General features: G+C 44.2%; 5 protein-coding genes across 14 annotated transcripts in view; 1 reads left to right on the forward strand and 4 right to left on the reverse strand.

Moving 5' to 3' along the window:
* Positions 1-7,580: 7,580 nt before the first annotated feature.
* Positions 7,581-20,757, reverse strand: LOC132764183 (cathepsin S). Its single transcript, XM_060758065.2, has 8 exons — positions 20,599-20,757; positions 18,185-18,314; positions 17,854-17,976; positions 15,223-15,375; positions 14,804-15,028; positions 13,014-13,179; positions 10,986-11,091; positions 7,581-8,052 (listed from the first exon to the last, which is right to left on the reverse strand). Exons 2-8 carry the CDS (start codon positions 18,311-18,313, stop codon positions 7,953-7,955), a joined length of 1,002 nt encoding a protein of 333 aa, XP_060614048.2. The 5' UTR covers position 18,314; positions 20,599-20,757; the 3' UTR covers positions 7,581-7,952.
* A 7,581-nt stretch (positions 20,758-28,338) lies between these two features.
* On the reverse strand, positions 28,339-42,459 carry LOC132764182 (cathepsin K). Its single transcript, XM_067472346.1, has 8 exons — positions 42,279-42,459; positions 40,534-40,672; positions 39,872-39,994; positions 37,862-38,017; positions 34,308-34,526; positions 33,990-34,155; positions 31,551-31,656; positions 28,339-28,618 (listed from the first exon to the last, which is right to left on the reverse strand). Exons 2-8 carry the CDS (start codon positions 40,660-40,662, stop codon positions 28,519-28,521), a joined length of 999 nt encoding a protein of 332 aa, XP_067328447.1. The 5' UTR covers positions 40,663-40,672; positions 42,279-42,459; the 3' UTR covers positions 28,339-28,518.
* A 6,227-nt stretch (positions 42,460-48,686) lies between these two features.
* Positions 48,687-88,834, reverse strand: ARNT (aryl hydrocarbon receptor nuclear translocator). 4 transcript variants are annotated; one of them, XM_060758063.2, is made up of 22 exons: positions 88,716-88,834; positions 85,302-85,407; positions 84,969-85,013; positions 82,444-82,488; positions 78,311-78,355; positions 73,106-73,319; positions 70,639-70,852; positions 70,421-70,520; positions 68,565-68,630; positions 68,374-68,459; positions 68,188-68,264; positions 67,914-68,048; positions 65,705-65,779; positions 64,307-64,458; positions 62,053-62,148; positions 60,325-60,400; positions 57,751-57,874; positions 56,327-56,426; positions 56,030-56,207; positions 54,004-54,166; positions 53,784-53,914; positions 48,687-51,381 (listed from the first exon to the last, which is right to left on the reverse strand). In XM_060758063.2, the coding sequence occupies exons 1-22, from the start codon at positions 88,738-88,740 to the stop codon at positions 51,292-51,294; spliced, it is 2,343 nt and encodes a 780-aa protein (XP_060614046.2). In that variant the 5' UTR covers positions 88,741-88,834; the 3' UTR covers positions 48,687-51,291. The 4 variants fall into 4 exon arrangements, with proteins under 4 accessions (XP_060614046.2, XP_067328448.1, XP_067328450.1 ...); XM_067472347.1 differs by having other exon boundaries at positions 53,784-53,917; XM_067472349.1 differs by lacking the exon at positions 78,311-78,355.
* Positions 88,835-94,386: 5,552 nt separating this feature from the next.
* Positions 94,387-136,158, forward strand: SETDB1 (SET domain bifurcated histone lysine methyltransferase 1). 2 transcript variants are annotated; one of them, XM_067472358.1, is made up of 22 exons: positions 94,387-94,923; positions 99,486-99,711; positions 101,023-101,186; positions 101,617-101,654; positions 102,008-102,107; positions 103,791-103,919; positions 105,650-105,851; positions 105,934-106,007; positions 107,739-107,944; positions 109,870-109,999; positions 110,510-110,651; positions 112,324-112,488; positions 113,372-113,974; positions 115,235-115,351; positions 117,577-117,746; positions 118,265-118,860; positions 120,580-120,611; positions 126,957-127,089; positions 127,272-127,434; positions 128,883-129,085; positions 131,142-131,230; positions 134,438-136,158. In XM_067472358.1, exons 2-22 carry the CDS (start codon positions 99,497-99,499, stop codon positions 134,553-134,555), a joined length of 3,789 nt encoding a protein of 1,262 aa, XP_067328459.1. In that variant the 5' UTR covers positions 94,387-94,923; positions 99,486-99,496; the 3' UTR covers positions 134,556-136,158. The 2 variants fall into 2 exon arrangements, with proteins under 2 accessions (XP_067328459.1, XP_067328460.1); XM_067472359.1 differs by having other exon boundaries at positions 107,739-107,929.
* Positions 136,159-137,283: 1,125 nt separating this feature from the next.
* Positions 137,284-144,179, reverse strand: part of CERS2 (ceramide synthase 2) — a 36,926-nt gene continuing 30,030 nt past the window's right edge. For all 6 annotated transcript variants that reach the window (XM_067472355.1, XM_067472351.1, XM_067472350.1 and 3 more), the window contains exons 10-11: positions 143,192-143,345; positions 137,284-141,213 (exon numbers count right to left, since the gene is read on the reverse strand). In XM_067472355.1, the coding sequence (XP_067328456.1) occupies positions 141,061-141,213; positions 143,192-143,345 (307 nt within the window). In that variant the 3' untranslated portion in view covers positions 137,284-141,060. The remainder of the gene's footprint in view (positions 141,214-143,191; positions 143,346-144,179) is intronic.

A 144,179-nucleotide genomic window follows, 5' to 3' on the forward strand; every position in this document is an offset into this window, starting at 1 on the left:
ACGAATGAAGTACAAATATTAATTCATATATATTATATTATATATAATAATAATAACATGATTGTGTAATATATATATAGTATAATATATATTATTGTATAATAGTAATACTAATAGACTATATATTTTATTAATATAATTATATTATTATTGTATGATATATAATATTATAGAATAATAATAGAATAGAATATATATTATATCAACATAATATATTATTGTATGACATATATCATATAATATAATAGTAATAGAATAGAATATATATTATATTACAACAACAATTTTTATTGATTAACCAGCTAGCCTTATGAAAAAACGACAGTGCAAACACATATGAATATGAGTAGATCAATAGGTACCATTAGCTGGCTAATCAATATATTATATTATATTAATAATGTTCTTATTGTATAATATATATTATATTACAGTAATAGAATAGAGTATATAATTATTATTGTATGATACATAATGTTATAGAATAATAATAGAATAGAATATATATTCTATTATATAATAATATAATAGAATATATATTATATCAACATAATATATTATTATTGTATATATATATTATATAATAGTAATAGAATAGAATAGTATATATATTATTATATTAATATAATAATATTCTATAATATATATATTATAAAGTAATAATAGAACAGAATACATATTATATATTAACATTATGTATCATACAATAATAATATTATTATATTATTAATATAATATATACTCTATTCTATTACTGTAATATAATATAATATATATTATACAATAATGATATTGTATTAATATAATATGTATTCCATTCTATTATTATTATATAATATATATATTATACAATACAATATAGAATAGAATATATATTATATTAATATTTTCTTGTAATACATATTATATAATAGTAAAAGGATAGAATATATATTATATTAATATAATAATAGTATTGTATATTATGTAATATATAATAATAGAATAAAATATATATTACATTATATTAATATATATACTATAATATATATTAATATATTAATATAATATTATTCTTGTATAATATATAATATTATATAATAGAACAGAATATATATTAACATAAAAATAGAATATATATTATATTAATATATTATTATTTAATATACAGTATATATTATATTAATATAATATTATTGTATAATATATAATATTATATAACAATAGAATAGAATATATATTATATTAATATAATAATATTATTGTATAATATGTAATATATAATAATAGAATAAATTATATATTATAATAATATATATACTATAATATATATTAATACATTATATTAATATAGTATTATTCTTGTATAATATATAATATTATATAATAGAACAGAATATATATTAACATAATTTTATTATTATATAATATATATTATCTAACAGTAAAAATAGAATATATATTATATTAATATATTATTATATAATACACAGTATATATTATCTAACAGTGAAAATAGAATATGTATTATATTAATATATTATTATATAATATACATTATCTAACAGTAAAAATAGAATATATATTATGTTAATATATTATTATATAATATACACTATATATTATCTAACAGTAAAAATATAATATATATATTATATTAATATATTATTATACAATATACAATATATATTATCGAACACTAAAAATAGAATATATATTATATTTATTATTATACAATATACAGTATATATTATCTAACAGTAAAAATACAATATATATATTATATTAATATATTATATAATATACAATATATATTATCTAACAGAAAAAAATAGAATATATATTATATTAATATAATATTATAGTTTAAGATATCATATATATATATATATATATATATATATATATATAATATTGTATGATAAATAAGCAACTGGATCCAGCAAATTTGAAGTATATGTTGTTTCCAACAGGCCTGTAATAGAAAAAAAGAAACTTTTATCAACATAGCTATTGCTTTTAATGTATTTTATGTGCCGAATCCAAAAACACAACGAAAATAAACCCTTATTGCAAACTCTAACCCCATTTTGCTTAATTATTTGGTGAATTATTGCAAAATAAAGACCTGAAAAGGCAAGTTTTGAGGCAGACCAACTCTTGACAATGTCCTTTGACAATGGAGCCAATCTGACGCGGTTTTGGGGAGATTTTGAGCCAAATTATTATTTTTAAAAACCACTAATTATGTAAAAAGGAAGTAGATCGTGCTAATTTTGCCTCCGATGGAGAGAAACAAGGGAAAATGCCGCCGAACTGCTCACAAAACCTAAAGAAGAGGCTGAAGGGGAAGAGGCCCAAGATGGCCGACGGGAGAGAACAGGCCTTGAAGGCCGAAAAAAAGACTATTTTCAAACAAAACACAAAGTAATTAATAAAAATAACTGGAAGGAAGGTCAAGGATCAAAACCTCATTAAGCACAGGGTTAATTAAAAGGCATTTTTTAACCAAAGAAAGGTTTTATTGCCTTTTATTTCAAGAAAGGCCAAATGACTTCAGTCTCTCATTGAGTCGCCTCAAAAGGATGCTTTATTCTTTCCCGCCTTTTCCCCTCCTGTTTAAAATGGCTGCTTTTGTGCCAATTGCTGCTATTTCCTTCCTTTATTATTATTATTATTATTATTATTATTATCATTATTATTAGTATTATTATTATTATGAATACTATTTTGTTGTTATTCCAAACTGGAAACGTAACTGGGAACAACTTTGTGATGGAGACAAAATGGCCGACATTTGAATCTGAAGGAAACCAAAGTGAATTTGAAACCGAGTCTTATAAGGACGATATTGGGAAAATGTACACGTTTCTCTTGAAAATGGACCGTTATTATTATCATTATTAATACTATTTTGTTGTTTATTCCAAACTGGAAACGTAACTGGAAACAATTTGTGACGGATACAAAATGGCCGACAACATTTGAATCTGAAGTCAAAGAAAACCAAAGGAAACCAAAGGAAACCAAAAGGAATTTGAAACCGACTCTTGTATGGACAACAGTGAGAAAATGTTCACGTTTCTCTTGCAAATGGAACGTTATTATCATTATCATTATTAATAATATTTCGTTGTTATTCCAAATTGGAAACATAACTGGAAGATGGATGCAAAATGGCCGACATTTGAATCTGAAGGAAACCAAAGTGAATTTGAAACTGACTCTTATAAGGACGACGCTGGGAAAATATCCACGTTTCTCTTGAAAATGGAACGTTATTATCATTATCATTATTAATACTATTTCGTTGTTATTCCAAACTGGAAACACAACTGGAAGATGGAAACAAAATGGCCGCCATTTGAATCTGAAGGAAAACCAAAGTGAATTTGAAACCTACTCTTATAAGGACGATATTGGGAAAATGTACACGTTTCTCTTGAAATTGGAACGTTATTATAAACTTCGTGACAGATACAAAATGGACACCAAAACCAAGGTCACAACAACCTCTGTTATAGAACTCCAATATGCCGATGATAACGTAGTCTGTGCACATTCAGAAGACCTACAAGCTACTCTAAACACCTTTGAAGAAGAATGCGAAGGCAAGCTCTTTAACTAGCAGACTGAAAGCCAAAACCAAGGTCAGAACATCTGTTATAGAATTCCAGTATGCTGATGACAACATCGTCTTTGCTTATTCAGAAGAAGATCTACAAGCCACCCTAAACCTACAAGCCACTCTAAACACCTTTGCAGAAGCATATGAAGGCAAGCTCTTTAACCTCAGCAGGCTGAAAGCCAAAACCAAGGTCACAACAACATCTGTTATAGAATTCCGATATGCTGATGACAACGTCGTCTGTGCGTATTCAGAAGAAGATCTACAAGCCACCCTAAACACCTTTGCAGAAGCATACGAGAAGCTCGGCCTCTCACTAAACATTAACAGATGGCAAGCTCTTTAAACTCAGCAGACTGAAAGCCAAAACTAAAGTCACAACAAAGTCTGTTATAGAACTCTAATATACTGATGATAATGTAGTCTGTGCGCATTCAGAAGACATACAAGGCACTCTAACACCTTTGCAGAAGCATATGATGGTAAGCTATTTAACCTCAGCAGACTGAAAGACAAAACTAAGGCCACAACAACATCTGTTATAGAACTCCAATATGCCGATGATAACATAGTCTGTGCACATTCAGAAGACCTACAAGCTACTCTAAACACCTTTGAAGAAGAATACGAAGGCAAGCTCTGTAACCTCAGCAGACCGAAAGCCAAAACCAAGGTCACAACAGCATCTGTTATAGAACTCCAATATGCTGATGACAACATCATCTGTGCGTATTCAGAAGAAGATCTACAAGCCACCCTAAACACCTTTGCAGGAGCATACGAGATGCTCGACCTCTCATTAAACATTGACAGATGGCAAGCTCTTTAACCTCAGCAGACTGAAAGCCAAAACCAAGGTCACAACAACATATGTTATAGAACTCCAATATGCTGACGATAATGTAGTATGTGCACATTTAGAAGACCTACAAGCCACTCTAAACAGCTTTGCAGAATAGTAAACTTTTTAACCTCAACAGACTGAAAGCCAAAATTAAGGTCACAACAAAGTCTGATATAGAACTCCAATATGCTGATGATAACGTAGTCTCTGCACATTCAGAATAAGATCTACAAGCCACTCTAAAATCCATTGCAGAAGAATACGAGAAGCTTGGTTTCCCATTGAACATCGAGGAAACCAAAGTGCTCTTCCGGCAGGCACAAGCCAATCCCGCTGCAAATTCGTGGTGGTCACAGTGGTCTCAGGAAGTGAGTGAAGGTACAGCAAATCCCATCATCCATGGTCCATCCTCCCCAAACACCACACCAGCATGTAAAGTGAGTCATGTGGGGTCTGTGTGGCAAGTTTGGTCCATGCCTGTCATTCGTGGGGCTTGCAGTGTTCTCAGGAAGTGAGTGAAGGTATTGCAAATCCCATCATCCGTGGCCAGTGTGGTCCTGATCTATCATAGGTTGGGTTCACAGTGCTGTCTGGATATAGGTGAACTACAGCTCCTACAAATCAAGGTCAATTCTCCCCAAAACTCTTGTTCAATTCGTGATCAATTCCTGTTTGCTGTATGCCATAGGAAAGGGTAGGGAAGGGTTAAGGGAAAGGCAGTGGGCAGAGTCATGTAAATTCCACACCAATGGAGAGAGAGAAAGGAACCCTGGGATGTCCAATCAAGATCAATTCACCCCCAAACCTTTTGTTCAGTTCCTGATCCATTCCTGTTTGCTGTATGCCATAGGAAAGAGTTAAGGGAAAAGCAGTGGGCGGGGTCATGTAAATTCCACACCAATGGGGAGAGAGAAAGGAACCCTGGGATGTCCAATCGAGGTCAATTCAGTTCCTGATCAATTCCTGTCTGCTGTATGCCATAGGAAAGAGTAGGAAAGGGTTAAGGGAAAAGCAGTGGGCAGGATCATGTAAATTCCACACCAATGGAGAGAGAAAGGAGCCATGGGATGTCCAATTGAAGTCAATTCCCCCCAAATACCTTGTTCAGTCCCTGATCAATTCCTGTTCACTGTATGCCATAGGAAAGGGTAAGGAAGGGTTACGGGAAAGGCAGGGGGTGGGATCATGTAAATTCCACACCAATGGAGAGAGAGAAGGGAACCCTGGGATGTCCAATCAAGGTCAATTCACCCCCAAACCTTTTGTTCAGTTCCTGATCTATTACTGTTTGCTGTATGCCATAGGAAAGGGTTAAGGGAAAAGCAGTGGGCGGGGTCATGTAAATTCCACACCAATTGAGAGAGAAAAAGGAACCCTGGGATGTCCAATCGAGGTCAATTCAGTTCCTGATCAATTCCTGTCCGCTGTATGCCATAGGAAAGGGTAAGGAAGGGTTACGGGAAAGGCAGTGGGCGGGATCATGTAAATTCCACACCAATGGATAGAGAGAAAGGAACCCTGGGATGTCCAATCGAGGTCAATTCAGTTCCTGATCAATTCCTGTCCACTGTATGCCATAGGAAAGAGTAGGAAAGGGTTAAGGGAAAGGCAATGGGCAGAGTCATGTAAATTCCACACCAATGGAGAGAGAGAAAGGAACCCTGGGATGTCCAATCAAGGTCAATTCAGTTCCTGATCAATTCCTGTCCGCTGTATGCCATAGGTAAGGGTAGGGAAGGGTTAAGGGAAAGGCAGTGGGCAGAGTCATGTAAATTCCACACCAATGGAGAGAGAAAAAGGAACCCTGGGGTGTCCAATCAAGGTCAATTTCCCCTAAACCACTTGTTCAGTTCCTGATCAATGTCTGTTTGCTTTATGCCATAGTAAATGGTAGGGAAGGTTTAAGGGAAAGGCAGTGGGCGGGATCATGTAAATTCCACACCAATGGAGAGAGAGAAGGGAACCCTGGGATGTCCAATCAAGGTCAATTCACCCCCAAACCTTTTGTTCAGTTCCTGATCTATTACTGTTTGCTGTATGCCATAGGAAAGGGTTAAGGGAAAAGCAGTGGGCGGGGTCATGTAAATTCCACACCAATTGAGAGAGAGAAAGGAACCCTGGGATGTCCAATCAAGGTCCATTCCCCCCAAACATCTTGTTCGGTTCCTGATTAATTTGCTGTGTGCCATAGGAAAGGGTAGGGAAGGGTTAAGGGAAAGGCAGTGCACGGGGTCATGTAAATTCCACACCAATGTAGAGAGAGAAAGGAACACTGGGATATCCATTCTCTTCAGCACTCGTAGCTCTTTGTGGAGGTGAGAGGCTGGGAGAACAAGGCAAAGAGTGCATCTATAGTGGAGAATGTATCTGGTTGTAAATTCCACACCAATGGAGAGAGAGAAAGGAACCCTGGGATGTTCAATCAAGGTCCATTCCCCTCAAACCTCTTGTTCGGTTCCTGATCAATTTGCTGTGTGCCCTAGGAAAGGGTAGGAAAAGGTAAGGGAAAAGCAATGGGTGGAGTCATGTAAATTCCACACCAATGGAGAGAGAGAAAGGAACCTTGGGATGTCCAATTGAGGTCAATTCAGTTCCTGATCAATTCCTATCCGCTGTATGCCATAGGAAAGGGTAGGAAAAGGTTAAGGGAAAAGCAATGGGCAGGGTCATGTAAATTCCACACCAATGGAGAGAGAGAAAGGAACAATGGGATGTCCAATCGAGGTCAATTCAGTTCCTGATCAATTCCTGTCCACTGTATGCCATAGGAAAGAGTAGGAAAGGGTTAAGGGAAAGGCAATGGGCAGAGTCATGTAAATTCCGCACCAATGGAGAGAGAGAAAGGAACCTTGGGATGTCCAATCGAGGTCAATTCAGTTCCTGATCAATTCCTGTCCACTGTATGCCATAGGAAAGGGTAAGGAAGGGTTGCGGGAAAGGCAGTGGATGGGATCATGTAAATTCCACACCAATGGAGAGAGAGAGAGAAAGGAACCCTGGGATGTCCAATCAAGTGGACACCTCCACCACATATACACATACACAATTTTCACTTTTATGATGTGTATAGATAGATAATAATACTAGCTGAAAAATATAGGTTACACAAATAACGAAAGAGACAAACCCTTATATTTGGGAATAGGTTTAATATTCCATTTTAATATGTAATTATGCAAATCTGAAACCAACACAGCTGGAAATTATTGAGGCCCACGTCAACTGAACCCGATTGGACTGGAACTCAGGGATGGTGCATAAAACCGGATTTGTTCAAAGCCTCGGAGCACAGACATTACATTATGAACGGTTTAAGCCTCGTGGCTCTCGTGGGACGGCGAGGAAATACCACGCTAAACCAAGATAAAGCATCATTTGGGTAGCGTTTTCTTAGATCTAGCCCACAGGAAGGGCGGATGTCCTCGGAGACCAATCATTCCTCCTTGTCGAAAAAGCCCCAGATTAGGGGCCTAATCGGCCACTTCCAACTGGATTTCCACTCTACATCAGCGGGTAGGAGCACTGGGTAGCGATGCCGCAGCGATTGTCGTGGTTCCTTGCAATCTTAATGTAGCCCTGCTCGCCAAAAGAGACGCCCCAGCTGTTGAAAGAGCAAAAACAACGAGGCATTAGGTAGGAGAACAAGGCAAAGGGTGCATCTACAGAGGAAAATGTATCTGGTTGTAAATTCCACACCAATGGAGAGAGAAAGGAACCCTGGGATGTCCAATCAAGGTCAATTCTCCCCAAACATCTTGTTCAGTTCCTGATCAATGGATGTATGCCATAGGAAAAGGTTAGGGGAAAAGCAGTGGGCTGAGTCATGTAAATTCCACACCAATGGGGAGAGAGAAAGGAACCCTGGGATGTCCAATCAAGGTCCATTCCCCCCAAACATCTTGTTCAGTTACTGATCAATTCCTGTCCGCTGTTTGCCATAGGAAAGAGTAGGAAACATTTAAGGGAAAAGCAGTGGGTGGAGTCATGTAAATTCCACACCAATGGGGAGAGAGAAAGGAACCCTGGGGTGTCCAATCAAGATCAATTCCCCCCCAAACGTCTTGTTCAGTTACTGATCAATTCCTGTCCGCTGTTTGCCATAGGAAAGAGTAGGAAACATTTGAGGGAAAAGCAGTGGGTGGAGTCATGTAAATTCCACACCAATGGGGAGAGAGAAAGGAACCCTGGGGTGTCCAATCAAGATCCATTCCCCCCAAACGTCTTGTTCAGTTACTGATCAATTCCTGTCCGCTGTTTGCCATAGGAAAGAGTAGGAAACATTTGAGGGAAAAGCAGTGGGTGGAGTCATGTAAATTCCACAACAATGGGGAGAGAGAAAGGAACCCTGGGGTGTCCAATCAAGATCCATTCCCCCCAAACACCTTGTTCAGTTCCTGATCAATTCCTGTCTGCTGTATGCCATAGGAAAGAGTAGGAAAGGGTTAAGGGAAAAGCAATGGGCTGAGTTACACCAATGGGGAGAGAGAAAGGAACCCTGGGGTGTCCAATCAAGGTCAATTCTCCCCAAACATCTTGTTCAGTTCCTGATCAATGGATGTATGCCATAGGAAAGGGTTAGGGGGAAAGCAGTGGGCTGAGTCATGTAAATTCCACACCAATGGGGAGAGAGAAAGGAACCCTGGGGTGTCCTATCAAGGTCAATTCCCCCCAAACACCTTGTTCAGTTCCTGATCAATGGATGTATGCCATAGGAAAGGGTTAGGGGAAAAGCAGTGGGCTGAGTCATGTAAATACCAGACCAGTGCGGAGAGGGAAAGGAACCCTGGGGTGTCCAATCAAGGTCCATTCCCCCCAAACATCTTGTTCAGTTCCTGATCAATGGATGTATGCCATAGGAAAGGGTTAGGGGGAAAGCAGTGGGCTGAGTCATGTAAATTCCACACCAATGGGGAGAGAGAAAAGAACCCTGGGGTGTCCAATCAAGGTCAATTCCCCCCAAACACCTTGTTCAGTTCCTGATCAGTGGATGTATGCCATAGGAAAGGGTTAGGGGAAAAGCAGTGGGCTGAGTCATGTAAATACCAGACCAGTGCGGAGAGGGAAAGGAACCCTGGGGTGTCCAATCAAGGTCCATTCCCCCCAAATCTTTTGTTCAGTTCCTGATCAATTCCTGTCTGCTGTATGCCATAGGAAAGAGTTAAGGGAAAAGCAGTGGGCTGAGTCATGTAAATTCCACACCAGTGGGGAGAGGGAAAGGAACCCTGGGGTGTCCAATCAAGATCCATTCCTCCCAAATATTTTGTTCAGTTCCTGTTCAATTCCTGTCCGCTGTATGCCATAGGAAAGGGTAGGAAAGGGTTAAGGGAAAAGCAGTGGGTGGAGTCATGTAAATTCCACACCATTGGGGAGAGAGAAAGGGACCCTGGGGTGTCCAATCAAGGTCAATTCCCCCCAAATCTTTTGTTCAGCTCCTGATCAATTCCTGTCTGCTGTATGCCATAGGAAAGAGTAGGAAAGGATTAAGGGAAAAGCAGTGGGCTGAGTAATGTAAATTCCACACCAATGGGGAGAGAGAAAGGAACCCTGGGGTGTCCAATCAAGGTCAATTCCCCCCAAACCTCTTGAGAGAGAAAGTTCCCCAGGTTGTGTCATACGATATTGCTTCTACCACCCACTTTTTTGCTTGATAGTCAAGCAGTGCTTCTTGTAAATCAGACCATGGACCAGAGTGACTCCCAGTGGATTCGTTCCCAGGTTATCCTCAGAGCTCGAGATGCTTGTCTGTTCTTAAGGTGAAAAGAACACGTCTACATTTTAGATGGATTAGGAATCAGCTGGTATTCCCTATAATGGCCAGTAAGAGTACCTAGAGCTTTGAAGAGCTTCTGCTCAACTCTTTCAAAGCTCCCTGCTTGAGCGGTGATGGTGTGATCGTCAGCGTTAATGAAACTATCTGTCCCTTCTGGCAGTGGCTGGCCATTTGTGTCAATGTAAACATTAGGAATCAGCTGGTTTTCCCTGTAATGGGCAGTAAGAGTGTCTAAAGCTTCAAAGAGCTTCTGCTCAATTATTTCAAAGCTCCCTGCTTGGGCAGTGATGGCACAATCGTCAGCATAGATGAAACTCTCTGTCCCTTCTGGCAGTGGCTGGCCATTTGTGTCAATGTAAACATTAGGAGCCAGCTGGTTTTCCCTGTAATAGGCAGTAAGAGTACCTAGAGCTTCAGAGAGCTTCTGTTCAACCTGCTTGAGCGTTGATGGCATGATCGTCAGCATGGATGAAACTATCTGTCTCTTCTGGCAGTGGCTGGCCATTTGTGTCAATGTTAAACATTAGGAATCAGCTGGTTTTCCCTGTAATAGGCAGCAAGACTACCTATTATGGTGCTGGGAATGAAATTAATGCCACGAGAAATAAAGAGCATTTCACCGAATGATTTTGCAAGTGACGTCAACAAGGAGAAAATGGGAAGAAGAAATATAAAAATGAGATACTCTGAAAGTAGCCGATAAAATGGTTCGACTGGGATTGTCCCTTCCAAACTGGACCGTGGTGTCGGAAAGGTGTTCGTACCTGTTCTTCACAAGCCAATAATCGATGCCGTCTTCTGTCCCGTAGCCAACAACAAGGACTCCGTGATTGATATGTGCAGAAGAGCAGCTTGGATCATCATATACACCTAGGTGTCAAAAATGGATTTAGAACGACAGTCAGCTCTTCGTATTTGCTGAGGTTAGCAGCACGGGAGGCATGTATGCATTTTTTTGATCTGCGTGGACAGTTTTCTATACATTTCTAGGTCTTCCACTCCGGCATGGAGTTGTGAAGGGAATCCAGGGGAAACGGAATGATTTCATGGGTGTCTATCAAACAACAAGTGGGATCGAACTGCTATTGATAGGGCCCTTCCAGACAGGCCCTATATCCCAGAACCCGATCCCAAGTTTTTGGCTTTGAACTGGATTATAGGAGTCCACACTGCCAGATAATCTTCTATATAAATAAAAATGTAATGTTTGTTTGTGGGATTAACATAACTCAAAAACCACTGGACGAATTGACACCAAATTTGGACACTACACCCTTAACAGACCTATGAGTGACCATCACCCATAAACCCCCCCCAAAAGGCAGCAGAAAGGACTTAAAACCCCCCAAAAGCTAAATAACAATACAGATACAGATGCCCGGCTTACGAACTGTGGAGCCCTTGCTCTGCAAAGGGCAGGGACGCACCTCTCGCAAGCGATGCCTGAGCCCAACTGTTTTCCAGCCCATGTCTAGAGGGAAGGAATGGGGGGAAAGGGGGAAGGAGGGAGGGAGGGAAGGGAAGGAAGGAAGGAAAAAAGCAGAGCAAGGAAGGAAAGAAAGAGGTAGAGAAGGAAGGAAGGAAGGAAGGAAGGAAGGAAGGAAGGAAGGAAGGAAAGGGGTAGAGAAGAAAGAAGGAGAGAAAGGAGAAAGGAAAGTATAAGGGAAAGAAAAAAGGGGGAAGGAAGGGAAGAGGAAGGGAAGGAAGGAGAAAATGAGGGAGGGAAAGAAAAAGGGCGTATGCAGGAAAGAGATAGAGAAGGAAGGAAGGAGGGAAGAAAAGAAAAAAGGAGAAGGAAAGAGAGAGGGAAGGAAGGAGAGAAAGAAAGAAGGAGAAGAAGAGAGGAAGGAAGGAAGGAAGGAAGGAAGGAAGGAAGGAAGGAAGGGAAGGAAGGAAGAATGGAACCAAAGAGCAAAGAAAGGAAGGAAGGAAGGAGGTAGAGAAGGAAGAAAGGAGAGAAAGAGAAGGGAAAGTAGAAGGGAAAGAAAAGGGGGGAAGGAAGAGAAGAGGGAGGGAAGGAAGGAAGGAAGGAAGGAAGGAAGGAAGGAAGGAAGGAGAAAATGAGGGAGGGAAAGAAGAGGGGGTATGCAGGAAAAAGATAGGGAAGGTAGGTAGGTAGCTAGGTCAGAAGGAAGGAAGGAAGGAAGGAAGGAGAGAAGGAAGGATGGAACCAAAGAGCAAAAGAAGGAAGGAAGGAAGGCGAGAAGGAAGGATGGAACCAAAGAGCAAAGGAAGGAAGGAAGGAAGGAAGGAAGGAAGGAAGGAAGGAAGGAACCAAAGAGCAAAAGAAGGAAGGAGAGAAGGAAGGATGGAACCAAAGAGCAAAGGAAGGAAGGAAGGAAGGAAGGAAGGAAGGAAGGAAGGAAGGAAGGAAGGAAGGAGAGAAGGAAGGATGGAAGGAAGGAAGGAAGGAGGGAGGGAGGGAGGGAGGGAGGGAGGGAGAGAAGGAAGGAAGGAACCAAAGAGCAAAAGAAGGAAGGAAGGAGAGAAGGAAGGAAGGAGAGAAAGGGGAAGGGAGAGAAGAAGAAGACAGGAAAGAAAAGTGGGGAAGGAAAGAAAGAGGGAAGGAAAGAAGGATAGAAAGAAAGAAAAGAAGAGAAAGAGAGAGGGAAGGTTGTCCACAGCAACGTGTGGCGGGTACAGCTAGTCTGGAATAAACAGAAAACCTGGGACCAGAACTTGGGATATAGGACAGTGTGGAAGGGCCCATAGAGTACAGGCACATGGTACCTGAATGGTCTGTCGTCTTTTGGAAGTATCCACGTTATTTCAGGAAGTCCCACAGAACTCACCTTTCCTAAAAAGGAAGAAGGAAGGCCGGCTTGCATCTATAGCAACGGATACAGGGCCAACGTTGGCCACGGCATCCTTCAGGGCCGCTTCGCTTCCAGGTGGAAGGTTCACATACTTAGAACAAGTAGCAGCCCTTCCCTGCAGGTTGTAGCGACACGTTCCGCTCTGAAAGAAACCGGAAAAAGATGAAACACCTCTTGTGCCTGCGTTGTGAGCAGCCAAAACACCTCCAAGGCACCAGATCCTAGTTGATATTGAAGGCTCAATTTTCAAATTTCAGCAAGATGACCCTGCTGTGTTAATGGAGTGCACCTGTTGTAGATCAGCCTGGGATGGCTGAGCCTGGGACTTTTGGGTACTGTTACATTTTTGTTCAGGCTTGAGCTATGCAAGTGCAGAGATACCAAAACACCCGGAGGGCCAATGTTGGCCCATGCCCGCATTAAGGACAATGTGCTCTTTTGTGTGTGTGTGAATATTGTTAGGACTCCAACTCTCAGCATTCCACATCATTGGTGATTCTGGCCCCAGGGCTGCTGGGAGTTGAGGTCCAAAAACAGCAAGAAGGGCTTCCTTTTTTGGTCACTTGTGGAGCCAAGATGATATTTGTTGGAGCATTCAAGGAATCAGTGAGTGTGTATGTGTCAACTGCAAAATAAGAGGCATGAAGTTGATTGATCAGACAATGACCAGGGAGCAGGCTGAGCCTGGGACTTTTGGATACTGTTACATTTTTGTTCAGGCTTGAGCTATGCAAGTGCAGAGAGAGAGAGTTTTGAAGAGAGAATCAGAGAGAGAGAAACTACTTGCTCTTTATTAATCAACTACCATATTTTCTTTCTCTGGCAAGGCAGTGTGTGTGCTGATCAAACATGAACTACATGTGGTTTATTTTACATTACTCCAAATACGCTATTCTGAATTACGAAGAGTAAACTACTTGCTTTTTATTGATCAGCTACGTGGCATATTTTCTTTCTCTGGCAAGGTAGTGTGTGGGCTGATCAAACAATAACTACACGTGGTTTATTTTATATTACTCCAATTATGTTATTCCAAATTACGAAGAGTAAACTACTTGCTCTTTATTGATGAACTACATGGCATATTTTCTTTCTCTGGCAAGGCAGTGTGTGTGCCGATCAAACATGAACTACACGTGGTTTATTTTACATTACTCCAAATATGTTATTCCGAATTACGAAGAGTAAACTACTTGCTCTTTATTGATGAACTACGTGGCATATTTTCTTTCTCTGGCAAGGCAGTGTGTGGGCTGATCAAACATGAACTACACGTGGTTTATTTTACATCACGCCAAATATGGTACTCTGAATTACGAAGAGTAAACTACTTGCTTTTTATGGGTCAACTACGTGGCATATTTTCTTTCTCTGGCAAGGCAGTGTGTGGGCTGATCAAACATGAACTACATGTGGTTTATTTTATATTACTCCAAATATGTTATTTTACATTACTCCAAATATGTTATTCTGAATTACAAAGAGTAAACTACTTGCTCTTTATGGGTCAACTACGTGGCATATTTTCTTTCTCTGGCAAGGCAGTGTGTGTGCTGATCAAAAATGAACTACACGTGGTTTATTTTACATTACTCCAAATATGCTATTCTGAAATACAAAGAGGAAACTACTTGCTCTTTATTGATCAACTACGTGGCATATTTTCTTTCTCTGGCAAGGCAGTGTGTGGGCTGATCAAACATGAACTACACGTGGTTTATTTTACATTACGTCACATCATTCTCACATTCTTAAAAGGTACAAACCTGACCCGTGTATGGATAGAAAGCTTCTGAATCAATCCCGTTGTTATCGATGATATATTGGAAAGCGGCGGGCATGTAGCCACCGTTACACCCGTGGTTCCCATATGCGGAGGAGCAGTCCACCAAGTTCTGCGGACTGAGGGAGACCAGGTTCCCTGTTCTGAGCTTCAGCTGGCACTCCAAGGCCCCCACGGCGCTGAAGGCCCAACAAGACCCACAAGAGCCCTGAAAAACAGATGGAGAAGACATGCCATGGAGTCCTCCTGGGAGTTATAGTTTCCCAAGGTCCATACTCCTATCTTGATGCATTTACACTATGGAATGAATGCTCTTGGGCCCCACTTTAAATACCATCGCTCCACACTATGCAGTCCTGGGAGTTATAGTATTCCAGGATCCACACCCACAGCCTTGCTTACCTGGTTCTTTACGTCTGTGACGCATCCTTTCTCCCTCCAGTCCACAGTATCTGGGGCACTGACGCCTTGCCTTGCCCAGTACAAAGTAGAATTCCTGGTCTGGGAGACATGGACTTTCAATCCCGTCATCAAAGCAGTCACCTCCTCGCTGGTCTAAGTGAAGAAAGGAAAACATGATTGGCATATGAATATGTGCCACTTACATATAGCGAGAGATATAGTTCACCTACAATCAAAGAGTATTCTGAACTCCACCAATGAGGTAACTGAGAGAACTGTGGGCTCAAACAATGATGGATCTGGATCAAACTTGGCATGATATGTCCAAATGCAAACACTGGTGGAGTTTGGTGAAGGTAGACCTTGACATTTGGGAGTTGTAGTTGCTGGGATGTATAGTTCACCTACAATCAAAGAGCATTCTGAACCCCACCAATCATGGAACTTGGCACACAAAACTCCCACGACCAACAGAAAATACTGGGAGGATTTGGCGGGCATTGACCTTGAGTTTGGAAGTTGTAGTTCATCTACATCCAGAGAGAGCTGTGGACTCAAACAATGATGGATCTGGATCAAACTTGGCATGATATGTCCAAATGCGAACACCGGTGGAGTTTGGTGAAGGTAGACCTTGACATTTGGGAGTTCTAGTTGCTGGGATTTATAGTTCACCTACAGTCAAAGAGCATTCTGTACTCCACCAACAATGGAATTGAACCAAACTTGGCAAACAGAATACCCATAACCAACAGAAAATACTGGAAGGATTTGGTGGGCATTGACCTTGAGTTTGGAAGTTGTAGTTCACCTATATCCAGAGAGAGCTGTGGATCCAAACAATGACTGATCTGGACCAAACTTGACATGATATGCCCATATGCGAACACTGGTAGAGTTTGGGGAAGATAGACCTTGACATTTGGGAGTTGTAGTTGCTGGGATTTATAGTTCAACTACAATCAAAGAGCATTCTGAACTCAACCAACCACGGAATTGAACCAAACTTGGCACATAGAACTCCCATGACCAACAAAAAATATTGGAAGGGTTTGTGGGCATTGACCTTGAGTCTGGAAGTTGTAGTTCAGCTATATCCAGAGAGAGCTGTGGACCCAAACAATGACTGATCTGGACCAAACTTGGCATGATATGCCCAAATGCGAACATTGGCGGAGTTTGGGGGAAATAGATTTTGACATATGGGAGTTGTAGTTGCTGGGATTTATAGTTCACCTACAGTCAAAGAGTATTCTGAACTCCACCAATGAGGGAATTGACCCAAACTTGGCACACAGAACTCCCAACTGAGAATACTGGAAGGGTTTAGTGTGCATTGACCTTGAGTTTGCGAGTTGTAGTTCACCTACAACTCACTCCCAGGTTGAGAAACACTGCGTTAGATGGTAAATTATTGGAGTAGATGGTTGCTATGCCCAGTGTCAAAGTCCAACACTCAAATCACAAACTGCAATAGCTCTCATTCTGGGAGTGTTATTACACTAGAGCAGTGATTCTCAACCTTCCTAATGCCGCGACCCCTTAGTAAAGGTCCTCACGTTGTGGTGACCCCCAACCATAACATTATTTTTGTTGCTATTTCTTTAATTTTGCTACTGATATGAATCGTAATATAAATATCTGATATGCAGGATGTATTTTCATTCACTGGACCAAATTTGGCACAAATACCCGATACGCCCAAATTTGAATACTGGTAGGGTTGGAGGGGATTGATTTTGTCATTTGTGAATTTTGGAGTTGCTGGGATTTATAGTTCACCTAAAATCAAAGAGCCTTTTGAACTCCACCAATGACGGAATTGAATCAAACTTAGCACACAGAATTCCCATGGCCAAGAGAAATACTGGGAGAGTCTGGTGGACACTGACCTTGAGTTTTTGGAGTTGTAGTTCACCTACATCCAGAGAACACTGTGGACTCAAACAATGATGGATCTAGACCAAACTTGGTACAGATAATCAATATGCCCAAATGTGAACACTGTTAGAGTTTGGAGAAAATAGACTTTGCCATTTGGGAGTTGTAGTTGTTGGGATTCATAGTTCACCCACAATGAAATAGCATTCTGAACCCCACCAATGATAGAATTGGACCAAACTTCCCACACATAACACCCATGACAAAGAGAAAATACTATGTTTTCTGATGGTCTTTGGTGACCCCTCTGACACCCCCTCGCGACCCCTCCAGGGGTCCCGACCCCCAGGTTGAGAAACACTGCACTAGAGTGAGCTAGCTGGAGGAAATACTAGGCAGAAATGTAGCTCATAAATAAGCAATCTATTCCTATTTATTTATGAGTTAGCCTACATTTCTGTCTAGTCTTTTGTCCAATGAGCTCAAGGTGGTGACCAAAAATTCCTGAAAGCTCTGGCTGGGAGTTTGAATCCAAAAAGGTAACCCCATAATAGTTTTTTCCATGCTATGTTTGCATTGAGTTAGCAAGGAAAAAGTAATTTAATTTTCCACACTTATATCCCACCCTTCTCAACCCCGAAACAGTAAGTCGGGACAAGTTGTCTTATTTGTTTGTCTTCAATTGCCCAGTTGATCTTAACACGGCAACACAGTCGTTGTCACTGGTGATAAATCCCTATATCCACTAACCATGTCGCCCAAATGATTCATGCCAAGCTCGTAAGAATGCAGGCCCAGGGACTGTTCGAAGTTGTGCAACATGACGAACCGCAGATTCTTTTCCCAAATCACGCGGCGGGCTGCTTCCTCTTCCTGCAAAGCAAAGCCAAAACTCAGCTCAATGTTTATGGAAGGAATTACTGCAATTATGTTCGATTTCACCCTGCGAAATTAAAACATTTGGGGCTGGACTGGATGGCCCTTGGAGTTCTTCCCAACGCTAGGATTTATTTAGATCTGGCAACCCCAAATAAACCACCATTACTCCAACCCAACAGGCTACTGTACGGGGCGCTCCTACCTTATGTTGGTATCCTTTGTTGTATTTTTTCTTCCACAGCTCCCAATGTCTATCCAGCATCGAATCTTTCTCCCAGTGCGCAGTCACAGCCGCTGCATAAACCAGGAAAATCCAAGCCCACCGTTTCATCCTGTTGAAAGAGAAATGAAAAAAACATTCAGTATTTGGGCAGGGATAACTTCACGACTGCTGGTTTGCTCCTCTTTCTGGTAAACCCATCCATGGAGCAAGGAGATAATTGGAGAACAAGCCCTATGAGGAGCGGCTGAAAGAGCTAGGCATGTTTAGCCTTCAGAAGAGAAGGCTGTGAGGAGACATGATGAGGGCCATGTGTCACTATGCGAGGGGAAGTCATAGAGAGGAGGGAGCAAGCTTGTTTTCTGCTGCCCTGGAGACTAAGAAACAACGGCTTCAAATTATAGGAAAGGAGATTCTGCTTGAACATTAGGAAGAACTTCCTGACTGTTAGAGGTGTTCAGCAGTGGAATTCTCTGCCCTGGAGTGTGGTGGAGGCTCTTTTTTTGGAGGCTTTTAGAACAGCGGTTCTCAACCGGTGGGTCGCGACTCCTGTGGGGCTTGAATGGTCGTTTCACAGGGTTGCCGCTTCGACTCCTTCTCCTGTCTTTCCTCCTCGTTCTCAACCGGTGGGTTGCAACTCCTATGGGGGTCGAATGGTTGATTCACGGGTTTGGCTTCAAACTACAAGAAAGGAGATTCCATCTGAACATGAGGAAGAACTTCCTGACTGTGAGAGCCGTTCAGTAGTGGAACTCTCTGCCCCAGAGTTTGGTGGAGGCTCCTTCTTTGGAAGCTTTTAAACAGAGGCTGGATGGCCATCTGTCAGGGGTGATTTGAATGCAATATTCCTGCTTCTTGGCAGAATGGGGTTGGACTGGATGGCCCATGAGGTCTCATTCAGAGGGATTACTTGGGACAGTCGTGAAGGAAAATCATGGGAAATGGAATGATTTCATGGGTGTCTATTAACAGAGGCGGCCCTAGGTAATTTTCAACGGTAAGCAAAGAGTATTTTGGCACCACCACCCCCACAACCAATCACTGATATATATTTTCTGTTCGTCGTGGGAGTTCTGTGTGCCATATTTGGTTCAATTCCATCATTGGTGGAGTTCAGAATGCTCTTTGATTGTAGGTGAACTATACATCCCAGTAACTACAACTCGCATATGTCAAGGTCTATTTTCCCCCAAGAGCGCTTCAAGAGTGCCCCTGGGCAAAATCAACTATACTGTGAATGCTTACTTTGCGTAATGGGTTGAGCCGCCCCTGTCTATTAAACAATTGTTTACCTTTCCTGTGGCACAAAGTAATGGGTTTTCAAGTCTGGGAAATTCAAGTCTGGGAAATGATGGTTCTCTCTGTGAGAAAACTCACTTGGAAAGCACAGGGCCTCAAGGGCATTTAGGGGAGTCAGAAGTAGCAACACCTGATAAGGAATCGAGTGAAGAGCTGAGTGATAAGGAGGGTTCCCATGAGAACCCACCTGTAGCTACGGAGATCAACAAATGTGTTTACAGATGAGAAGATAGATTGCGTATTGAGTCAGAAGTAGCAACACCAGACAAGGAATCGAGTGAAGAGCTGAGTAATAAGGAGGGTTCCCATGAGAACCCACCTGTAGGTACGGAGATCAACAAAAGTCTTTGTTTACAGATGAGAAGATAGATTGCGTATTGAGTCAGAAGTAGCAACACCAGACAAGGAATCGAGTGAAGAGCTGAGTAATAAGGAGGGTTCCCATGAGAACCCACCTGTAGGTACGGAGATCAACAAAAGTATTTGTTTACAGCTGAGAAGATAGATTGCGTATTGAATTAGAAGTAGCAACACCAGACAAGGAATTGAGTGAAGAGCTGAGTAATAAGCTGGGTTCCCATGAGAACCCACCTGTAGCTATGGAGATCAAGAAAAGTCTTTGTTTACAGATGAGAAGATAGATTGCGTATTGAGTCAGAAGTAGCAACACCAGACAAGGAATTGAGTGAAGAGCCGAGTAATATTTATTTATTTACTTTATTTATATTCCGCTTTTCTCAGCCCTCAGGCGACTCAAAGCGGTAATAAGGAGGGTAACCATGAGACCCCACCTGTAGCTACGGAGATCAAGAAAAGTCTTTGTTTATGAAAATAGATGGCACATTCCTTCAACTGTAAGATACTATTGATTGTAAGATGCACCCCAGTTTCAGTACCATCAACAACAATACATAAGATACACTTTTGAAACTAAGACGTACACATTAAGCATGGTGTAAGAACTATGCAAATATCTCCAAGAGACAACACAAGTTTCGATCGATATGGACTATTGTGTGCTTTCCCGAACGGAACACAAAAGTCACTTCCTCGTTGCTTTGTGTTAAAGAGAGAGATCACGGATGATCTGTTCGTACCTGAATATTTTTCAGTCGGCACAACGGCTGCTGTCCGATTTCGGATGTCTCTCTCTCTCTCCGGGGAACTTTCTTCCTGTTTCTCGACTCTTCAAACAACGTGTGGCACAAGCCTGCTCCTGCTGCACCCTCTTAAATAGCGCAAAGAAATGGAGTTTCAATTTCACACACTTATCACATGAGCCTCCCCCAGAACAAGGAAATGGGCTGTGATTTTCGCTTTCACTGTTAACCGTGGCCTGTTAGAGGGTTCAACTCAGATGGATTGGTCACGTCTTTAGCCTTGGGTATTATCAAATGTCATCGTCAGGAGCAGAATATTGCACGATGAATAATGTTACTGAGTTCTTGACTTAATTTTCATCCTTGAATGTTTGTGATGATTATGTGTTGTTAGCTGTGTTGTAACCCACCTCGAGCCACGAGGAGAATAAGACATAAAATTATTATTACAGTAGAGTCTCACTTACACAACATAAACGTTGGTTAAGCGAAAATGTTGGATAATAAGGAGGGATTAAGGAAAAGCCTATTAAATTCCGTTATGATTTTACAAATTACGCACCAAAACATTATGTTTCACAACAAATCGACAGAAAAAGCAGTTCAATACACGGTAACGTTGTGTAGTAATTACTGCATTTATGAATTCAGCTCCAAAACAGACAAGAAAAAAGGAAATGCAAGGATACAGAATGTGAAAAAGACCTTGGAGTCGTTCAATGTATTGTCGAAGGCTTTCATGGCCAGAATCACTGGGTTGTTGTCGTTTTTTCGGGCTATATGTCCATGATCTAGAGGCATTCATGTTCTAGAGGAATGCCTCTAGAACATGGCCATATAGCCCCAAAAAACTACAACAATCCAGATCTTGGAGTCCTCGTGGACAACAAGTTAAACATGAGCCAACAATGTGATGCAGCGGCAAAAAAAGCCAACGGGATTTGGGCCTCTATAGTGTCTAGATCCCCGAGAAGTCATGCAACCCATGCTTTATTCTGCTTGGTTAGACTACACCTGGAATACTATGTCCAATTCTGGGCATCACAAGAAAGATATCGACAAGCTGGAATGTGCGCAAGTTGAACATGAGCCAACAATGTGATGCAGCGGCAAAAAAGGCCAACGGGATTATGGCCTCTATAGTGTCTAGAATCCAGAGAAGTCATGCAACCCATGCTCTATTCTGCCTTGGCTAGACCACACCTGGAATACTGTGTCCAGTTCTGGGCACCACAAGAGAGATATTGACAAGCTTGAATGTGTACAAGTTGAACATGAGTCAACAATGTGATGCAACAGCCAAAGAGGCCAACGGGATTTTGGCCTCTATAGTGTCTAGATCCCGGGAAGTCATGCAACCCCGCTATTCTGCCTTGGTTAGACCTCACCTGGAATACTGTGTCCAATTCTGGGCACCACAAGAGAGAGATTGACAAGCTGGAATGTGTGCAAGTTGAACATGAGCCAACAATGTGATGCAGCGGCAAAAAAGGCCAATGGGATTATGGCCTCTATAGTGTCTAGAATCCAGAGAAGTCATGCAACCCATGCTCTATTCTGCCTTGGTTAGACCTCATCTGGAATACTATGTCCAATTCTGGGCATCACAAGAAAGATATCGACAAGCTGGAATGTGTGCAAGTTGAACATGAGCCAACAATGCGATGCAGCGGCAAAAAAAGCCAATGGGATTATGGCCTCTATAGTATCTAGATCCCGGGAAGTCATGCAACCCCGCTATTCTGCCTTGGTTAGACCTCACCTGGAATACTGTGTCCAATTCTGGGCACCACAAGAGAGAGATTGACAAGCTGGAATGTGTGCTAGTTGAACATGAGCCAACAATGTGATGCAGCGGCAAAAAAAGCCAACGGGATTTTGGCCTCTATAGTGTCTAGAATCCAGAGAAGTCATGCAACCCATGCTCTATTCTGCCTTGGTTAGACCACACCTGGAATACTGTGTCCAGTTCTGGCCCTTGGGGTCTCTTCCAGCTGTGTGTCATGAAATATACCCCAATTTCAGATTTACTGGACAAGGAACGACGTGACTGGATTGCAAAAGTAACCCAGGGATTTTGCCCAATAAACTTCCAGGCAGCCAAACGAAGGATTTTAAATTACTCAGCTCAAGCATCTCCTTACGCATATACATGTGTCCATTAATCCAGGCTGATGGAGTCACTTAAATAGGCTCAGCTGTTGTTTCGGAAAGAAGAACTGAAATTAGGAACCTTTCTCCATTGTTGCAACAGCAAACTCAAGGGTTCGAAGGCCCTGAACTGAATAACTGTCGGCAGGATTTACGAGGGTTGAATGAAAAGTAATGCCTCCACCTTCGTAACTCCTCAACAAATGGCAGTACTGGTTTGTGGCAGTTATTGGCTTGTTCAGTAGACTCTCCTCTACAGTTCCATTTTGGTAGGAAGCCTTAGCATTGAACGGTTGTTATTAAAGTGCGAAGCATGGAACCCTGCGCAGACGGTCTGTCAATGCGGCTTAAGCAATGTATGCGGCAGGTACTGGCTTGTTCAGTAGACTCTCCTCTACAGTTCCATTTTGGCGGGAAGCCTTCGCATTGAACAGTTGTGTTGTTAAAGTGTGAAGTATGGAACCCTGCGCAGACTGTCAGTCAATGTGACAAGCAACGTGCAGTCTTGACAGCAGAAGGTGTCACCCCAAAGGAGATTCATCAGAGAATGCACGCTGTTTATGGGGATTGTGTTGATGTGAGTAATGTGCGTCGTTGGACGAGTAAGTTTAAAGAAGTTGAGGTGGGAACATCTGACTTGCGCGACAAACAAAGAGTTGGACGTCCTGTGACAGCAACCACCGCAAAAGCAAAAGGTTGACAGATTGATTCAGGACGATCGTTGTATCACTCAGAGAGAAATTTGAAGCATAATCAGCATTTCACAAGAATGTGTGGGTCACATTATTGCTTTGCTTGGTTATCGGAAGATCTGTGCACAATGGGTACCCAGAATGAGAGAACTGTGAGACACTGGTTGTGGAAACAGTGTCAACTTCTTCTGTGACAGCTTCAAAAAACTTGTTCATCATTGGTAGAAATGTATCCAATTGTCTGGTGATTATGTATGGGTCACATTATTGCTTTGTTTGGCTATCGGAAGATCTGTGCATAATGGGTTCCCAGGTTGAGAGAACTCTGAGGCACTGGTTGCGGAAACAGTGTCGACTTCTTCTGTGACAGCTTCAGAAAACTTGTTCATTGTTGGCAGAAATGTATCCAATTGTCTGGTGATTATGTGTGAGTCATATTATTGCTTTGCTTGGCTATCAGAAGATCTGTGCACGATGGGTACCCAGGATGCTGACGCCTGAAATGAAAGTGCAAAGATTTGAAACTTCAGAGACTGGATCTCACCACCGTACGGCATCCTCCATACAGTCCAGATTTATCACTGTCTGACTTCCATCTGCTCCCGATAATGAAAGAAGATCTGTGGGGACATCGTTATGCTTCTGATAAAGACGTTGAGAGAACTGTGGGACACTGGTTGCAGGAACAGAGTGTTGACTTCTTCTGTGACGGCTTCAGACAGCTTGTTCATTGTTGGCAGAAATGCATCCAATTGTCTGGTGTTATGTGTGAGTCACATTATTGCTTTGCTTGGCTATTGGAAGGTCTGTGCACAATGGGTACCCAGGATGCTGATGTTGGTTGCAGAAATGGAGTGTCAACTTCTTCCATGATGGCTTCAGAAAACTTGTTCATCGTTGGCAGAAATGTATCCAATTGTCTGGTAATTATGTGTGAATCACATTATTGCTTTGCTTGGCTATTGGAAGGTCTGTGCATGACGGGTACCCTGGATGCTGATGTTGGTTGCAGAAATGGAGTGTCAACTTCTTCCGTGATGGCTTCAGAAAACTGTTTATTGTTGGCAGAAATGTATCCAATTGTCTGGTGATTATTTGTGAGTCACATTATTGCTTTGCTTGGCTATTGGAAGGTCTGTGCATGATGGGTACCCAGGATGCTGATGTTGGTTGCAGAAATGGAGTGTCAACTTCTTCCATGATGGCTTCAGAAAACTTGTTCATCGTTGGCAGAAATGTATCCAATTGTCTGGTAATTATGTGTGAATCACATTATTGCTTTGCTTGGCTATTGGAAGGTCTGTGCATGACGGGTACCCTGGATGCTGATGTTGGTTGCAGAAATGGAGTGTCAACTTCTTCCGTGATGGCTTCAGAAAACTGTTTATTGTTGGCAGAAATGTATCCAATTGTCTGGTGATTATGTGTGGGTCACATTATTGCTTTCCTTGGCTATCGGAAGATCTGTGCACGATGGGTACCCAGGATGCTGACACCTGAAATGAAAGCGCACAGATTTGAAACTTCAGAGACTGGATCTTACCACCATACGGCATCCTCCATACAGTCCAGATTTAGCACCGTCTGACTTCCATCTGTTCCCGATAATGAAAGAAGATTTACAGGGACATCGTTATGCTTCTAATGAAGACGTTGAGAGAACTGTGAGATGCTGGTGTGTCGACTTCTTCCGTGACGGTTTCAGAAAACTTGTTCATTGTTAGCAGAAATGTATCCAATTGTCTGGTGATTATGTGTGGGTCACATTATTGCTTTGCTTGGTTATCGGGAGATCTGTGTACGATGGCTACCCAGGATGCTGACGCTGGTTGCGGAAACAGAGTGTCAACTTCTTCCATGATGGCTTCAGAAAACTTGTTCATCGTTGGCAGAAATGTATCCAATTGTCTGGTGATTATGTGTGGGTCACATTATTGCTTTGCTTGGTTATTGGGAGATCTGTGCACGATGGATACCCAGGATGCTGACGCTGGTTGCGGAAACAGAGTGTCAACTTCTTCCATGATGGCTTCAGAAAACTTGTTCATAATTGGCAGAAATGTATCCAATTATCGGGAACAACATCCTCTATACAGTCCAGATGGGTACCCAGGATGCTGATGTTGGTTGCAGAAATGGAGTGTCGACTTCTTCCGTGATGGCTTCAGAAAACTTGTTCATCGTTGGCAGAAATGTATCCGATTGTCTGGTAGTTATGTGGAAAAGTGATTAGTGGTAGTTAAGGAGCACATTATAAGGATTATTTCTGCGTTTGATTTATTAAAAATATTCCCATCCAAAGCTAAGTAATGAAGGTGGAGGCATTACTTTTCCTTCAAACCTCGTACATTTGTATCATTGATATAGTTTCAACCCTACTTTTTCCGGCACAGGTGCTGGAAAAACCACATTTACCTCCAAAACCAAATGAAACAAAACTGTCTCGTTTTAAGGAACCGTTCAAAGCTAAAACTTTCATTTCTGCCTGCTAACAGTTTCCTCCCTTCTCTCATTCTTCTTCTTTTTCTTTTTTTTTTTTTTTGTTTGCTTCCTCTCTGGATTTTCCTTTTGCGAGCAAAGAACGAGTGTTGTGTAGTTGGCTTCAGGTTTATGGAGAGCCTACTAAACCGACCCTTGTTTTAAGACAAGCCCTGCTCACGTCTCCCAAAGCCATGGTGGTTGTGGCTTCCTTGATGGAAAGTCACTCGATTCCTTATCTGCTGTTGCTACTTCTGACTCCCCTAAATGCCCTTGAGGCCCTGCACTTTCCGAGCGAGTTTGTGGTTTGTTAGGCCTCTGCCAAATGTGAACTGCAGTTTAATACCTATCTTAAATGAGGATAGTTTCTTGTATTTGCTTGGAAGCTGGAGGCTAGGGGGAAAAAAAAGAAGGCTGGGAACCAGTTCTCATAGTTATTAAGTGTTGTAGATCAACCAGAGAGTTTAACTTATGGTTTAGAGAGGATTATGAGCTTTCCTGTGGTACAAAGTAATGGTTCTCTCTATGAGAAAACTCGCTCGGAAAGTGCAGGGCCTCAAGGGCATTTAGGGGAGTCAGAAGTAGCAACAACAGACATGAAATCGAGTGAAGAGCTGAGTGATAAGGAGGGCTCCCATTAGAAACACACCTGTCGCTACAGAGGTCAACAACAGCCTTCGTTTATAAATCAGGGGCCAAAAATAATTTTGGGAAGGAAATTCACGGGAAACGGAATGATTTCATGGGTGGGTTATTGTCAGCTTTTCGGGCTGTATGGCTATATCCCAGAAGCATTCTCTCCTGACGTTTCGCCTGCATCTATGGCAGGCATCCTCAGAGGTTGTGAGGTCTGTTGGAAACTCAGAAAATGGGGTTTATATATCTGTGGAATGTCCTGGGTGGGAGAAAGAACTCTTGTCTGTTGGAGGTAGGTGTGAATGTTTCAATTGGCCACCTTGATTAGTATTTAATGACCTAGCAGTTTCAAGGTGTGGCTTCTTACTGCCAGGGGGAATTCTTTGTTGAGAGGTGATTAGCTGTCCTTGATTGTTTATTGTCTGGAGTTTCCCTGTTTTTGACTGTTGTTCTTTATTTGCGGTTATGATTTTAGAGTTCATGAATACTGGTAGCAAGATTTTGTTCATTCTCATGGTTTCTGTTTCATTTCATGGGTGTCTATTAGACAACAAGTTGTTTACCTTAAGGCAGCATTTCTCAACCTGGGGGTCGAGACCCTGGGGGGGGGGTCTTGAGGGAGGTGTCAGAGGGGTCACCAAAGACCACCAGAAAACACAGTATGTTCGGTTGGTCATGGGGGTTGTGTGTGGGAAGTTTGGCCCAATTCTATCATTGGTGGGGTTCAGAATGCTCTTTGATTGTAGGTGAACTACAAATCCCAGCAACGACAACTCCCAAATGTCAAGGTCTATTTTCCCCAAACTCCACCAGTGTTCACACTTGGGCATATTGAGTATTCATGCCAAGTTTAGTCCAGATCCATCATTGTTTGAGTTCACAGTCACCTCTGAATGTAGGTGAACTACAACTCCAAAACTGAAGGTGAATGCCCACCAAACCCTTCCAGTATTTTCTGTTGGTGTTGGGAGTTCTGTGTGCCAAGTTTGGTTCAATTCCATCATTGGTGGAGATCAGAATGCTCTTTAATTGTAGGTGAACTATAAATCCCAGCAACTACAACTCTCAAATGTCAAGGTCTATTTTCCCCAAACTCCACCAGTGTTCACACTTGGGCATATTGAGTATTTGTGCCAAGTTTGGTCCAGATCCAGCATTGTTTGAGTCTATGGATATAGGTGAACTACAACTCCCAAACTCCAGATCAATGCCCACCAAACCCTTCAAGTATTTTCTGTTGGTCATGGAAGTTCTGTGTGCCATGTTTGGTTCAATTCCATCATTAGTGGAGATCAGAATGCTCTTTAATTGCAGGTGAACTATAAATCCCAGCAACTACAACTCCCAAATGTCAAGGTCTATTTTCCCCAAACTCCACCAGTGTTCGCATTTCGGCATGTTGAGTATTCGTGCCAAGTTTAGTCCAGATCCATCATTGTTTGGGTCCACAGTGGCCATATTATTGGTGCCAAGTTTGGTCCAGATCCATCATTGTTTGAGTCTCTGGATATAGGTGAACTACAACTCCCAAACTCCAGATCAATGCCCACCAAATCATTTCCGTTGGTGTTGGGAGAACTGTGTGCCAAGTTTGGTTCAATTCCATCATTGGTGGAATTCAGAATGCTCTTTGATTGTAGGTGAACTATAAATCCCAGCAACTACAACTCCGAAATGACAAAAACAATCCCCTCCCCAACCCCACCAGTATTCAAATTTGGGCGTATGGGGTATTTGTGCCAGATTTGGTCCAGTGAATGAAAAACAAGGAAACTCTGAGCAAAGTTCGCAATTTCTTTAAAAGAGAAAAGATACAGAACGTGGTGCCAAAAAAAGAAAAGACAGATAAGATACAATTGGGCCTTGACACCTGTCTTTCAAATCCCCGATTCCTGCTTCGGGAGATCCGCCGAAGGAGTCCGGCCTTCTGCGGACACAAAGGATTGAGGGGAACAGCGTCTCACATCTTCGGGAAGCTGGCAAGATTGGCAATCCCGCAGGCGTTGTTCATATTCCGGGCCATAAGGATGTAGCCTTTGTCGCCCCAGTCTTCACTCCAGCTGGAAGGGAAAGAAAGAGAGAATGGAAATGAAAGAAGGAGGAAAAGGTTGCAATCTCTCCCATTAACGTCCTCCAAACCCCAGCAACAATCCAGTTGTCTGTCCGACTGAATCTACGAGGGTGGAATTAAAAGTAATTATTTGGGTTTGAATGGGGACATTTTAATAAATCAAACGCAGAAATAATCCTTAGAATGTGCTCTTTAACTACCGCTATTTGCTTTTCTACATAATCACCAGACAATCATATACGTTTCTGCCAACAATGAACAAGTTTTCTGAAGCTGTCACGGAATAAGTCTGTGCGTTTTCATTTCAGGTGACAACATCCTGAGTACCCATCGTGCACAGATCTTCCAATAGCCAAGCAAAGCAATAATGTGACCCGCACATAATCACCAGACAATAGGATACATTTCTGCCAATGATTTACAAGTTTTCTGAAGCCGTCGCAGAAGAAGTCGACACTCTGTTTCTGCAACCAGCGTCTCACTGTTCTCTCATCCTGGGTACCCATCGTGCACGGATCTTCCGATAGCCAAGCAAAGCAATAATGTGACCCACACCTAATCACCAGACAATTGGATACATTTCTGCCAACGATGAACAAGTTTTCTGAAGCCATCGCGGAAGAAGTCTGTGCGTTTTCATTTCAGGCAACAACATCGTGCCATCGCAGAAGAAGTAAACAATCTGTTTCCGCAACCAGCGTCTCACAGTTCTCTCATCCTGGGTACCCATCGTGCACAGATCTTCCGATAGCCAAGCAAAGCAATAATGTGACTCACACATAATCACCAGACAATCGGATACATTTCTGCCAATGATGAACAAGTTTTCTGAAGCCATCACGGAAGAAATCGACTCTCTGTTTCCACAACTAGCGTCAGCATCCTGGGTACCCATCGTGCACAGATCTTCCGATAGCCAAGCAAAGCAATAATGTGACCCACACGTAATCACCAGACAATTGGATACATTTCTGCCAATGATGAACAAGTTTTCTGAAGCCGTCACGGAAGAAGTCGACACTCTGTTTCCACAACTAGCGTCAGCATCCTGGGTACCCATCGTGCACAGATCTTCTGATATCCATGCAAAGCAATAATGTGACCCACACATAATTACCAGACAATTGGATACGTTTCTGCCAACGATGAACAAGTTATCTGAAGCCGTCATGGAAAAAGTCGACACTTTGTTTCTTCAACTAGTGTCTCACAGTTCTCTCAACATCTTCATCAGAACCATAATGATGTCCCTGCAGATCTTCTTTCATTATCAGGAACAGATGGAAGTTAGACGGTGCTAAATCTGGATGTTGTATGGTGGTGAGATCCAGTCTCTGAAGTTTCAAGTCTGTGCACTTTCATTTCAGGCATCAGCATCCTGGGTACCCGTTGTGCACAGATCTTCCGATAGCCAAGCCAAGCAATAATGTGACCCACACATAATCACCAGACAATTGGATATATTTCTGCCAATGATGAACAAGTTTTCTGAAGCCGTCACAGAAGAAGTCAACACTCTGTTTCCACAACTAGTGTCAGCATCCTGAGTATCCATCGTGCACAGATCTTCCGATAGCCAAGCAAAGCAATAATGTGACCCACACATAATCACCAGACAATTGGATACATTTCTGCCTATGATGAACAAGTTTTCTGAAGCCGTCACGGAAGAAGTCTGTGCGTGTTCATTTCAGGCATCAGCATCCTTGGTACCCGTCGTGCACAGATCTTCCAATAGCCAAGCAAAGCAATAATGTGACCCACACATAATCACCAGAGAATTGGATACATTTCTGCCAACGATGAACAAGTTTTATGAAGCCATCACAGAAGAAGTCAACACTCTGTTTCCGCAACCAGTGTCTCAAAGTTCTCTTATCCTGGGTACCCATTGTGCACAGGTCTCGCGATAACCAAGTAAAGCAATAATGTGACCCACACATAATCACCAAACATTTGGAAACATTTCTGCCAACAATGAACAAGTTTTCTGAAGCTGTCACGGAAGAAGTCAACACTGTTTCCTCAACCAGCGTCTCACAGTTCTCTCAACATCTTCATCAGAAGTATAACGATGTCCCCGTAGGTCTTCTTTCATTATCGGGAACATATGGAAGTCAGACAGTGCTAAATGTGCACTGTATAGAGGATGTCATATGGTGGTGAAATCCAGTCTCTGAAGTTTCAAGTCTGTGTGCTTTCATTTCTGGCGTCAGCATCCTGGGTACTCATCATGCACAGATCTTCCAATAGCGAAGCAAAGCAATAATGTGTCCCACACATAATCACCAGACAATTGGATACATTTCTGCCAACAATGAAACAGTTTTCTGAAGCCGTTACAGAAAAAATCGACACTCTGTTTCTGCAACCCATCATGCACAGATTGTCCAATAGCCAAGCAAAGCAATAATGTGACCCACACGTTCTTGTGAAATGCCAATTATGCTTGAAATTTCTCTCTGAGTGATACAACGATCGTCCTGAATCAATCTGTCAATCTTTTGCTTGTGAAACTTGGTGGTTGCTGTCACAGGACGTCCAACTTTTTGTTTGTTACGCAAGTCAGATGTTCCCACCTCAACATCTTTAAACTTACTCGCCCAACAACACACACTCCTCACATCAACACAATCCCCATAAACCGCTTGCATTCTCTGATGAATCTCCTTTGCGGTGATACCTTCTGCTGTCAAGAATTCAAGGAATGCACGTTGCTTAGGTCGCATTGACTGACCGTCTGTGCAGGGTTGCATACTTCGCACTTTAACAACACAACCGTTCAATGCTAAGGCTTTTCACCAAAATGGAACTGTAGAGGAGAGTCTACTGAACAAGCCAGTACATGCCCCATACCAGTACTGCCATCTGTTGAGGAGTTAAGAAGATGGAGGAATTACTTTTTCATTCATGCTTCTTACCTGTTTTTGATGATCCAGTGCTTGGTTCCTTTCTGAGACCCGTAGCCCACCGCAAGGACAGCATGGTTGATGTTGTCGGCATTGCAGTTTTCATCATAATAGACCCCTGGTAAAGTCATAGAAGGGAAGTCACTTGGGGTGCCCCATTTTGCCCTTCTCCCCAGGGTTATTTTCAACTCGGAAAGGTCAATGTTGGAAACCAAAAGTTGACTTTAAGTGACTCTCATTGACTTCCTATTTTTTTAAAAGGGCGTACAGTAGAAAACGTATAGTAGAAAACGTGGTCGAAAATGAATGTCTATCAAACAACAAGTTGTTGACAAATCAGAGCCGAAAATAGATTACGCCGTTCAGAGAGATTATGTGGGAAAGTTGTGAAGGGAATCCAGGGGAAACCGAATGATTTCATGGGTGTCTATCAAACAAGTTGTTTGCCTTAAAGTCAGTTCAGGCAACAATGTGTTAGAGTGAGAGGCTAAGCCTGGGTGCTCTTTTACCTGGTTCAAGTCAACCTTTGGCTTTGGATTTAACATCCTAGAAGTTTTCTATCCTCCTGTTCATGTACTCCTGTTCAAGTTTTAGAGCAGCGGTTCTCAACCTGGGGGTCGCGACACCCAGGGGGGTTGCCTGGCCATTTTGGAGGGGTCACGAGGCCACCAAGGGTACAGGCCAGGGGAGGGCTCCTTCTCACGAGGCCTGGCCTCGCACAAAGCCCGCCTCACCTGCCTCACACTCTCGCCGTCCGGCAAGGGCATAGGGCAGGCGAGGGGTGTTCCACACGAGTCCTGGCCTCGCGCAAAGCCTGCCTCGCGCTCTACCCATCCGGCGAGGGCGTGGGGCAGACGAGGGGTCCTCCGCACGAGGCCAGGCCTCGCGCAAAGCCCGTCTTGCCTGCCTCACACTCTCGCCATCCGGCAAGGGCGTAGGGCAGGCGAGGGGTGTTCCACACGAGTCCTGGCCTCACGCAAAGCCTGCCTCACGCTCTCGCCATCCGGCGAGGGCGCAAAGCAGGCGAGGGGTCCTCCGCGCGAAGCCAGGCCTCACGCAAAGCCTGTCTCGCCTGCCTCGCATTCTCGCCATCCAGCGAGGGCGTAGGGCACGCAAGGGGTCCTCCACACGAAGCCTGGCCTCGCGCAAAGCCTGCCTCACGCTCTCGCCATCCGGCGAGGGCGCAAAGCAGGCGAGGGGTCCTCCGCGCAAAGCCAGGCCTCACGCAAAACCTGTCTCGCCTGCCTCGCATTCTCGCCATCCAGCGAGGGCGTGGGGCAGGCAAGGGGTCCTCCACACGAAGCCTGGCCTCGCGCAAAGCCTGCCTCACGCTCTCGCCATCCGGCGAGGGCGCAAAGCAGGCGAGGGGTCCTCCGCGCAAAGCCAGGCCTCACGTAAAGCCTGTCTCGCCTGCCTCGCATTCTCGCCATCCAACGAGGGCGTGGGGCAGGCAAGGGGTCCTCCACACGAAGCCTGGCCTCACGCAAAGCCCGCCTCGCCTGCCTCGCATTCTCGCCATCCAGCGAGGGCGTGGGGCAGGCAAGGGGTCCTCCACACGAAGCCTGGCCTCACGCAAAGCCTGCCTCGCCTGCCTCGCATTCTCGCCATCCAGCGAGGGCGTGGGGCAGGCAAGGGGTCCTCCACACGAAGCCTCGCCTCACGCAAAGCCCGCCTCGCCTGCCTCGCATTCTCGCCATCCAGCGAGGGCGTGGGGCAGGCAAGGGGTCCTCCACACGAAGCTATGCCTCACGCAAAGTCTGTCTCGCCTGCCTCGCATTCTCGCCATCCAACGAGGGCGTGGGGCAGGCAAGGGGTCCTCCACACGAAGCCTGGCCTCACGCAAAGCCCGCCTCGCCTGCCTCGCATTCTCGCTATCCAGCGAGGGCGTGGGGCAGGCAAGGGGTCCTCCACACGAAGCCTGGCCTCACGCAAAGCCTGCCTCGTGCTCTCGCCATTCGGTGAGGGTGCAAAACACGTGAGGGGTCCTCCACGCGAGGCCTGGCCTCGTGCAGAGCCCTCCTCGTCTGCCTCACACTCTCGCCATCCAGCGAGGCCGTGGGGCAGGCCCTCCCGATAGATGGTCATCCATCCTGTGCTTTAAAAACTGTTAGGGTATGTAAAAATATCAGTTGGTGAGTTTGTTAACTGAAAATGCAAAGCACGAAGTGGATTGGTTGGGCTACACCCAAGAGACTAGCTGAGCCTGGGAATTTTGGCAACAGTTACATTTTTAGTTTGAGTTCTCGCTTCATGAGCTGCTGGAAGAAGATCTCCCACGTGGGCACCTAAATATCATTTGAATCTCTCTCAAAGGGCATTGTGTGAGTCAATGCAATTGTTTACATGACTGTATCTATGTTGCTCTGCATTACAAAGAATAAACGCCTTGTTCTTTACTTATTTGAATCTAACTTTGAGGAAGTAAACAATTAAGTTGAAAATGACACTCACCTCGGCTGTAGAACTGGAAGGAGGCCAAGCTGGCATCGATGCCCACTGCCACGGGACCTTTCCGGGCGACGGCTCTTTTCAGGGCCTTCTCGTCGCCTTCGGGGATCTCCTTATAGCCGCGGCACTTGGCCGCCTTGCCGGTCGGGTTGTACATACAGTTTTCGTCCTACAAGATGGGGTGAATTTTGGAAAGTATCCTTTCAATGTGCTGAAACAGACCTTCCGACACTTCTCTATCCACATTTCTATATATGTCATTTCTGAGGACACGTGGGACACAAATAAAAAAGGACTCCGGGTACCAACAGCTGGTCTCACCTGTCCAATGTATGGATAGGTATCGTCCGAATCAATGCCCCGGTTCACGTGGACGTACTCAAAGGCGTTCGTCATGTAGCCGCCACCACAGCCGTCGTTGTTGCTGACACAGTCCACCAGGTTTTGAGGGCTCAGGTTCAGAAGTTTCCCCGTCTTCATCTTGAGCTGCGCTTCCAAGGCTCCCACGGAGCTGAAGGCCCAACAGGAACCACATTGGCCCTGACAGAGAAGGACATAAATGAGGGAAACCCTGCCAGAAGGACATTTCCAACGGAAGGAGACCTCTCTCTGCTGATCTCTAGCTCCTCTATCATGTATCTATGGTTAACTTCCAATGGAAAAATGTTTCCAGTGGAAGGAGAAATCTCTCTACTGATCTTTAGCATGTATCAATGGTCAACTTCCAATGGAAGGACATTTCCAATGGAAGGAGACCTCTCTCTGCTAATCTCTAGCTCCTCTACCATCTATGGTCAACTTCCAATGGAAGGACGTTTCCAATAGAAGGAGACCTCTCTCTGCTAATTTCTAGCTCCTCTACCATCTATGGTTAACTTCCAATGGAAGGATGTTTCCAATGGAAGGAGACATCTCTCTACTTATCTCTAGCATGTATCTATGGTCAACTTCCAATGGAAGGACCTGTCCAATGGAAGGACACTTCTCTATGCTGATCTAGCTCATCTAGCATTTATCTATGGTCAGCTTTCAATGGAAGGAGACTTCTGTCTGCTGATCTCTAGCTCCTCTACCATCTATGGTCAACTTCCAATGGAAGGACGTTTCCAAAGGAAGGAGACCTCTCTCTGCTGATCTCTAGCTCCCATACTATCTATGGTCAACTTCCAATGGAAGGATGTTTCCAACGGAAGGAGACTTCTCTCTGCTGGTCTCTAGCTTCTCTAGAATGTATCTATGGTCAGCTTCCAATGAAAGGAGACTTCTCTCTTTTGATCTCTATCTCCTCTAGAATGGATCTATAGTCAGCTTCTAATGGAAGGACGTTTCCAATGGAAGGACACTTCTCTATGCTGATCTCTAGCTCATCTAGCATTTATCTATGGTCAGCTTCCAATAGAAGGAGACTTCTGTCTTCTGATCTCTAACACGTATCTGTGGTCAACTTCCAATGGAAGGACATTTCCAACAGAAGGAGACTTCTCTCTGCTGATCTCTAGCTCCTCTACCATCTATGGTCAACTTCCAATGGAAGGACGTTTCCAAAGGAAGGATACTTCTCTCTGCTGGTCTCTAGCTCCTCTAGAATGTATCTACGGTCAGCTTCTAATGGAAGGACATTTCCAATGGAAAGAGACTTCTCTCTGTTGATCTCTAGCATGTATCTGTGGTCAACTTCCAATGGAAGAACGTTTCCAATGGAAGGAGACATCTCTCTATGGATCTCTAGCATGTATCTATAGTCAACTTCCAATGGAAGGATGCTTCCAATGGAAGGAGACTTCTCTATGCTGATCTCTTGCTCATCTAGCATTTATCTATGGTCAACTTCCAATGGAAGGACATTTCCAAAAGAAGATTTCTCTCTGTTGATCTCTAGCTCCTCTATCATGTATCTATGGTCAACTTCCAATGGAAAGAGACCTCTCTCTGCTGATCTCTAGCTTCTCTAGAATGTATCCATGGTCAACTTCCAACAGAAGGATGTTTCCAATGGAAGGAGACTTCTATATTCTGATCTCTAGCTCCTCTCTCATGTATCTGTGGTCAGCTTCCAATGGAAGGATGTTTCCAATGGAAGGAGACTTCTCTCTGTTGATCTCTAATTCCTCTAGCATGTATCTGTGGTTAACTTCCAATGGAAGGACGTTTCCAATGGAAGGAGACCTCTCTCTGTTGCTCTCTAGCTCCTCCAGCATGTATCTATGGTCAGCTTCCAATGGAAGGATGTTTCCAATGAAGAGAGACTTCTCTCTGCTCATCTCCAGCATATATCTATGGTCAACTTCCAATGGAAGGACGTTTCCAATGGAAGGAGACTTCTCTGCTGGTCTCTAGTTCCTCTAGCATGTATCTGTGGTCAACTTCCATGGGAAGGATGTTTCCAAATGAAGGAGACTTCCCTCAGCTGATCTCTAGCTCCTCTAGCGTGTATCTGTGATCAACTTCCAATGGAAGGAGACTTCTCTGTTGCTCTCTAGCTCCTTCAGCATATATCTATGGCCAGCTACCAATGGAAGGAAGTTTCCAATGGAAGGAGACTTCTCTCTGCTGATCTCTAGCATGTATCTATGGTCAACTTCCAACGGAAGGTTTCCAACAGAAGGAGACCTCTCTCTGCTGAGCTGTAGCTTCTCTATCATGTATCTATGGTCAACTTCCAATGGAAGGACGTTTCCAACAGAAGGAGACCTCTCTCTGCTGATCTCTATCTCCCTGAGCATATAACTATGACCAGCTTCCAGTGGAAGGACATTTCCAATGGAAGGAGACATCTCTCTACTGATCTTTAGCATGTATCTATGGTCAACTTCCAATGGAAGGATGTTTCTCATGGAAGGAGACTTCTCTCTGCTGATGATCTCTAGCGGGTATCTATGGTCAACTTCCAATGGAAGGATGTTTCCAACAGAAGGAGACCTCTCTCTGCTGATCTCTAGCTTCTCTAGCATGTATCTATGGTCAACTTCCAATTGAAGGACATTTCCAGTGGAAGGAGATCTCTTGCTCCTCTAGCATGCATCTATGGTCAACTTCCAATGGAAGAACATTTCCAACGGAAGGAGATGTCTCTCTACTGATTTCTAGCTCCTCCAGCATGTATTTATGGTCAACTTCTAATGGGACAACGTTTCCAATGAAGGAGACATCTCTCTACTAATCTCTAGCTCTTCCAACATGTATCTATGGTCAACTTCCAATGAAAGGATGTTACCAATGAATGAGACTTCTCTCTTCCGATCTCTAGCTCCTCTAGCTTCCAATGGAAGGATGTTTCCAATGGAAGGGGACTCCTCTCTTCTGATCTCTATCTCCTCCAGCATGTATTTATGGTAAGCTTCCAATGGGATGATGTTTCCAATGGAAGGAGACTTCTCTCTGCTGTTCTCTAGATCCTTGAGCATGAATTTATGGTCAACTTCCAATGGAAGGACCTTTCCAGTGAAGGAGACTTCTCTCTTGTGATCTCTCCTCCAGCATGTATCTATGGTCAGCTTCCAATGGAAGGACGTTTCCAACGGAAGGAGATGTCTCCACTGATCTCTAGCTCCTTGAACATGAATCTATGGTCAGCTTCCAATGGAGGGACCTACAAATGCCCATGGAAGTGTTCTCAATAGAGTTGTTTTGGCCCTCCAGCATGGCTCCATTGACAGCTTCCGGTTGAAGGACCAACAAATGTTCAGAGAAGTCTTCCCCATGATCTGAAGGTCAACTTCCAATGGAAGGAGCTCTCAATGCCCATCTTTGCTTATTAATTCTTCTATAAGTCTGTTTCATATATCACATTTCTGGGGATCAATATGTTGTATTAAATTTGGGGTCAGACCGAACTAGAGTTTGGGGATTTATCAGGGACCGAAACCAGGCCTCACCTGGTTCTTGACGGGAGTGACGTAGCCCTTCTTGCGATAGTCCACGGCATCGGGGACCCGCTCTTCCCAGTCTGGGATGTATAGCGTGTCATTATTGGGCTTCCGGGATGGAGGGACTTTGAGGCCGGTCATCTTCTGTACCAACTCCTCGCTGGTCTGGAAAACGAAACGGAAAGAGAAAGATTTGTGCAGGAGGACAATCGACACTCCTTTGACCTTTAATGTTCAGCCAGAGTTCCATTCTATGGAATTTGTAGTTGTGACACACTAGCGCTCCTTGGCTGTGAATTCTACATCCTGCAAGAAACTACAAATCTCACGATTCCATAGGCAGCTGTAGGGCTATAGTATAACCTTTGGATTGAAACTTGATATCACAAATCAGGATACTTTCCTGTAATGTTTTCCTGAAATATTCCCAGCTATCCATCACATTGCGCACAGACTACGTTATCATCGGCGTATTAGATTTCTATAACAGATGTTGTTGTGACCTTGGTTTTGACTTTCAGTCTGCTGAGATTAAAGAGCTTGCCATCTGTCAATGTTTAATGAGAGGCCGAGCTGCTTGTACGCTTCTGCAAAGGTGCTTAGGATGGCTTGTAGGTCTTCTTCTGAATGTGCACAGACGACGTTGTCATCAGCATATTGGAGTTCTATAACTGGGCTGTCTGGCCATTCAGAAGAAGACCTACAAGCCACCCTAAGCACCTTTGCAGAAGCATGCGAGAAGCTCGGCCTCTCATTAAACATTGACAGACAGCAAGCTATTGAACCTCAGCAGACTGAAAGCCAAAACCAAGGTCACAACAACATCTGTTATAGAACTCCATTATGCTGATGATAACATAGTCTGTGCGCATTCAGAAGACCTACAAGCCACTCTACAAAACACCTTTGCAGAAGTATACAAAGGCAAGCTCTTTAACCTCAGCAGACTGAAAGCCAAAACAAAGGTCACAACAACATCTGTTATAGAACACCAATATGCTGATGACAATGTCATCTGTGCCCATTCAGAAGAAGACCTATAAGCCACCCTAAGCACCTTTGCAGAAGCATATGAGAAGCTCGGCCTCTGCTTAAGAGACTCCAAGCTATTGAACATCAGCAGACTAAAAAGCCAAAACCAAGGTCACAACAACATCTGTTATAGAACTCCATTATGCTGATGATAACGTAGTCTGTGCGCATTCAGAAGACTCTACAAAACACCTTTGCAGAAGCATACGAAGGCAAGCTCTTTAACCTCAGCAGACTGAAAGCCAAAACCAAGGTCACAACAATGCCTGTTATTGAACTCCAATATGCTGATGATAACATAGTCTGTGCACATTCAGAAGACCTACAAGCCACTCTAAAAACCTTTGCAGAAATATATGATGGCAAGCTCTTTAACTTCAGCAGACTGAAATCCAAAAGCAAGGTCATAACAACATCTGTTATAGAACTCCAATATGCTGATGACAACGTCATCTGTGTGCATTCAGAAGGAGACCTACAAGCTACCCTAAACACCTTTGCAGAAGCTCGGCCTCTCATTAAACATTGACAGAAGGCAAGCTATTGAACCTCAGCAGACTGAAAGCCAAAGCCAAGGTCACAACAACATCTGTTATAGAATTCCAATACGCTGATGATAACGTAGTGTATGCACAATGTGATGGATAGCTGGGTATATTTCAGGGAAACATTACAGGGAATCATCGGGCTTTGTGATATCAAGTTTCATCCTAATTGGACAGATTTCATATATTTCTTAAGCCAGAAAGGTCGATCTGGTAAAGGGCCAAATTCCGAGGGTCAAACTAGCCATTGGGAAAATGAGTATTCGTCATAAGGAGCCCATTTTGACCTCTGATAATGGGATTTCCCGGAGATAATGCGTGGTGAAATTTGCAAATATAGCCCGTGTTCAACTTCCGCTCCCCTTGTGCCATACACAACATGCGAAATGCAAGATGCAGAAATGAGGAACATCCCGTGCTGTGACAAACAGATGTCTCTTACCATGTCTCCCAAATGGTTCATGGCCAGTTCAAAAGTATGCCTTCCCAGAGAAAATTCCAGGTTGTGGGTGTTGATGTACTTCAGGTTCTTCTCCCATATCAGTCTTCGGGAGACTTCTTCCATCTATCAACGACAAAAAATTAATGTGTTCGGCGAACTGCAAGTCGCTTCTGGTGTGAGAGAATCAGCCGTCTGCACAGACGTTGCCCAGGAGACGCCTGGATGTGTTACCGTCCTGTGGGAGGCTTCTCTCATGTCCTCGCATGGGAAGCTGGAGCTGACAAATGGGAGCTCACCCCATCTTGTAGATCTGAACTGCCAACATTCAGGTTAGCAGTTCAGCCGGCACAACATTGCGCCACCATGGCTGCTTCTAATCTCTGAATGAATCAAGTATTTTTTGAACTCAGATTTGCAGCAATGGAAGTGAGCTGAGAACCAATGAGGGAGGAAAAGGAACCTGGACATTTTAATAGTTGGAACGGCAGAGGATTAATATCAACTCCCACAATTCCTAAATGATAATAATAAAAATCTTTGCTGGTGGGAGGAGATTAAGTCAGCCACCCTTCCCGACCCTATAAGGAAATGGCAGGATTTGAACCCGTGCCCTCCTGTCACCCCGTTCTTTGCCTCTGGGTCTAAAATGCTCTTGTGGTCACCTGGCCATTGTAGTCCTTCCGGTGGCTTTTCTTCCAGAGCTGCCACTGAGAGTCCAGCGTCTCGTCTGGGTAGCCGGTGGCCATGGTGGCCGGAAAGAGGGCGGCCAGTGCCAAGGGTGCCCACCACATCCTGGAAAAGCTGCAAAGAGGAAGGAAGGAAGGAAGGAAGGAAGGAAGGAAGGAAGGAAGGAAGGAAGGAAGGAAGGAAGGAAGGAAGGAAGGAAAGAGGAATAGGAGAGAGAGAGGGTGGAGAAAGGAAAGAAAGAAAGAGGAAGGATGGAGGGGGTTAGAAAAAGGAAGGAAATAGGAAGGAAGGAAGGAAGGAAGGAAGGAAGGAAGGAAGGAAGGAAGGAAGGTGAAAAATAGGAAAGAGGGAGGGAGGAGGGGAAGGAAGGAAGGGATTAGAAATAGGAAGGAAGGAAGGAAGGAAGGAAGGAAGGAAGGAAGGAAGGAAGGAAGGAAGGTGAAATAGGAAGGAAGGGGGAAAAGGAGAGAGAGATGGAGAAACAAAGGAAAGAGAGAGGAAAGAAGGAAGAAAGAAGAAATAGGAAGGATAGAGAAATAGGATGGAAGGAGGGAGGGATGGAGGAAGAAGGAAGAAAAGAAGGGAGGGAAGAGAAATAGGAAGGAAGGAGAAAAAGAAAAGAGAGATGGAGGAATGAAGGAAAGAGAGAGGAAAGAAGGAAGGAAGGAGAAATAGGAGGGAAAGAGGGAGGGATGGAGGAAGGAAGGAAGGAAGGAAGGAAGGAAGGGATGAGAAAAAGGAAGGAAGGAAGGTGAAATAAGGAGAAATGGGAGAGAGGGTTGGAGGAAGGAAGGAAAGAGAGAGGAAAGAAGAAAGGAAGGAGTTAAAAATAGGAAGGAAGGTGAAATAGGAGAGAGGGATGAAGGAACGAAGGAAAGAGAGAGGAAGGAAGGAAGGAAGGAAGGAAGGAAGGAAGGAAAGAGAGAGGAAAGAAGAATGGAAGGAAGGAAGGAGTTAAAAATAGGAAGGAAGGTGAAATAGGAGAGAGGGATGAAGGAACGAAGGAAAGAGAGAGGAAGGAAGGAAGGAAGGAAGGAAGGAAAGAGAGAGGAAAGAAGAATGGAAGGAAGGAAGGAGTTAAAAATAGGAAGGAAGGTGAAATAGGAGAGAGGGATGAAGGAACGAAGGAAAGAGAGAGGAAGGAAGGAAGGAAGGAAAGAAGGAAGGAGAAATAGGAGGGAAGAAGGGAGGGATGGAGGAAGGAAGAAAGGAACAAAGGAAGGAAGGAAGGGAAGAGAAGAAGGAAGGAAGGAAGGAAGGAAGGAAGGAAGGAAGGAAGGAAGGAAGGTGAAATAGGAAGGAAGGAAGGTGAAATAGGAAGGGAGGAGAAATAGAGAGATGGATGGAGGAAGGAAGGAAGGAAGGAAGGAAGGAAGGAGAGAGGAAAGAAGGAAGGAAGGAGTGAAAAATAGGAGGGACAAAGGGAGGAGGGAAAGGGAGGAAAGGGTGAGAAAAAGGGACAAATGCAGTTATCACATGTTGATTATACTATAGAGTTATCACTTGAACGGCCACTTCTGGGATGTCTAGTTTGATGGAGGGACGTAGACGCTACAATTCCCAGGGGAGAATGTCTATGGAGCTGGAAAGGAAAGGAAGGAAATGGGGAGGAGAGGAAGAGGGGCAAAGGGGTGCAGTTTGACTCCACTTGGGACTGCGTTGGGCTCGAGAAGGCTAAAGACCTGGCCAAACTACAACTCCCGGGATGGTCCTTACTCACCTCTGTGGGTTCTGCTGCTGGATCTGGTCTTCTTGCAAGGAGGGAACCCGAACAGGAGGGATCTTGGCAGCCTTTGGGTTTTTATGCAGGTTTTGGGGAAGTCTGGCCTGCAAATGGAAAAAATGCCCAGTTTGTCTCCGGCAAGCTTTACTCAGATTTCTCGAAGGCGAAGAGGAGGAAGAGGAGGGGAAAGAGGAGGGGAAGGCCTCTCACATGATCCTCTTGGCAAAGGATCACATCTGGATCTCAAAGGAAGCGGGGAAACATCTGGAGGCTTGCCGCTGAGATTCAGCCGTTTGTGCATTTTTGCAGGCCTTCAGATTCACAATTTGGAAAGGTGTGTCTACACTGTACGATTAATGCAATTTGGCACCACTTTAACAGCGATGGAAATCCTGGGATTTGTAGTCCGGCACCAAACTCTCTTTGGCAAAGGAGGCCTTGCAAAATGGCAACTCCCAAAAGTCCATAGCATTGAGCACTTGCAGTCCAAGTGGTATCGAACTGTGTTAATTCAACAGTGGAGACGCAATCATAGTTCCCCATCGTGGTCCCTGTGAATTGCACAGGGAATTTGCCACCAAATTGGCATCAGAATGAGGAACCTCAAAAATCCCCGTCATCTCTTACTCTAAGTATGGTATATACATGTATGTGTGTGCGTGTGTGCATGTGTGTATAAAAGGTAAAGGCTTTCCCCTGAGATTAAGTCCAGTCATGCCCGGATCTGGGGGTTGGTGCTCATATCTAAGCTGAAGAGCCGTCGTTGTCCATAGACGCCTCCTAGGTCATGTGGCCAGCATGACTGCATGGTGCGTCCTTACCTTCCCGATGGAGTGATATCTATTGATCTACTCACATTTGCATGTTTCCAAACTGCTGGGGCTAACAGCAGGAGCTCACCCAGCTCCCCGGATTTGAACCGGTGACCTTTTGATCAAGTTCAACAGCTCAGCGGTTTAACCCACTGCACCACTGTGTGTGTATATATATATATGTGTGTGTGTGTGTGTGTATAAAACCACATACACACACACACACACATGTATATGTATGTGTTCTTGTGGAAACAAGAACAGGAGAAGAGATGAGTCCACCTTGATTCACCCTCCATGTATATGTATATATGTGTGTATATGTGTGTATGGTCCATGGTAACAAAAACAGAAGAGATGAGTCCACCTTAATTCACCCTCCATGTATATGTGTATGTATACTGTATGTGTGTGTGTGTGTGTGTGTGGTCCATGGTAACAAAAAAGAAGAGATGAGTCCACCTTGATTCACCCTCCATGTATATGTTTGTGTATACTGTATATTTGTGTGTATATATATATGTGTATGTATATTTATATACATACATACATATGTATGTGTGTGTATTTATGTATATATATGTATATGTGTGTGTGTGTATAGTCCATGGTAACAAGAACAGGAGAAGGGATGTGTCCACCTTGATTCACCCTCCATGTATATGTATGTGTGTACTGTATATGTATGTATGTGTGTGTGTGTATGTATGTGTGTGTGTATATACATGTGTGTGTGTGTGTGTGTGTGTGTGTGGTAGCAAAAACAGAAGACATGAGTCCACCTTGATTCATCCTCCATTTATATGTATATGTATGTGTGTGTGTGTGTATGTGTTCCATGATAACAAAACAGAAGAGATGAGTCCACCTCGATTCACCCTCCATTTATATGTATAGGTGTGTGTGTATACTGTATATTTATGTGTGTATATATGTGTGTATATAGATGGATAGATGGATAGATAGATAGATAGATAGATAGATAGATAGATAGATGGATGGATGGATGGATGGATGGATGGATGGATGGATGGATGGATAGATAGATAGATAGACAGAATAGATAGATAGATGGATAGATGGATGGATGGATAGATAGATGGATGGATGGATGGATGGATGGATGGATGGATGGATAGATAGATAGATAGATAGATAGATAGATAGATAGATAGATGGATAGATAGTCCATGGTAACAGGAACAGGAGAAGAGATGAGTCCACCTTGATTCACCCTCTATTTATATGTATATGTGTGTGCATACTGTATATGTATGTATGTGTGTGTGTATTGTATATTTATGTGTATATATATGTATATATATATATGTATATATATATATAGTCCATGGTAACAGGAACAGGAGAAGAGATGAGTTCACCTTGATTCACCCTCCACCGCTTGGGATGCGTCATGTCGGCAGCCGTGACTCTTTCTCTCTCGGGTCACACGGACTCTTCTCTCATCGGAAATCCCCCGTTATTCACCAGCACCAGCCTTTGGCTCAGGAGGAACCGTCTTGAGCAAGTCGAGATCGACCCAGGAACAGATGACCTTCCAGTTTTGCCCTTGAATCTCAGTTCGGAAAAACTCATTTCCATATTAGAACAACTTCACTGACTTGTGGTCCATCTCCAAACTATCCTTGGGTAGAGACCTAGCCGAGCTACAACTCCCAGAGGCAATTTAACATTCCAGCTTTCCGGCTTCGTGAGAGTATGCTCGTTTCCGGCCACAGGGGGAGCTGCCGCTTCGCCGTGCACTTGTGACGTACTTCCTCATTCTTCTGCACGCTGCTGGAAGGTTTTATGGCATCGTAAATTGGTTAAATTAACCTCCCCGCATAAAGCGGTACCTCAATTTCCTACTTGACAGATGCAACTACTTTTCGGGCTGCATAGGTCAACAGCAAGCTAAACTATTAATTAATTATTAATTAACTATTAATGGTTGGGAGCTCACTCCAATCCCAGGCTGGCTTCGAACTCATGACCTCTCGGTCAGGAGTGATTTAATGCAGTCGGCTACTACCTAGCTGCGCCACAACCCAGTTTATTTTAGGGTTTTAACCTGCCACTTTTGGACTCTTGCTTGCTGAGATGCCCAGGAGGGAGTCTCTCATTCGGTCTCAGCTACTGGGTTTTTCAGGCCTTGTTGTGTTTTGGTGAAGCTTAATAGGAGAAGCAGAAAGAGACAACAACAAAGAAGCTTTAAGTAAAAACACGTGACCCGGTCATAAGATTATTATTTTATTTTAGGCTTTGAGAATAGGAATTTGCTGACAAAGGGATTTTCATAAAAACCACAAATTCCGACTGCTGCGGAGACGGAGCAAAATGCAAGCAAGGTCAGAAAACCATTAAGAGAATTGTGCTTTTTTGTGTGTGTGTGAATATTGTTGGGACTCCAACTCCCAGCATCCCACATCATTGGTGATTCAGGTCCCAGGGCTGCTGGGAGTTACAGTCCAAAAACAGCAAGAAGGGCTTCATTTTTTGGTCACTTGTGGAGCCAATTTGATATTGGGTTGCTGTGAGTTTTCCGGGCTGTATGGCTATGTATCAGAAGCATTCTCTCCTGACGTTTCACCCCCAGGCATCCTCAGAAGTTGAGGGGTCTGTTAGAAACTAGGCAAGTGGGGTTTATATATATCCCTGCGAAATGATGTCTAGGATGGGAGAAATAATTTTTGTCTGCTTGAGGCAAGTATGAATTTTGCCATTGGCCACCTCCATTAGCACTGAATGGCCTTGCAGCTTCAAAACCTGGCTGCTTCCTGCCTAGGGGAACCCTATGTTGGGAGGTGCTAACTGGCTGTGATTGTTTATTGTCTGGAATTTGTGTGGTCGAAGGCCTTCATAGCTGGAAATCACTGGGTTGCTGTGACTTTTCCGGGATGTCTGGCCATGTTCCAGAAGCATTCTCTCCTGACATTTCTCCCACATCTATGGCAGGCATCCTCAGGGCTTGCGAGGTCTGTTGGAAACTAGGCAAGAGGGGTTTATATATCTGTGGAATGATGTCCAGGGTGGGAGAAAGACCTCTTGCCTATTTGACAATGGATATTGCAATTGGCCACCTTGATTAGCATTGAATGGCCTTGCAGCTTCAAAGCCTGGCTGCTTCCTGCAAGATATTATTTTAAGCCGTAGACAAAGAGCCCTGCATTAAAAAAAAAACCTCTTTGTGGTGGAGTCAGTCAGACAGAGAATACGAAACCAGTCCTCCCAAAAAGCAATCTCGTGCCTGGCTTTATTTTTAACTTTGGGAGACTGAATGCAAACAAAGGGTTTGCATGACGCTTGCTAATCCCTACCAGATGTGCAGAGCTCAAGGATGTTCCTTTCAGAGGACTACATCCACCACAATCCCTTCATAAGCTGGTTGGCAAGGGATGATGAGGTTCTGGAACTGTTTTGGATTCAATACAAGCATCTTCTTTTGACACAACCTAGCTTTTGGCTTTTATGTGTGCTTGAAATCTGCATTCAAGGAACTCTAAACTGTTCACGCATGCAAACAGAAACCCTTTCCACCTCCACCCACTCTGTTTCAAGATTCACCTCATTCTTTTCCATCCTTCTTTAGCTCTTGAAACCCAGCACCGTCCCCGATTCTGTATCTTTGCATTTCCTTTTTTTCCGCCAAAGAGGCAACCTCATGAAACGACCATTCAACCCCCATTGGGGTCGCAACCCACTGGTTGAAAACGAGGAGAGGAGAAGGAGACGAAGCACCGACCCTGTTAAACAACCGTTCGACCCCAATAGGAGTTGCGACTCACTGGTTGAGAATGAGGAGAAAAGACAGGAGGAGCCAAAGCGGCAGCCCTGTGAAGCGACTATTCGACCTCCAGAGGAGTCGCAACCCACCGGTTGAGAATGAGGAGGAAAGACAGGAGGAGCCAAAGCAGCAGCCCTGTGAAATGACTGTTCGACCCCCAGAGTAGTCGCGACCCACTGGTTGAGAACGAGGAGAAAAGACCGGAGGAGCCAAAGCGGCAACCCTGTGAAACGACTGTTCGAGACCTATAGGAGTCACGACCCACTGGTTGAGAATGAGGAGGAAAGACAGGAGGAGCCAAAGCAGCAACCCTGTGAAATGACTGTTCGATCCCCAGAGGAGTCGCGACCCACCGGTTGAGATTGAGGAGGAAAGTCAGGAGGAGCCAAAGTGGCAACCCTGTAAAACGACTGTTTGACCCCCATAGGAGTCGCGACCCACCAGTTGAGAACAAGGAGGAAGGTCAGGAGGAGGCAAGGCGGCAGCCCTGTGAAACAACTGTTCGGCCCCAGAGGAGTCACGACCCACCGGTTGAGAATGAGGAGGAAAGACAAGAGGAGCCGAAGTGGCAATCCTGTGAAACGACTGTTCGACCCGCTGAGGAGTCGCGACCCACCAGTTGAGAACGAGGAGGAAAGTCAGGAGGAGCCAAAGTGGCAGCCCTGTGAAACGACTGTTCGACCTCCAGAGGAGTCGCAACCCACTGGTTGAGAATGAGGAGGAAAGACAAGAGGAGCCGAAGTGGCAACCCTGTGAAACGACTGTTCGACCCCCATAGGAGTCGCGACCCACTGGTTGAGAATGAGGAGGAAAGTCAGGAGGAGCCAAAGCGGCAACCCTGTGAAATGACTGTTCGACCCCCATAGGAGTCGCGACCCACTGGTTGAGAACAAGGAGGAAAGTCAGGAGGAGCCAAAGCGGCAACCCTGTGAAACGACTGTTCGACCCCCATAGGAGTCGCGACCCACTGGTTGAGAACGAGGAGGAAAGTCAGGAGGAGCCAAAGTGGCAACCCTGTGAAATGACTGTTCGACCCGCTGAGGAGTCGCAACCCACCAGTTGAGAACGAGGAGGAAAGTCAGGAGGAGCCAAAGTGGCAACCCTGTGAAACGACTGTTCGACCCCCAGAGGAGTCGCGACCCACCGGTTGTGAACGAGGAGAAAAGTCAGGAGGAGCCAAAGTGGCAACCCTGTAAAATGACTTCGATCCCCAGAGGAGTCGCGACCCACCGGTTGTGAACGAGGAGAAAAGTCAGGAGGAGCCAAAGTGGCAACCCTGTAAAATGACTGTTCGACCCCCAGAGGAGTCGCGACCCACCGGTTGAGAACGAGGAGGAAAGTCAGGAGGAGCCAAAGTGGCAACCCTGTGAAATGACCTTTCAACCCCACCCCCCCCCCCCGAGGAGTCGCAACCCACCGGTTGAGAACGAGGAGGAAAGTCAGGAGGAGCCAAAGTGGCAACCCTGTGAAACGACTGTTCGACCCCCAGAGGAGTCGCAACCCACTGGTTGAGATTGAGGAGAAAAGACAGGAGGAGCCAAAGCGGCAACCCTGTGAAACGACTATTTGAGACCCATAGGAGTTGGGACCCACTGGTTGAGATCAAGGAGGAAATACAGGAGAAACCAAAGCGGCAACCCTGTGAAACGACTGTTCGACCCCCATAGGAGTCGCAACCCACCGGTTGAGAACCGCTGTTCTAAAGTTTTGGCTAAAGGAAGGGGATTCTGAGTTGTTATGGAAACTCTACCACCAGTAACAGTCATCCTTACCTTCAAAAAGACTCTCTTGAATCAAAACAAGACAGGCTTTGTGCTTTTTACCAAAAAATGCATATAATTTATTTTGCATAATCATTTCTGCTTCCGTACGACGCAGCAAGGGACAGAGGCCCAAGGCAAAGAAGGGTCACCGGCCTTCTGAGACTGAACGGAGAAACGGTGCCTTTTTATTCTAAGTGTTCAAAAAGTAGAAATTCCCCGGATGCGGATGTGTTAAAAAAGGGTTTCCAAAGTGGCAGCGCTTTCGGGAGTCTGGGAGCTCTTATACTTTGGCAACAACTCGGTCCGAGTCTCTCGTCCCAGGAGAAATAAAGTGATCGTTCTGGAGTTTTGCAAAGGAAAATAAACAAGAATCCCATGAGTTGATCAGGACGAGGAGATTCCGTCAGAAAGGTGTCATCGCCTTCGTATTCCGCTCATCGTAGTTGGAAAGACCGGAAAAGTTCCTCTTTGATGGGAAGGAGATGCATTTTCGACAGAGACCATGAACGGGATTCTTGTTGAGTTCGAATCTAGAATCGGAAGAGGCCCCAAAGGCCATCTAGTCCAACCCCCTTATTCCAGGCAGGAAGACACAATCCGACCCTTCCCAAGAGATGGTCATTCATCCAGACTGCAAATCCTGGAGTCCAACCCCTTTCTGTCAATCAGGTAGACACAATTCAACCCTTCCTAAGAGATGGTCATCCATCCAGACTGCAAATCCTGGAGGCCAACCCCTTTCTGTCAATCAGGAAGACACAATTCAACCCTTCCTAAGAGATGGTCATCCATCCAGACTGCAAATCCTGCAACCCAACCCTCTTCTGCCAGGCAGGAAGAACACAATCTGATCCTTCCTAAGAGATGGTCATCTATCCAGATGGCAAATCCTGGAGGCTAACCCCTTCCTGCCAGCCAGGAAGACACAATCTGACCCTTCCTAAGAGAGATGGTCATCCACCCAGACTGCCAATACTGGAGGCCAACCCCTTTCTGTCAACCAGGAAGACACAATTTGACTCTTCCTGACAGATGGTCATTCATTCAGACTGCAAATCCTGGAGCCCAACCCCCTTCTGCTAGGCAGGGAGACACAATCTGACCCTTCCTAAGAGAAGGTCATCCATCCAGACTGCGAATCCTGGAGTCCAACCCCCTTCTGCCAGACAGGAAGACACAATCCGACCCTTCCTGACAGTAATCCATCCAGACTGTAAATCCTGCAACCCAACCCTCTTCTGCCAGCCAGGAAGACACAATCTGACCCTTCCTGACAGACAGTCAAGCATCCAGATTGCAAATCCTGGAGTCTAGCTCCTTTCTGACAACCAGGAGTACACAATCTCACCCTTTCTGACAGATGGTCATCCATCCATGTCTGCAAATCCTGGAGCCCAACCCCCTTCTGCCAGCCAGGAAGACACAATCTGACTCTTCCTACAAGATGGTCATCCATCCAGACTGCAAAACCTGGACCCCAGCCCCCTTCAGCCAGGCAGGAAGACACAATCCAAGCCCTCCTGACAGAGAGCCCTCCAACCTCTGCTTAAAATCCTCCAGAGAAGAAGAGAGACAGAATCCTAGAGTTGGAAGAGACCCCAGAGGCCATCCAGCCCAACTCCTTTCTGCCGTGCAGGAAAAGCACAAAGTAACCCCCAACAGATGGCCATCAAAACCTCTAAAGGAGGAGCTTCCACCAGACTCCGAGGCAGAGAGTTCCACCGTTGAACACCTTTTAGACAGGAAGCTAATGTCAACTAAACTCATTGCTCCAAATCCTAGTCTCCAGTGCAGCAGAAGACACTTTTTCAAATATTTAAAGATGCTTCTCGCGACTCCTTCTCTTAACCGTCTTTCCGGAAGGCTAAATAGACTCAACGCTTTAAGCTGAGCTTGGTTTCCAGACTGATCTCTCTCCTTATTCTTCCTGCCTTGCAAATCCGTTTGGAAAAAAATGCAAAAGGGTGCAAAGAGTTCGTTTCCGAACCGCAGTCTGCATGGAAATGGGAAGCTGACAAGATGGAGGTGAAGCAATTGGGCTTTTCGCATGATGAACGGCAAAAAAATATTTTGTAAACAGGACGATTCCGGGCTCTCTATGGCTTGAAAAATGTGCACGCCGCCCCCGTAAAGTGCGTACGAAGGAGGAAGAAGGGTAGCCACGAAAATAGCAAGACCAAGGGAAGTGTATATTATGACGTGTGGCTAGACCGTAGTGGACACAGAGTTCGACGTCCATCGTCCTTCTCCATCCCTTGCCGTGGATACACAAGAATACAACATTTTTTTTCATAATATATATATATATGTATATGTGTGTTTGTGTATATATAAAAGGTTATGGCATAGAAGTGGGTATTTCGTTCACAAAATTAAAAATTAAAAAATCCCTGATGATCGTATATCCCTCGTGTGTCCAGCGCAGGGAACAGTTCCTCGTCTCCGTTGGGTTTCGACGCTCTCCAAAATGGAGGTCCAATGAGTAGCGTCAACCCGCGTACAGCTCGTCCTCCACCAGCAACGTTTCGCTGAGCAATTTGGTATTCCCGGCACAAGGAAGCACGTCAACCGTCTCTGAAAGGAGTCCGAGGGAACGAAGGAAGCGATGGACAGGCCCAACGGCGGTCCGCGTGAACCAGTGCTCGTCTTCCTCATTCCGAAAAGGGAGGGAACATGTTCAACTCGGGGAACTCCTCGCTGTTGTAGCTCGCTCCTTGGTCTCCCAGCATGGACAGCATGTCCTAGTTGAGAAGAGGAACAGGTCACTCCAGGAAAAATGGTACATATAATATAATATAATATAATCCGGGAAGAGGCGGATGAGCTCCCTCTATCAGCTCCAGCTCCTCATGCGGGGACATGAGAGAGGCCTCCCACAAGGATGATAAAAACATCAAATCATCCAGGCGTCCCCTGGGCAACGTCCTTGCAGACGGCCAATTCTCTCACACCAGGAGCAACTCCTGACATGACTATCTATCTATCTATCAATATAATATAATATAATATAATATAATATAATATAATATAATATAATATAATATAATATAATATAATATAATATAATAATATAATATAATATAATATAATATAATATATTACTTATTTAACATATATGTAATGTAATACAATATAATACTGCTACTAATAATATATTATAATTATACATTTTATATTACATATAATATTACTAATATTATTTTTGGTTGTGTCAGGAGCAACTTGAGAAACCGTTGTTGAGCTATAAATCCCAGCAACTACAACTCCCAAATGTCAAGATTCTATTCTCCCCAAACTCCATCAGTGTTCACATTTGGGCATATTGAGTATTTGTGCCAAGTTTGGTCCAGATCCAGCATTGTTAAGAGTCCACAGACCTCTCTGGATATAGGTGAACAACAACTCCCAAACTCAAGGTCAATGTCCACCAAACCCTTCCAGTATTTTCTGTTGGTCATGGGAGAACTGTGTGCCGAGTTTGGTCCAATTCCATCGTTGGTGGAGTTCAGAATGCTCTTCAATTGTAGGTGAACTATAAATCCCAGCAACCACAACTCCCAAATGACAAGGTCTTTTTTCCCCAAACTCCATCAGTGTTCACATTTGGGCATATTGAGTATTCATGCCAAATGCTACATATACAGAATATACTAGCTGTCCCCTGCCATATGTTGCTGTGGCTCAGTCTGTGTATATGTGCCTATGTGTGTGTATATATTTGTGTATATATGTGTGTGTGTATGTGTATATTTATTTATTTTTTTGTCGTGTCAGGAGCAACTGCTCCTGTTGTGAGAGAATTGGCCGTCTGCAAGGATGTTGCCCAGGGGACGCCTGGATGATTTTTTGATGTTTTATCATCCTTGTGGGAGGCTTCTCTCATGTCCCTGCATGAGGAGCTGGAGCTAATAGAGGGAGCTCATCCGCCTCTCCCCGGATTTGAACCTGTGACCTGTCGATCTTCAGTCCTGCCGGCATAAGGGTTTAACCCACCGGGGGCTCCTATGTGTATATATGTGTGTGTGTATATATTTGTGTATTTGTGTGTTTATATGTGTGCATGCATATTGCGTATGTGTGTGCTTGTCTATATGCATATTTGTGTGTATATGTATATATGTAGATATATATGTGTGTGCATGTGTATATGTATATATGTATGTGTGTATATTTGTGTGTGCTTGTGCATATATATACATGTGTGTGTGTGTGAATGTGTGCATGTGTATGTATATATGGTGTATTTTTTGGATTTTTAAGTCTGTTCTGCTGGGGGTTTATGTGTGTGTGTGTGTTTATGGGTGATGGACACCCATAATGTTAGGTTTGTTGTGTCCAAATTTGGTGTCAATTCGTCCAGTGGTTTTTGAGTTATATTAATCCCACAAACAAACATTACATTTTTATTTATATAGATAATGTAATATAATATATTGTATATACATATAATATTATAATGTAATATGATATAATACTAATACTAATAATATATTATAACTATATATTTTATAAGCAATATTACTAATAATATTACAATATGTTATAGTACAATATAGTAATATTTAATACCGATACTGTACCATGCTAATATATGGTATGTATGTATGTATGTATCTATGTATGTATGTGTATGTGTATATATATATACACATACACAGTCCCCTTCAGGGTGAGAAGGGCAGCATATAAAGGTCATAAATAAATAAATAAATATTATTATTATTGTTTATTGACAGTATTTGTATACTGTCTCACCCCTAGGGGGATTCATAGCGGTTTACACACAAGTAAGGGCAAAAATTCAATGCCAGTACAAACAATTACAATTATACACTACAATTAAACATAAATCAAATTAAAACAGTACATCCATAAGCAATTCAGTAGATTGTCTCAGACAGTGTTTCTCAACCTTCCTAATGCTGCGACCCCTTAATACAGTTCCTCATGTTGTGGTGACCCCCAAACATAAAATTATTTTTGTTGCAATTTCATAACAAATTTTGCTTCCGTTATGAATCGTAACATAAATATCTGAAATGCAGGATTTATTTTCATTCACTGGACCGAATTTGGCACGAGGAACTGTATTAAGGGGTTGCGGCATTCCGAAGGCTGAGAAACACTGCAAGGTGAACCTTACCGGGAAGACTTCTGACTGGTTTGGCGGGGGCTGTCCAGGGCTCTGTCCGTGGTGCTGACTCTGCCACTGAGGCCAAACGCTATCCGCCGTTCGGGTCTGGAACTGTGCTGGCGTCTGACCGCTCTCGCCCGCTGCTGCGGAACAAACCCAATGGTTACGGCAATAAGGATCCTGCCACACAAAAGCCTCTTTCTCCCTCGTAAGGGCACGTCAAGCTCACCAAAGGTGGTATTCCGACCGGCAAGGCTCGGGTACGTTGCCGTCCCACTCGGTGATGCCGTGGACCCGGGGGTCGACATGGGGCTGAAGGAAGACGGGGCCGATTGGAAGCTGCCCATGGCGAAGGACGGGGCCCGGGCCTTGATGGCCTGAGAAGCGACTTGCTGGAAAAGGAAAAAAAAGTGGGATTTCAGTCCCCCAAACCAACTTTGTGAAGATGGATTGCTATTCCTTGTCATTCAAAGTTGGCAAGACCGCAATCCAACAGAAATTTTAATAAAAAAGACTACTACAGAGGAGATAGAAAAAGAAAGAAGGAAATCTAGACCTTAATATATTGTATATACATATAATATTTATAATATTATAATGTAATACAATATAATACTCATACAATATGATATTATGATTATATATTTTATATTATATGTAATAATAATAATAATAATAATAATAATATAATAAACCTTTATTTATACTCCGCTAACATCTCCCGAAGGACTCAGTGCGGCTTACAAGAGAACGTGCCCAACACAACAGTAAACAACAACATAACAAATACAACAATAAATAAACTCATAAAAAGAAATCAATAAGCATTAAAACAATAACAATACCCATTAGACAATAACGCCACGACGCATTTAAAATTAAGGCCGGGCCAAATGTAATGATTAATTTTTTAAAAAATCTTTATATGAATATATATATATATATATATATAAAATATATAAATAAAATGTAATAATATCTATATAAATAAAAATGTAATAATATCTATATAAATAAAAATGTAATGTTTGTTTGTGGGATATTATTATTAGTATTATATTGTATTACATTATAATATTATAAAGCCCCATGGAGGCTCCTTCTTTGGAAGCTTTTAAACAGAGCCTGGATGGCCATCTGTCGGGGGTGATTTGAATGCGATGTTCCTGCTTCTTGGCAGAATGGGGTTGGACTGGATGATGGCCCATGAGGTCTCTTCCAACTCTAGGATTCTATGATTCTATGAAATATTACATGTATATACAATATATTATATTACATTATCTATATAAATAAAAATGTAATGTTTGTTTGTGGGATTAACAGAACTCAAAAACCACTGAACGAATTGAAACCAAATTTGGACACAAGACACCTATCAGGCCAACAAGTGACCACCACTCATAAAAACATTGAAAAACACAGAAGAGACTTAAAAGGCCAAAAACCAAAACAAAAAACATTACAACGCATGCACAAAACCACATATATACACAAACACACATATATACACATATACACAAATATATACACACACAAAACACATATACAGAGACTGGGCCACAGCAACACGTGGCAGGGAACAGGTAGTATAAATATATAATATAATATTATTCATATTATATTGCATTACAATATATTATTATAAATATTATACGTATATAAAATGTATTATAGTATAGTATAGTATTAGCATAGCACAGGAGACAAGGTGAAACTGGCCCCGAGCAACAGTTGGTGACATCATACATAGTGACAAAATGGTCCAATTTTGTGACTCAAATTTTGGGTTATTTTTGTTAATGTAAGATCAGTGTAATGTGAATGTTTACATGTCATTTTGTGCAATGCCTGTGAATGTCACCTGATTGCATTAGCAGAGAGTGTATTGACACTGAGTCAAGCCTCTAATGAACTGTGAAGTTGTGACCCTGAGTGTGCCTGGAACGTAGGGAGGATCCAGATATAAGATTTCGTTTGTCCTTCTTACTTTGGTGCTTTCGTCTTGTTTCTGTTCTTTTTGGTTGGGCGTCAATGCGAGTGTGTGCTGTATATTTGCTCTACTCAATAAAGCTATATGTTTGCTTTTACTGAAGTCTCAAAGTGTCCATTCTTCTAAGCTTCAAAGCTTCTGTCACATTCTGACAATTTTCTCCGTTGGAGGCTACTTGGTCACCAACGTGGCCCTCAAACCAACCACCGAGACAGGAACGACGGAGAGAAGAAGAGAGGAGGGAATCAAAAGGGAGTGTTACCTGGGCTGTGAAAGAGGGGCGCGTTCCCGAAGCCCAGGTGCTCCCCGAGACCGGTTCCGGGTTCGAGTGGCGAGAGATCTGGGCCAGGATCTGCCCCGCGGAACCGGCGTGTGGCGAAGGCTGCTGAGGCTGCGGCGGTTGCGGGATGACGTTCGCGGGAGGCACCATAGCGCTGCTCCTGAAAGAGAGGAGGAAAGAGGAATGAACTGGGATCTCAAGCGAGGAAAGAATGGGACCTGTGGGAAAGGGGGGGGGGGGGGCAAAGGACCAAAGCATCCTCAAGCTTTTGGGTACCACCTGAAGTTCTCTGGAGGCCGAGAAGGGACGAACGTGCTTCCCTGGGAGAAGAGGGACTGGCTGGCCGGCACTGCGCTGGAAGAGATGGCTTTCGGTTGGTCTGCAAAAGACAAATGAGGACATGAAGGGAAGGGTTGCTTTGGAGCCCCCAAAAAACGTGGTGGAGTTTGGGGAAAACAGGCTTTGACATTTGGGAGTTGTAGTTGCTGGGATTTATAGTTCATCTGCAATCAATTTATAGTTCATCTGCAAACAATGATGGATCTGGACCAAACACTACACGAATACTCAATATGCCCAAATGTGAACACTGGTGGAGTTTGGGGGAAAGAGGCTTTGACATTTGGGAGTTGTAGTTGCTGGGATTTATAGTTCACCTACAATCAAAGAGCATTCTGAACGCCACCAACGATGGAATTGAACCAAACGTGGCACACAGAACTCCCATGACCCGCAGAAAATACTAGAAGGGTTTGGTGGGCATTGTCCTTGAGTTTGGGAGTTGTAGTTCACCTATATACAAAGAACACTGTGGACTCTAACAATGATGGATCTGGACCAAACGCTACACAAATACTCAACATGCCCAAATGTGAACACTGGTGGAGTTTGGGGAAAATAGGCTTTGACATTTGGGAGTTGTAGTTGCTGGGATTTATAGTTCACCTACAATCAAAGAGCACTCTGAACTCCACCGACGATGGAATTGGGCCAAACATGGCACACAGAACTCCCATGACCAAGAGAAAATACTGGAAGGGTTTGGTGGGCAGTGTCCTTGAGTTTTGGGAGTTGTAGTTCACCTAAATCCAGAGAGCGTTGTGGACTCAAACAATGATGGATCTGGACAAAAGTTGGCACAAATACTCAATATGCCCAAATGTGAACACTGGTGGAGATTGGGGAAAATAGATGTTGACATTTGGGAGTTGTGGTTGCTGGAATTTATAGTTCACTTACAATCAAAGAGCCCCTTGAGCCCCACCGATATAAATGGGCCAACCTTCCCACACAGAACCCCCAAGCCTTGAAGGGACTTCACCCTTGCATGCTCTCCCTCGCCTGCACATGTGCACCAGGCTGCCATGCGCTGAGCACACCAGCTCCACCCTCCCCTGCTTGGGGAGAGCAGATACAGCCCTCCCCTTGGCTGAGAGGCCGGCCAATCACAGCAGGAGGAGGGCTTTTGGTGGGAGGATTTGCTGTCTGTTTCCAAAAAGGAAGAGTGGGACAGGTGGAGAGATCTTCATCCTTCTCTGCCAAAGGGGTTCCTCAGACCACCAGAGATACATGTTTTCTGATAGTCTTTGGCGACCCCTCTAAAAACCCACTTGTGAACCCCCCAGGGGTCCCGACCAACAGGTTGAGGAATACTGGGTTATATGGTTGCTCCCCATCTCTTCAAAGCCGCCCATCATTCTGACCTGTGCTAATGCTGCTGTAGATTTCATTGAAACGAGGGTCCCGCTCTTGCCCAAACAGGGTCTCTGTCTTCTCCAGAGGTTTGCTGTGTTCGGGGCCACCGGGGGCCACTGGTTGAACCGCAGCCTGGAAAGTGAAGAATTATACAACGGTTACCAGTGTGGGACACATCTCACCACGCTAAAACAGTAATGAGACGTGCCGCATTATCACGGTGTGTCTGTGCCCTACACCACTGGAGAAATTACACTGCTTAGCCGGTATTGCACCACCTGACATCCGCTGGGAAGTAGCAGCCAATAGTGAAAGGACCAAGTCAGAGACATCTCCAGTTCATCCCGTTTGGGTCTCAGCCAGCACATCAACGACTTAAATCAAGAAATAGTTTTCTAAGATCTACAGAGACACTCATTGGAACACCTCAGCAAGCAAGAGTCCAAAAGTGGCAGGCTCAAATCAATGGCTGATACCAAATGAGTGACTCCACCCTGGGCACACAAAAGACGGGGTGACTTGGAAGGCACTGAACAGACTGCGCTTGGGCACAAGATGCAGAGCCAACCTTAAGAAATGGGGCCACAAAGTTGAGTCCACGACATGCGAGTGTGGAGGAGAGCAAACCACAGACTGCTTACTACAATGCAACCGGAGGCCTGCCACATACACAATGGAGGACCTTCTTATAGCAACACCAGAGGCCAGCTACTGGTCAATGGCCATTTAATACAATGCCAAGTTTGCAAACTTCGTGCTGTTGTGCCCAAATGGAAGAAGCATGCTCCTGTGGATCTGATTTCCACCTCTTAGTTAGCCTCAGTGGGAGAAAGACCTCAGTCTGAGAGAGTCCCCAGTGGGAGAAGGCCTCTGTGAGAGAATGTCCTCAGTCTGAGAGAGTCCTCAGTGGGAGAAGGCCTCTGTGAGAGACAGGCTTCAGTCTGAGAGTCCTCAATGGGAGAAGGCCTCTGTGAGAGAAAGCCCTCAGTCTGAGAGAGTCCTCAGTGGGAGAAGGCCTCTGTGAGAGAAAGGGCTCAGTCTGAGAGAGTCCTCAGTGGGAGAAGGCCTCTGTGAGAGACAGGCCTCAGTCTGAGAGAGTCATCAATGGGAGAAGGCCTCTGTGAGAGACAGGCCTCAGTCTGAGAGTCATCAGTGGGAGAAGGCCTCTGTGAGAGACAGGCCTCAGTCTGAGAGAGTCATCAATGGGAGAAGGCTTCTGTGAGAGAAAGCCCTCAGTGGGAGAAGGCCTCTGTGAGAGAAAGCCCTCAGTGGGAGAAGGCCTCTGTGAGAAAAAGGTCTCAGTCTGAGAGTGTCCTCAGTGGGAGAAGGCCTCTGGGAGAGACAGGTCTCAGTCTGAGAGAGTGGGAGAAGGCCTCTGTGAGAGAAAGGCCTCAGCCTGAGAGAGTCCTCAGTGGGATAAAGGCCTCAGTGTGTTAGTAGGCCTCTGTATGAGAAGGCCTCAGTATTAGTTCACCTCAGTGAAAGGCCTCAGTCTGGGAGAGTCCTCAGTGGGAGAATGCTCTGTGAGAGACTTATTTATTTACCATATTTAAATACCGCCTTTCTCAACCAATCAGCAACTCAAGGCGGTTTCCAAATCAGTACACATAAAATCGTAATACAGATTAAAACATGAAAAACAGTACAAACACAACAACACTAGGCCTCTCCAGATGATCTTAAAGTCCTTGATGGTTCGTAAGGGGAGAAGGCCTCACAGTGTGAGGTAGGTCACAGAGGGAAGCTTCTGTGTGACGTAAGCCTCACTATGGAGTGTGGTGGAGGCTCCTTCTTTGGAGGCTTTTAAACAGAAGCTGGATGGCTATCTGTTGGGGGTGCTTTGAATGCAATTTTCGTGCTTCTTGGTTGGACTGGATGGCCCATGTCTCTTCCAACTCTAAGGTTCTAAGGAAGTTATATTTGAAGGGAAAGCTTTTTCAGATGATGAGACTCTGATTTCCGAAGTCACAACATGGCTTTTGGAGCAACCTGTCGACTTCCGACAAGCATGCTCCTGTGGATCTGACTTCCACCTCTTAGTTCACCTCAGTGGGAGAAAGGCCTCAGTCTGAGAGAGTTCTCAGTGGGAGAAGGCCTCTGTGAGAGACAGGCTTCAGTCTGAGAGTCCTCAGTGGGAGAAGGCCTCAGTCTGAGAGAGTCATCAATGGGAGAAGGCCTCTGTGAGAGAAAGCCCTCAGTGGGAGAAGGCCTCTGTGAGAGACAGGCCTCAGTCTGAGACTGTTGACAGTTGCTTCAAAAGATGGGAGAAGAGGTGGCACTGATGGAGAGAAAGACTCAGAACTGGGCCAAGTTTCATTGCTCTCACCCCACAGGAAATGGGTCAGGGAAAATCTTTAAGGAACGCCCCTTGTATATATATTAAAAATTAAAACTTTTCAGAGGAGGCATTGTTTAAAGCAACAGACAATGCAGTCGCTGTTGTCCGTTTTGGGTCAAAAAGTTATTTAACCACTTTGCTCCCCTCTATTTTTATTAGTTTGATATTTATTTACGCAATGCCTTTGACACAAAATAAATAAATAAATAGCCCAAATAAATAACTCAAATCCTTCCCAGTTTACCTGCGTGTGGTCATAACTGGCCAAAGCCTCCCTTCCCGGGACCACGTCGAGCTCCGCCGGCTGAGTTGCCTGTTGCCTGAAATGTGAGTCGTTGGTTATAGAAAAACAAATACACAAATATAACTGAATACCCCTTTAATTACCCTGGGATCCATATTTATGTATTTATTTACAACAGGGGCCTCAAAAGGGGACTCAGAGCAGCTTACAAGACATATATAGATATTATATTATTAGCACAGTACAATAACAGTATTAAATATTACTATATTGTACTATACCATTATACTGTAATATTATTAGTAATATTACATATAATGTAAATATATATAATTATAATATCATACTATTATTGGTATTTTATTGTATAAATATTAGTATTAAATATTACTATATTGTACTATACCATTATATTGTAATATTATTAGTAATATTACATGTAATATAAAATATATAATTATAATATCATATTATTATTGGTATTATATTGTATTATAAACATTATATGTATATAAAAGGTAAAGGTTTTCCCCTGACATTAAGTCCAGTCATGTCTGACTCTGGGGGTTGGTGCTCATCTCCATTTCTAAGCCAAAGAGCCGGCGTTGTCCACAGACACCTCCAAGGTCATGTGGCCATTGGCAGGACTGCATGGAGCGCCGTTACATTCCCACCAGAGCGGTAACTACTGATCTACTCACATTATATATTACCATTATATATATTGCTATATAATACATATATATTGTGTTATATATATTACTATATAATATAATGTTATTATTATATATTACTATATTAAATAGACTCATAGAATAGAGTTAGAAGGGACTCTACCATGGTATTGGGGGAGAACAGACAGGAAGGAAGGAGAGAAGAAAGGAGGGAGGGGAAAAGGGAAGGAATGAAGGAGGGAAAAGGGAAATGAAGAAAAGAGAGAAGGGGGAGGGAAAGAAGGAGGGAGGGAGGGAAGGAGGGAAGGAAGGAGGTACTGAAAGAAGGAAGGAAGGAAGGAAAGAGGTACTGAAGGAAGGAAGAAGAGAAAGTAGAAAGGAAAGAAGAAGGGAAGGGAAGGCAGAAAAGTGGTAAAGAAGGAGGGAAGGAGAAAAGGAAATTAAAAGTGAAAGAAGGAAGGAAATAGGGAGGGAAGAAAGAAGACAAAGGAAGAAGTAGAGAAAGGGGGAGGGAAGGAAGGAAAGAGAGAAGGAAGGATGACACCAAAGAGTGAAAGAAGGAATGAATGAAAGAGGCAGAGAAGGAAGAAAGGAGAGAAAGGGGAAGAAAAAGGGGGGAAGGAATAGGTAGGTACCGCTCTTTCATAATAGTCCAGATATCTACCTCTACTTCGAAAAGTCTTACTATAGGCCACAGCAACGCGTGGCAGGGCACAGCTAGTTATATTATATTGGGAGAAAGGCGAGATAAAAATGAATAAAAGAAGTAAATATAAGATAACTGGGTAAATTTATAATAGAAAAGAGTTTAAATAAGTGACAAAATCCCATTTTGTGCCACTTTCCCCATTCCTAGAACAGACTCCCTTGGAGGGAGGTAGACTCTTCATCTTTGGAGATATTTACGCACTTGGATGGGCATCTGTCAGGAGTGTTTCGGTTGTGGATCCCTACTAGCACGGGGGATTGTCCTGGATGGCCCTTGGGGTCCCTTCTAAGGTTCTAAGTGAGGAAGTATTTTTTGCAGAGGGGAGAAAGTAGAGGCATCTCTCACCTGGGACCCATCTCCAAAGGCAAGTTGGCGCCGTGCCCCAGCGGGGGCCTCTGCATCGGGTTCGACAAGGAAGGCCGCGACTCCTGGCCGGCGTTCCTGGGGGGCCATTCGGGAAGAAAGGGCGGTCAGAGAGGGCCAACTCCCGCACGGATGAGAGAAGAGAGGGAGAAAAAAGAGTGCCCACATTCTGCCCATCGGGACACAGAGCGCTCCATTCACAAGCCAACCCAGTTTGGATCTGGAGGATGTTTGCCCTTAGTCTTAGCTCTTGGAAAGGGATTGGGCAACAACAGGGCATTAACACGTTAGATTCATAAGTTTAAGCCCATACCAACCCCCCCCCCCCTTTATGGAAATGGGATGGATGTGTATGTTGTTAATCGGAGAATGAACAAACTTAATGGCATTTTCTCATATCAAGCAGGGAAATAGAGGCACTTTTTTGGCTCAGGTTTCCCACTTAGCCTGGAAATAGGTCTGTGTCCAATATTAGTATTCATGGCGAGGGTTTTTCAGTACGTATCCTGCCACTTCATCCGCCCCGCACTCGGCGATTACCGTATATACTCGAGTATAAGCCGGGTTTCTCAGCCCCTTTTTAAGGCTGAAAAAAAATCCCTCGGTAATACTCAAATCAAAGTTATTTATTATTTGTTATTATTATTATTTTATTACATTTATTATTTTACTCTATTTATTATTGTTACATCAATTATTCACTCTATTATTATTATATCTATTATTTTACTCTATTTTTATATTATTTATTATTTTACTCTATTTTTATATTATATTTACTAACCATCCCCTGCCATGCGTTGCTGTGGCCCAGTCTGTGTATATATATACACACATATGTGTATATGTGTATGTCTTTGTGTTTGTGTATATATGTCATTTTGCGCATGCATTGTAATGTATTTTTTGGCTTTTTTAGTCCCTTATGCTGTGTTTTTCAGAGTTTTTATGAGTGATGATCTCTCATTGGTCGAATAGCTGGTGTCAATTCATCCAGTGGTTTTTGAGTTATGTTAATCCCACAAACGAACATTCCATTTTTATTTATATAGATGATTTTACTCTATTTATTATTTTTATGATTACATTTATTATTTTACTCTATTATCATTCTATCACATTATTTACTCTATTTATTATTATTACATTATTTCACTTTATTGTTGTTATTACTGCAATAACCCCCAGTGGCGCAATGCTGGCAGGACTGAAAGCCGACAGGTCACAGGTTCGAATCCGGGGAGAGGCGGATGAGCTCCCTCTACCAGCTCCAGCTCCTCATGCGGGGACATGAGAGAAGCCTCCCACAAGGATGATAAAAACATCAAATCATCAGGGCGTCCCCTGGGCAACATCCTTGCAGACGGCCAATTCTCTCACACCAGGACTTGCAGATTCTCAAGCCATTGGAAGGAACAAAAAAAATGTTGCATTTAGATTATTTTACTCTATTATCATTTCATAACATTTATAATTTTACTCTATTTTTGTTATTATTTATAATTTTACTCTATTATTATGATTACATTTATTTTGCTCTATTTTTAATAGTATATTTATTATTTTACTCTATTTATTGTTATGATTACATTTATTAGTTTACTCTATTACCATTTTATTACATTTATTTACTCTAGTTATTGTTATTACATGTATTATTTTACTCTATTATTGTTATTATTGCATTTACATTATTTCACTCTATTTATTATTATTACATGTATCATTTTACTCTATTATTGTTATTATTGCATTTACATTATTTTACTCTATTTATTATTACATGTATTATTTTATTCTATTATTGTTGGAAGGATACGTAAGCACATTTACACTGAAGAAGGTTAGAATAATGGTTTACTCAGAGTTGGAGAGTCTTCTCTTAAATTAGTTTTATGTACATTTACAAAAACATCTACCAATGCCTCAATTAATGTAATTGTATTGGTATCTATTTTTATTTTGAATTTACCCATATATGCTGCATTTCCCACCTTGGGCTTATACTTGAGTCCATGTGTTTTCCCAGTCTTTTGTGGCAAAATTAGGTGCCTTGGCTTATATTCGGGTCGGCTTATACTCGAGTATATATGGTAGCTAACTAAAATTTAAGAACTCTGAGATTTTAAGAACTCTTAAAATCAAGAAAGTCAAGAGGAGTCAAGAAAGGGGAGAGGGGGGTGGGCCCTGCTTTCTGGGGAGGAAGAGCAGGTTGGCCCTGGCTCCGGGTACGTACTTCACGTTGGTGTTGGTACAGATGATGTACTCGATCTCGTCCGAGTACGGATTCTGGAAGGTGAAGGAGCTAGTGCGCATCCAGAGCCATTCTCGGTTCTTGGACCGGAAGCGGAACATGACGGACAGAACCTGGCCTTTTAACTTTACCACCTGGAAAAAGCGTTTGCGGACGCGGTCAACGGACGGGCAGAGAAACCCCGAGATTGTGAAGCAACCATGCATTACTTTTGAGGGAGAGGGAAAGGCAAGGACGGAAAACTAGAAATCCCCTTCGTCACTGGCTCAGTTGGCACTTACAAACACCTCCCCCCCCCCCAGAAAGACTATAAAGACCACAAAGCTGCAGTTCAATATAAACAGGTGTGTCTGTAGCTTAGTAGCCTCTGTCTGTGAGAGAGTCCTCAGTGGGAGAAGGGCCTCAGTGTGTTAGTAGGCCTCAGTGTGCGAAGGCCTCAGTATTAGTTCGCCTCAGTGGTAGAAATACCTCCCACTGAGGCCCTTCTCCCACTGAGGACTCTCTCAGACTGAGGTCTGAGAGAGTCCTCAGTGGGAGAAGGGCCTCAGTGTGTTAGTAGGCCTCTATATGAGAAGGCCTCAGTATTAGTTCGCCTCAGTGAGAGAAAGGCCTCAGTCTGAGATAGTCCTCAGTGGGAGAAGGGCCTCAGTGTGTTAGTAGGCCTCTGTATGAGAAGGCCTCAGTATTAGTTCGCCTCAGTGGGAGAAAGGCCTCGGTCTGAGAGAGTCCTCCGTGGGAGAAGGGCCTCAATGTGTTAGTAGGCCTCTATATGAGAAGGCCTCAGTGTTAGTTCACCTCAGTGGGAGAAAGGCCTCAGTCTGAGAGAGACCTCAGTGGGAGAAGGACCTCAGTGTGTTAGTAGGTCTCTGTATGAGAAGGCCTCAGTATTAGTTCGCCTCAGTGGTAGAAAGGCCTCAGTCTGAGAAAGTCCTCAGTGGGAGAAGGGCCTCAGTATTAGTTCACCTCAGTGGGAGAAAGGGCTCAGTCTGAGAGACTCCTCAGTGGGGGAAGGGCCTTAGTGTGTTAGTAGGACTCTTCAGTATTAGTTTGCCTCAGTGGTAGAAAGGCCTCAGTCTGAGAGCGTCCCCAGTGGGAGAAAGCTTCTGTGTGAAATAAGCCTCGGTATAAGATCTCCCATAACTAAGGTTTGGCTAGTTACATTTCCTGCACATGGATTTAAGGTGGTAATGGTTATGGGGGGTGGAATGCAGCGGTGTGAATCCCACCAAGAGTAGAACCTCCCCCTAGAAGAATGAACACTCTGCTCCTGGTCTGGGAAATAGAAGGCCATAAAGAGATTATTACTATGCAGGGCCTTGGTACAAATGCATGCCTGGCTCACTTTGAGGGGATGAAGCACTGGTGACGGAATGGGTTTACCTGTTGGAAACTGTCCTTCAAGAGCTGCTGGTCCTCAGGGTGGCAGAACTCCACAATGTCCTTCCCTAAGAGTTCCTGGTGCAGAAGAGAGGCGTGGAAACATCAGCATCGGCTCCCGGGGAGCCCAAGCACAACCACATTCCTCCTGTCACAACTTCCAGGTCAATGAGCATGTAATTTTGTTCCTTCCAATGACTTCCAAATTTCCATACATTTTACATACACACTGCTTTAATTACTGTATTTGGTCGGACAATAGTCACACTTTGTATCTCTAAAAAGGGGGGAGGAGTTGCAACTATTACCTAATAAAAAACAAATCTGACTTTGATTTTCTAATTCTGTTGGGAGGGAAAACGTGAAAATGTCAGAAATATTCAAAACTAGGTATTTTTAATTACAAAAATGTGAGTCAAGCACTGAAAGGGTTAAAGTCAAAGCTGCAGTTCAATATAAACAGGCGTGTCTTTAGCTTTGTGGCCTCTGTCTGTGAGAGGTCTGTGTGGGAGACCCTTAGTGTGTAAGTAGGCATCTGTATAAGAAGGCCTTGGTATTAGTTCACCTCAGTGGGAGAAAGGCCTCAGTCTGAGAGCGTCCTCAGTGGGAGAAAGGCCTCAGTGTGTTAGTAGGCCTCTGTATGAGAAGGCCTCAGTATTAGTTCATCTCAGTGGGAGAAAGGGCTCAGTCTGTGAGAGTCCTCAGTGGAAGGGACTCAGTGTGTTAGTAGGCCTCTGTATGAGAAGGTCTCAGTATTAGTTCATCTCAGTGGGAGAAAGGCCTCAGTCTCAGAAAGTCCTCAGTGGGGGAAGGGCCTCTAAGTGTTGGTAGGCCTCTGTATGAGAAGGCCTCAGTATTAGTTCACCTCAGTGGGAGAAAGGCCTCAGTCTGAGAGAGTCCTCAGTGGGAGAAGGGACTCAGTGTGTTACTAGGCCTCTGTATGAAAAGGCCTCAGTATTAGTTCACCTCAGTGGTAGAAAGGCCTCATTCTGAGAGCGTCCTCATTGAGGGAAGAGCCTCAGTGTGTTAGCAGGCCCCTGTATGAGAAAGCCTCAGTATTAGTTCGCCTCAGTGGGAGAAAGGCCTCAGCCTGAGAAAGTCCTCAGTGGGAGAAGGGACTCAGTGTGTTAGCAGGCCCCTGTATGAGGTCTCAATATTAGTTTGCCTCTGTGGGAGTAAGGCCTCAGTCTGAGAGAGTCCTCAGTGGAAGAAGGGTCTCAGTGTGTTAGCAGGCCCCTGTATGAGAAGGCCTCAGTGTTAGTTCACCTCTGTGGGAAAAAGGCTTCAGTCTGAGAGAGTCCTCAGTGGGAGAAAGGCCTGTCTGTGAGCGAAGACATCACAGTGTGAGGTAGGCCTTAGTCTGTGAGAGAAGCTTCTGTGTGAGGAAAGCCTCAGTATGAGAAGGCCTCGTGAGTGAAGCTCCAGTGTGAAGGTTGAACTTTATTTGTGTCACGGAATCCTTGTTCTTGTAAATAGTACAACTATATTATTTTACTAGAAAGAAAAGCCTCCTATGGAAGAGATGACATTGGTCTTTGTGTTTTTGTCCTTTTATCATTTTGGGCTACTGGTGCTGGGTCACGCCGCTACTAATAAGTTACTCTGCTGTGCATTTATGAAGAGTTTTTTGTTAATAAGCCCACTCGCCCAACAAAAAAATACCCCTCAGAGACAGGAGGACGAAGAAGAGGGATGATCCGGCCTCAAACAAACAGGTCCGTTTCCATTTGTTTTCTAAAGTGCCTTGCCTCAGAGGAAGGAATTGCTCCTTCCTTCATTCCTTCCCTGAAGGCAAGTCAGTTTACAAAATCTGAAATGGAGCTCTTTGAAGAAAGGAGGGAAGAGCAGGGCTCCAGAAATCCCCTTTTCATATTTGTTAGAGAAAGAAGGAAGGAAAGAAGGAGGAAATCAGCCTCGAATGGCTCTGCGACTATTATGCGAGGAACACAAAAAAAAGAATTCGCTACTCCCAAAATGGGGTGCAACTATTATATAAGGAAATATGGCATTGATAGCACCTTGCCCTTTAGCTTGAGGATCCCAGACCCTTGGGAGATACTGGACACTTTATGTCCAGGATTGAGATCAGTGTGGCGTAATGGTCTCAATGCTGGAGTAGGCTTCCAGAGGTTAGGTCCAAGCACCCACCCAGCCATGGAAACTTGCTAGGCAGCCCTGCATTGGACAAGTCACATTTTCTCCGTCTTCCCACCTGGGGTTGGTAGCCAACGGTGGCCACGCAGCGGTGGTCCACAAAGGTGAAGATCCCGTCGGTGTTGTGGCGGGAGATGAACTCAGTCGGCTGGCAAACGGTGTTCATGTCGGCACAGCTGGGCGAGCTGGTGACCTTGCGAGGAAGAGAAAGGGCCAGAAACCAAGAATACTTTAGTAGCTTGGGTGTTCAACAAAGACTCTAGTGACCATGGTTTGAATTTGTTGTCATGCTAGGATGCTTTAAAGTCAGAACAAACATGCAACGGACTTACCTGCAGCCTGCCGATGGCTACCAGGCAAAATTTGCTTCCCTGGCCGGCGTCCGGGTCGTCATCTGGTAGCGAAACACCTGGGACAGAATCAAAGAATTCTAGAGTTGGAAGGGACGCCAAGGGACATCAAGGATCCAAAGCCGGGCAGATGCAACATCTGGAGAGAGATCTCCGGAGTGTGTTTACCTGCGGGCGGCCAGGCCTTGATGTATCCTGTACAATGCACCACAACAAAATGGGGTTCACCTTCCTTCACAGCTCCCAGACCATTCCTGGACAAGAAAAAGTATGTGTGTGAGAGAGATAGACCACTATTTCTTCCTTTTCGCCTCACTTGCTGGGCCTCCCCACAAAACTGTCCCTTCTCCTCTTCATACCTGCATCGGTTCCTGATGAAGCTGAGGCGGTTCATGGAGACAGGGTCGACAGCGGCTGTGCCACACCTTTGGAGGAGGAAAATGAAGCCAATGTTCATTTGAGGACAGAGGGAAAGAGCCAACATGGTACAGCATGTCTGAGTGTTAGAGCCTCTTTTCACAACAAACTTACACGGAAGTTTCACACAGTAGCTTTTTACACATAGCAACCTTCACACTGAAGTGTCACATGTGATGGCCCTCAACCTGGGACTTCTCTCACTGAAGCTTCTAACAACAGGCGTACCTCACACTGAGGGCTCTCTCATACTGACACCTCTCTCACACTGACGCTTACTAACACTGAGCCCTACTTCACACTGAGGTCTTTCTCCCAATGAGCCTTCTTACACTGAGAGCTCCCTCAGAATGATGCCTCTCTCACACTGAGGCAAACTAACACTGAGGTCTTCTCATACTGAGACTTACTAACACACTGAGGCCCTTCTTCCACAGCCCTCTAACAGACTGAGAGTTCTCTCAGTCTGAGGCTTTTCTCCCACTGATGCGAATTAATACTGAGGCCTTCTCATACAGAGGTCTACTAACACACTGAGCCTTACCTCACACTGAGGTCTTTCTCCCACTGAGCCTTCTTACACTGAGAGCTCTCTCAGAATGATTCATTTTTATTTATTTATTATTTACAGTATTTGTATACCGCTTTTCTCACCCCGAGGGGGACCCAAAGCGGTTTACACATAAGTAATGGCAAAATTCAATGCCAAATTTCAGTTCCAAAATTCAATGACTCTCACACTGAGGCCTACTCACAGTAAGGCCTACTAACACACTGAGGCCCTTCTTCCACAGAGACCTCTCACAGAATGAGGGCTCTCTCAGACTGAGGTCTTTCTCCCACTGGGGCCTTCTCATACAGAGGCCTACTAACACACTGAGGCCCTTCTTCCACAGAGACCTCTCACAGAATGAGGGCTCTCTCAGACTGAGGTCATTCTCCCACTGGGGCCTTCTCATACAGAGGTCTACTAACACACCGAGGCACTTCTTCCACAGGGACCTCTCACAGACTGAGGGCGCTCTCAGACTGAGGTCTTTCTCCCACTGGGGCCCTCTCATACAGAGGTCTACTAACAGACTGAGGCCCTTCTTCTACAGAGACCTCTCACAGAATGAGGGCTCTCTCAGACTGAGGTCTTTCTCCCACTGGGGCCTTCTCATACAGAGGTCTACTAACAGACTGAGGCCCTTCTTCTACAGAGATCTCTCACAAAGTGAGGGCTCTCTCAGACTGGCCCACTGGGCCACTAGGGCCTTCTCATACAGAAGACTACTAACAGACTGAGGTCCTTTTTCTAGAGAGACCTCTCACAAACTGAGGGCTCTCTCAAACTGAGGTCTTTCTCCCACTGGGGCCTTCTCATACAGAGGTCCTTCTTCCACAGGGACCTGTCACAGACTGAGGGCTCTCTCAGACTGAGGTCTTTATCCCACTGGGGTCTTCTCATACAGAGGCCTACTAACAGACTGAGGCCCTTTTTCCACAGAGACCTCTCCCAGACTGAGGGCTACTAAGGCACATCTGCTGATACAGAACTACACCTTTCAGTGTCTGACTCATATTTTTGAAATTAAAAATACCTAATTAATTTTTAATATCTCTGGCATGGTATAGCATGTCTGGGTGTTAGATTAGGACTTTGGAAAACCCAATTAGCCATCATAACCTTGTACGAATCACCCTCTCCTCAACGTCTTGATAAAACTTTGGCCTTAGGGTCAACACAAGCAAGATGAAAACAGCATGAAGAGACAAGGTGAGGATTCGAACCCAAATCAGGTCCAGTGGTCCTTACCTCATGCGGCATATGAAGGACCTCCGGGAGCCCATGCACATCCTCATGGATTGCTGGCCTTCCTTCTTGACCGTCCCCGTCTTGAGATCGAGAATACGGCCTGAGGAGGACCAAAAGAAAAATGTGGCCAAGGCATTACCCAGAGGGGCCGTCACGATGCTCAAAAGGAGGATGCCAAAGCAAAAGCGAGCATGGATAAAGGACCTCTCCCAACCCACCGGTAAGCGCATTCTCCGAGGTGGAGAGCTGTTCCCGCAGCTTATCCACATCATCCGGGTGAACCTGCTCATAGAGGGTGCTGCCAAACCACTCCGACTGGGGCTGGTTCAGGACGGGTGTCACCGAGTCCGAGACGTAGACCACCCGGCCCGTCTCGCAGGAGACAATGAATAAGAACCCGTCGGCGGCTTCCAGGATCAAATGCTTGAGCTCCTACAATGAACAGGGAGTGGACAGGCTGTTCAACAGGCTGTCCTTCTTCAAGAGTCTCTCTCTCAACACATGCAAAGAATCAGAGACTTGGGAAAGACCCAAAGAACCATCCAGTGCAACCCTGTTCTCCATACAGGAACACACAATCAAAACTCTCTTGACAGGTGGACACACCTCCAGAGAAGGGGATTCCACAAGACTCTCATGTTGGAGCTCAGCCTGTGACTGTGTTTCAGGATCAAAGTGCTTTGGATGTGGGGAGTGATATCAATGAGTTACAAAATGAGTTTCAAGATGGCAATGGTTTGGTCAGTGATATTGATGCAGAAAATGACCAGGAGATCCCTGTTCAAAGTGTAGTTACCCATGAGAATGTCCCTGAGGGGTGTGGGGATGATGGTGTGCTTTCTGAATTGTTACCAGAGAGTTCCCATGATAGGGAACATGAAAACAGCTCAGCACCTGGCCCAGCTGCAGAAATTGGTTTCGCTGTAGCTGAGAATTTCTTATCTTTTTCTCTCGGAGCCTGGCAGAACGCCGAAGCCACTGTTCGGCTTTTCTGTTTTGACTGATCTTGTCCTGTCTATCTAAGAAATTCTCAGCTACAGCGAAACCAATTTCTGAACGCTAAAGACATAGCTGACGGAGATAAAAGTCCCAAGTAGAGGATATGTAGTCAGATTAAGCATCGTTTGGAATCAAGTCAAGATCTCGTCCTTGTTTCATGGAAGCTTTGCTTGGAAAATTCATGTTTTAAGTGCCTTTGTTTCATGGTTTTGATTCTTGGATTTTATGCTTTTATATTCATGCTTTGAATTCATGTTTCCTGATTTTTTACATTTTATTGGGAACTTTTGACTTTGTTTTTCTGGACTTTGCTGGACTTTTACCCTGGACTACTTTGCTCCTGCTTATCTTCCTACCTAATTGGATTTACCTATTTCTCTAAAGGGCTTTTTTACTTTATTGCTTTTTAATTATCTTCAATAAAAGGATTGTTTTCCATCCAACGGCGCCTTGGATTTACCTATTTCTTTAAAAGGCTTTTTTACTTTATTGCTTTTGAACTATCTTCAATAAAAGGATTGTTTTCCATCCAACGGTGCCTTGGATTCATGTTTCCTGATTTCTTGCATTTTATTGGGAAGTTTTGACTTTGTTTTTATGGACTTTGCCAGACTTTTACCCTGGACTACTTTGCTCCTGCTTCTCTTCCTACCTATTTGGATTTACTTATTCCTTTAAAGGGCTTTTTTACTTTATTGCTTTTAAATTATCTTCAATAAAAGGATTGTTTTCCATCCAACTGTGCCTTGGATTTACCTATTTCTTTAAAAGGCTTTTTTACTTTATTGCTTTTTAATTATCTGCAATAAAAGGATTGTTTTCCATCCAACGGTGCCTTGGAGTCATGTTTCCTGATTTCTTGCATTTTATCGGGAAGTTTTGACTTCGTTTTTATGGACTTTGCTGGACTTTTACCCTGGACTACTTTGCTCCTGCTTATCTTCCTACCTAACTGGATTTACCTATTTCTTTAAAGGGCTTTTAACTTTATTGCTTTTTAATTATCTTAAATAAAAAGATTGTTTTCCATCCAACGGTGCCTTGGATTCATGTTTCTTGATTTCTTGCGTTTTATTGGGAAGTTTTGACTTTGTTTTTACGGACTTTGCTGGACTTTTACCCTGAACTACTTTTGCTCCTGCTTATCTTCCTACCTAATTGGATTTACCTATTTATTTAAAGGGCTTTTTTACTTTATTGCTTTTTTAATTATCTTCAATAAAAGGATTGTTTTTTATCCAACGGTGTGGTGTTTAAAATAAGAGGGCTTTTCCTGTCTTGAAGTGCAGCATCTCAGGCCACAGTCAAGTTCTTCAGATAGTTTTCTGCTGGAATGGACAGGGCACTAGGGGAGCAAGATACATAAGAGCAAGAGTGCAGCCCACAAAAGGCAACGTCCCTCCGTCGCTGTTTGATTGATTTGAGAGCCATGTCAAAACACAGATGAGTTAGGAGGGATCCGGAAAAGACAATGGAAGAAGCTTTCTTAGAATTGATCTTGAACCAACTGCTTATGTACTTATCCTGAGTTAAGTGATGAATCAAACTGGATCCTAAACTAAAAACTCTTGAGCTAACATTTAAGTGCCCACCACCAGGTTCTAACTACTTGAATATTGTAACTTATCTGCCCTTACAAGGGACCAAAAACCTCCCTGGACATGGGGTTGAATCAGGAACAGAGACCTGGTCGGTGAGGAAGGACGGCTTGTAGGTGCCGTCGGTGGACGTGTTGCCGGTGCCGCGAAGGGACTTCATGTGCGAGACGGCCATGCGGAGGATGGTGAGCTTGTCCGGCTTGCGAGCCAAGGCGCTGCAGGTGGGCACCATGTCCGAGAGCTCCGTGATGTAGGCCGTCATCTTGTTCCTCCTCCGGCGCTCGATCTCGCTGTGGTTCTCCCTAAGAGGAGGCAACCAGAAGAGAAGGAAGGGACCGGTTTCAGAAAGATAGACCTGGAACTGATTGTTATGAACAACAACTGTGGGTTAGGAACAGAAGGAGGGAAGGGACGAGGCCGGGATGCATCATGGCTCGGAGAATGCTCATGCCAAACATGCAACGAAGAGGGAGGAAAGGAAGGTTTTCAGACAAGAGTTCAAACTATTATTTGAGAAACAGCCCGGCTGGATTCGTACAAAAGGTCCTTGTGACCCAAACCCTGTGTCCAAAAAAGTACTTTTCCAAAGTTCAGGGGGAGCAGAGAAAAATAAACTTCAGGTTAAATATTAAGTGGGATGGTTGAGGAAATTTAGCCAACGGGTGAGAAAAGGTCCACAACCAAAACCAATCAAAACAGAACTTCTAACTCTGGAGGCTTCCAGCAAGCAGGAAAGAAAGGTACCTTCAGCAACCTTCATACAAAAATTGCAATTCCTAGAGTTCCAGGGGAGGAAGTTATAGTTATAGAAGAGTTATTTTCTATTTGGGGAAATAAACATCACTAGCCACTAAATAATTCAAAGGCTGCATGATCTGCGGATAGTTTTGTTCCCCAAATTACACTGAAAGCCTCCACAATGCCTGCCATGACTGCCACTCCAAAAGCCTGTGCAGCCCACAAATAACAGAGTTTCTGTCAGAAATATTTGAAAAAATAACTAGATATTTTTCATTACAAAAATGTGAGTACTGAAAGGGTTAAATGGATGCAATGACTCAATATAAGCCTGTAAGTCTGTGAGAAGGCTCTGTGGGAGAAGGGCCGCAGTGTGCGAAGGCCTCAGTGTTAGTTTGCCTCAGTCTGAGACAGCCCTCAGTGTGAGAAGGCCTCAGTGTTAGTTTGCCTCAGTCTGAGAGAGCCGTCAGTGTGAGAAGGCCTCAGTATGCAAAGGCCTCAGTGTTAGTTTGCCTCCGTCTGAGAGTGCCCTCAGTGTGAGAAGGCCTCAGTAAGCAAAGGCCTCAGTGTTAGTTTGCCTCAGTCTGAGAGAGCCCTCAGTGTGAGAAGGTCTCAGTATGCAAAGGCCTCATTGTTAGTTTGTCTCAGTCTGAGAGAGCCCTCAGTGTGAGAAGGCCTCAGTATGGAAAGGCCTCAGTGTTAGTTTGCCTCAGTCTGAGAGAGCCCTCAGTGTGAGAAGGCCTCAGTATGCAAAGGCCTCAGTGTTAGTTTGTCTCAGTCTGAGAGAGCCCTCAGTGTGAGAAGGCCTCAGTATGCAAAGGCCTCAGTGTTAGTTTGCCTCAGTCTGAGAGAGCCCTCAGTGTGAGAAGGTCTCAGTATGCAAAGACCTCAGTGTTAGTTTGCCTCAGACTGAGAGAGCCCTCAGTGTGAGAAGGCCTCAGTGTTAGTTTGTCTCAGTCTGAGAGAGCCCTCAGTGTGAGAAGGTCTCAGTATGCAAAGACCTCAGTGTTAGTTTGCCTCAGACTGAGAGCCCTCAGTGTGAGAAGGCCTCAGTTAGTCTGCCTCAGTCTGAGAGAGCCCTCAGTGTGAGAAGGCCTCAGTGGTAATTTGCCTCAGTCTGAGAGAGCCCTCAGTGTGAGAAGGTCTCAGTATGCAAAGGCCTCAGTGTTAGTTTGCCTCAGACTGAGAGAGCCCTCAATGTGAGGTAGGCCTCAGTATGAGTAGCTTCTGTGAGAGGAAGCTCTGGTGAGAGAAAGCTACTGTGTGAAGTTCCTGTGTAACTTCAGTGTGAGAGGAGGCTCTGTGCGAGTGAAGCTGTTTACGTGCACGAGAAAGAAGCCCAATGTGGAAGAAGGACGTATAAATAACTTTGTTCGTGTTATGGAAACCTTATTTTTGGATGCAGTGACTCAGTATAAGCAGGTGTGCCTGTAGCTTAGAAGCCTCTGTGGGAGAAGGGCCTCAGTGTTTTAGTAGGCCTCAGTGTTAGTTTGCCACAGTCTGAGAGAACCCTCAGTGTTAGATGGCCTCAGTATGCGAAGGCCTCAGTGTTAGTTTGCCTCAGTCTGAGAGAACCCTCAGTGTTAGATGGCCTCAGTATGCGAAGGCCTCAGTGTTAGTTTGCCTCAGTCTGAGACAGCCCTCAGTGTGAGGTAGGCCTCAGTTTGCTATAAAGAAAAGTCACCTATGGAAGAGGTAAATAACATTGGTCTGTGTGTTTTTGTCCTTTTCATCACTTTCAGCTACTGGTGCTGTGTTACGCTGCTGCTAATAAGTTACTCTGCTATACATTCACAGGGAGGGTCTTTTGTTATTAAGCCCTCTCGTCCAACAAGGTCCCTCTGCAGTCTCTCCTAAAATGCAAACAGGAAATGACATCACTCCCAACTGCCGTGATGAGAGCGACTGTAGAGGAACACAGGTGCATTTGGGTTCCGGTGCTGGGTGTCAGCAATGTGGGAGAGTCGGGAGGGAAGGATTAATTCTTAGTCCCAGGACATTTCCCCATTTTTAAGCTAGTAGGCTAGCCCAACATAGAGGAAGCATGGAATGGGAGATGCGTTTGGATGGATGACAAAATGAGAGAAAAAAAGACACATATGAGAATGGCAATAATAGGATTAAAACTCTGTATCCATAGAGAACCAGAGCAGGACTTGAGACATGGCCAATTGCTGCTAAGGGGGTGACCCAGTTGGGCTAATGCACAGGATTCCTGCCAGAAATATTAAATTAACTAGGCATTTTTAATTACAAAAATGTGAGTCAAGCACTGAAAAGGTAAAACGGATGCAATCACTCAGCAATAGCTGCAGTTCTATATAAACAGGTGTGCCTGTAGCTTAGTAGGCCTCAGTGTTAGTTTGCCTCCGTTGGAAAAAGGTCTTCGTCTGTGAGAGAAGGCCTCACAGTGTGAGGGAGGCCTTCGTTTCTGAGAGAAGCTTCAGTGTGAGATAGGCTTTAGTCTGTGAGAAGGCCTCAGCATGTGAGAAGCTTCGGGGGAAAAAGCTCCAGGTTGAAAGCCTTGTGTGTAAAGCTGTGTGTAAAGCTATTGTGTGAAGATCCTGTGTAGATTCGCTGTGAGAGAAGGTTCTGTGAGAATGAAGCTGTTTATCTACATGAGAAAGAAGCAAAGAAGCAGTGAGAGAAAGGCCTCAGTCTGAGAGAGGTCTCTGTGGAAGAAGGGCCTCAGTGTGTTAGTTCACCTCAGTGTGAGAAAGGAGTCAGACAGAGAGAGCCTTCAGTGTGAGATGGCCTCAGTGGGAGAAAAGCCTCATTCTGAGAGAGGTCTCTGTGGAAGAAGGGCCTCAGTGTGTTAGTAGGCCTCTGTGTTTGTTCACCTCAGTGAGTCAGACTGAGCCTTCAGTGTGAGATGGTCTCAGTGGGAGAAAGGCCTCAGTCTGAGAGAGGTTTCTGTGGAAGAAGGGCCTCAGTGTGTTAGTAGGCCTCGGTGTTAGTTCGCCTCAGTGTGTGAGAGAGGAGTCAGACTGAGAGAGCCTTCAGTGTGAGATGGCCTCAGTGGGAGAAAGGCCCCAGCCTGAGAGAGGTCTCTGTGGAAGAAGGGCCTCAGTGTGTTAGTAGGCCTCAGTGTTAGTTCGCTTCAGTGTGAGAGAGGAGTCAGACTGAGAGAGCCTTCAGTGTGAGATGGCCTCAGTGGAAGAAAGGCCTCAGTGTGAGTAGGCCTTGTGTGAGAATCTTTGGTGAGGGAAGTCCCACACAGGCTGCTGTGTGTAAAAAGCTACTATGTGAAACTTCTGTGTAAGTTCTTGTGAGAAGAGGCTATGTGAGAGTGAAGCATGAAAAAGAAGCCCAGTGTGGAAGCAAAGAAGGAAGTGTAAATAATTGTACTGGAAACCTTGTTGTTGTTAATAGTGCAACCATATTATTTTACTACAAAGAAAAACCTCCTATGGAAGAGATAACATTGGTCTGTTCACCTCAGTTTGCATCAGTGGGAGAAAGGCCTCAGTCTGAGAGAGTCCTCAATGGGAGAAGACCTCCGTGGGAGAAAGGCCATTAGTCTGTGAGGGAAGCTTCTGTGTGAGGTAAGCCTCGGTATGAGAAGGCCTCATGAGTGAAGCTCCAGTGTGAAGGCTGAACTTTACTTGTGTTATGGAAACCGTGTTCTTGTAAATAGTACAACTATATTATTTTACTACAAAAAAAAGCCTCCTATGGAAGAGATAAATAACATTGGTCTGTTTTTGTTCTTTTTATCACTTTGAGCTACTGGTGTTGGGTCACGCTGCTGCTAATAAGTTACTCTGCTGTACATTTATGAGGAAGGGTCTTTTGTTAATAAGCCCACTTGCCCAGCAGGCCGGGTATGGCCCCTTGTCTTACTCTCTTATTGTTTGTATTTGGTAGCATTTCCTGTTACACTCAGTGTCAGGAGTCATTTTCTGATGGCATGAAGACATCACAAATTCCCTCCGTGACATCCTGACTGAATCACTCTGGCTGCCTCAATTCTCTCTCTGTGACATTTTGAAGCCAGCAGATGGTGCTGGAAACCTTGTATTGGAACTTGTGAAGCAACAAGCTCTAATAAGGAAACTGAGAAGAGAGGGAGATGGGCAGGAAAGGTGTATAAAAGGAAGTGATGGTGGGAAAAAGTCAGTAGTGTCTTTCTTTGTTGGAGAGATACAAGCAATATATCCATTTCAAAGCAAAACCGGCTTGTGAGTGGTCATTTAATATTGCTATATAGATCTTACAGTCTTACCCTCAACTTTCAGAGATAGGGGTGCAGGACTTCCTTGAAAGGTCAAGGAAAGCAAGTATCTAGTCCGCCCAACTGTATTTAAACGCGCGCACACACACAAACAAATGTGCTTTAACGTTCCCTCGCTTTGAACACACTGCAAATCAAAACTAAAGGGACTTCTGGTAGTCTTCACCCAGGCTTTCGTCCATGGCTGCAAAGGGGTGAACAGGGAAGAGGGGCCATTAAGAGGGGAGTCAGTGGGGAGCAGAAAAGGAGGTGGAGGTGGTCAACACACTCAGCTTCGCCATGCTTTTTTAGGGGAGAAAAAAACAATCTCCGTTTTCCTACCTGGCCAGTCTTTCCTTATCCGCTGAACTCTGTTCATCATCCGACCTAGAAATAAAATCGGTGAGCTAAGCTAAAAACGGGGGGCAAAATAAAAATAAAAATATGGAGCTAACAGGGAAGAAAAAGGGCAGGGAGGGCGATGCAGCCGGGAACTTGATTCGTTATTTTTCTTCTATCCAAAAGCAACAGGAGGGGGAAAAACTGACTAAGTACTTTATTTTGAACTGGGGGATGCTTACAAACAAAGAAGGAAGGTTGCAATGGTGACCAAGGAGCAGAGAAGGCAAGGGATGGTGAATGGAGAGAAAGAGATGAGTAAGCCGGCATGGTGGTGGTTTCTTTTTTTGGAGAAAGTCGCTCTGCAGACTGGGAAACCTGGCTATTTGCAGGTTCCAAAGACAGAAAACAATCCGGCACACTGCGCTTAATGCCACCAACCCAAACCACTGGAAACGATAACCAAGACCTTTCAAAGCAACACTCCCCACTCTCTGTTCTGAAGGAGAAAGAAGTAGTAACGTTAAACCCCAAAGGCAATGTTTACATTTGTAATTGTTAACTTGGCGGGTGATTAACCACAGCTATTGGGGAGAATGGATAAAAGATGCAAAAGTAGATGCTGCAGGGACATTGAGTAGGAAACCGCTACTCTCTCCCATCAGAACCGTATTTGCTCAACTGTAAGTCACCATCAATGTTAAGGCACATCCTAATTTGTGCTTAGTGAAATGTTTGCATTGTTATGTATTCACATGTTTTATGTAACTATGATGTTGTTTATTGTTTGCGTTTTCAGTTTTTCTTTATTGTAATTGTTGTTTGGGCTTGGCCTCATGTAAGCCGCTCCGAGTTCCCTTCGGGGAGATGGTGGCGGGGTATAAATAAAGTTTATTATATTACTAGCCATCCCCTGCCACACCTTGCTGTGGCCCACTCTGGTGGTCACGGGGATTCTGTGTGGGAGGTTTGGCCCAATTCTGTCGTTGGTGGGGTTCACAATGCTCTGTGATTGTAGGTGAACTATAAATCCCAGCAACTACAACTCGCAAATGTCAAGATTCTATTTTCCGCAAACTCCACCAGTGTTCACATTTGCTCATATTGAGTATTTGTGTAGAGTTTGGTCCAGATCATTGTTTGAGTCCAGAGTGCTCTCTGGAGGTAGGTGAACTACAACTCCAAAACCAAAGGACACTGCCCACCAAACCCTTCCAGTATTTTCTGTTGGTCATGAGAGAACTCTGTGCCAAGTTTGGTTCAATTCCATCGTTGGTGAGGTTCAGAATGCTCTTCAATTGTAGGTGAACTGTAAATCCCAGCAACTACAACTTCCAAATGACAAAATCAATTTTTTTGAGTGAAGGACATACATTGGGTTGTTAGGTGTCTTGTGTCCAAATTTGATGTCAATTCATCCAGTGGTTTTTGAGTTCTGTTAATCCCACAAGCAAACATTACATTTTTATTTGTATAGATTATTGTTATTAATTTAGGTACTAGCACTATTAACAAAAAAACTGTGTTCCCTCACTACTTCGCGGTTCGCTTTTCACAGAATTGTTGTTTCGCGAGTTTTTGCCTTCTGGCAATGATCAAGTGTGGAAGGGGGTTTCACCCTCCCTCTTTGGAGCGAGGCAGCCAATCATAAAAAGAGAGAGAGAGGAGATACAAAGCAATATGTAAATCATGGCCATATATATATTCCCTACTTTACCGATTTTCACTTTTCTCAGGTGGTCCTGAAACGTAACACTCACGATAAGTGAGGGAACACTGTACACCTGCAATTCTAAGCACTCCATTTTGGAGATGTTTATTTAGAGAGAGAAATGAGCCTTATAACTGAAAATATACAGTAAACAGAGACAAAAAGCAATACAAATAATAACACTACCAATAATAATAATAATAATAATGAATGCCCAAAAAAAACCCATACAAACAGTTTCCATCAGGACAAAACACATTAGACAATAGAAAACAACATGGCTATTCTGATAAATGGTTCCATGACCCAGATTGTAAAAAACAACAGGAAAAACTCAGCTACTATCAAGACCTCAAAATTGAAATGCAAAGGCTGTGGCGTAAACCAGTCCAGGTGGTCCCAGTGGTCACTGGCATACTGGGTGCCGTGCCAAAAGATCTCAGCCGGCGTTTGGAAACAATAAACATTGACAAAATCATGATATGTCAACTGCAAAAGGCCACCTGACTTGGATCTGCGCGCAACATTCAAAAATACATCACACAGTCCTAGACGCTTGGGAAGTGTTTGACTTGTGATTTTGTGATACGAAATCCAGCATAGAGATCTCGTTTGCTGTGACATAATGGATTTTTGTGTCAATAATAATAATAATAATAATAATACATCACAAAGTCCGAGACGCTTGGGAAGTGTTCGACTTGTGATACGAAATCCAGCATATAGATCTCGTTTGCTGTGACATACTGTGCTTTTGTGTCAATAATAATAATAATAATAATAATAATAATAATAATACATCACACAGTCCTAGACGCTTGGGAAGTGTTCGACTTGTGATTTTGTGATACGAAATCCAGCATATAGATGTTGTTTGCTGTGACATACTGTGCTTTTGTGTCAATAATAATAATAATAATAATAATATATGAGGATTTAAAGATCGAACTGCAAAGACTCTGGCACAAGCCAGTAAAGGTGGTCCCAGTGGTGGCTGGCACACTGGGTGCAGTGCCTCAAGACCTTGGCCCGCACTTAAACACAACTGGCACTGACAAAATTACCATGTCAGCTGCAAAAGGCCACCTTAGTGGAATCTGCACGCATTATTTGCCGATACATCACACAGTCCTAGATACTTGGGAAGGGTCCAACGTGTGATCCAATACAACAGCCAGGATAGTGATCTTGTTTGTTGTGTACTAATCTTGTGTTTCAAATAATAATAATCTTCATTTATAGACTGCCCTATCTCCCCAACGGAACTCAGGGCGGTTTCCAACAATATGGCAAACACTGAATGCCCATAGAAAAACCATACAAACAGTTTACATCAGGACAAAGCACATTAGACAATAGAAAACAACATAACTGTTCTAATAAATGGTTCCATGACCCAGATTGCAAGCTCCCTCGAGAGAGAATGCTTTCCGGCGATTTACAACTCTAGCAGCAGGAATGATGGATTATTATATCTTTCCTAAAATCCAAGTAATCCTTTGAGATAGAGAAAAGGACCGAGTCTGTAGCCAAGGGAGAAAGCAGAAAAGGATTCCAGGCTGGCTCCGTCCTGGCCTAAAAATAAAATTCTTTGTCCAAGAGAAAAATGAATTCAACAGTTCATCCCAACATGGCAAACACTTGGATTCAAAATCACAAAATCTGAAATCAGGACAGTAAATAAAGAACAACACTCAAAAACAGAAGAACTCCAGACAAGAAAAAAATCAGGGACAGCGAATCACCTCTCAACAAAGGATTCCCCCAGGAAGAAGCCACACCTTGAAATTGCTAGGCCATTAAATGCTATTCGGTACTGACGAATGCAAAAGATAACGTATATACTTGAGTATAAGCTGACCCGAATATAAACCGAGACACCTAATTTTACCACAAAGAACTGGGAAAACGTATTGACTCACGTATAAGCCGAGGGTGGGAAATGCAGCAGATAATGGTAAATTTCAAAATAAAAATAGATATCAATACAGTTATATGAATTATTAAATTATTAAATATAAATTATTTAAAATTAATAAAAAATTTATTAAACATTAAATAAAAAATATTTAAAATTAATAATAAAATAAAAATAAATTAATAAAAATATTTAACATTTAATAAATTATTAAATATTTAAAAGGGGGCTCAAAAACTAGGCTTATACTTGAGCATATACAGTAACCACTGAACTTTTTTTTTAAGTATTGTGAAATTTCCTTCCAAACTGGTAGGAAGTGGACAACCTGGCTTTGCTTTCCAAAAGCCCCTGATGTCGAAACAAAATGCAAATGACTTCTCTTGTTACGACACACAGAAGGGGGGAAAAATAAGATACAGAGTCTGGTTACTGAAAAGGTTTGCAGACGTAAAGGAACGTTCCTCGAGCTTTGAACGAACAACTGAAAACCAAAAATATCTTTACCTTGCAAACCTCTCTTTGTCATTTGGGAGTTGGTCGTCGTCGCATCTAAAGAAGCAATTGGAGAGAAAGGGTATAAATAATAATAATAATAATAATAATAATAAAACTTTATTTATACCCTGCTACCATCTCCCCAAGAGACTCGGTGCGGTTTACATGAGGCCGAGCCCACAAGACATCAATAATACAAGCAATAACAACAATAATACAAGCAATAATATAAATATAATAATAATAATAATAATATAATATATGGGTATGTGATGAAAAGCATGTTGTAAAGTAATGGTAAAGTAAATGGCAAACCGAACATGATCTAGCCGACATAAAGTCGTGCCCATAAAACCATGCTTCCTGCAAGAAAGTGTCTGGAAACCATCACTTTCCCTGGATTCCGTGACTCAGAGGGAAAATTATTCCACCATCCCACTGCCAGACTGATTTAAAAAGCAATTCTATTCTTCCTGCAAGAGACTCCTTGTGGGTTTCGCCACTTCTCGCGTTTCACTGCCAATGCACTCATATTGTAAGCTGGTTGAGAATAAAATAATAATAATAATAATAATAATAATAATAATCTTTATTTATACCCCGCCACCATCTCCCCCAACTGGGACTCGGAGCGGCTTACATGGGGCCAAGCCCGAACAACAGATTACAATACAAAAAATAAGAAATTACAATAAAATAAACAACATAACATTAAAGTATAAAACATCAAAGCATATAAATAATATACATAAAACATAAGAACCGAACATAAGGACAAAGGGAAGGAAGGAAGGAGAGAAAGAGGGAAGGAAGGAAAGAGAGAAGGGAGGATGGAAGCAAAAAGCGAAGGAAGGAAGAAATGAGAGAAAGAAGATAAAGAAAAGGGGGAAGGAATGTACATAAAAGACTTCAACTGGCCCACCATTGGCAGGTAAAAAATAATTAAAAAGTGAATTGAGGCAAAAACATGGAAAATAAAAGAGACGCAAAGTATTCCAGAGACTTTTGGATCTTCAACATGGCTTGAAGGGAGATTATTTAGTGCAATAACCAAGCAGATCATAGATCTGAACTAATAATGAGAGAAAGAAGATAAAGAAAAGGGGGAAGGAAGGAAAGGTAGAGAAGGAAGGGAGGAGAGAAAGAAAGAAAAAAGGGAAGGAAGGAGGGAGCGAAGGAAGGAGAGAAAAAGGGAGGGAAGGAAAGAGAGAAGAAAGGATTGAAGCAAAAAACGAAGAAAGGAAGGAAGTAGGGAAGGAAGAAATGAAAGAGAAATGAGATAAAGAAAAAGGGGGGAAGAAAGGAAAGGTACAGAAGGAAAGAAAAAAGGGAAGGAAGGAAGGAGAGAAAGAGGGAAAGAAGGAAAGAGAGAAGGGAGGATGGAAGCAAAAAGCGAAGGAAGGAAGGAATGAGAGAAAGAAGATAAAGAAAAGGGGGAAGGAAGGAAGGAAGGAAAGGTAGAGAAGGAAGAAAGGAGAGAAGGAAAGAAAAAAGGGAAGGAAAGAAGAAAAGAGGGAGCGAAGGAAGGATTGAAAGAAGGAGATAAAAAGGGAGGGAAGGAAAGAGAGAAGAAAGGATGGAAGCAAAAAACGAAGGAAGGAAGGAAGGAAGGAAGGAAGGAAGGAAGGAAGGAAGGAAGGAAGCAGGGAAGGAAGAAATGAGAGAAACAAAGAGATATAGGAAAATGGGGGAGGGAAGGAAATGTAGGGAAGGAAAGAAAAAAAGGGAAGGAGAGAAGGAAGGATGGAAGCAAAAAGCGAAGGAAGGAAGTAAGGAAGGAAGGAAGGAAGTAAGGCAGGAAGGAAGGAAGGAGGTAGAGAAGGAAGAAATGAAAGAAGATAAAGAAAATAAAGAAAGGGGGGAAGGAAGAAAAGGTAGAGGAAGAAAGGAGAGAAAGAAAAAGGGAAGGAAGGAAAGAGCGAAGGAAGGAAGGAAAGAAGGAGAGAAAAAAGGAGGGAAGGAAAGAGAGAAGAAAGGATGGAAGCAAAAAATGAAGGAAGGAAGTAGGGAAGGAAGAAATGAGAGAAAAAAGAGATAAAGGGGGAAGGAAGGAAAGGTAGAGAAGGAAGGAAGGAGAAAAGGAAAGGGAAAAAGGGAAGGAAGGAAAGAGAGCAAAGAAAGGAGGGAAAGATGGAAAGAAAGAGGAAGGGACGGTTTGCCACAGCAACGCATGGCGGGTACAGCTAGTTAATAATAAATAATAAAAAAACTGTATCTATATACCACTCTATCTTCAAATCAGGGATCATTTGAAGAATCAAATCACTTCCTCGACCCGGCACAAAAATACAGCCAGTCCCCAAGTTACAGACATCCAACTTACAAGCGACTCCTAGTTAAGAACAGGGCTGAGACAATCGGAAGTGAGAGGACTCTACCCCTCGGATGGAAAATTGACTTCTGAATGTTTCTAACTTGGGGATAGCCTGTACCTGCCAACCTGTCACAGACCTCACTCCAGATTTAGATGGGCATTTCCACAGAATTTTCCCCATCTAGGACCCCAAGTCCTTGCCGACGGAAGCTCAACTCACCTGAGAAATTTGCTGTTCCCTTCGCCGTCGTCGTCAAAATCGAGCCTGAGGAAGGACAGCAGCAAGATGTGAGATCCCAGCTGCCACATTCCAACGTCAAACAATACCCTGGGAAAACTAGAAGGGAAATGAAGGCCTGGCACAGCGGAGGAACCCAAGGATCCTTTACTGTTGAAACCTGAATGGATACCTGAATGGTAAAGGGGGTTGGACTGGATGGCCTTTGGGGTTTCCTCCAACTCTATGGTTCTGTCATTCTAAAACTCACAGGACAATTGCTGGATCTTCCTCTTAAAATTGCCCCCTTCTCCAAATACCCAAGAGCCACCTTACCCTGTCCTCCGCTTGTTTGTTCTCTGGACGATGCCTCCTCCAGAATGTGCTCCTGCTCCTGATGTCCCAGACGGTGAACCCAAAGAGGAAACATCTGAGGCCATTTCTGGAATAACAACAACAATTATAACAATGATGACGTTGAAGCCTTTCATAGCTGAAATCATTGGGTTGCTATGAGTTATCTAGGCTGCCTGGCCATATTCCAGAAGCATTCTCTCCTGACATTTCGCCCACATCTATGGCAGGCATCTTCAGAAGTTGAGGGGTCTGTTGGAAACTTGGCAAGTGAGGTTTAGAGTATTAAAAAAGCTTAGAAATGGATTTGAGGGAAATATCCCTTCCTGGCTAAGAATACCACTTCTATGTATTTACGACATTTATATGCTGCCCTTCTCACCCCATTTCTCAGAGCGGCTTACAAGATATATATACATATTATAAGATAGATATATTATTTAGCATAGTACAATATCACTATTATATATTACTATATCGTATTATACCATTATATTGTAATATTATTAGTATTACTACATATAATATAAAATACATAATTATAATAGTAAAGGTAAAGGTTTTCCCCTGACATTAAGTCCGGTTGTGTCTGACTCTGGAGTGTTGTGCTCATCTCCATTTCTAAGTCGAAGAGCTGGCGTTGTCCGTAGACACTCCAAGGTCATGTGGCCGGCATGACTGCATAGCTGGCTTCAGGAAAGGCAAAAGCTGCACATTGCAAGTGCTGAACCTGACTCAGCACATAGAAGATGGCTTTGAAAGGCAGCAGATCACAGGAGCTGTCTTCATAGACCTGTCAGTGGCTTATGAGACTGTAACCACCGCCTCCTCCTGAGGAAAATGTATAATATCCCAAAGGACTACCACCTCACCTGCTTCATAGGAAACCTGCTACAAAACAGGAGCTTTTTTGTTGAGTTTCAGGGCCAGAGAAGCAGATGGCGGAAATAGAAGAACGGCCTGCCTCAGGGGAGCATGCTTGCTCCATGAATGTTCAATATCTACACAAATGACCAGCCACTGCCAGAAGGGATAGAGAGTTTCATCTATGCTGATGATCATGCCATTACTGCTCAAGCAGGGAGGTTTGAGATGGTTGAACAGAAGCTCCCCGAAGCTCTAGGTGCCCTTACTGTCTATTACAGGGGAAACCAGCTGATCCCTAATCCACCTGAAACACAGACATGTGCCTTTCACCTTAAGAACAGACAAGCATCCCAAGCTCTGAGGATGACCTGGGAAGGAATCCCACTGGAGCATTGCAGCGCACCCAAATACCTGGGAGTCACTCTGGACCGTTCTCTGACCTACAAGAAGCACTGCTTGAATATCAAGCAAAAAGTGAGTGCTAGAAACAATATCATACGAAAGCTGACTGGCACAACCTGGGGATCACAACCAGACACAGTGAAGACATCTGCCTTTGCGCTATGCTACTCTACTGCTGAGTACGCATGCCCAGTGTGGAACACATCTCGCCACCTAAAACAGTGGATGTGGCTCTTAATGAGACATGCCGCATTATCACGGGGTGCCTGCGCCCTACACCACTGGAGAAATTACACTGTTTAGCTGGTATTGCACCACCTGACATCCGCCGGGAAGTGGCAGCCAATAGTGAAAGGACCAAGGCAGGGACATCTCCAGCTCATCCCCTGTTTGGGTATCAGCCAGCACGTCAACGCCTTAAATCAAGAAATAGTTTTCTAAGATCTCCAGAGACACTCGCTGGAACACATCAGCAAGTGAGAGTCCAAAAGTGGCAGGCTCAAACCCAGAACCTCAATCCATGGCTGATACCAAATGAGAGACTCCCCCCTGGGCACACAGAGGACTGGGTGACTTGGAAAGCACTGAACAGACTGCGCTTTGGCACCACGAGATGCAGAGCCAACCTTAAGAAATGGGGCCACAAAGTGGAATCCTCGACATGCAAGTGCAGGGAGGAGCAAACCACCTGCTGCAATGCACCCCGAGACCTGCCACATGATGCACCAGGGAGGACCTTCTTGCAGCAACACCAGAGGCACTCCAAGTGGCCAGATACTGGTCAAAGGACATTTAACCAATTACCAAGTTTGCAAAATCTGTGTGTTTTTTCCCCTCTTTTTAATCTGTGTGTTTGTTTTGTTCTGTTAGAATTGTAATACAATGGTATGGTTGCTGATGACACGATAAATAAAATAATTCAATAAATACAATGGTCAGTCGTCCCACTAAATTCGATGTTCATCAACCTCCATCCATATCTCAGGGTGTTGGCTCACTCATCGAATGCCTGTCTCCATAACCACGTCTTCACCTGCTTCCTGAATGTCAGGATAGAAGGGGCGGTTCTGATCTCCGGTGGAAGAGAGTTCCAGAGTCGAGGGGCCACCACCGAGAAGGCACTGTCCCTTGTCTCCACCAGACATGCTTGCGAGGCCGGTGGGACCGAGAGCAGGGCCTCTCCAGACCATCTTAATAATCGTTGGCTCACTCGTCAAATGCCTGTCTCCATAACCATGCCTTCACCTGCTTCCTGAATGTCAGGATAGAAGGGGCGGTTCTGATCTACGGTGGGAGAGAGTTCCAGAGTCGAGGGGCCACCACCGAGAAGGCCCTGTCCCTCGTCCCCACCAGACACGCTTGCAAGGCCGGTGGGACCGAGAGCAGGGCCCCTCCAGACGATCTTAATAATCTTGATGGTTCATAGGGGAGAATACGTTCGGAAATATTATTGTAATATTACTGAACACAGGAAGACGGTAAAATTGAACAAAGGAAATGGTACAAGGATGATGAGAACGGATTCTGATTTGTTACTGAGGCGTTATGATATGATAATGATTGTTTGATTTTGTCTGCTGTATATGATGTGTTTTAATCGCTTAGGATATTGTTGTGATAACCTGTATTGTGTAAACCGCATTGAGTCGCCTAATTAGGCTGAAAAATGTGGTATAGAAATAAAGCAAATAATAATAATAATAATAATAATAATAATATTACTAGTATCATACCGTATTACATGAGACTATTATCAATGGCAATGCCTTTCATTTCCCCCTATTTTGCTCTCCCATAACACCAAGTCAAATCAATATAGAAATAACAATAATAACAAGAAATATCCCTTCTGCTTCCCTCCCTGAGTCCCTCCTCCTGTCACTCAAAGCTCCTCCCCAAAAGCCACCCTCCTCTTTCCCCCCAAATTCTCCCCATTTGACTCTCTTGACCTCCCTTTCCTTCCTTTTCTTTTGGACCCACTCCTCCCAGAATCCCCTGGGCCTGCCTCCATGTTGTCCTCTCCCAGCATGCCCCTAAACCCCCTTTTCCTTTTCCTTTCCCTATTTCCAAGACGCGGCCTTCCTTGGAGTGGCGCCACAACGCGAGGCCCACTAGGCCTCAACCCACCTTGGCTAGCAGTAGTGGTTGCCATGGCGACCCGAGGAGGAGGAGGAGGAGGCGCCCTCCCGCTCTGCCCCGCTGCTCCCTTCTCGCCTCCAAGATGGCGGGCGCTCCCACTGCGGGGCGAACCCCAGCAGGGGGCGGGGCGAGCAATTGAGTACTCTGATTGGTGCAACGAAACCAACTGGGCGTGGCCTCCCGTGCGCGCTTCCTATTCTGAGCTCTGACGCCGAAGGGGCGGGGACAGAGAGGCGAATAGCTCTCCCATTGGTGCAGCGGGAAAAGGGGGAGGGGCGTCCGGGAATGGATTTGTTTATTTATTTATATCCCGCTTTCTCTCTGCAAATCTAAAGCAATACAACTTAAAATACATAATACAACACTATTATCATTATATATTATTATCATATATGATGGATTATTACATAATAATATTATATATATAATTATAATATATATTATATTATTATCATATTATGGATTATTACATAATTTTATATATAATTATAATATTATATATTACATTATTATATCATTCTATATTATTATAATATATGATGGATTATTACATAATTATAATATTATATATTACATAACAATATATTATATATATGATTATAATATTAAATATTACCTTATTATATCATTCTATTTTATCATATATTATGGATTATTATTATATAATTATATATATATTATATTACATTATTATATCATTATATATTATCATATATTATGGATTATTGCATAATTATATTATATATATAATATATATCACATTATTATATTATTATATACTATTATTATATATTATGGATTATCACATAATTATATATTATATATATAATTATAATATTAAATATTACATCATTATATCATTATAATCATATATTATGGATTATCACATAATTATATATTATATATATAATTATAATATTATATATTTCATTATTATATCATTATATAGTATTATCATATATTATGGATTATTATTATATCATTATATATATTATATATTACATTATTATATCATTATATATTATTATCAATTATTATGAATTATTACATAATTATATATAATATATATTTAATTATAATATTATATATTTCATTATTACATCATTATATATTATTATCATATATTATGGATTATTATTATATCATTATATATATTATATATTACATTATTATATAATTATATATTATCATATATTATGGATTGTTACATAATTATATATATATATATATAATATTATATATTTCATTATTTTATCATTATATATTATTATCAATTATTATGAATAATTACATAATTATATTATGTATATATAATTATAATATTATATATTACATTATTATATCATTATATCATTATATATTATATATATAATTAATTATATATATATTATATTATTATATATTATATTATATATATATATATACTTATAATATTAGTATAAATAAATATTACTAATATATTATTATATATTATTTATTTATTTACAGGAAGGAAGGGAAGCTGGAAGGAAACAAGGAAGGAAGAAAGATGCACCAAGGGTTTGAATGGAGGGGCAGAATATCAAGAAGGTGCAATGCTTGATGCATCCTCTGGAGGGCGGCAAAGGATTGCACATAGGAGTCCTGGGCAAATGGTGCCCCTGAGATTTCAATGGAGGGTCAGAATACCCAGAGGGAGCAATGCTCAATGTGACCACCAGGGGGTGGCAAAGGGTGTACTACTACTACTACTACTTCCATCATCTGTGTGCCAAGTTTGGTCCAGATCCGCCAGCAATGGGAGTCACAGGGCTCGCTGGGTGCGGAGTGAACCATAACTCCCATCATCCAGCGTCAATGGAAATGGATGGATGGATAGATAGACTGATGGATGGATGGATGGATGGATGGGTACACTGATTGATAGATGGATGGATAGACTGATAGATTGATAGATGGGTGGATGGGTGGATGGATGGATGGATGGATGGATACATTGTTGGATGGATGGACGGATGGATGGATAGATATATTGATCGATGAATGGATGGATACATAGATGGATGAATAGATGGATAGATGGATAGAAAGATGGATGGATGGATAGACTGATATATTGATAGATGGGTGGATGGATAGATGGATGAGTGGATGGATAGATGGATGGATGTATAGATAGATGGATAGCTAGATGGATAAATGGATGGATGGATGGATAGATAGATAGATAGATGAATAGATGGATAGATTGATGGATAGATAGTTAGATAGATAGATGGATGAATAGATTGATGGATGGATGGATGGATGGATGGATGGATGGATGGATGGGTGGATGGATAGATGGATGGAAAGAACTTCATCGGTGTCGTTGATGGACGATGAAAAGCAGCAGCTCCCCTGGCGGCCAGAAAAAAAAAGAAGTTAAATAGCTTTTGTCTGTTAAATGTTGTTTGTCAAACTGGCATTGAATGTTTGCCATATATGTGTTTACTGTAATCCGTCCTGAGTCCCCTGCGGAGTGAGAAGGGCGGAATATAAGAACTGTAAATAAATAGATAGATAGATAGATAGATAGATAGATGGGTAGACTGCTATATTGATGGATGGATGTATAGATAGATAGATGGAGAGTTAGATGGATAGATAGAGGGATGGATGGATGAATAGATTGATAGATCAATGGATGGATGATAGATGGATAGACTGCTATATTGATAGATGGGTGGATGGATAGATGGATGGGTGGTTGGATGGATGGATGGATAGATAGATGGTTGGATGGATACATGGATAGAGAGAAGGGATGGATAAATAGATGGATAGGTGGATTGATGAATAGATAGATTAACAAATGGGAATATGATCTGGGCGACGACAGCTACGCAGTCCAACCTGGGAGGGATCCTTCCACTCTCCTTCCCTGTCCTGGGTGAAACCTGACGCACCCGCACCTTGTGAAGTATTCATGAGAATGCTTTCGGTGACAGAAGAGCAGAGCTGAACAACCGAATGGCAGAGACCCATTTTGGCACCGGGGCAAGAGCGAAACGCTGGCAGATCCTTTCCCGCAGACAAGGCAGGTAAGCGCCAAGCCTTGGCGACTGTGTTCCATTCACCTTGTCCGGGTGAACTATGTAACCTGGTGCCTCACCAAACTACCAATCCCATTATTCCATAGTATTGAGCCATGGAGGTTCAAGTGGGGTCAAGATGGATTCATTCCACAGGGTGTAGATGTGTTGTAAGGGGGTCTCATGGCGGGAGTTCGAGTTCAAATGAGTAATGTTTTCCGGAACCCGCCATTCCCACGTTTCTGCCCCTACAGATGAGGGGAAGACCCCTTCCTGGGTAAGAAGACCACCCTCAATTAGACCCATGGAGGACCCCACTGCCGAGACCTTTGTGGACGTGGACAAAGGCATCTGCGTCGGCTTCCTCTCCCTGATGTGCTTCTTCCTCCTCATCATGATGGTGCGCTGCGCAAAGCTGATTGTGGATCCGTATACGGCCATCCCGACCTCCACTTGGGAAGAGGAGCAATTCGACTGACATGTAAACTAGACCATTAGGTTACATGCATAAATATCTATCGGCCAATAGCTAATCCTTTCTAGCAGTGTAATAGCCACTTGTGGTTGCATCTGAGCACTGCATACATGCTTATCTATCGGCAAGTAGCAAATCCTTTCTATCTATGTGTTGCTCTCTTGTGGTTGCATCTGAGTACTGCATGCATACATATCTACCAGCCAGTAGCTAATCCTTTCTATCTATATACTGTCGTCTTGTGGTTGCATTTGAGCTCTGCATGCATACGTATCTATCGGCCAGTAGCTAATCCTTTCTATCTATATACCTCCTTCTTGTGGTTGCATCTGAGCATTGCATGTAAACATATCTATTGGCCAGTAGCTAATCCTTTCTAGCTATATACTGCCTTCTTTTGGTTGCATCTGAGTATTGCATGCATGCATGCATAAATATCTATAGGCCAGTAACTAATCCTTTCTATCTCTAGATTGCTGTCTTGTAGTTGCATTTGAACACTGCATTTGAACACTGCACTCATATCTATCGGCCAGTAGCTAATCCTTTCTATCTATATATCTCTTGTGGTGTCTATCGGACAGTAGCTAATCCTTTCTATCTATGTGCTGCTCTCTTGTGGTTGCATCTGATTACTGCATACATACATATCTATCAGCCAGTAGCTAATCCTTTCTATCTATATACTGTCGTCTTGTGGTTGCATTTGAGCTCTGCATGCATACGTATCTATTGGCCAGTAGCTAATCCTTTCTATCTATATACTGTCGTCTTGTGGTTGCATTTGAGCTCTGCATGCATACGTATCTATTGGCCAGTAGCTAATCCTTTCTATCTATATACTGTCGTCTTGTGGTTGCATTTGAGCTCTGCATGCATACGTATCTATTGGCCAGTAGCTAATCCTTTCTATCTATACACCTCCTTCTTGTGGTTGCATCTGAGCATTGCATGTAAACATATCTATCGGCCAGTAGCTAATCCTTTCTAGCTATATACTGCCTTCTTTTGGTTGCATCTGAGTACTGCATGCATAAATATCTATATATCTATGTAAACCGGGCTGAGTCCCTCAACGAGGTTGAGAAGCTCGGTATACAAAACTGTGAAATAATAATAATAAATAATAATAATAGTCCAGTAACTAATCCTTTCTATCTTTTTACTGCCATCTTGTGTTTGCATTTGAGCTCTGCATGCATGCATATCTATCGGCAAGTAGCTAATCCTTTCTATCTATATACGGTTTTCTTGTGGTTGCATCTGAGTATTTATTATATAATATATATATATATGTGTGTGTGTGTATTTTTTGTCGTGTCCAGAGCGACTTGAGGAACTGCAAGTCGCTTCTGGTGTATATTATATTATATATATATATACACATACACATATACATATACACACACACACACATATATATATTATAATACATATATATATAGTATATTATATAGTATATTATATATTCTATATAATATATAATTATATATATTATTATTATATAATATATTATATATATGGTGTATACTATATATTATAGTATATAGCATTATATTGTTTTATTTCATATTATATATATAATACATAGTATATAGTATTAAAGTGTATAATATAGTATATATTATTATAGTATTTATTGACAACTATATATTATTTAAGCCTAGGCACAGGGTTGCATTTTGCTCGGGAAAAAAAATCCATGCTTTCCTTTAATGCTTTGAAAGCAAAGCAAGAAAACAATTCAATTTTTGAGAATCAGTTTAAAAATGGATCTACTGGCCCTTTAAATGCAATGCGCATGCGTACTACGCGGCGTCCGAGTCGGAGAGAGAGAGCGCCTTGTTGCTTCCTTAGCCGAGCTGAATGCATGCCGCTATTTCCGCATGCGCACTAAAATGGATCTACTGGCCCTTTAAATAGAGAAGCCTCGAACAATGCGCATGCGTACTACGAGGCAGCGGAGTCGGAGAGAGAGCGCCCTGTTGCTTCCTTAGCCGAGCTGAATGCATGCCGCTATTTCCGCATGCGCACTAAAATGGATGTACTGGCCCTTTAAAGAGAGGGCTAGAACAATGCGCATGCGTACTACGAGGCAGCGGAGTCGGAGAGAGAGCGCCCTGTTGCTTCCTTAGCCGAGCTGAATGCATGTCGCTGCTTGCGCATGCGCACTAAGCAACTGATGAAAGCGAGAGCTCGAACAATGCGCATGCGTACTACGAGGCAGCCGAGTCGGAGAGAGAGCGCCCTGTTGCTTCCTTAGCCGAGCTGAATGCAAGCCTCTCCTTGCGCATGCGCACTAAGCAACTGATAAAGCGAGAGAGCTCTCGAACAATGCGCATGCGCACTACGAGGCAGCCGAGTCGGAGAGAGAGAGCGCCCTGTTCCTTCCTTAGCCGAGCTGAAGGCATGCCGCTGCTTGCGCACGCGCACTAAGCAACTGATGCTGGGGCGCAGGCGTAGTAACTAAACGGACATTGAGTTCGCTTTTTCCCCCTTCTCCTAGCCGCGCATGCGCATGATGCTTAAAGAGCCCGTCGGGTTGTGTTCCCACCCGGAAGCAGGTTGAATGGGTTTCCGGTCCTTTCCCAAGCCCCCCCTCCCCCCGCTTCATTGGTTCCAGGGAAAATAATTCCGCCTCTTGGTTTTCCCTCAGAGGGGGGAAAAGGTGAGTGGTTTTTTGGGGGGAAAGGGTTTGGATTTGGGGGGTCTTCAGGGGAAAGAAAGGAAGAGGATTGGAAGAGGAGGGAGGCAGTGAGGCCTAATGGCTGGAGCAAGGCCTGGCTTGAGGGAAAGAAAAGGGAAATATTGAATCCCACAACTAGATATCCTATTATAATGCAATACAATATAATACTACTACTAATGATAGGATATTATAACTATATATTTTGTATCACATGTAATATTACTAATAATATTACAATATAATGGTATAATGCAATATAGTAATATGTAATATTGATATTGTACTGTGCTAATGGTGGCGCAGTGGGTTAAAACACTGAGCTGCTGAGCTTGTTGATCGAAAGGTTGCAGGTTCGATTCCGGGGAGTAGCGTGAGCTTCCGCTGTCAGCCCTAGCTTCTGCCAACCTAGCAGTTCGAAAACATGCAAATGTGAGTAGATCAATAGGTACCGCTCCGGCGGGAAGGTAACGGCGCTCCATGCAGTCATGCCAGACACATGACCATGGAGGTGTCTACGGACAACACTGGCTCTTCGGCTTAGAAATGGAGATGACCACCACACCCCAGAGTCAGACATGACTGGACTTAATGTCAGGGGACTACCTTTACCTTTACTGTGCTAATAATATATATATATATATATATATATATATAATATTTGTAATATTATAATGTAATACAATATAATGCTACTAATAATAATAGGATATTATAATTATATATTTTGTATCAAATGTAATATTACTCTATTGTCGAAAGCTGTCATGGCTGGAATCACTGGGTTGTTGTAGGTTTTTTCGGGCTGTATGGCCATGGTCTAGAGGCATTCTCTCCTGACGTTTCGCCTGCATCTATGGCAAGCATCCTCAGAGGTGTTGAGGTCTGTTGGAAAAAGAAAATGAAGGAAGACTGCCTTTTCTCGATGTCCTAGTCATCCGCAAACCAGGTCAACAATTGGGTCACACCGTTTACAGAAAACCCACACACACAGATAGATATCTACATAAAAATTCCAACCATCATCCAAGTCAAAAAAGAAGCACCATTAAAGCCTTGGCAGAGCGTGCAAAAAGAATCTGCGAACCCCACCTCCTCCAAGATGAACAGGTCTCAAGCTTTAAATTTATTTATTTATTTGGTAGTTTTCTATACCGGTCTTCTCACCTCCATTCGAGGGACTCGGGCCGGTTTCCAACACCAATATTACAGACCGTCATTAAAACATCATATTTCTAAATCACACTAAAAACATTAAAACATTGAAACAATTAAAATGGCAAAAATACAATCATATGATTACAGTGGTCAGTCGTCATCAAAGTCATTCGTCGTCATCCATCCATGTCACAGGATCATGGTTCATTCGTTGAATGCCAATCCCCAAAGCCAGGTTTTCACCTTTTTCCTGAACGTTAAGATCAAAAGGGCAGTTCTGATCTCCAGTGGAAGGGAGTTCCAGAGTCGAGGGGCCACCACCGAGAAGATCCTGTCCCTCGTCCCCACCAGACGTGCTTGCGAGGCCGGTGGGACCGAGAACAGGGCCTCTCCAGACGATCTTAATAATCTTGATAGGGGAGAATACGTTCGGAGAGGTAAATAGGGCCAGAGTTGATTAGGGCTTTGAATTGTGCTCAGAAGCTAATTGGCAGCCAGTGGAGCTGGTGTAACAGCGGAATGGTATGCTCCCTGTACCCAGCACCCGTTAGTAGTCTGGCTGCCGAGCGTTGGACTAATTGCAGCTTCCGGGCAGTCTTCAGTAATATATTAGCTATAGGGCCATGTTCTAGAGGCATTTCTCCTGACGTTTCGCCTGCATCTATGGCAAGCATCCTTAGAAGTAGTGAGGTCTGTTGGAAATAGGAAAATGGGTTTATATATTTGTGGAATGGCTGGGGTGGGGCAAAGAGCTCTTCTCTGCTGGAGCTAGGTGTGAATGTTTCAGCTGACCACCTTCATTATCATTTGAAGGCCTAGCTGAGCCTGGGAAAATGTTCTGTTGAGAGGTGTTAAGATGTGCCTGGTTGTTTCCTCTCTGCTGTTTTGCTGTTGTAATTTTAGAGTTTTTTAATACTGGTAGCCAGATTCTGTAATATATTTATTTATTTATTTATTTGCTTTATTTCTATACCGCGTTTCTCAACCTATAATAGGTGACTCAATGCGGTTTACACAATATTAATTACCACAACAATAACAATTAAAACACAGCATACCCAATAACAAACACACAACCATTCATACAGTGCCTCGATCGCAACCAAGATCCAGTCTCATATCCTTATACCGTTCCTATGTTCAGTTTACCGTCATTCTGTGTACAATTGCGCTGATTAGCCAAACGCTTGCTCAAAAAGCCAGGTTTTGAGCTTCTTCCTAAATGCCAGCAACGAAGGGGCCTGTCTGATGTCGCTTGGTAGGGCATTCCATAACCGAGGGGCCACCACCGAGAAGGCCCTGTCTCTCGTTCCCGCCAACCGTGCCTGTGACGCAGGCGGAACCGAGAGCAGGGCCTCCCCGGACGATCTTAATGTCCGTGTCGGTTCATAGGAGGAGATGCGTTCGGAGAGGTAGGTGGGGCCGGAACCGTTTAGGGCTTTGTAGGCTAATGCCAGCACCTTGAATTGTGCCCGGTAGGGAATTGGCAGCCAGTGGAGCTGGCTCAACAGAGGAGTGGTATGCTCCCTGAGAGCTGCTCCTGTTAGCAACCTGGCTGCCGAGCGCTGGACCATCTGGAGCTTCCGGGCAGTCTTCAAGGGCAGCCCCACGTAGAGCGCGTTGCAGTAATCTATGCGGGATGTGACCAGAGCGTGGACTACCGTGGCCAAGTCCGACTTCCCGAGGTACGGGCGCAGCTGGCGCACGAGCCGAAGCTGTGCAAATGCTCCCCTGGCCACCGCTGAGACCTGAGGCTCCAGGCTCAGCGATGAATCCAGGGTCACACCCAAGCTGCGAACCTGCGTCTTCAGGGGGAGTGTAACCCCGTCCAACACAGGCTGTAACCCTATGCCCCGTTCGGCCTTTCGACTGACCAGGAGTGCCTCTGTCTTGTCTGGATTCAACTTCAATTTGTTCACCCTCATCCAGTCCGACACAGCAGCCAAGCACCGGTTCAGGACCTGAACAGCCTCCTTAGAAGTAGGTGGAAAGGAGTGACAGAGTTGGACATCATCTGCGTACAGATAACACCGCACCCCGAAACTCCGGATGATCTCTCCCAACGGCTTCATGTAGATGTTAAACAACATGGGGGACAGTATTGAACCCTGCGGGACCCCACAAGACAAAGGTTGTGAGGACGAGCAGCTGTCCCCCATCAACACCTTCTGGGTACGACCCTCTAGGAAGGACCCGAGCCACTGTAAAACAGTGCCACCAAGGCCCATTCCCGCGAGGCGTCCCAGAAGGATACCGTGGTCGACGGTATCGAAGGCCGCTGAGAGATCCAGCAGGACCAACAGGGACACACTCCCCCTGTCGAGCTCTCTGCGGAGATCATCCACTAAGGCGACCAGGGCTGTCTCGGTACCATGTCCCGGCCTAAAGCCAGACTGTGCCGGATCCAGATAATCAGTGTCTACCAAGAATACCTGGAGTTGTGAGGCCACCACACGTTCCAGGACTTTGCTCAAAAAGGGAAGATTGGAAACAGGCCGATAGTTGACGAATTGAGTGGGGTCTAGTGATGGTTTTTTCAACAGCGGTTTTATTACAGCTTGTTTTAAGCTGGCTGGAATATTGCCTTCCCGAAGGGAGGCATTAACCACCACCTCCACCCACTCGGCCAATCCCCCTCTGGCCTCCTTTAGAAGCCAGGATGGGCAGGGGTCTAGGATGCATGTGGTAGCTCTCATTCCTCCAAGTATCTTGTCCACATCCTCGGGACATCCCACATCCCACAAGTATCCCTCCACATCCTATAATATACTATATTATATTATTAGTATTATATTGTATAACATTATAATATTATAATTGGGGCTTCTGAACCTAATTTGGTGTCCAAATTTGGTGTCAATTCATCCAGTGGTTTTTGAGTTATTTTAATCCCACAAACTAACATTACATTTTTATTTATATAGATTTATTTATGACACTTATATTATTATATTACCGTAGCACAATATTAGTATTATATAGCTATTATACTGCAATATTATTAGTAATATTACATGCAATATAAAATATATAACTATATTATATTATATTATTATATTATATTATGATGACATGATAAATGGGAAAAAATTATATTATTAGTATTATATTGTATAACATTATAATATTATAATTGGGGCTTCGGAACCTAATTTGGTGTACAAATTTGGTGTCAATTCATCCAGTGGTTTTTGAGTTATGTTAATCCCACAAATGAACATTACATATATGTGTGTGTGTGTGTATTCATTCATTCTTGGCTGGAATTGCACTTACAAAATTTTCCTCTTCCAACGTACCTGCAAATTCAGCTTAAGAACAGACCTACAGAGCCCATCTTGTCTGTAACTGCCAGTATTCGGTTGTCTCCTTCTGGACGCTTTCAGCTTTGGCCGCCATGGCGGAGTCTGAGGACATGATGGAGCTGCAGCGGGTGGTGATGGACGAGCTGGGCATCTCTCTGGATGACCTGAAGCAGATGATCGACGAGGAGGTGGAGAAGTCGGAGGAGGTCCAGCGGCGGAAGCGGGAGCTGCAGAGCCTGGAAGAAGTGGTGAAGAAGAAGGAGGCCGAGGTGGCCTACGTGGACGAGCTCCTCGACAACGCCGTCAAGTAAGTCATCAGGGAGGCTCCAGCAGGAGTGAACACCTCTCCTTTACCGATTTGAGTACCTTTATTGATTCTGGGTTGCGGTGAGCTTTCCTGCCTGTATGGCTATGTTTCAGAAGCATTCTCTCCTGACGTTTCACCTGCATCTGTGGCAGGCATCCTCAGAGGTTGTGAGGTCTGTTGGAAACTAGGCAAGTGGGGTTGATATATCTGTGGAATGATGTCCTTGAGGCAAGTGTGAATGTTGCAATTGGCCAACTTGATTAGCATTGAATGGCAGCAGAAAGAGAGAGGGACGAAGAGAGGGAGGAAAGAGGGAAGGAAGGAAAGACGAAAGGAAGAGAAGTGTGGAAGGAAGGAAAGAGAAGACAAAAGGGAAGACAAAAGGGAAGATGGGGAAGGAGGAATGAAAGAGAGAAGGAAGGAACGACGAAAGGGAGGAAGAGAAGTGTGGAAGGAAGGGAGGGGAGGAAGGAAGGAGAAAGGGAGATAGGGAAGGAGGGATGAAAGAGGGAAGGAAGAAAAGATGAAAGGGAGGAAGAGAAGTGTGGAAGGAAGGGAAGGGAGGAAAGACAAAAGGGAAGATAGGGATAGAGGGATGAAAGAGGGAAGGAGGGAAAGACGAAAAGGGAGGAAGAGAAGTGTGGAAGGGAAGGAAAGAGAAGACAGTAGGGAAGGAGGGATGAAAGAGGGAAGGAAGGAAAGATGAAAGGGAGGAAGAGAAGTGTGGAAGGAAGGGAAGGTAGGAAGGAAAGAGAAGACAAAAGGGAAGAAAGGAGATAGGGAAGGAGGGATGAAAGAGGGAAGGAAGGAAAGACGAAAGGGAGGAAGAGAAGTGTGGAAGGAAGGGAAGGGAGGAAGGAAGGAAGGAAGGAAGGGGATAGGGAAGGAGGGATGAAAGAGAAAAGGAAGGAAAGACGAAAGGAAGAGAAGTGTGGAAGGGAATGGAAGAAGGAAAGAGAAGGAGATAAGGAAGGAGGGATGAAAGAGGGAATGAAGGAAAAACGAAAGAGAGGAAGAGAAGTATGGAAGGAAGGGAAGGGAGGAAGAAAAGAGAAGACAAAAGGGAAGGAAGGAGAAAGGGAGATAGGGAAGGAGGGATGAAAGAGGGAAGGAAGGAAAGACGAAAGGGAGGAAGAGAAGTGTGGAAGGGAATGGAGGAAGTCTAAGCTGCTCTGAGTCCCCTTTGGGGGGAGAAGGGCGGCATATAAATGTCATAAATAAATAAATAAATTTACCCTTTCTTTGCCTTCCTTCCTTCCTTCCTTCCTTCCTTCTTTCCTTCCTTCCTTCCTTCCCTCCTCCCTTTCCCAGGGCTGTGGATAACTGTGAGGTGCTCTTGAAAGGCGTCTATGCCAACCTGGGCCTGGAGTACCATGAGACCGACTCGGAGGAGGAAGACCCTTCTTCCAAACCCACGGAAGTCATTGAGATCCCCGACGAAGACGATGACGACGACGTTATGAGCATTGATTCAGGTCAGAGAGACCTCACACCGAGTCCTTTGGGGAGATGGTAGCGGGGTACAAATAAAGTATTATTATTATTATTATTATTATTATTATTATGGTTGTGGGGATGAGCAGGTGTCCCCCAGCAACACCTTCTGGGACTGACCCTCCAGGAAGGACTGGAGCCACTGCAGAACAGGACCCCCAAGTCCCATATCTCTGAGGTGTCCCAGAAGGATTCTGTGGTTGACAGTATCAAAGGCCGTTGAGAGGTCCAGCTTTTAAAGCTTAAATTAAATTAAATTAAATTCACTTTATTATGGTCAATGACCAGCTCAGTTGCTCTACTGCTAGCACTAGAAGCTTCTGATCTACTCAAAACTTCTACTACTGCTCTGGTAATGAATAACATGTAACTTAATGATGATGTTTCCTTTATGTTTCCCCCCCATTGTAGCGGACACAAGCAACAAAACGGCAAAGGATCAATCGCTGGTGAGTTTATAGAGATGGAAGGTGGGAGCGGGGTCGGGTCAGGAATTGATTAAGCCAACAATGCGATGCAGCAGCTACACATCCATGTGTTGTCGATGGCTGGAATCACTGGGTTGTTGTGAGTTTTCTGGATATACCGAGCAGTGTGGAAGCGCCCTAGGACTCAATGGAATAATTGATTCAAATGACAGGAAAGGAAATTCCACTTGCACCTTAAGTCTGTAAGAAGAGCTGTTTAATAGTGGAACTCTCTGCCTCGGAGTCCGGCGGAAGCGGCTTCCTTGGAGGCTTTTAAGCAGAAGTTAGATGGCCATCTGTTGGGCCATCTAACCGCCGCTTCCGTCTCTCCGCAGCTCCGCGAGGCCATGGCGGCCATGAGGAAGTCGGCGCAGGACGTCCAGAAGTTCATGGACGCGGTGAACAAAAAGTCGGGCGGCTTGGACTCTCCGAGAGGTAGGTTGGCCTCGGGTTGGCAATGGAGTGGAAGACATAGTATCCCAGGTAGTCTTCCCAGGGATGGAAATAATACATTCCAGACTTCAAAATGACTGGAATTTTGTTAAGGAGAGAGAAAAAATAAAGGAAGGAAGGAAGGAAGGGGGGAAAGAAAGAAAGGGAGAAGGAAGGAAGGAAGGAAGGAAGGAAAGAGGTAGAGGAAGAAAGGAGAGAAAGGGAGGGAAAGAAAAAAAGGGGATGGAAGGAAAGTTTGAGAAGGAAGGAAAGAGAGAAGGAAAGAAAAAAGGGAAAGAAGGAAAGAGGGAGCAAAGGAAAGAAGGAAAGAGAGAAGGAAGAAAAGAGAAACGGCAGAAGAGAAAGAAAAAGTGGGAAGGAAGGAAAGAGAAGGAAGGAAGGAGGGAGTGAAGGAAGGAGAGAAAGAAAGAGGGAAAGAAAAGGAGATGGAAGGAAAGTTCGAGAAGGAAGAAGAGAAGGAAAGAAAAAAGGGAAAGAAGGAAGGAAAGAGGGATTGAAGGAAGGGGGGAAGATGGAGAGAAAGAGGGAGGGAAGGAAAGAGAAGGAAGAAAGGAGAAACAGAAGAGAAGGAAAAAGGGGGAAGGAAGGAAAGAGATAGAGAAGGAAAGAAGAAGGAAAGGAAGGAAGGAAAGAGGGAGTGAAGGAGGGAGGGAAAGAAGGAAGGAAAGGGAGAAGGAAGCATGGAAGCAAAGAGAGAAGGAAGGAAGGAAAGAGGTAGAGAAGGAAGAAGGGCGGGAAAGAAAAAGGGGAATGGAAGGAAAGTTAGAGAAGGAAGGAAGGAGAGAAGGAAAGAAAAAAAGGGGGAAAAGGAAGGAAAGAGGAAACGAAGGAAGGGGGAAGATGTAGAGAAAGAGGGAGGGAAGAAAAGAAGGAAAGAGAGAAGGAAGAAAAGAGAAATGGCAAAAGAGAAAGAAAAAGGGGAAAGAAGGAAAGAGCAAAGGAAGGAAGAAGAGAAGGAAAGACAGGAAGGAAGAAAAAAGGGAGTGAAGGAAGGAGGGAAAGAGGGAGGGAAAGAAAAGGGGATGGAGGGAAAGTTAGAGAAAGAAGCAAGGAAGGAGAGATGGAAAGCAAAAAGGGAAAGAAGGAAGGAAAGAGGGAAAGAAGGAAGGGGGAAGATGTAGAGAAAGAGGGAGGGAAGGAAAGAAGGAAGAAAAGAGAAACAGCAGAGGAGAAAGAAAAAGGGGAAAGAAGGAAAGAGAAGGAAGGAAGGAAGGAGGGGAAGAGGGAGGGAAAGAAAAAGGGGGATGGAAGGAAAGTTAGAGAAAGAAGGAAGGAAAGAAAAAAGGGAAGGAGGGAGCGAAGGAAGGGGGGAAGATGTAGAGAAAGAGGGAGGGAAGGAAAGAGAGAAGGAAGAAAAGAGAAACAGAAGAGAAAGAAAAGGGGGGAAGGAAGGAAAGAGATAGAGAAGTAAGGAAGAAGAGAAGGAAAGCCGGGAAGGAAGGAAGGAAAGAGGGAGTGAAGGAAGGAGGGAAAGGAGAGAAAGAGGGAAGGTTGGCCACAGCAATGCGTGGCGGGTACAGCTAGTAAACAATAATAAAAATAGAGCCTGGATGGCCATTTGTCGGGAGGGTTTAGATGGTGTCCTTCCGCCTGGCAGAAGGGCGTTGGACTGGATGACCCTTGGGGTCCTTTAGGTCTAATAGCTTCCTATCTCCGTTCTCGAAGGGTCTCAACTTGCGAATCCCGGCTGCGAGCTCATGCAGGAGGGAGACCTGACCGTTGGGGACCGTGTGCTGGGCAAGAAGCGGACCAAGACCTGGCACAAGGGCACCCTCATCGCCATCCAGACCGTAGGTAAGTCCCACAAATTTACCTGGCCGGGCAGCTCTGTTGATCCTTGTGTTGCAAAGGTAGGCCCTTCTTGGCACTCTGTTGTGGATCTTGATGATGATCAAAAGCAGCTTGCACTAAAACCATTTATGTGTCCAGATCTGTAGCTTTCCGGCACATAAATTACCTCACAAACAAAGCTGGAAGGCTTTAATTCAAAAGCATGCATTAGGGAACGCAACAAAGTTCCAACTGACAGTTTATTTCCCTCACGCCTCGTCCTGGCTCCCGTTTCCATGGCAACCCTCTGCCAGATTTCAAATATACACATTCTGTGAAGCCTAATTTCCTGTCTCCACACAAAACCAGGAAATAAGGTCATGACATGATGACCTAAAAATATGTACAAACATTGGCCAAAAGGACTTGTAGTTTTCACGGTCATGGCATAATAACCCTGGTTACCCCTGGTGCTGACTTGTCGTAACCCTTTCCCCTTCGCCCACCCTTCCGTCTTCAGCAGGAAGGTTTAATTCAAAAGCATGCACTAGGGAATGCAACAGAGTTCCAACTGCCAGTTTATTTCCCTCTCCCCTCGTCCTGGCTCCCGTTTTCATGGCCAAAAGGATTTGTAGTTTTCACAGTTATGGCATAATTAAACTCCCCCTGGCGCTGATTTGTCGTAACCTTTTTCCTTCGCCCACCCTTCAATCTTCAGCTGGAAGGCTTTAATTCAAAAGCATGCATTAGGGAATGCAACAAAGTTCCAACTGACAATTTATTTCCCTCATGCCTCACCCTGGCTCCCGTTTCCATGGTACCCCACTACAGATTTCAAATATACACAGGACAGATCTAAGACATGGTCTAATTTCCTGGCTTCACACAAAACCAGGAAATAAGGTCATGGCATGATGACTAAAAATATGTACAAACATTGGCCAAAAGGACTTGTAGTTTTCACCGTTATGGCATAATTAAACTACCCCTGGTGCTGACTTGTTGTAACCCTTTTCCCACCCTTCCGTCTTCAGCTGGAACGCTTTAATTCAAAAGCATGCATTAGGGAATGCAACAAAGTTCCAACTGACAGTTTATTTCCCTCACGGCTCACCCTGGCTCCCGTTTCCATGGCCAAAAGGACTTGTAGTTTCCATGGTTATGGCATAAACTACCCCTGGTGCTGACTTGTCGTAACCCTTTCCCCTCCACTCACCCTTCCGTCCTCAGCTGGAATGCTTTAATTCAAAAGCAATCATTAGGGAACGCAACAAAGTTCCAACTGACAGTTTATTTCCCTCACGCCTCGTCTTGGCTCCCATGTCCATGGCAACCCTCTACCAGATTTCAAATATACACAGGACAAATCTAAGACATGACCTAATTTCCTGGCTTCACACAAAACCAGGAAATAAGGTCATGACATGATGACCTAAAAATAGGTACAAACATTGGCCAAATGGACTTGTAGTTTTGATGGTTATGGCATAATTAAACTACCCCTGGTGCTGACTTGTCGTAACCCTTTTTCCTTCACCCACCCTTCCGTCTACAGCTGGAAGGCTTTAATTCAAAAGCATGCATTAGGGAACGCAACAAAGTTCCAACTGACAGTTTATTTCCCTCACGGCTCACCCTGGCTCCCATTTCCATGGCCAAAAGGACTTGTAGTTTCCACGGTTGTGGCATAATTAAACTACCCCTGGTGCTGACTTGTTGTAACCCCTTTCCTTCGCCCACCCTTCTGTCTTCAGGGCCGGGGAAGAAGTACAAAGTGAAGTTCGACAACAAGGGCAAGAGCCTGCTGTCGGGGAACCACATTGCCTACGACGCTCACCCGCCCGTCGACAAGCTCCACGTTGGGAGCCGAGTGGTGGCCAAATACAAGGACGGGAACCAGGTCTGGCTCTACGCCGGGATCGTGGCCGAGACACCCAACGCCAAGAACAAGATGAGGTCAGGAGGGAGGACTTTGTTGATGCTCTTGCCGGACTCCCTTTGCTTGGGTGTCACCTTTGCTGCCCTCCATCCCTTCTAGGTTCCTGATCTTCTTTGACGATGGCTATGCCTCCTACGTGGTCCAGCCGGAGCTCTACTTGATCTGCAGGCCTCGTGAGTATCCCTGGGGTCAACTATTCTTATAGTAGTGTGTTGTGTCTTGGACCTGGTAAGGGCGGGGTGGCCGTAAGCCACTTCCTGTTTAGCTCTGACCATGACAGGAAGTTGCCTTCAGCTATGATAGACCCTCCGCATTCACTAGGGTTCGCTTACTTACCCAGCAGGTTGTAAGAGATGGAGGGAGGGAGGAAAGAGAAGGAAGGGAGGAAGAGAAGGGTGGAAGGGTGGAAATGAAAGGAGGGAGAGAGGAAAAAGTGAAGGAAGGAGGAAGAGAAGAATTGAAGGAAGAGAATGGAGGGAGGGGAGAAAGAAAGAAGGAAGGAAGGAGAAGGAGGAAGAGAAGAATGAAGAAAGGGAGGGAAGAAAAAGTGAAGGAAGGAGGAAGAGAAGAATGGAAGAAAGGGAGGGAGGAAAGAGAAGGAAGAGAGGAAGGAAAGAGAAAAGGGAGGAAGAGAAGAATGGAAGAAAGGGAGGGAGGAAAAAGTGAAGGAAGGAGGAAGAGAAGAATGGAAGAAAGGGAGGGAGGAAAGAGAAGGAAGAGAGGAAGGAAAGAGAAAAGGGAGGAAGAGAAGAATGGAAGAAAGGGAGGGAGGAAAAAGTGAAGGAAGGAGGAAGAGAAGAATGGAAGAAAGGGAGGGAGGAAAGAGAAGGAAGAGAGGAAGGAAAGAGAAAAGGGAGGAAGAGAAGAATGGAAGAAAGGGAGGGAGGGAGGAAGAGAAGAATGGAAGGAAGGGAATGGAGGGAGGGAGGAAGGGAGGAAGAGAAGGACAGAAGGAAGGGATGAAAAAGATTGAGGGAGGGAGGGAAGAAAGAGAAGGAAGGAAGGAGAGAGAGGGAGGGAAGGAAGGAGGAAAGAGAGAAGGAAGGAAGGAGCCAGAGTGAGCGAAGGAGGGAGGGAGGAAAGAAAGTAATAAAGAAGAAAAGGAGAGGGGGGGGGGGAGAGGGAGGAAAGAGAAGGAAGGAAGGAGAGAGAGGGAGGGAACGAGGAAGAGAGGAAAGGAAGAAGGACAGGAGAGGGGGAGGGAAGGAGGGAGGGAAGGAGGGAGGGAAAAAAAAGAAAAGGGAGGAATGAGAGAGGGTGGAAAGAGAAGGAAAGGAGAGGGGGGAGGGAAAAGGAGGGAGGAAAGAGAATGAAGGAGTGAGAGGGAGGGGAGGGGGAGGGAAGAAAGAAAGAAGGAAAGGATAGAGGGAGGGAAGGAGGGAGGGAAGAAAGAGAAGGAAGGAGAGAGAGGGAGGAAGGAAAGAGAGAAGGAAAGGAGAAAGGGAAGGAAGGAGGAAGGAAGGAAAGAGGGAAGGGAAGGAGGGAAGGAAGGAGGAAGAGGGTGGTAAGGAAGGAAGGAAAGGGGATGGTAGGAGGAAGGAAAGAGGAGAAAGGAAGGATGGGATGGTGAGAGAGAGGGGAGGCCTGAGAAAAGAGCCCAAGGGGCCCCATCCGGACCCCAGGCCTGGGTTTGCTCATACCTGATGTCTACATTGGAAAACTATCTCAAAATGTGCTGCAGGCTGTCCCACAAACACAACGGTTTTGCAGTTGAATAACCATTTTCCGTGTTTTGATGGTAGAACCAGTTAGGAAATGACCTGTATAACCCAGGAACAAAAATGGTGTGACATAGTTTGGAAACAGAACTGTTCTTTCTTGGTCTGGAGGACCTCGGAGTTCCTAGAGAGAAGGTCTTAAGCGTGGAGTTCTGACCACACGCAACTGGCGCGTTGTCTTCTCAGTGAAGAAATCCTGGGAGGACATTGAGGACATCTCCTGCCGGGACTTCATCGAGGACTACATCACGGCCTACCCCAACCGCCCCATGGTCTTGCTGAAGAGCGGCCAGCAGATCAAGACCGAGTGGGAAGGGACCTGGTGGAAGTCCCGCGTGGAGGAAGTGGACGGGAGCCTGGTCAAGATCCTCTTCCTGGTAGGAACCGCTCAGGTATTCCTCGACCTCTTTTTTGATTTTGGGGTCCCCCCCACCCACCCACCTTGGAAACATGCATGCCAAACAAACCCCACAGGGCTGTCAGCCCTTCCCTATGCTATCCATCACCGTTTGGGCCAGATCCATCATCAATGTGGTTCTCGGCACCCTCTGGATGTAGGTTGACTACAACTCCCATAATCTTGGGTCCCCGCCACTCCAACCCCCCCCCCCTCCGCCAAACCACCCCAGTATTTTAAGTTGGTCATGACAGGTCTGCCAGATCCATCGCCAGTGGGGTTCTCGGCACCCTCTGGATGTGGGTTGACTACAACTCCCATCATCCTGGGTCAACCACTCCCCCTCAACACTCCAGTATTTTAAGTTGGTCATAATAAATTTGCCAAGTGTGGTCCAGATCAGGGGAGGGAGTCACATGGCTCTCTAGATGTGGGAGCCATCTTGAAATATATATATATATAAACATAAATACATTCATATATATATTGACTTAGATAGAGAGATAGATAGATAGATAGATAGATAGATAGACAACTTTTATTTCTTTAGATAGATATATAGATAGATAGACAGACAGACAGACCGACCATTATTTTTATAGATGGATGGATGGTTGCCATGCATTCCATCTTTTAGAGGTGACCATATCAAATAATAGATAGATGATAGATAGATAGATAGATTTATAGATTTTTATGTTTATAGATGGATGGATTGATGGATGGTTGCCCCTTGGTCCATCCTTTGGAGTTGACCATATCAGATACATAGATAGATAGACTATTATTTTATAGATGGATGGTTGCCCCTCGTTCCATCCTTTAGAGGTGACCATATCAAATGGATAGATGGATGGATGGATGGATGGATGGATGGGTAGATAGATGGGTAGATGGATGGATAGGTAGAAGGATGGATGGATAGATGAGTAGATAGATGGATAGGTGGATGGATGGATGGATGGATGGATGGATGGATGGGTAGATAGATGGATAGGTGGATGGATGGATGGATGGATAGATGGGTAGATAGATGGATAGGTGGATGGATGGATGGATGGATAGATTCTTATTTTTATAGATGGATGGATGGATGGATGGATGGATGGATGGATAGATAGATAGATGGGTAGATGGATGGATAGGTAGAAGGATGGATGGATAGATGAGTAGATAGATGGATAGGTGGATGGATGGATGGATGGATGGATGGATGGATGGGTAGATAGATGAATAGGTGGATGGATGGATGGATGGATAGATGGGTAGATAGATAGATAGGTGGATGGATGGATAGATTCTTATTTTTATAGATGGATGGATGGATGTGTAGATAGATGGGTAGATGGATGGATAGGTAGAAGGATGGATGGATAGATGAGTAGATAGATGGATGGATGGATGGATGGATGGATGGATAAATTCTTATTTTTATAGATGGATGGATGGATAGATGGGTAGATGGATGGATAGATGGGTAGAAGGATGGATGGATAGATGGGTAGATAGATGGATAGGTGGATGGATAGATAGATTCTTATTTTTATAGATGGATGGATGGTTGCCCCTCATTCCATCCTTTAGAGGTGACCATATCAAATGGATGGATGGATGGATGGATGGATGGATGGATGGATGGATAGATAGATAGATTGATAAATAGATTCTTATTTTTATAGATGGATGGATAGATAGATAGATGGGTAGATGGATGGATGGATGGATAGATAGATTCTTATTTTTATAGATGGATGGATTGATGGATGGATAGATAGATAGATAGACTATTATTTTTATAGATGGATGGATGGTTGCCCCTCATTCCATCCTTTAGAGGTGACCATATCAGCTACATAGATAGGATGGTTGCCCCTCGCTCCATCCTTTGGAGGTGGCCTTATCTCCCTTTCCGTCCCACAGGATGACAAACGCTGTGAGTGGATCTACCGGGGCTCAACTCGCCTGGAGCCCATGTTCAGCATGAAAACCTCCACAGCGTCCACACAAGAAAAGAAGCAAGGAGGGCAGATGAGAACCCGGCCGAATGTTGGTAGGTCTTCGGCGTCCAAAACGATCGACGCTGGGTCCATAATAATAATAATAATAATAATAATAATAATTTTTATTTGTTCCACGCTTCTTCTAGCGGCTTGAGGCAGGATACAACCACATACTGATAAAATGCATAGAAGAAAACACACTGTTATAAAAAAACATATTCTCTTCTGTGGGATGAATATTTATTTTTTAATTATTTAAAACATTTATATTCCGCCCTTCTCATCTCAAAGGAGACTCAGGGTAGAGCATTCAATGCCGGGACAAGAATTCATTATATGCATACATAAACATTAAAAACAATTATCTCAATATTAAAATACACCATTTAAAACCGTCTTGGTCATCTGCATCAAATCTAATTGGCCTGGTATACTTTTCTATCGCTGCTTTATTGCAATAGACCCAGCACGTTAAGATCCTTGTTGTTGTTGTTGTTTCAATGCCCGTCCTTTCCGATTCCTGCCCCATTTCAGCTCCCTTTCTCCCCCTCTCCTCCCAGGGGCCGTGCGGAGCAAAGGGCCCGTGGTCCAGTACATCCACGACTTGACGGGGAGCAGTCCGCAGCAGTTCAAACCCGCGGAGCTGCCCCAGATGCCTCCCTCGACCCCCCAGCCAGCTTCGCCCCCCTTGATCGAAGTGGAGTAAGTTCTGTTGGGCGAGTGGGCTTATTAACAGTAGCTTTATACACACAGCGGCCTTCACACTGGAGCTTCACACACAATGACCCTCAACCTGGGGCTTCTCTCACACAGAGGTGTTCTCATACTGAGTCCTACTAACACTGAGGCCTTTTTCCCACTGAGGCTTTCTCACACTGAAGGTTCTCTCAAACTGAGGCCTCTCTCACGATTAGGCAAATTAACACTAAGGCCTTCTCTCACTAAGTTCTTCTCTCACACTGAGGGCTACCTCATACTGAGGCCTACTAACACTGAGGCCTACCTCACACTGAGGCCTACTAACACTGAGGCCTACCTCACACTGAGGCCTCTCTCACAATGAGACAAACTAACACTGAGGCCTTCTCTCACTAAGTCCTTCTCTCACACTGAGGACTACCTCATACTGAGGCCTACTAACACTGAGGCCTATCTCCCACTGAGGCCTTCTCCCACTGAGGGTTCTCTCGGACCAAAGCCTTTCTCCCACTGAGGTCTTTCACAGACTGAGGGCTGCTAAGCTACAGGCCCACTTGCTTATATTGAATAATATGGTTTCACTATTTATAAAAACAAGCTTCCCATAACACAAATAAAGTTCTTTACACTTCCTCCTTTGCTTCCACGCTGGGCTTCTTTCCCATTCTGACAGCTTCGTTCTCACAGACCCTCTTCTCACACCGAAGTTACACACAGTACCTTTTTACACACAGCAACCTTCACACTGGAGCTTCACACATGATGGCCTTCAACCTGGGGCTTCTCTCACACTGAGGCATTCTCATATTGAGGCCTGTTAACACTGAGACTTACCTCACACTGAGGCCTTTCTCCCACTGAGGCTTTCTCACACTGAGGGTTCTCTCAGACTGAGACCTTTCTCCCACTGAGGCCTTTTCCCACTGAGGATTCTCTCAAACTGAGGCGTTTCTCCCATTGAGACCTGTCTCCCACTGAGGGTTCTCTCAGACTGAGACCTTTCTCCCACTGAGGGTTCTCTCAGACTGAGACCTTTCTCCCACTGAGACCTGTCTCCCACTGAGGGTTCTTTCAGACTGAGACCTTTTCTCCCACTGAGACCTGTCTCCCACTGAGGGTTCTCTCAGACTGAGACCTGTCTCCCACTGAGGGTTCTTTCAGACTGAGACCTTTTCTCCCACTGAGACCTGTCTCCCACTGAGGGTTCTCTCAGACAGATCTTTCTCCCACTGAGACCTGTCTCCCACTGAGGGTTCTCTCAGACTGAGACCTTTCTTCCACTGAGGGTTCTCTCAGACTATCTTTCTCCCACTGAGGCCTTCTCCCACTGAGGTCTTTCTCCCACTGAGGGTTCTCTCAGACTGAGACCTTTCTCCCACTGAGACCTGTCTCCCACTGAGGGTTCTCTCAGACTGAGACCTTTCTTCCACTGAGGGTTCTCTCAGACTATCTTTCTCCCACTGAGGCCTTCTCCCACTGAGGGTTCTCTCAGATTGAGGTCTTTCTCCCACTGAGGGTTCTCTCAGACTGAGACCTTTCTCCCACTGAGACCTGTCTCCCACTGAGACATTCCTCCTCACCCTTGGGTGCCCTCAAAGCCTTTCGCTTGGGCTCCTTTGTCCCTCCACCCCCCAAAACCCCCCATCTCTGTAAGTAGCTTTTCTTCTCCTTGCAGTAGTCCCGACAGCCAGCTGTCTCAGGCCAAGAAGCAGCAGGTGGCCAAAAAAAGCACTTCCTTCCTGCGCCCGGGCTCTGTGGGGTCGGGGCCGTCGCCGCCCTCGTCTCCCGTCTTGACCGAAACGACTCCGGCCGGACGGACAAACCTCACCCAGCAGTTCCGGTGAGTTCGGAGCCAGTTACACTGTGTAACACAATTTTTGTTCAATGTCTTGTTGAAGGCTTTCACGGCTGGAATCTCTGGGTTGTTGTCGGCAGAAAGACACCATCCAAGCCCTCCTGACAAATGTAGAAGGGGCGAAACGTCAGGAGAGAATGCTTCTAGAAAATGGCCAGACAGCCCGGAAAATTCACAGCAACCCATTCACCATGAATATTCATATTGAACACACACCTGTTTCTAGGATAAATTGGAATTGGCGTGAATGTTGCCATTGGCCACCTCGATCAGCATTGAATAGCCTTGCAGCTTCAAAGCCTAGCTGCTTCCTGCCCAGTAAACTCACAGCAACCCAATAATAATTTGCACCGTTTGCCGGATCCTGGTCATGTGTGTGCTTCCTGGTTTTCCAGCAACGGACATTCTCAAGACTATTTTTGACCGTTAGAGTAGCCCCGCCCACTATTTTTGACCGTTAGAGTAGCCCCGCCCACTATTTTTGACCGTTAGAGTAGCCCCGCCCACTATTTTTGACCGTTAGAGTAGCCCCGCCCACTATTTTTGACCGTTAGAGTAGCCCCGCCCACTATTTTTGACCGTTAGAGTAGCCCCGCCCACTATTTTTGACCATTAGAGTAGACCTGCCCACTATTTTTGACCGTTAGAGTAGCCCCGCCCACTATTTTTGACCATTAGAGTAGACCTGCCCACTATTTTTGACCATTAGAGTAGACCTGCCCACTATTTTTGACCGTTAGAGTAGCCCCGCCCACTTTTTTTGACCATTAGAGTAGCCCCGCCCATTCACCCACCCAGTCAGGCTCTCCCTCGTTGACTGCCCTTCTTTCCTTCTCTCTCTCTCTATCTGTGTGTGTGTGTGTGGCAGTTATTCCGGTGCCCAGCCCTGCAGTGTTCCCACCCAGTCCTTCCACGGGATGCTGGACCGGGTACCCAATGAGCCCTCCTACCGGGCCCCGGTGGAGAAGCTCTTCTACCTGCCCCACGTCTGCAGCTTCACCTGCCTCTCCCGTGTGCGCCCCTTCCTCCCGCACCAGTACCGCAGCAAGAACCCGCTCCTGGTCCCGCTGCTCTACGACTTCCGCCGCATGAACGCCCGCCGGCGCATCAACCGCAAGACCGGCTTCCATGTCATTTACAAGAGCCCCTGCGGACTCTGCTTGCGTAGCATGGGCGAGATCGAGCGGTACCTCTTTGAGACCGATTGCGATTTCCTTTTTCTGGAGATGTTCTGCCTGGACCCCTACGTCATGGTGGACCGCAAGTTCCAGCCTTACAAACCCTTCTACTACATCGCGGACATCACCAAAGGGAAGGAGGACGTCCCGCTCTCCTGCGTCAACGAGATCGACAACACGCCGCCGCCGCAAGTGGCGTACAGCAAGGAGCGCATCCCCGGGAAGGGGGTCTATATCAACACCGCCTGGGAGTTCCTGGTGGGCTGTGACTGCGAGGATGGATGCCGGGACAAGTAAGCCTGCATTAATGTATTGTGTTGCATTGTAGATACACTTTTTGGCCCTTCTTAAGGCAAAGTTTTTTTCATCGTGTAATAGTCTCGTGTGTGTTGCAGCCCTGCAATGTTCCCGCCCAGTCTTTCCATGGGATGCTGTACCGGATGCCCAATGAGCCCTCCTACTGTGCCCTAATCCATCACTGTATTGTGTTGCATCATAGTTACACTTTTATGTCACTTCTTTTTTTCATCGCGTAATAGTCTCACCTTTTTCGGTCAAAACACCTGACTAAAAATGTGCCAAAATATGCTAATCCAATACCCTGTATTGTGTTGTATCGTAGATACACTTTTTGTTACTTCTTAAGACAGTCTTTTTTTCATCGCGTAATAGTCTCACCCTCTTTTTTCGGTCAAGACAAAGGACTAAAAAATGCTCAAAAATACACTAATCCATCACTGTATTGTGTTGCATCCTAGTTACACTTTTTGTCTCTTATTAAGGCAATTTTTTAAATTGCATAATAGTCTTGCCCTCTTTTTTCAGTCAAGACAAAGGACTAAAAAATGCTCAAAATACGCTAATCCATCACTGTATTGTGTTGCATCGTAGTTACACTTTTTGGTCCTTCTTAAGGCAGAGTCTTTTTTTTCATCGTGTAATAGTCTCAACCTCTTTTTTCGGTCAAAACAACTGACTAAAAATGTGCCAAAATATGCTAATCCAATACGCTGTATTATGTTGTATCATAGATACACTTTTTGTCACTTCTTAAGACAGTCTTTTTTTCATCGCGTAATAGTCTCGCCCTCTTTTTTCGGTCAAGACAAAGGATTAAAAATGCGCTAATCCATCATATTGTATTACATCGTAGTTACAGTTTTTGTCCGTTCTTGTGGCAATGTTTTTTTTCATCACGTCTTGCCCTCTTTTTTCAGTCAAGACAAAGGACTAAAAAATGTGCCAAAATACGCTAATCCAACACTGTATTGTGTTGCATCGTAGTTAGACCTTTTGTCCCTCCTTAAGGCAGTGTTTTTTTTTCATCGCGTAATAGTCTCACCCTTTTTTTCGGTCCAGACAAAGGACTAAAAAATGTGCCAAAGTATGCTAATCCATCACTGTATTGTGTTGCATCCTAGTTACACTTTTTGTTTCTTATTAAGGCAATGTTTTTTTTCATCGTGTAATAGTCTCACCCTCTTTCAAGACAAAGGACTAAGAATTGTGCCAAAATACACTAATCCCAACCCGAACTGCATTTCCTTTTGCAGATCCAAATGTGCCTGCCACCAGCTCACCATCCAGGCCACCGCCTGCACCCCGGGGGCCCAGATCAACCCAAATGCTGGATATCAACACAAGCGGTTGGAAGAATGCCTACCAACAGGGTACGATTATGTCTGTCTGTATGTATATACTCACGAAACATGGCAGTGAGGTGCTTGGACAGAGAAGGCCAATATTTATTGATTTATCGTGTCAGAAGCGAATATATATTGTAATATTATTAGCAATATCATATAACATGTATAATAATTATATTATTATTATTATTATTATTATTATTATTATTATTATATTGTATTACAATACTCAATGTACTTTGACCACTTGGAGTGTCCCTGGTGTTGCTGTAAGAAGGTCCTCCCTTGTGCATGTGGCAGGGCTCAGGTTGCATTGTGGTAGATGGTCTGTGGTTTGCTCTTCTCCGTACTCGCATGTCGTGAACTCCACTTTGTGGTCCCATTTCTTAAGGTTGGCTCTGCCTCTCGTGGTGCCAGAGCGCAGTCTGTTCAGCGCTTTCCAAGTCACCCAGTCTTCCCAGGATGGAGTTTCTCATCCTGTCTCAGCCGCAAATTGAGGTTCCCGATTTGAGCCTGCCACTTTTGGACTCTCGCTTGCTGAGGTGTTCCTGCAAGTATCTCTGTAGATATTAGGAAGTACTTTCTCAAGCTTCAGAGAGTTTCTGTTCAAGCATTTCAAAGCTCCCTGCTTGGGTGGTGATGGCACGATCGTCAGCGTAGATGGCATGATCATCAGCGTAGATTAAACTCTCTGTCCCTTCAGTTGTGTGGATGTTAAACATGGATGGAGCAAGCACGCTCCCCTGAGGCAGGCCGTTCTTCTGTTTACACCATCTGTTTCTCTGGCCCTGGAACTCAACAAACAAGCTCCTGTTTTGTAGCAGCTGGTTTCCTCTGTAATGAGCAGAAAGAGCATCCAAGGCTTCAGAGAGCTTCTGTTCAACCATTTCGAAGCTCCCTGTTTGGGTGGTGATGGCACGATCATCAGCATAGATGAAACTCTCTGTCCCTTCTGGCAGTGGCTGGTCATTTGTGTAGATGTTGAACATTGAGGGAACAAGCACGCTCCTCTGAGGCAGGCTGTTTTTCTGTTTCCGCCATCTGCTTCTCTGGCCCTGGAACTCAACAAACAAGCTCCTGTTTTGAAGCAGATTTCCTATCCAAAGCTAAAATGTGTGTGTGTGTATGTATATATATGTGTGTGTATATGTGTGTGTGTGTGTATATATGTATATATGTATGTGTGTTGTGTGTATGTATAGATATGTGTGTGTATATATATGTGTATATGTGTGTGTATAGTGTGCGTATGTGTATATATGTGTGTGTATATATATATGTATATGTGTGTGTGTATATATATGTATATCTGTATATGCATGTGTGTGTGTTGTGTGTATGTATAGATATGTGTGTGTATATATATGTGTATATGTGCGTGTATAGTGTGTGTATGTATATATGTGTGTGTGTGTATATATATGTATATGTGTATATGTATGTGTTTGTGTGTATGTATAGATATGTGTGTGTATATATATGTATATGTGTGCATATATATGTGTGTATATATGTATGTATATGTGCATATGTATGTGTTTGTGTGTATGTATGTATAGATATGTGTGTGTGTATATATGTATATGTGTGTATATAAGTGTGTGTATGTATATGTGTGTGTGTAGCATGTGTGTGTATATATATGTGTATATGTGTGTGTAGTGTGTGTATGTATATATGTGTGTGTGTATATATATGTATATGTGTATATGCATGTGTGTGTGTTGTGTGTATGTATACATATGTGTGTGTATATGTGTATATGTGTGTATAGTGTGTGTATGTATATATGTGTGTGTGTGTGTATATGTATATATGTGTATATAAGTGTGTGTATGTATATGTGTGTGTAGCATGTGTGTATATATATGTGTGTGTATATGTGTGTAGTGTGTGTATGTATATATATGTGTATGTGTGTAGTGTGTGTATGTATGTATATATATGTGTGTGTGTGTGTGTGTGTGTAGCATGTGTGTGTATATATATATGTGTGTGTGTGTGTGTGTGTTTATTGAGCTGGAGTTACACTTTATAAATGTACCTCTTCCAACTTACATACAAATTCGGCTTAAGAACAAGCCTAGAGAATCTATCTTTTTTGCAACTTGGGGAGACAGGCTTTGCTTTGGCCCGACAAGAAATACCTCACATCCTTCTGGTTTTATGGGTTGTATAGTTCTGGCTTTTCTGGAATGCTGACCGTATGGTAACGGTCCGTTGCCAACCAAGCTGTCTCCTCGCCACAGGGTTTACGAGTGCAACAAGCGCTGCAAGTGCAACCCCAACATGTGCAACAACCGCCTGGTGCAGCACGGCCTCCAGATCCGGCTGCAGCTCTTCAAGACGCAGAACAAAGGCTGGGGCATCCGCTGCCTGGACGACATCGCCAAGGGCTCCTTCGTCTGCATCTACGCAGGTAATGTCCCTGGGATCAACCATTGGCAAGGTTAACTGGTTTTTAGTCTCATTTTTTTTGCATCTCGCAAATAAATCTATCATACACATAATAGTATTAAATACTCCCCACCAAATAGTCCCCACCAATGATGGCCCTGGACCTCACTTGACACACAGAACCTCCATGAGCAAAGAAAAACACTGGAGAGGTTTGGGGGAAATTCACCTTGATTTATAGCCATGGTAGGTACTGGGATTTTAGTTCACCTGCAACCAAAGAGCACTCTGACCCCACCACGCTGGCTCTGGACCTCACTTGACACGCAAAAGTCCATGACCTAAGAAAAACACTAGAGAGGTTTGCGGGGATTTCAGTTTGATTTATAGCCGTTGTAAGTACTGGGATTTATAGTTCACCTGCAATCAGAGAGCACTCTGGTCCCCACCGATGATGGCCCTGGACCTCACTTGGCACGCAGAACCTCAATGACCAGGAAAATGTGAAATCCCATGGCTCTGCTGCTTGTTGTCCTGCAGGGAAAATCCTGACGGACGACTTTGCCGACAAGGAGGGCCTGGAGATGGGCGACGAGTACTTTGCCAACCTGGACCACATTGAGAGCGTGGAGAACTCCAAGGAGGGCTATGAGAGCGAGGCCAAGTGCTCCTCCGACAGCAGCGGAGTCAACCTCAAGGACGACGACGACAACTCGGGCTCAGACGACCAGGAGGAGTCTAACGAGGACAGCTCGGACGACAACTTTTGCAAAGACGAGGACTTCAGCACCAGCTCCGTCTGGCGCAGCTACGCCACCCGCCGCCAGACCCGGGGCCAGCGGGAGAACGGGGTCTCAGAGACCGCCTCCAAGGACTCCGGGGTGGTCCGGCAGGTCAGCAACGAGGAGGGCCTGCCTTGCAAGCCCCCCGTCTCCGAGGAGACCTCCAAAAACAAGGTGGTGTCCTGGCTGAGTGCCAACCCCATGGCGGACGGGATGCAAGACGGCGACAGCCGCTCCTCCTTGCGCCTCCACGAAACGGGGGCCGCCCCGAAGACCGAAGCGGCGGAGAGTGAGAAGCCCGGGGCGTTTGTGTTTGGCGGCTCAGAGGGAGAGACCAAAGTGAAGAAGAAAGAGGTATGGTATATAGGTTAATTGATTAGTCCACTGTCCATATCTATCTATCTATCCACATAATAAAATTGTAAGCACCAGCCGAGATCTGGAGGGCGGGGAGGTGGGGTTGCAGTGGTCTATAGGGATTCCATCTCCCTGACCAGATACCCCATCCCACAGTCAACCATTTTTGAATGTGTCCACTTGAGAATAGGTGAACGGGACAGAATAGGGATTCTGTTAGTGTACCGTCCACCCCACTGCACTACAGTCTCCCTACCTGAGCTAGCCAGGATGGTCTCGAGCCTGGCGTTGGAGTCCCAGCGGCTTATTGTGCTGGGGGAGGTATGGTATATAGGTTAATTGATTAGTCCACTGTCCATATCTATCTATCCACATAATAAAAGTGTAAGCACCAGCCGAGATCTGGAGGGCGGGGAGGTGGGGTTGCAGTGGTGTATAGGGATTCCATCTCCCTGACCAGATGCCCCATCCCACAGTCAACCATTTTTGAATGTGTCCACTTGAGAATAGGTGACCGGGACAGAATAGGGATTCTGTTAGTGTACCGTCCACCCCACTGCACTACAGTCTCCCTACCTGAGCTAGCCAGGATGGTCTCGAGCCTGGCGTTGGAGTCCCAGCTTATTGTGCTGGGGGACTTCAGCATCCACGCCGATGCCACCTTCTCAGGAGCAGCTCAGGACTTCATGTCTTCCATGGCGACCATGGGGCTGTCCGAACTGATATCTGGCCCTACTCAAGGCTGTCCAAATACATCTCCACTTATGAACCTTCGAGGACCTTAAGATCATCTGGAGAGGCCCTGCTTTCAATCCTGCCATAATCAAAAGCACGGCTGGCGGGGATGAGACACAGGGCCTTCTCAGTAGTGGCCCCTCAGCTATGGAACGCCCTTCCTATGGAGATTAGATTGGCTTCTTCGCTTTTAGCATTTCAGAAAAAACTCAAGACATGGCTATTTGAGCAGGCATTTGTGAATACCGCCTAGAGTCACCGGAAGGCTGAGAGGGGTGGTATACAAATACTGTAAATAAATAAGTACAGGGGTCCCTCGCTACTTTGCGGTTCGCTTTTTGCGGACTCGCTGTTTTGCGGTTTTTCAATACGGGCTTTCTCTGTATAGAGATTCTGCCTCTCCTGATATAGCCGGAGCCCAGGATTACGTAAACAATACGTTCAAGAAGGGTTATGTAGTGTATAAGTGTGTGGGGAGGGTTTATAAATACTTAAAATAGTGTACAATCTCAAAGCAACCCAATAATTATAAAACTACTAACAATTTATAATATGATAGATAGTAACATAATAAAACGTTGTAGTTCACCCCACATTACGTCACAGCACTGTGACCCCCGCTGACAATGGACCTGGGCTACATTTGGCACACAGAACCCCCGTGTCCTAAGAAAAATACTGGAGAAGTTTGGGGGGAATTGACCTTGATTTATAGCCATTGTAGGTACTGGGATTTATAGTTCACCTGCAATCAAAAAGCGCTCTGGACCCCATCAGCGATGGCCCTGGACCTAACTTGGCACACAGAATCACCATGAATAACTCAACCGACTGGAGGAGTTTGAGGGGACTGACTCAGCTTGGTGGGAGTTATAGTTTACCTTACAGCCAGAGAGCACACTCATCCCCACCGATGATGCATCTAGAGCAAACTTTAAGTACTGATGGACTTCTATTATTTCTGTCTTTTCCTTACTGCAGGAATCTGAAGATGGTAAAGCAAAGCCCTCACAGTAAGCTTTTAGTTTTGATTAACCATATTATTATTATTATTATTATTATTATTAATGTTATTGATGTTATTATAAATTTTAACCCTGTACCTAACTTCGACTACCTCTAACAAGCATCGAGTTGTAGGGAGAAGTGGGTAATACATTATTATTATTATTATTATTATTATTATTATTATTATTATTATTTATTCTTAGCCATATTATTATTATTATTAATGCTATTGATATTATTATTATGAATCTTACCTCTGTACCTAACTTTGACTAACTCTAACAAGCATCGAATTGCAGGGAGAAGTGGGTAATACATTATTGTTATTATCATTATCATTATTAATTCTTAACCATATTATTATTATTATTTTTACCTCTGTACCTAACTTTGACTAACTCTAACAAGCATCGGGTTGCAGGGAGAAGTGGGTAATACATTATTATTATTATTAATAATAATAATAATGTTATTGATATTATTATTATAAATCTTACCTCTGTACCTAACATCGACTAACTCTAGGGAGAAGTGGGTAATATATTACTATTGTTATTATTATTATTATTATTATCATTTATTCTTAACCATATTATTATTATTATTATTAATGTTATTGATATTATTATTATAAATCTTACCTCTGTACCTAACTTCGACTAACTCTAGGGAGAAGTGGGTAATACATTATTATTATTGTTATTTTTATTATTATTATTTATTCTTAACCATATTATTATTATTATTATTGATATTATATTTTTTACGTCTGTACCTAACTTTGACTAACTCTAACAAGCATCGAGTTGCAGGGAGAAGTGGGTAATATATTATTATTATTATTATTATTAATTCTTAACCATATTATTATTATTATTATTGATGTTATTAATATTATAAGTTTTGCCTTTGTACCTAACTTTGACTAACTCTAACAAGCACTGAATTGCAGGGAGAAGTGGGTAATATATTATTATTATTATTATTATTATTATTATTATTAATTCTTAACATTATTATTATTATTATTATTAATGTCATCGCCATCTTGAAGCCAGGCAAAGACCGCAATGACCCAAAAAGCTACAGAGCAATCTCCCTGTTGTGCCACCTCTACAAAGTTCTGGAGAGACTTATTTTGCATAGAATTACGGAAAAAATAGACCCCTGTCTGATTCCACAGCAAGCTGGCTTCAGGAAAGGCAAAAGCTGCACATCGCAAGTGCTGAACCGGACTCAGCACATAGAAGATGGCTTTGAAAGGCAGCAGGTCACAGGAGCTGTCTTCATAGACCTGTCAGCAGCCTATGAGACTGTGAACCACCTCCTCCTCCTGAGGAAAATGTATAATATCACAAAGGATGACCACCTCACCCGCCTCATAGGAAAGCTGCTACAAAACAGGAGCTTTTTGGTTGAGTTCCAGGGCCAGAGAAGCAGATGGCGGAAACAGAAGAACGGCCTGCCTCAGGGGAGCGTGCTTGCTCCATCCATGTTCAACATCTACACAAATGACCAGCCACTGCCAGAAGGGACAGAGAGCTTCGTCTATGCTGATGATCGTGCCATCACCGCTCAAGCAGGGAGCTTTGAGATGCTAGAACAGAAACTCTCCGAAGCTCTAGGTGCTCTTACTGCCTATTACAGGGAAAACCAGCTGATCCCTAATCCATCTAAAACACAGACATGTGCCTTTCATCTCAAGAACAGAGAAGCATCCTGAGCTCTCAGGATTATTACCTGGGAAGGAATCCCACTGGAGCATTGCAGCGCACCCAAATACCTGGGAGTCACTCTGGACCGTGCTCTAACCTGCAAGAAGCACTGCCTGAACATCAAGCAAAAAATGGGTGCTAGAAACAATATCATACGAAAGCTGACTGGCACAACCTGGGGATCACAACCAGACACAGTGAAGACATCTGCCCTTGTGCTATGCTACTCTGCTGCTGAGTACGCATGCCCAGTGTGGAACACATCTCACCACACTAAAACAGTGGATGTGGCTCTTCATGAGATATGGAGTGTCTGCGCCCCACACCACTGGAGAAATCACACTGTCTAGCCGGTATTGCACCACCTGACATCCGCCGGGAAGTGGCAGCCAATAGTGAAAGGACCAAGGCAGAGACATCTCCAGCCCATCCCCTGTTTGGGTATCAGCCAGCACGTCAACGACTTAAATCTAGAAATAGTTTTCTAAGATCTACAGAGACACTCGCTGGAACACCTCAGCAAGCGAGAGTCCAAAAGTGGCAGGCTCAAACCCAGAACCTCAACCAATGGCTGATACCAAATGAGAGACTCCCCCCTGGGCATAGTTTTCTAAGATCTACAGCAGTGTTTCTCAACCTGGGGGTCGGGACCCCTGAGGGGGTCATGAGAGGGTGTCAAAGGGGTCACCAAAGACCATCAGAAAACATAGTATTTTCTGTTGGTCATTGGGATTCTGTGTGGGAAATTTGACCCAATTCTATTGTTCGTCGAGTTCAGAATGCTCTTGATTGTAGGTGGTCTGTAAATCCCAACAACTACAACTCCCAAATGTCAAGGCCTATTTTCCCCAGACTCCACCAGTGTTTACATTTGGGCATATTGAGTATTCGTGCCAAGTTTGGTCCAGATCCATAATTGCATGAATCCACAGCACTCCTCTGAATATAGGTGAACTACAACTCCCAAACTCAAGGTCAATGCCTACAAAACCCTTCCAGTGTTTTCTGTTGGTCGTGGTAGTTCTGTGTGCCAAGTTCAGTTTAAATCCATCACTGGGGGAGTTCAGAATGCTCTTTGATTATAGATGAGCTATAAATCCCAGCAACTTCAACTCCCAAATTACAAAATCAATCCTCCCCCCGCCCCACCAACCCCACTGGCATTCACATTAGGGCATATTGGGTTGTTGTTGTTGTTCATTCGTTCAGTTGTCTCCGACTCTTCGTGACCTCATGGACCAGTCCACGCCAGAGCTCCCTGTCGGCCGTCACCACCCCCAGCTCCTTCAGGGTCATTTGTGCTCAATTTAGTAAAATGAGAGGTATCAAGTAGCATGGTTGGGGGTCACCACAACATATGGAACTGCATTAAGGGGTCACAACATTAGCAAGGTTGAGAACCACTGCTCTACAGAGACACTCGCTGGAACACCTCAGCAAGCGGGAGTCCAAAAGTGGCAGGCTCAAAACCAGAACCTCAATCAATGGCTGATACCAAATGAGAGACACACAGAAGACTGGGCGACTTGGAAGGCGCTGAACAGACTACGCTCTGGCACCACGAGATGCAGAGCCAACCTGAAGAAATGGGGCCACAAAGTGGAGTCCACGACATGCGAGTGTGGAGAGGAGCAAACCACTGACCACCTGCTGCAATGCACCCTGAGCCCTGCCACATGCACCAGGGAGGACCTTCTTGCGGCAACACCAGAGGCACTCCAAGTGGCCAGATACTGGTCAAAAGACATTGAATCAACTACCAAACTCACACATTTTGTATTTTCTCTGTTTGTTTGCTTTGTTCTGTTAGAAATGTAATATAATAAATGTAATATAATCGCAGCGCTCTCTGGACCATCCTCCACAAAATCGGGTGCCCAAGCAAATTCGTGAACATCCTGCGGCTCCTCCATGATGACATGATGGCAACAGTCTTGGACAGCAGCGGCTCCCAAAGTGACCCATTTAAGGTGGAATCGGGTGTCAAACAGGGATGTGTTATTGCCCAACTCTATTCTCCATCTTCATTGCTATGATACTTCACCTTGTTGATGGGAAGCTTCCCACCGGAGTGGAAATAATCTATCGGACAGATGGCAAGCTATTCAACCTCAGCAGACTGAAAGCCAAAACCAAGGTTACAACAACATCTGTTCTAGAACTTCAGTATGCTGATGACAATGTCGTCTGTGCACATTCAGAAGAAGATCTACAAGCCACTCTAAACACCTTTGCAGAAGCATACGAGAAGCTCGGCTTGTCATTGAACATTGAGAAAACCAAGGTGCTGTTCTAGCAGTCACCAGTCAACCCCTCTCCAATGCCAGAGATACAGCTTAATGGTGTAACATTAGAAAATGTTGATCATTTCCGCTCCCTTGGCAGCCACCTCTCCACCAAAGTCAACATTGACACCGAAATACAACACCGCCTGAGCTCTGCAAGCGCAGCATTTTTCTGAATGAAGCAGAGAGTGTTTGAGGACCGGGACATCCGTAGGGAGACCAAGGTGCTTGTTTATAAAGCTATTGTCCTCCCAACCCTGCTATACACCTGCGAGACATGGACTGTCTACAGATGTCAACATTGACACCGAAATACAACACCGCCTGAGCTCTGCAAGCGCAGCATTTTTCTGAATGAAGCAGAGAGTGTTTGAGGACCGGGACATCCGTAGGGAGACCAAGGTGCTTGTCTATAAAGCTATTGTCCTCCCAACCCTGCTATACACCTGCGAGACATGGACTGTCTACAGATGTCAACATTGACATTGAAATACAACACCGCCTGAGCTCTGCAAGTGCAGCTTTTTTCCGAATGAAGCAGAGAGTGTTTGAGGACCGGGACATCCGTAGGGAGACCAAGGTGCTTGTTTATAAAGCTATTGTCCTCCCAACCCTGCTATACACCTGCGAAACGTGGACTGCCTATAGACGTCAACATTGACACTGAAATACAACACCGCCTGAACTCTGCGAGTGCAGCATTTTTCCGAATGAAGCAGAGAGTGTTTGAGGACCGGGACATCCGTAGGGAGACCAAGGGGCTTGTTTATAAAGCTATTGTCCTCCCAACCCTGCTATACACCTGCGAAACGTGGACTGTCTACAGACGTCAACATTGACACTGAAATACAACACCGCCTGAACTCTGCGAGTGCAGCATTTTTCCGAATGAAGCAGAGAGTGTTTGAGGACCGGGACATCCGTAGGGAGACCAAGGTGCTTGTCTATAAAGCTATTGTCCTCCCAACCCTGCTATACACCTGCGAGACATGGACTGTCTACAGATGTCAACATTGACATTGAAATACAACACCGCCTGAGCTCTGCAAGTGCAGCTTTTTTCCGAATGAAGCAGAGAGTGTTTGAGGACCGGGACATCCGTAGGGAGACCAAGGTGCTTGTTTATAAAGCTATTGTCCTCCCAACCCTGCTATACACCTGCGAAACGTGGACTGCCTATAGACGTCAACATTGACACTGAAATACAACACCGCCTGAACTCTGCGAGTGCAGCATTTTTCCGAATGAAGCAGAGAGTGTTTGAGGACCGGGACATCCGTAGGGAGACCAAGGGGCTTGTTTATAAAGCTATTGTCCTCCCAACCCTGCTATACACCTGCGAAACGTGGACTGTCTACAGACGTCAACATTGACACTGAAATACAACACCGCCTGAACTCTGCGAGTGCAGCATTTTTCCGAATGAAGCAGAGAGTGTTTGAGGACCGGGACATCCGTAGGGAGACCAAGGTGCTTGTCTATAAAGCTATTGTCCTCCCAACCCTGCTATATGCCTGCGAAACATGGACTGTCTACAGACGTCACATGCAACTCCTGGAATGATTCCATCAGCGCTGCCTCCGGAAAATCCTGCAAATCTCTTGGGAAGACAAGCGGACAAACGTTAGCGTGATGGAAGAAGCAAAGACCACCAGCATTGAAGCGATGGTCCTCCGCCACCAACTCCGCTGGGCCGACCACGTTGTCCGAATGCCTGACCACCGTCTCCCAAAGCAGTTGCTCTACTCCGAACGGAAGAACGGAAAACGGAACGTTGGTGGGCAGGAAAAGAGATTGAAAGATGGGCTCAAAGCCAACCTTAAAAACTCTGGCATAGACACTGAGAAGTGGGAAGCCCTGGCCCTTGAGCACTCCAGCCGGAGGTCAGCTGTGACCAGCAGTGCTGCAGAATTCGAGGAGGCACGAGTGGAGGGTGAAAGAGTGAAACGTGCCAAGAGGAAGGCCGAGACCGTCTTCCACCTGAAAACTAATGCCCTCACTGCGGAAGAAGATGCAGAGCAAGAATAGGGCTCCACAGCCACATACGGACCCACAAGAATATTGGAAGACAATCATCCTCGGAAAACGAGGGATCGCCTAAGTAAGTAAGTAAGTAATACAGGGTTAGTCAAAATGCATAGGCCAATAAGCCATTCAATTGAATGGCTTATTGGCCTATGCATTTTGACTAACCCTGTATAATGGACTGGCTGCCCTGACACGAGAAATAAATTATTGTTATTGATATGATTATTTGGGACTTTCAAGCTCCGGTCAGGAACTGTTTGGAGAGGTTTCCACCAGGATGGGAAGCCAACCCCGTGGCTAACCTCCCTTTTTGGTTTCCCAGAGGGGCCGCCCCAAAGAGGAACTACGGCTACAACCCCAGGCCCCCCATCCCTGAAGGGATCCGGCGGCCGTTCAGCAAGACGGCCATGCTCCAGAGCCGGAGGCAGCCAGAAGTTCAGACGGAAGCCAAAGACGTGAGTGGCATGTGGTTCTTTCCCCCTGCGGAGACTCCCAAGGGTCATCCAGTCCAGCCCCTCTTTGGTCGGGCAGGAAGGCACCACCAAAACCCTCCCAACAGATGGCCATTGCACCTCAAGGGGGAAATAGGGCTGCAGAATGAAAGGCTCTTAGAGTCTTGTCCCTTCCTTCCCATTAGGACGTACTAATGCTCTCCAGCAGCACCGACAGCGACGGGGACAACAACAACAACGGGAAAGCGAAGGGCAACGACAGCGACGACATCCAGACCATCTCTTCCGGGTCGGACGAGGAGCCGGCGCTGACTGCCGACGGGAAGAAGCCTTCCTCCTCCATGCTGGGTGAGCTCTCTCTCGCAGCCTCAAATCCCCGTGTTCTTTCGGCCTTTGTGGGTAAACTACAACTCCCATCATCACCTGCCATTGCTCCCAGTGCGCACCAATAGTTAAAGTTCATCGTTGATGGGTCTGTGTGTTAAGTTTGGTCTAGATCCGTTGTCAGTGGGGTTCTGGATATGGATGGTCTACAACTCCCTCCAAACCCCCGTAGTTGTTAAAGTTGGTCATGATTGGAGGGATGAACAATAACTCCCAACCAATCCAGGGCCAATAACTCCCAAAATCCAGGGATGAGCGATGAACTAGAACTCCCAAGATCCCGAGTCAATCCAGAGATATAGGATGAACTATAATTCCCAAAATCCAGGGATAAAGGATGAACTATAACTCCCAAAATCCAGGGATAAAGGATGAACTATAACTCTCAAAATCCAGGGATAAAGGATGAACTATAACTTCCAAAATCCAGGGATAAAGGATGAAGTATAACTCCCAAAATCCAGAGATAAGGGACGAATTACCAAAATCCAGGGATATGGGATGAGCTATAACTCCCAAAATCCATGGATAAAGGATGAACTATAACTCCCAAAATCCATGGATAAAGGATGAACTATAACTCCCAAAATCCATGGATAAAGGATGAAGTATAACTCCCAAAATCCTTGGATAAAGGATGAACTATAACTCTCAAAATCCAGGGATAAAGGATGAACTATAACTCCCAAAATCCAGGGATAAAGGATGAACTATAACTCCCAAAATCCATGGATAAAGGATGAAGTATAACTCCCAAAATCCTTGGATAAAGGATGAACTATAACTCTCAAAATCCAGGGATAAAGGATGAACTGTAACTCCCAAAATCCAGAGATAAGGGACGAATTACCAAAATCCAGGGATATGGGATGAGCTATAACTCCCAAAATCCAGATATGTGGGGTGAACTATAACTCAAAATTCATGGTCCGTCCAGAGATGGGAGATGAACTATAACTCCCAAAATGCAGGGATAAGGGATGATCTAACTCCCAAAATCCAGGGCCAATCCAGGGATATGAGATGAACTATAACTCCCAAAATCCAGAGATGTGAGGTGAACTGTAACTCTGAAAACCCATGGATAAGGGATGAACTATAACTCCCAAAATCCAGAGATGTAGGGTGAACTATAACTCCCGAAAACCCATGGGTAAGAGATGAACTATAACTCCCAAAATCCAGAGATGTGGGGTGAACTATAACTCCCGAAAACCCATGGATAAGAAATGAACTATAGCTCCCAAAATCCAGGGCCGATCCAGGGATATGGGATGAACTATAACTCCCAAAATGCAGGGATAGGGATGATCTAAATCCCCAAATCCAGGGCTGCTCCAGGGATATGGGGTGAACTATAACTCCCAAAACCCATGGATAAGAAATGAACTATAACTCCCAAAATCCGGCAGGAGCCGTGAAGAGGCAAGTGGCCGTGAAGTCCACCCGGGGCTTCGCTCTGAAGTCCATGCACGGCATCTCCATGAAGTCCACCCAACTGGCCTACGGGGAGAGCGCCATCGTGCGGAGGAACACGCGCCAGTACTACGACGGGGAGGAGTCCTGCTACATCATCGACGCCAAGCTGGAGGGCAACCTGGGCCGCTACCTCAACGTAAGCGCCTGCCTCGGGGGCTGGATGGCCGTCTGTTGGGAGGGCTTTGATTGTGTCTTCCTGCCTGGAAGAAGGGGAGCAGACTGGATATCTTTTTGGGATGCCTTCTTACTCTAGAATTCTATGATGTAGAGTTCTGGGTGGACATCTGTTGAGAGGGCTTTGATTGTGTCGTCCTGCCTGGAGGAAGAGGAGTGGACTGGATGGCCTTTGGGGTCCCTTCTAACTAGAATTTTGTGTTGAGAGGGTTTTGATTGTGTCTTCCTGCCTGACAGAAGAGGGGCAGATTGGATGGCCTTTGGGGGTCCCTTCCGACTCTAGAAGTCAGTGATGCAGAGTCTGGATGGACATCTGTTTAAAGGGCTTTGATTGTGTTTTCATGTCTGGAAGAAGAGGGGCAGACTGGATACCTTTGGGAGGTCCCTTCTGACTTGATAATTCTATGATGCAAAGTCTGGATGGACATCTGTCGAGAGGGCTTTAATGGTGTCTTCCTGCCTGGCAGAAGGGGGTGGACTGGATATCCTTTGGGGGTCCCTTCTGACTCGATAATGTTATGATACAAAGTCTGGGGGTCCCTTCCGACGCTAGAATTCTATGATGCAGAGTCTGGATAGACATCTGTTGAGAGGGCTTTAATTGTGTATTCTGCCTTGAAGAAGGGGGTGGACTGGATATCCTTTGGGGGTCCCTTCCGACACGATAATTTTATGATGCAGATGGATATCTGGATGGATATCTGTTGAGAGGGCTTTGATTGTGTGTTCCTACCTGGCAGAAAGGGGGGGGGGGTGGACTGGCTGGCCTTTGGGGGTTCATTCCAACTAGAATTTTGTGATGGACATCTGTTAAGAGGGCTTTGATTGTGTCTTCCTGTCTGGAAGAGGGGGGGCAGATTGGATATCCTTTGGGGATCCCTTTCAACTGTAGAAGTCTATAATGCAAAGTCTGGATGGACATCTGTCGAGAGGGCTTTGATTGTGTCTTCCTACCTGGCAGAAGGGGAGATGTTCTGGATGGCCTTTGGGAGTCCCTTCTCACTAGAATTTTGTGATGGACATCTGTTGAAAGGGCTTTGCTTGTGTCTTCTGCCTGGCAGAAGGGGGAGTGCACTGGATGACCTTTGGGGGTCCCTTCCAACTCTAGAAGTCTATAATGCAAAGTCTGGATGGACATCTGTTGAGAGGGCTTTGATTGTGTCTTCCTGCCTGACAGAAGAGGGGCAGACTGGGATATCCTTTGGGCGTCTTTTCCAACTCTTGAAATCAATGATGCAGAATCTGGATGGACATCTTTTGAGAGGGCTTTGATTGTGTCGTCCTGCCTGGAAGAAGGGGGTGGACTGGATGGCCTTTAGGGGTCCCTTCTAACTAGAATTTTGTGATGGACATCTGTTGAGAGGGCTTTGATTGTGTCTTCCTGCCAGGCAGAAGAGGGGCAGACTGGATGGCCTTTGGGAATCTCTCCCAACTCTTGAAATCAGTGATGCAGAATCTGGATGGACATCTGTTGAGAGGGCTTTGATTGTGTCTCCATGTCTGGCAGAAGAGGGACAGACTGGGGTATCCTTTGGGAGGTCCCTTCTGACTTGATAATTCTATGATGCAAAGTCTGGATGGACATCTGTTGAGAGGGCTTTGATTGTGTCTTCCTGCCTGGACGGAGGAGGTCTCTTCCAACTTTAGGATTCTATGATTCAGATGTCCATCCGTTGAGAGGGCTTTGATTGTGCCCTTCAGGTCCTATCCCAATGCTATCATAGAATCCTAGGCCCAATCCGATCACTCCTGAAAGATGGCCATCCAGCTCGACAGACAAGGATACTAGGTTCCAAGAGCTAGATGGGATCCTCAAGGGTCATCCAGTCCAGCTCCTTCTGCCAGGCACAATCAAAGCCCTCCCGACAGATGGCCAGCTTAGGGCGGAATCTCTTTCCTTGCGACTTTCTGTTGTTCACATCTCCAGGGACTTTGGGAGCTGTAGTTCGCAAGGAGTCTTGCTGGGGTGTGTGTTGTGTTGCTGTAAACGTGGTCCCTGGCTTTTCTTGCCCTTCCAGCACAGCTGCAGTCCGAACCTTTTCGTCCAGAACGTCTTTGTGGACACGCACGACCTCCGCTTTCCCTGGGTGGCCTTCTTCGCCAGCAAGTAAGCCTTAGAAAATAGTAATAAATAGAGGAAAATAATACATGTAATAATAATAATAATAATAATAATAATAATAATAATAATGTAAATGTTGTAATAATAAATTAAAAATGTAATAAAAATAATACGAGGTAAAGAATGTAAATGTAATAATAATAGAGTAAAATAATGGTAATAGAGTAAAATTATAAGTTTAATAATAACAATAATAGAGCAAAATAATAAATGTCATAATAATAATAATAGAGTAAAATAATGTAAATGTTGCAATAATAGAGTAAATTAAAAATGTAATAAAAATAATAAGAGGAAAATAATGTAAATGTAATAATAATAATAATAAAGTGAAATAATAACTGTAATAAAATGATAATAGAGTAAAATAATAATTATAATAATAATAGAGTAAAATAATGTAAATGTTGTAATATTAAATTTAAAAACGTAATAAAAATAATACGAGGTAAATAATGTAAATGTAATAATAATCGAGTAAAATAATCAAAATAGAGTAAAATCATAAGTTTAATAATAACAATAATAGAGTAAAATAATAGATATAATAATAACAATAATAATAGAGTAAAATAACAAATGTAATAACAACCTATAGTAGAGTAAAATAATAAATATAATAATAATAGAGTAAAATAAATGTAATAATAACCTATATTATTATTTTATAATAAAATAATAAATGTAGTAACAACATGTAATTCATAGAGTAAAATAATAAAGGTAATAACAATAAATACAGTAAAGTAATACATTTAATAATAATAATAATAATAATAATAATAATAATAGAGTAAAATAAATGAATGTAATAATAACAATAATAGAGTAAAATAATAAATGTAATAATAACCTATAATAGAGTAAAATAATAAATGTAATAACAAATGTAATGAATACAGTAAAGTAATTCATTTAAAAATAATAATAACAATAATAGAGTAAAATAATAAATGTAATAATAACCTATAATAGAGTAAAATAATAAATATAATGATAATAGAGTAAAATAATAAATGTAATAATATCAATAATCGAGTAAGAAAATAAATGTAATAGAGTAAAATAATAAATATAATAGAGTAAAATAATAAATGTAATAACATGTAATGAATAGAGTAAAATGATAAATTTAATAATAATAATAAATGTAATAACAATAATAGAGTAAAATAATAACCTATAATAGAGTAAAATAATGAATGTAATAATAATAATAGAGTAAAATAATACATGTAATAATAACAATAATAAAGTAAAATAGTAAATGTAATAATAACATATAATGGATTAAAATAAGAAATATAATAATAATTGAGTAAAATAATATATTTAATAATAATAATAATAATAATAATAATAATAGAGTAAAATAATAAATAACCTTGACTTGTGTATTAGCCAAGGGGGGCTTTTTCAGCCTTAAAAACTAGGAAATTATTTTAAAATAGATTGTTTTGTCTATGTTTTGATTTGTCTTTTCTTTAAATACATTGGGGATCTATTTTTTTAATTAGATTAAAATAAAACCAAAAACAAACCTGTATTTCATTGCGTAATAGTCACCACCGCATTATAGTCGCATCCCCATTTTTGGGGGCGTGTGGCCAAATTGGGTTTGTCTGGGGTGTTCCTCGCATAATAGTCGCAGAGCCGTTTGGGGCTTATTCCTCCTTCTTTCTTTCTTTCTGTCCTCTCGTCCTTCTCTGAAGGCAAGACACTTTCAAAACTATGAGAATGAGTTCTCTGGAACCTGGATCTTTGTTCTTTTCTCCAAAGAGCTCCATTTCAGATTTTGTAAACTGCTTTGTGTTGAGAGAAAGAAAGAATGAAAGAAAGAAAGAAAGAAAGAAAGAAAGAAGAAATCTTCCCTTCTCCTTTCTCAAAGGCAAAACGGTTTAGCAAAACGGAAGGAATAGAAATTGAGCCTCTCCTCCACCTTTTTTGGGAGGTGAAACGGTTTATTTTTAAATCAAAGGTGAATTTTTTTCATCACGTAATAGTCGCACCTTTTATCCACATTTCCTCTCTCTCCAGATTTATTTTTACAAGGATTTTAAACACTTCTCATTCAAATTACGGCTTCCATTATGTGTGGAAAGGCGAGGCAATATCTGAATAATTTAAGGATGCCACTGCCGGGGATGAAAAATTGGGCTTTCCACATTTGCAAGTCAAATCAGAAAATGTATAGCCTTGAGCAAATGTTTTAAACTTCTTCCGCGTGCCGTTCCCAGACAGTCCAGAACTCTTAGCTTTTGAAAATATTGGGAGTTGGAAGAGACCTCCAAAGACCATCCAGCCCAACCCCCTTGGAGATGGAAACATGACCTTTGGCCCATTGCGACACCCCTTTTTTGGAAGCCATCCCTGCGGGGATTTTCCAACACAAATAGAAAGAAATCTCTCCTTGCCTCTCTCCAAACAACACCAAGATTTCAAATATGTTTAACCAGACCTTGACAAGGTTACCCTTTGGATACAGCTCTTAGAATCCACTACGCTGCAACTATTATGTGAGGAAATACAGTAACCACTCCTTGAAAATCTTACCCTTTGGATACAGCTCCTAGAATCCCTTACGCTGCGACTATTATGTGAGGAAATATAGTAAGCACTCTTTGAAAATCTTACCCTTTGGATACAGAATCCCTTACACCGCGACTATTATGTGAGGAAATACAGTAACCACTCCTTGAAAATCTTACCCTTTGGATGCAGCTCTTAGAATCCTTTATGCTGCGACTATTATGTGAGGAAATAGAGTAACCACTCCTTGAAAATCTTACCCTTTGAATACAGAATCCCTTACACCGCGACTATTATGTGAGGAAACAGAGTAACCACTCCTTGAAAATCTTACCCTTCAGATGCAGCTCTTAAAATCCTATATGCTGCAACTATTATGTGAGGAAATAGAGTAATCACTCCTTGAAAATCTTATCCTTTGGATACAACTCTTAGAATCCCTTACGCTGCGACTATTTTGTGAGGAAATACAGTAACCACTCCTTGAAAATCTTACCGTTTGGATACAGCTCCTAGAATCCCTTACACTGCGACTATTATGTGAGGAAATACAGTAACCACTCCTTGAAAATCTTATCCTTTGGATACAGAATCCCTCACGCTGCGACTGTTATGTGAGGAAATACAGTACAGGCAGTCTCCTAATTACGAATTCTTTTGCAGGAGAATCCGCGCGGGCACAGAGCTGACGTGGGACTACAACTACGAAGTGGGGAGCGTCGAAGGCAAGGAGCTCCTCTGCTGCTGCGGAGCCATCGAGTGCCGCGGCCGGTTGCTGTGAGGCGGGGAACACCAAGGACAGGCCGCTCTGTAAAAACCCAGAGAGACGAACAACAAACTGGAGTCAAGGAGCCCCCAATCGCTGTCCCTGTCCCACCACCTCACAGTGTTTTGGCATTTCTTCTTTCACGGTGGTCCGTTGGCCGCCTTGACGAGGTTGTCTTCATTTTAATGTTGTGTATTGTGTTTGTGGAAGGAGTGTTCCTTCCTTTTTGGTCCCACAGTTGTTTGAAAGCAATAAAATGGGCTTTTTAATGCCTAAATGACGACTCCATCGGCATGGTAGAAAGAAGGAAGGATGGATAGATGGAGGGAAGGAGAGAGGGAGGGAAAGAAGGCAGGATGGAAGGAAAGAAGGATGGATAGAAGGCAGGATGGAGGGAAGGAAGAAAGAATGAATGGAAGGAAGGAAGGATGCATACAAAGAAGGAAGAAAGGGTGCATGGAAGGAAAGGATGGAAGGATGGAAAAAAGAATGGATGGAAGGAGGGCAGGAAGAAAGGATGGAGGGAAGGAGAGAGGGAGGGGAAAAAGGAAGGATGGATGGAGGGAAGGAAGGATGGATAGAAGGCAGGATGGATAGAAGGAAGAAAGGATAAATGGAAGGAAGGAGGGATGCATACAAAGAAGGAAGAAAGGATGAATGGAAGGGAATGATGGAAGGATGGAAAAAAGAATGGATGGAAGGAGGGCAGGAAGGAAGGATGGAGGGAAGGAGAGAGGGAGGGAAAGAAGGAAGGATGGCTGGATAGAAGGAAGAAAGGATGAATGGAAGGAAGGAAGGAAGGATAGATGGAGGGAAGGAGAGAGGGAGGGAAAGAAGGCAGGATGGCGGGAAGGAAGGATAGATAGAAGGCAGGATGGATAGAAGGAAGAAAGGATGAATGGAAGGAAGGATGGATGGATAGATAGATGGAGGGAAGGAGAGAGGGAGGGAAAGAAGGAAGGATGGCTGGATAGAAGTTAGAAAGGTTGAATGGAAGGAAGGAAGGAAGGATAGATGGAGGGATGGAGAGAGGGAGGGAAAGAAGGCAGGATGGAAGGAAGGATGGATAGAAGGCTGGAAGGATGGAGGGAAGGATGGATGGAAGGAAGGAAGGAAGGCTGCATACAAAGAAGGAAGAAAGGATGAATGGAAGGGAATGATGGAAGGATGGGGAAAAGAATGGATAGAAGGAGGGCAGGATGGAAGGATTAAGGGAAGGAGAGAGGGAGGGAAAGAAGGAAGGATGGATGGATAGAAGGAAGGCAGGATGGATAGAAGGAAGAAAGGATGAATGGAAGGAGGAAAGGATGCATAGAAAGAAGGAAGAAAGTCTCTGGGAGGGTCCTGTCTTCCATGATCTTATTCAATAGTTTTTTTGGGTCCGGTGTTATTTCTTCTGCCATGGTCTTATAGAAAATGGCAGTAAAGCCGTCTGGGCCCGGGGCTTTCGAAGGTTTCAGTTTCCTTATTGCTTTTTGGATCTCTTCGTTTGTTATTTCTTTAAGGATTCCCTTTGTTGCTCTGTGATCTTATCGAGTTGTTGTTTGCTAATGTATGCTGTTATTTCCTCTAAAGTTGAATGTTTTTTTGAGTAAAGATTGGCATAAAATTTTTGAAATTCCTGTGTGATCTCTCTATCTGTAGTAACTTGTTTGTTGTTAGTTTTCAATTTGGTGATCTGCATTGAGTGGAGAGATGGTTGGAAGGTGGGAAGGAAGACTAGAGGGAGGGCTGTAAGAAAGGATTGAAGGAAGGATGGATGGAAAGGAGGATGGGTAGAAGGAAAGATGGATAGAAGGAAGGAAGGAAGGAAGGAAGGAAGGAAGGAAGGAAGGAGAGATGGTTGGAAGGTGGGAAGGAAGACTAGAGGGAGGGCTGTAAGAAAGGATTGAAGGAAGGATGGATGGAAAAAAGGATGGGTAGAAGGAAAGATGGATAGATGGATGGAAGGAAGGAAGGAAGGAAGGAAGGAAGGAAGGAAGGAAGGAAGGAGAGATGGTTGGAAGCCGGGAAGGAAGACTAGAGGGAGGGCTGTAAGAAAGGATTGAAGGAAGGATGGATGGAAAAAAGGATGGGTAGAAGGAAGGATGGATAGATGGAGGGAAGGATGGAGAGATGGATGGAAGGCAGGAAGGAAGACTAGAGGGAGGGCTGTAAGAAAGGATTGAAGGAAGGATGGATGGAAAGGAGGATGGGTAGAAGGAAGGATGGATAGATGGAACGAAGGATGGATGGAGAGATGGAAGGCGAGAAGGAAGACTAGAGGGAGGGCTGTAAGAAATGATTGAAGGAAGGATGGATGGAAAAAAGGATGGGTAGAAGGAAGGATGGATAGATGGAAGGAAGGCAGAAAGGATGGAGAGATGGATGGAAGGCGGGAAGGAAGACGAGGGAAGGTTGTAAGAAAGCATTGAAGGAAGGATGGATGGAAAAAAGGATGGGTGGAAGGAAGGATGGGTAGATGGAGGGAGGGAGGGAGGGAAGGAAGGAAGGAAGGAAGGAGAGATGGATGGATGGATGGATGCCGGGAAGGAAGATTAGAGGGAGGGCTGTAAGAAAGGATTGAAGGAAGGATGGATGGAAAAAAGGATGGGTAGAAGGAAGGACGGATAGATGGAGGTAAGGAAGGAAGAAAGGATGGAGAGATGGATGGATGGCGGGAAGGAAGACTAGAGGGAGGGCTGGTAATCCAGATGGAGACCCCAGACGTAACCATCATGAATGACAACACACCACGTTGTTGTTTTTTTAAACAGAAGTTTTATTAGTTTTATTTAGCTTTTAATAATATATTTAAATTTTCTTTTTTAAAAAAACACAATTTTGGTCTGGAGATGGGCGAATGGTCCTTTCTTCCCCTTGCAAAACCCTCCCTCCCGCTCCTCCCCGGGGCTGGAAACAAGACAAAAACACACACACAAAAAGAATGCCATTGGATCCTCTATTTAGAGTCAATTTTTCTATACATTTCCACTGCTGTTTTGCCTGGACCCCTAGTTTTATTGGTTTTGCAAAAAAAATAATCATCATGGTCCTCAAAAAATGCTATCTAATAAATTAAAAGGAGGGGGAGAAATACCGATAATTGTTCTTCGTTCCCCAAAGAGTGAGAAAAAACCAAGTGAAATACACAGAAAACTGTGTGTTTCGTCGTCAATAAGATGAGAAAAAGGGTGGATTAAATGGAAAAGTGGAAGAGGAGGGAAAAAGACTGGAATCCCCCAAGGAAATGGGTGGAATAGTTGGATGTGAATACGAAGAGAAATGGTGCCATTTGCGGGGAAAGTACGAGTCTCGCGCCACCAATGGCAGCCTTGCTTGACCTTTGGAAATAACCACACCGTCCCCGATTCCTTGCCGTTGTGCCCACCTTCAAATACTTCTATATTACGACTTCAACCCGTCATTTTATGAAATACTTTATATGAGATCAAGGCATCAATAGGTGTTACTTAAATTTACCCAGGTGCTCTTTTTTCTTGTGCAGGAAAAGAGGGAAAGGGAACCGATTTGGTGCAGCTACGAGTAACTCGGCCTTCTCAGTTTGAAGATTTGGCGGCGCCAACTATGGCTTTTCTTCCTCCTTGCAAAGAGTTGGAAACAGAGGATCTGGCTACGTCTCCGAGTCCTGAATGCGAACCTCTACATCCCCGAGAAATGCGGAAATTGGACCCAAGTTGCAAAGCTTTCCTCGTAATACATATATGTGTGTGTGTGAGATGGAAATGGAGGATCTGGCTACGTCTCCGAGTCCTGAATGTGAACCTCTACGTCCCCGAGAAATGTGGAAATTGAACCCAAGTTGCAAAGCTTTCCTCATAATACATATATGTGTGTGTGTGAGATGGAAATGGAGGATCTGGCTACGTCTCCGAGTCCTGAATGTGAACCTCTACGTCCCCGAGAAATGCAGAAATTGGACCCAAGTTGCAAAGCTTTCCTCGTAATACATATATGTGTGTGTGAGATGGAAATGGAGGATCTGGCTACGTCTCAGAGTCCTGAACACGAACCTCTACATCCCCGAGAAATGCGGAAATTCGACTCAAGTTGCAAGGCTTTCCTCATAATACATATATGTGTGTGAGAGATGGAAATGGAGGATCTGGCTACGTCTCCGAGTCCTGAACACGAACCTCTATGTCCCCGAGAAATTCGGAAATTGGACTCAAAATTGGAGATGGAAATGGAGGATCTGGCTACGTCTCCGAGTCCTGAACGTGAACCTCTACGTCCCCGAGAAATGCGGAAATTGGACTCAAAATTCAAGATGGAAATGGAGGATCTGGCCACGTCTCCGAGTCCTGAATGCGAACCTCTACGTTCCCGAGAACTGTGGAAATCGGACTCAAGTTGCAAGACTTTCCTCATAATACATATATGTGTGTGAGAGATGGAAATGGAGGATCTGGCTACGTCTTCGAGTCCTGAATGCGAACCTCTACGTCCCCGAGAAATGTGGAAATTGGACTGGAAATGGAGGATCTGGCTACGTCTCTGAGTCCTGAATGCGAACCTCTACATTCCCGAGAAATGCGGATATTGGACTCAAGTTGCAAGGCTTTCCTCAGAATACATATATGTGTGTGAGAGATGGAAATGGAAGATCTGGCTACATCTCCGAGTCCTGAACGCGAACCTCTACGTCCCCGAGACATGCGGAAATTGGACTGGAAATGGAGGATCTGGCTACGTCTCCCGAGTCCTGAAGATGAACCTCTACGTCCCCGAGAAATGCGGAAATTAGACCCAAGTTGCAAGGCTTTCCTCGTAATACATATATGTGTGTTTGAGATGGAAATGGAGGATCTGGCCACGTCCCCGAGTCCTGAACACGATCCTCTATGTACCCAAGAAATGCGGAAATTGGACCCAAGGAAGGAAAATGGATAGAAGGTAGGATGGATAGATGGAGAGAAGGAGAGAGGGAGGGAAAGAAAGGATGGCGGGAAGGAAGGAAGGAAGAATTGAAGGTAATGATGGAAGGAAAAGAGGAAAGGAAGGAAGGAAGGAAGGAAGGAAGGAAGGAAGGAAGGAAGGAAGGAAGGAAGGAAGGAAGGAAGAATGGCAGGATGGAGAGAAGGATAGATAGATGGTAGGCGTGAAGGAAGACAGGATGGATGGAAGGCGAGAAGGATAGGTGGATGGAAGGGAGAAAGGATGGAGAGAATGATGGAATGATGGCTAGAATGAAGAAAGGATGGATAGAAAGAAGGAAAAGAATGAATGGAAGGAGGGAAGGTAGAAAGGATGGATATCAGGCAGGATTCAAAATTGGAGATGGAAATGGAGGATCTGGCCACGTCTCCGAGTCCTGAATGCGAACCTCTTTGTCCCCGAGAAATGCGGAAATGGGACTCAAGTTGCAAAGCTTTCCTCGTAATACATATATGTGTGTGTGAGATGGAAACGGAGAATCTAGCTACGTCACCGAGTCCTGAATGCAAACCACTACGTCACCGAGAAATGCGAAAATTGGACTCAAGTTGCAAGGCTTTCCTCATAACACATGTGTGTGTGTTTGAGATGGAAATGGAGGATCTGGCTACGTCTCCGAGTCCTGAATTTGAGCTTCTACGTCCCCGAGAAATGCGGAAATTGGACCCAAGTTGGAAGGCTTTCCCCATAATACATATATGTGTGTTTGAGATGGAAATGGAGGATCTGGCTACGTCTCCGAGTCCTGAACGCGAACCTCTACATCCCGAGAAATGCGGAAATTGGACTCAAAATTGGAGATGGAAATGGAGGATCTGGCCACGTCTCCGAGTCCTGAACGTGAACCTCTACGTCCCCGAGAAAGGCAGAAATTGGACCCAAGCTGCAAGGCTTTCCTCGTGATATATATATGTGTATGTGTGTTGTGAAAATCCTGGCACTGAGGAAGATCGAGAGCGGAAACTCTGCTCTCTGATACACTTTGAATTCGAAAGCCTTTTGGCACAGGAAGGGGACCTCGGCTTGAAAAGTTGGACTCTCCAAAGTATATAAAATAACGACTGTCATTTTATGCCTTCTCCTTTCCTACAGCTTCTTAGGTCTTAATTTGGTCAGCAGAGGAGGAAAAGACAGGCGATTTGACGTTAGTTTTAAGGCAATTTGGTCAGGAAGAAAGGGAAGGAAGGAAGAGAAGAGAACAAGGCAAAAGTCCGGCAGAAAGGAGGAGGAGAAGGAAACCAGGTCTCGCTGTCAGGAGAAAAGGTCTTATGGTGGAGTTCTCTTCCATCGCGTATAATTGTCCCATAAGGCATTTGCCCCTTTGTTTCCGAATCCAACTCGAAGCTGACGATTCGAGACGGACTCCTTCATTTGGAAATTCAGAAATGTTCTCCTCGCAGAAAGTTCATGGGGGGGAGGGGGTATTTTCTCTCTCTCTCTCTTTTTTGGTTTTGGCCTCAAAAACAAAACAAAAACAACACGGTCTCCGCTTGTGCATCTTGCGGCAGGCGGCGGGGGAGTCGGCATCGGGAGAAAGCCTCCCCGCTGCCTCCCGAGGAATATAAACGAACGCCAAGGATCATCATTCAACTTTCCGGTGGTTATTGTTCAAGACGGGGTGGCCGTTGGTCAGCGGGCCGTTTTTGGTGGCTGAACCGGCGGCGGCGACGGGCTTCTCGTCTTCCTCGTCGGAGTTGTCCGTCTCGTCCCGGTCGCTGCGCTCATCCTCCACCACCTGCACAGAAGGATCCAGACACAACGTCAAGGCCAGGGGTCCTCAAACTTTTTAAACAGAGGGCCAGGTCACAGTCCCTCAAACTGATGGAGGGCTGGATTATGATTTGAAAAAATAAATAAATGAATTCCAATGTACAATGCACATATGGAGAGAGGGATGGAAGGAGGGAAGACAGATAGAAGGAAGCCAGGAAGGAAGGAAAGATGGAAAAATGGAGGGAAGGCGACAGGGAGGGAAGGAAGGCAGGATGGAAGAAAAAATGAATGGAAGAAGGGAAGGAAGGCAAGATGAAGGGAAGGAAGGAAGCCTGGAAAGAAGGATGGATAGATGGAAGGAGAGAAGGAAGGAAGGCAGGATGGAAGAAAGAAAGGAAGGAGGGAAAGAAGGAAGCCAGGAAGGAAGGATGGATAGATGGAAGGAAGGAAGGCAGGATGGAAGAAAGAATGGAAGGAGAGAAGGAAGGCAAGATGGAGGGAAGGAAGGAAGCCAGGAAAAGGAAGGATGGATAGATGGAAGGAGAGAGGGAAGGAAGGCAGGATGGAAGAAGAATGGAAGGAGGGAAAGAAGGAAGCCAGGAAGGAAGGATGGATAGATGGAAGGAGAGAGGGAAGGAAGGCAGGATGGAAGAAAGAATGGAAGGAGGGAAGGAAGGCAAGATGGAGGGAAGGAAGGAAGCCTGGAATGAAAGATGGAGGCAAGGATGGAGGGAAGGAAGCCAGGAAAGCAGGATGGATAGAGGGAGGGAAGGAGAGAGGGAGGGAAGGAAGGAAGGCAGGATGGAAGAAAGAATGAATAGAAGGAAGGAAGGATGGAGGGGAGGAAGGAAGGCAGCCAGGAAGGAAGGATGAATAGATGGAGAGAGGGAAGGAAGAATGAATGGAAGGAAGGAAGCCAGGAAGAAAAGATGGATAGATAGAGAAAGGGAAAAAAGAATGGAAGGAGGGAAAGAAGGAAGATAGAAGGATGGAGGGAAGGAAGGAAGCCAGGAAGGAAGAATGGATAGAAGGAAGGAAGGATGGAGGGGAGGAAGGAAGGCAGCCAGGAAGGAAGGATGAATAGATGGAGAGAGGGAAGGAAGAATGAATGGAAGGAAGGATGGATGGAGGGAAGGAAGGAAGCCAGGAAGAAAAGATGGATAGATGGAGAGAGGGAAGAAAGAATAGAAGGAGGGAAGGAAGGAAGATAGAAGGATGGAGGGAAGGAAGGAAGCCAGGAAGGAAGAATGGATAGATGGAGGGAAGGCATGAGGGAAGGAAGGCAGGATGGAAGGACGGAAGGAAGTAAGGATGAATGGAAGGAAGGAAGGATGGAGGGAAGGAAGCCAGGAAGGATAGATGGAGGGAAGGCAATACAATAATTAAAATGAAGAGCAAATTTAACATAAACTTATTAGTATTTCAAAGGGAGGTGTGGGCCTGCTTTTGGCTGATGAGATAGGATTGTTGTTGTGTGCTTTCAAGTCATTTCAGATTTTGGTTGACCCTGAGCAAGGGCCGGGTAAATGACCGTGGAGGGCCGTATCCGGCCCGCGGACTATAGTTTGAGGACCCCTGGTCAAGGCAAACTTTTGAGTATTTATCAAGTCAATTCTAAATACAAGCTGTCCCTGAGTTACAAACGTCTGGCTTACAAACAACTCATAGTTATGAACGGGAACTGCGACAGGAGGAAGTGATTGTGCGACTATTACGCGATGAAAAGAATCCACCTACTCCTTGGAAGAGAAATCCACTCCTGAATGAGTTATTATCATGGGGAAGGGGGGTCTCTACTAAAGCATTATCTCCACAACAAATCAAATTTTCCAAAATTCCATTATTACAGAAAGTAAGATGAAATATTCTGAACGGGGGAATGGGCTCCCCCAAAACTCTTAAAAGATATTTTGCATTCATGTTTGCGAACCATTTCGCCCGACAAAAAAACTTGTGGTTAACTTAAGAGAGCATTCGACAAGAAAACATTGGAAGCTTGCCTTTCCAGTTATGAACTTCTGGGCCATGCGGATAATGAGAAATGCCCAAAAGATGTGGAGGGACTGCAGGATCAGCATCATGAGGTTGAAGAAGTAGTAGCCGAAGAAAGGCGGGTAGTGGTCCAGCGGGTAAACGATCGTGCAATGGAGGATCCTAGACAAAGGAGAGAGCGAGAGCGTTGTAGTTCACCTACATCCAGAGAGCACTGTGGAGTCAAACAATGATGGTTCTAGACCAAACTTGGCACGAATACTCCATATGCCCAAATATGAACACAGATGGAGTTTGGGGGAAATAGACATTGACATTTGGGAGTTGTAGTTACTGGGATGTATAGTTCACCTACAATGAAAGAGCATTCTGAACCCGGGGTTGGGTCCGGGTTTTTGGTTGGATCCTAGCTACAGACTTTGGATTAGGTCTGGGCCAACTTGGGCACTCCCTCCAGATATTTTGGACTTCAACTCCCACAATTCCTAACATCCTCGGGCCCTTTCCTCCCCCTCAGCTGCTTAAGCTGGAAATACTATTAAATAATATAAGAGAAGATAAAGACTTGATTGGATCAAAGATAAGAAAATAATCCTATAAAATAAGAGTGTTTGCAGATGATCTGATATCTATTATAGAAGACCCGCTGGAAACCCTCTATATGCTGTTTTTCTATACCTGCCCTTCCAAAGAAGGTCCCACTGGGTGATTAAGTCCTTCTCTCATACTGAAGGCTACCTCATACTGAGGCCTCTCTCACAATGAGGCAAACTAACACTGAGGCCTTCTTTCACTAAGTCCTCTCATACTGAGGCCTACTAACACTGAGGCCTCTCTCACACTGAGGCCTCTCTCACAATGAGGTGAACTAACACTGAGGCCTTCTCTCACTAAGTCCTTCTCTCACACTGAGGTCTACCTCAGACTGAGGCCTCTCTTACAATGAGGTGAACTAACACTTGAGGCCTTCTCTCACTAAGTCTCACTAAGTCCTTC

Source organism: Anolis sagrei, chromosome 12 (assembly GCF_037176765.1).
Source record: "Anolis sagrei isolate rAnoSag1 chromosome 12, rAnoSag1.mat, whole genome shotgun sequence".
Lineage (NCBI taxonomy): Eukaryota > Metazoa > Chordata > Lepidosauria > Squamata > Dactyloidae > Anolis > Anolis sagrei.

Bases quoted from the DNA above. Each gene is read 5' to 3' on its own strand.
- ARNT (XM_067472347.1), bottom strand. From the start codon at position 88,740: ATGGCAACCACTACTGCTAGCCAAG. The intron at 68,631-70,420 runs GTAAGGACCACT...CCTCCTCCAAAG, and splicing joins TCCTTCATATGCCGCATGAG to GTGTGGCACAGCCGCTGTCG. The intron at 54,167-56,029 runs GTAACACTCCCT...TTCCTTTTCCAG, and splicing joins GCCCCTCTTTCACAGCCCAG to CAAGTCGCTTCTCAGGCCAT.
- SETDB1 (XM_067472358.1), top strand. From the start codon at position 99,497: ATGGCGGAGTCTGAGGACATGATGGAGCTGCAGCGGGTGGTGATGGAC. The intron at 101,655-102,007 runs GTGAGTTTATAG...GTCTCTCCGCAG, and splicing joins CGGCAAAGGATCAATCGCTG to CTCCGCGAGGCCATGGCGGC. The intron at 110,652-112,323 runs GTAAGTTCTGTT...TTCTCCTTGCAG, and splicing joins CCCCCCTTGATCGAAGTGGA to TAGTCCCGACAGCCAGCTGT.
- LOC132764183 (XM_060758065.2), bottom strand. From the start codon at position 18,313: ATGAAACGGTGGGCTTGGATTTTCCTGGTTTATGCAGCGGCTGTGACT. The intron at 17,977-18,184 runs GTAGGAGCGCCC...TTTGCTTTGCAG, and splicing joins ACAAAGGATACCAACATAAG to GAAGAGGAAGCAGCCCGCCG. The intron at 11,092-13,013 runs GTGAGTTCTGTG...TTTGACACCTAG, and splicing joins CTTCTTCCTTTTTAGGAAAG to GTGTATATGATGATCCAAGC.
- LOC132764182 (XM_067472346.1), bottom strand. From the start codon at position 40,662: ATGTGGTGGGCACCCTTGGCACTGGCCGCCCTCTTTCCGGCCACCATG. The intron at 34,156-34,307 runs GTGAGACCAGCT...CCCATCTTGTAG, and splicing joins CCTATCCATACATTGGACAG to GACGAAAACTGTATGTACAA. The intron at 31,657-33,989 runs GTGAGTGTCATT...TGACTTTACCAG, and splicing joins CTTCCAGTTCTACAGCCGAG to GGGTCTATTATGATGAAAAC.